The sequence below is a fragment of the Fistularia commersonii genome, chromosome 22 (genome assembly GCF_037954325.1).
Source record: "Fistularia commersonii isolate RoL2024-O1a breed Wild chromosome 22, RoL_Fcom_v1.0, whole genome shotgun sequence".
Classification (NCBI taxonomy): Eukaryota; Metazoa; Chordata; class Actinopteri; order Syngnathiformes; family Fistulariidae; genus Fistularia; species Fistularia commersonii.
In genome coordinates, this window is record NC_141305.1 from 3,341,808 (window position 1) to 3,485,986 (window position 144,179).

Sequence of the window (144,179 nt, forward strand, 5' to 3'; positions counted from 1 at the left end):
GTGTGTGTGTGTGTGTGTGTTTGATGGGGTTGACTTTGGTATTTAGGGCACTTTATGAATGATTCAGCACGTGTGTAATGACTGTCGTCACTCCAAACAAACAACATCTGCCCACCTCTCCTTGTCGCCCGTGGCAACCTGACCATAGAGGCGAGTACCTTTTTGATAATTTTGCTAAACAAACAAACAAAAAAAAAAAAAAACAACAAAAACAACAACAGGCTGCTTATTCTGGTTATGTGTCACGCTGAGCTCAGGTTAAACACTCCTAAGAATCCTTCAACGTGCATTGCAATCAGCAGGTGTAATCTTGTTCCACCACACACACACACACACACACACACACACACACACACACAACGCACACAGCTTTGCCTGGTCATGCATTCAACAGGAAGCGGCGGGCAGAGGTGGCTGACGCACAAAGGTTCCGGCAGGAAAAGGTGTCTGACTCCCGAGCCGCGACGGAGGTCTTTATCCTCGGTTACCAACGGCAACAGAAGGGGCCGCTCAAGTGCGCCGACGCAGGTCTGAGCGGGAGGCCGGGAGCCAGGGCCCTCCGAGGGAACGCCACGTGTTGCCGACAATCTGGAACACGCGGTTTATTCATGCATTTTTCCAGGATGGACAGACTGCCGTTTCCATGGCGACGTTTCATTACAGAGTATAATCTGATCCTAATCTGAGGGAATCCCTTTATGTCGTTTGGAAACGATAAAGTTCTGGGGTTCGGATGGTGGAAAAATACGACTGAATTAAGAAGGTTTGGTTGACAACGGTGGACTGCACGCACACACACACGCACACACACACTTGCCAGTGGGTGCAGCTTCCATAAGATAAACCGAACCGACCGAAAACACCTCACTGGATCCATCCAAAATCCCTTTTTCGCTACTTGGATGATGTTTTCTGGCGTTTTCCAACTGATGTCCCCGCACGTGGACACACACTATGTAAATAACACATCTATTTATTTCTATTTTTATAAAAAAAACCTGTACTTGCCCTGAGTCGGGAGCTCTCATTGCAAAATTTCACTGTGCCTGCACAATGACGAATTAAAAATGGAGCATCTTGTCTCAGATGCTCCGTGCAGAATTAGACAGAAAAAAATTTGCAGGAATGAATAAATAAAGATAATGAAAGAGGAGGTGTCAATCGAATCAAAGCATCCCTGAGATTATTGCTAAAAGATGTTGAGAAATTGCTCATCGTGCACTGCGTTTCAACGGAAACAATGGGAGAGACGATACGCGAGGGACCGGAACAAATGTGATTTCGAATCCCATCACGACCAGAAATTCCACCCCAATGTCTCCAGCGTTGAGACGAGAGCGCCGGCCTGGCGTCACACGCTGCGCGGGGCTCCGTCGCCATGGTTTCACTTCCTGCAAATGTGGCGGCCGCTTAACCCGGGGCAGATTAAGGGGGATTTAAACCGTCCGATCGGATCTTTCCTCGAAATCATCATCGTGACGCAACGTCTCGCCGCGGTGACCTTCAGACCTTCTGCTGGACGTCTACAAAAGGACGACCACGCATCATCCGGACAAGAAGCACCTCACAGCGCTTCCACACAACTATTCTAAACTATATCCTTTTTGTGCGTCAAAGCGTTGCCGCGTAAACGAGACTCGCGTCCACTCACCTGTCACTTTATTAGGTACGGCCTCCTCCTCGCCTCCAGCCCACGTCTCCGATCTTCGTCCTCCAAGATGTCGACCTTTACTTTCTCAAAGTCCCTCAAAAACTCTTCTGAGACGTTCCGACGCTCGCTAGTTTACCGCTCTGTGATTGGCCGATAAGGTATTTTCATTGACGGGCAGTTGAATTGCTATAACTAATAAACTAAATATCACACTAGATTATTTACAACCAAAATAAAGGGTCTGATTTTTTCCACAGACTCGTCGAATAATAACGTGGAGGTAAAAAAAAACAAAACAAAACAATCATTAGCATATTAGCATGCTAACATTGGCCAGGAGTCTGTATTTGGCGGTGGAATCAGATTGTGGGATGATTTTTGGGATTATAATTTCTCTGCTGCCCAGTAACGGTCAACCATATTGCTTAGTGAGCTAGCTAGCTAGCTAACCAAGCATTAGCTAGCTAGCTACTCAAACATTACCTAGCAGCAAGGCTATTATTATCGTTGTTGTTGTTGTACATGGTTCTGTCTTCCTTTAAATGTGATCTGGAGTTTCAAACTGGCTTCTTTCTGTTTCGGTCCGAAATATAAAAAGACTCGTTGAGAAGACGAGAGACAGGTGTGTGCGAGGGGGCGGAGCTTGGAGCTGATTGGACGAGACACGGGGAGCTCACCTGGATGGAACCGGGACTGATGAGGAAAAGAAAAAACAAACAGGAAGTGGATTTTAAAGGGAAACCCTGAGTCCGTGGAGCGCCAGGTGTTGATTTCCCCTCACGGAATCCTCATTTATCCCATTTTTCACTAACTATTTATTATAATTCTTCTTATTTAGAGTTTCTGATGCGCCGTGGAAACAGCGCCCCCCTCCTGTTGAAAGGTGTGAACCTCGGCCTTCTTGAAGCCGGAGCGAGCTGACATTTGTCACCGTGACACCCATTTTTGCTTTTTTTGTTTTGTTTTTTTTTCCCTACTCGATATTTGTGCAGGAAAAAAAAAAAAAAACGCCACCGGTGACTTCTAGAAGGTCCTCCGCTGTTTGAGCAGCGATAACGGAGTGACTGCATGTTCCCGGCGAGGGCCGGAAGGTCGGACAAAGGGCTCGCCGCCGTCGATTAAAAGCCGCTCTCATAACAATCCCAATCCCACGCCGCGTCCCGTCGGTATAAAAACACCAGATTAACGTGTGGGAAACCGCAAGGAAACACGTTTCATTTAATCCCCAAACAGCTGAGTTGGATTTCAGGTTTGGGTAAAATCAGTAAATATATACTTAAACGACACAATGTAACTCCAAGTCAGTCACACTTCTGTAAACTTAGGAAACAACACTGATTGATTTTGACTTGTTTTAATGACATTACATCAAAATTTGATCAGAGTGTGACTCCAAATCCAGACCTCCCTGGGTTCATTTCCATTGATCATTTTTGTGTGATTTTATTATCAGCACGTTCGACTATGTAAAGAAGTTTTTCATAAGAATATTTCATTCATCCAGCTCTGTTTTAGTGTTCCCTTTATTTTTTGGAGCAGTGTATGTAAACATCGATAATCAATAAACAGTAGACCTTTACTTTTCACGCGAGTTACTTTCCTAGACCCCCCGCGAAAAGCGAATTTCTGCGAAGTAGAGACGTGATAATTTGATGGTATTTACAGAAATATTAACGCTCAACAAAACTGCTGCAAAAATGCTGGGTGTTTAGGAGGCATCGTAGAGCATGGGTTTATTGCAATAAAACACTTTTACAAACTTAATGCACAAAGTGGATGTTTTTCACGCTTATGCTAACGGCAGCAAAGTGGACCAGGACATTGTATGCTGGGCGCAACGTACACGGAGATCAGCCGCTTCTCTCCATGAGCCAATCAAAATGAGGAATGGAACGACATGCTCAATCAGCCAATAGCATGCGAGTAGAGATCTTCTTAGCCAATGATATTCCGTATTAGATCTGGTGTGGGGACAATGGTAGGAGCGGGAGTTCGCCATGTATCTTATTTATTTTATAAAATGAATTTTAGATTAATTTTACTATATTTTTTACTGTTTTTTTTTTTTTCTTCTTAGGCTAGAATATGGATATTTTGGCATAATTTAAAAAATAAAAAAAAACGCTAAAGATTGATGAATTACGAGAACCGAATTCCAAAAAAGTCCGCAAAGTAGCGAGGGTCCACGGTGCATATATTTTTGGGTCGGATTCTGATCATCAATGATCCAATATACGTTTCTTTTACGGAAGAAACGTGTATTAATTAAATGTTTAAAAGTGTCAAACCCCGGTGGTTTTCAAAATAAAAGCCTCTGCTCAGTTTCATGTATTTTCTCGCTTCACGGCTGAAAATCAATTGATTGATCAGTCAGCCAAACCCTGGTTTGTACTGTTTCAAAGACTTTGAATAATCGGATTAGAGAAGCAATACATCGATACAAAGTTCAAGAATGCGCACGGATAAAGGAAATGTGATGTCATTGCTCTTGTATGAAAGCGAAAACAGATCAATTTATTCTTCATACCGTTTATCCTGCACTCCCACAGGGGTGCTGGGTCCAATCCCGCCTGTGATTGGTCGACAGATCGATCACCACACGCAGAGACGTGCGACAACTCGCCATCTCATTCACACCTCTGGACAATTCAGGGTCTCCGGCGAAACCTCCTGCAGTCCTGGACCGTGGGAGGAACACCGGAGAACCCAGAGGAACCCTGTGCAGATACGTGGAGTTCACAAAGAGAAAGGTTTCCCTGCTGGAATCCAACCAGGGACCTTCTGCCGGTGTGTGTGGAGGTTAAAGTTCAGGAGGGCGTCCCTGCAGAAGAACCAGATTATCGTAGATTATGACTTGAGCATGGAAGAGGAGGCCACGTGCTGTTTTTTTGACGCTTGCGGTTGCGCAACGTCCCAGCGCTGTGCAAACACCACTCCATTGAGCATGCATGGAGAGTGTGTGCATGCGTATGTGTGTGTGTGTGAGAGGGGGGTTGGGGGTAAATATTGGATTTTCCTGTAAGTGATCTTCCAACATGGCGGACGGAAAGCACACGGGGTCTGACGATCAGGGCGCCCCCGTTTTCTGCCGCTGAGCGAGCATAATCCCGTTCAATCCTTAATCCAAAAGCCGAGGATGAATCATCTGACATCTAGAACCCTACTTCTAGTTTATTGTTTTAAAAAATTTCTGCATTTGTTTAACTCTCGTAATATATCTAATCTCAAGAACGAGACAGTGACGTTTATCTACAGGAGCTGATTGAATTTGCATAGATACAGTTCCAGCGCTACGAGGAGGCATCCTGGAGAAATAAAACAAAATAATACATAAAGTGCAACTTTCCAAACAAACAAGACAAAATTAGTGTGAAATATCATTGAAAATATGCATAAAAAAAGTGATTAATATAACATGTATAGAAGAGGTAGCAAGAATATGTATATATAATCAGGTTGTATTTTCCGATACATAAAAAAGTATTTGGTAAAATTATTATCATGATTGACAATTTATTAACAATAACAATTTAGTGAAATAATGACAACATTTTCCTCTCGCTCTATTTAAATCCCTTCGGGTCCAGATCATGACTGACAAGTGCCAGTAAAAGAGGTCTTGTTCCCCCTGCAGGAACAGTGTGTGTGTGTGTGTGTGTGTGTGAGGGGGGTGTTGAGTTTAGCCGCAGACATTCCTGAAATGTGCTGCTGCCTGCCCACAGCCTGCCCTGTTTGCAACAGCCAAACACACACACACACACACACACACACACACAGGGTGAGTAACACCACAAGGACAAGTTAGCAGTGTCTCCAGATGGGGCCCGCTGGCGCCGATCGCTCAGCCCGCCATGTGTTTTCCTTTTTTCCCTGGGAGTTTGTGCCGGTTGAAGGGTCTCAGCGGACTGATCTTCCACAATCTCCCGACTCCAGGAAGCTGAACGTCTGAGAATCTTTGGCTGCCGTTTTCCACACGAGGAGCGATAAAAAGGAGCGGACAGAACGTCCTCGTCGCCCTCACCTGAGGTTGCAGGGCGTGGCGGTGGCGGTGTAGGGGGTCAAAGGTCACGGAGGTTGAGCTCGACATCATCTGTGTGGAAGATCAGAACCGGACATCAATCCTCTCTCCAGCTCTGCTCCTCCGGCTCATTATCTGAGGCGAAATAGTAAAAAATAAGACATTTCAGACGTAAAATAATTATGGCGGTAATTATAGTGTGGGATACAAAGAGACTTTTTAAAAAAATGTCTGTAAACTGATAATTTACAATTTTAATCCCTGCCCCAAGACAGATCTGTACAATGTTTTTTTTTTTCATATTATTTATTAATTATTAGTATTTTAGTACTGTTAGTATTTTGGTTCTATTTTATTGGTATTTTATATTAGTAATTATTAGAATTTTCTTGACTATAGAGCGCACCTGAATATAAGCCGCACCCACTAAAATTTACAGGAAAAAAATATTTCTACATATATTAGCTGCACCGGACTATAAGCCGCAGATATCAACGTTGGGAAATTAGATATTTACACAGAATGATTTTGTAAATGTTTATTTACACACCTTAATTGTTTCCAAACGGTGCCAGATCAAACAAAACAGAAAAGTCATTGATGGTTTTATCCATCCTCCTCCTGTGCACTGAAATCACTAAAGTCTTCTTCTTCAGTGTGGGAGTTGAAAAACCTCAGAAAATCTCTGTCACTCACACACACACACACACACACACACACAACCACACACATATACCTTTTCAGTCACTCTTTTGGTGTCGCTTGCAATGTCACTTTCATCTCGAGGCGAAGTTTCCCCTGAAGTTCCAGCCTTTCGAAACCTGTTGGTGATTCTTCCACAGGCAGCGATTCATTAGCGCCATTAGCATGCAACGGCTCCATTTGCGTCCTGGATAGACGGATCGATTGCTTTCAACTTAAAAGCTGCATCGTGCGTTTTCCATTCTTCTTCTTTTGCATTGACCTCTTTCGTCTGTTTCGTTTTTGCACTTCCTGCTAGAGCGCAATCGAAGAAACATCCATAGATTAGCCGCATTGTTGTATAAGCCGCAGGGCTCAAAAAATGGGGAAAAAGTAGGGGCTTATAGTCCGCAAAATACGGTATATACAGTCGTTCCTTGTTTAATGACGACGATCCGTCCGTTCGTCGAACGAATTTGTTGTTTAGCGAAGGAATCCCTTTATGTCAACTCAAATCGTCATATGTAAGCGGTAGGCTAGCCTAGCGTAGCCTAAAAGTTAACCGACTGTCGGTGAAAAGTTACAAGTTAGCTTAGCCTAATGTTTACAATAGAGTTGGTGTTATTGTTATGGATCTTTTATTATACCATTATCTTCCGATTCAAATCGCGATACCGTTTCCTTTCTTATAGCCGTGCTGTTCTCATGCTCCCTGCAGAATGTTAGCGACTGCTAGCAAAACGTAAACGATCAGATTTTTCAGTTTAGACACATAACCTAGTCTAGGTCTTTTTATTTTCTCTTGTATCTTCTAACTTTTTAAAGATTATCTTATATTGTCTTGTACAGATAGCCTTCTGTAAAGGAAACGCAACTCAACAATCTTTGTATATTTGGAATATGAAATTTATGCAATGAAAAAAAAAAAGAAGAGGTAAACTATCTAGAAATGAATGAAATTTGTAAAATTAGCAGGTACAAAAAAAGAAATAGAAATTTCACATATTACAAATTAGAGCTGTACTATATGATTAATTGCTTAATAGGAAAAACCTTCAAAAGTGAAATAGATGAATTAAAAAATAATAATTGGTAGAAGATCCATGTCGAGTACTTAGTTACCTTTTTTCTAGCATCTTCAGGGGATAGATTGTTGAGTGAGGAGTCACTTTATATGATATTCATATATAATATTTTACAATACCTTTATTGATCCCCTTAGGGGAAATAGCTTTGACACAGTTATGTCAAAAACAAAAGTTAAATAAATATGAATATAAACATAAATAGAAAGACAGGAGACAAATGAATAAATAGACAGCAGATAAATAGACAACAACATCAGGGTGAAAGTGAAGGTGAAAAATACACAACTACTGTAAAAGTATTATTATTTTAGATCAACATAAATAGTGAAACATTGTTCTTGCGCTGTGTTTATTACTGGTGTATAACCACCCTGACCTGCTATACCCCTCCACCACACACACACACACACACACACACACACACACACACACACATTCAGTCACCATGTGTGATCCTGCTTTTTACGACATCCTGGTGAAAACTGTGTTTTCCAGGATGCAGTCCCTGACGATAAGGGTTTAGGAGGATACGGGAACGGAGTAATTGGCTAAAGCGGTTGATGCGGAGTTAATAAAAGAGGTGTATGAAGCCGAGGGCGGGAGGTCGCGAGCTCCGGAGGCGGGGATGAAGGGGGGCGAAGGCCGACGGCGAGGAAGCCGAAGGGGGTAAAACGCGGCGGATAGGAAGCCATCGGCTGCGTCAGCGACATGGATCCATCCTTCGTTCCAGGAAGAAGAGAAAGCTCCGCTTTGGTCCGGCTTCCGCAAATTGTCCTTCCAAGTGAAAACACACGGTCTTTGAAATCACCATGGCGATGCTGCACGCGCGTGCGAGTGTGTGTTGGTGCGTCCATGTGTTCCCCAGCTGGGAGATTCTGTTTTCCACGTAAAAATTGAATAATTCATCCGGAAACCGGACCGAAAGTAGGGAGCGGCAGGCCGAGCAGTAAAAGTACACACTTTGAATACTAACGGCGGGGGATGGGAGGGGGCGGGGCCTCATTTATCAGCCGGCGTCCTGTAATTCTCCCTCAGGGGGGCCGAGGGGTTGAGGGGGTCGACCCCTCATTCCGGGACCAGCAGAGGCTTGTTCATCTGCGGAGCCGTTTTGGCTAGCAGGTTATTAGCATGCTAATGGTCGTTTGTCTCTTTACGCGGTCATGTGACAACCTCAAGCGCCAGAAGCGGTCGCGATGATGAATGAATGGATGAACGCTGGAGCTGAGATGTATTTCCTGTGTCTTTCCGTCCCTGGAGGTTTGTCGTCAAACTCCGGCTGGAATGTGGCGTGACCTAAGAAGTGACCCAAACGAAGAAAAGCCGCATTCCGGACATAATGTTTCCACCGGGCTGCATTCCGACATGTCGCTCCTACTCCCGGGGTCACATGATCGGGGCGCTCGACTGGCGTTCGTACTCTTCTCGTCTAGAATCAACTGCCGTCGACGGGTCGCCGCAGATACGATAACGATAGCGTTAGCTTTGAGAAGCTTCGGTGATATCGGCGAACCGGCGGGACCGAATCAGGTGCGCAACGGCGGGTGGTTGCGGCGGCAGGAGGATGAAAACGGGGTCAAGGTGACCTGCAGCGACTGGGTCTGCAGGAAACGGTTTAGCTAGCTAAGGGGTCACGGCCAAACCGACAATCGCCTTTTTCAAAACAGCTCGACCAAGTTGAGGCTAATTATCATCTGACGACGTCCACGCGAACAGGAAACCCGAAGGACGGGAAACAAACCAGAATTTCAATTTTAATGGATCAATAAACCTGATTGACGGGTATTTTGTTGGTTTCGATGAGGTTGAGCTTCAGATTTACTTTTAAATATGACATTCAAGGGGTTTCATTTTAAATGATTTAACGAAATGAGCGAAGCCTCCTTGCATATCTTTGGATGGGAAAAAAAAATGGCTGATGTAGTTCTTGTAGGATCTGGTCGCGGAGATCATCCAGACCTGGACCCAGGACCAGGACCCAGAATTGAGCCAGACAACCTGTCTGAGGGGACCAGAATATGGACTGGCTCAGCACCAGGACCGGAGTGGAATCAAGACCAGATCCTGGTATCAACTGGTCAAGATGCTGGATCAGAACTGACCCAGTCGATACCGAGCAGAATGGTCTAGGACCAGGACCTATGGAGACTCAGGAACGATTCAAGACCAACACCAGGACCGTATAAAAACCAAAACCGAAGGGACGGGGCGAGCCAGGACCGAGACGTTTGGAAGACCGGAAAACTAGATTTAAAGGAGAACAAAACCAGAACCAGGACCAGGACCAGGACCAGGATTGGTCTCAGACATACAGAAACCGTCCTCTGTTGTGGAGCAGAACCCCCCCAAAGTCAAAATAATTTCCATGCTGAGATGTTTGGGGTTGTAGCCGTTGAACCCAGTGGTTCCTGCTCCCCGCGTGCAATGTACGATCAGACAGCTCCCCCTAGTGGCCACTTGGCGCAAGTGCAGCCTACTTTCAAAATAAAACCATCTGGAAAAATTGATTGATTTATTTATTTTCCAAACTCATCCGGGTTTTAATCGAATAAATAGACTTCTTGTATTAATTGGCTTTTTGAAATTAATTTAATTCATTATAAAAAAGCAGGGGGGAAATCGCTGAAACGGATGAAACCTCTTCGTGTGAGCGTGCGTTTTATTTTTAAAATCACGGGAAAACATTTTCGAACGGGGCTGCGAAGGCGATGACGGAGAGGAAATGCACAAAGGTCACGGCGGCGGGAGAACGAGTGACCCTTCCGTGGACGGACCCGGGTCACATGACCTTTGGGGGGTCGGGAGGCATAAAGAAAAACGTTGCGGCCGACCGATCGGGCGCCGGTTTCATTTCCCATCGTTTCCACGCCGACCCCGTGAAGCCCCCGTACCGAGAACACGTTGTTCCCCGTCTTACCCGTCTGCTGTCCAACCAGGAGGTCATCGCCATGACAACGGAGCCAGTTGCTCTTTTGGAGTTCACTTTTTTGTAGTTCACCGTCAGATCGCTTCCTTATCTCGTGTTACTTCCTGCCAAATGGTGATTTGTCTGGCCGTCATTGTTTTTTTTTGGGTTGTCCCTGGCTCTCCGGGGAGATCAGGCGCTCGCCTGCGGCCCGCTGTCGTCCGAATGAACCGCGGAAGTTTGGGCTTTCACCAAAATTGTCATGGTCACAGACCAAAAACTGAAAGTCGGAAGGAAATTTTACTCCTGTCTTCACAGTCGTTAACTGTGAGGTGTCATAATGATAATAATAATAATAATAATAATAATAATAATAATAATAACAATAATAACAATAACAATAACAATAACAATAACAATAATAATAATAATAATAGTAATAATAAGAATAAGAATAAGAATAAGAATAAGAATAAGAATAAGAATAAGAATAAGAATAAGAACAATTTATTTATTCCGAAGGCAATTGTTCTGCCAGAGTTTCAAGTAAAACATAATAATAATAAATAATAGTAGTCATAGATCAGTCTGTTCCTAGTTTTGGGGTTAAGAATAAGAATAAGATAAACTTTATTGATCCCCAAAGGGGAAATTCTTTTGTCACGGCAGCGTAACAGTTACAGTGTCAATAAATTTGAATATAAATAGACAATTAAATGATAGAAAATGGCATCCAAAAATAAATAGACAGCAGAGAGAACAACAACAACAGCAGCATCAAGGATAAGAATGAACAGAAAAAGGGGAAATAAAAGACAGTAAGGGTTAAAATAGACACATAGAGTGACAATAGCAATGACGATAATAAATAAAAATAAGCAGGATGCAAATGGGCTGAGACCAACAAGGATGAAATAGATAAAATTATGATAATATCACACGTGTTTGATATTATCCCTTGTCTTTCAGTCTTTTCAGTGACGTAACAAAACCAACAACCAACAGATGAACTCTGAGGAAATCGGAAACAAAAAAAAAAACCCGGCGGACAAACAATCACCGGAGCGGCATCGGTGGCGGAGACGGTATTTTCGGTGGTACGGATGAACGGGATCGGCGGAGGACGACGCCGACTTTCCAACGACCAATCGCAGATTGAAAAGCGGTGGATTGAAATAACCGAGGCTCTGCAAATACGGTGAAAACATTGCATGGGAGGGAAAAGTTACTGCGAGAATCTCATTGTCGTCTTGTTAGCGAGCTTGAGAGATTCACAGTCTTTGTAAAATCTCAGTCTCAGACTGGGTTGTGATTTAAAACGTTAAAATCCAGTCTTTAGATGTGAGATTAATTTTCAACCAGTCTTTCGACGTTTTGTGACGTTCTCTGCCGTCCAGCTGATGTTGGAAATGTCAGGTCGGGCGACAGAGGCCTCGCGTCCGCGGTTCAATCATTTTGTTTTATTCTTCCTTTCGTCGCGCTCACGAGCAGCTGCTCCGAGTCTCGCCGACAGGAAGCAAGACGTCGGGAAAACTGTGAGAACCTCCCGCTAGTTCGAGATCTAATCGTCTCCATGAAAATGAGACGTGCGAACAAGTGCTGGCTGGCGGCAGGATCGTGCACACACACACACACAGGCACACACACACACACGCACACACACAGCTGGACATCTCTCCAAACAAGCGAAAGGAAGAGGAGGCAGAATCATTTTTTCTCAGGCTCGGCTTTTTATGAGAGAAGACTCAGGCTACAAGTGTGTATTAGTGTGTGTGTGTGTGTGTGTGTGTGTGTGTGTGTGTGTGTGTGTGTGTGTGTGTGTGTGTGTGTGTGTGTGTGTGTGAGAGAGAGAGAGAGAGACGCTTCCATCAGCCTAATTATCAGGATGGAAAGACGGAAAGAAACACTGGCAGCAGCGCCACCGTAAATGTCCTTTGCTGCCGCACACTGCTGTCAGTGATGTGTGTGTGTGTGTGTGTGTGTGTGTGTGTGTGTGTGTGTGTGTGTGTGTGTGAGTGTGTAAGCAAGGGAAATGGGTGAAAAGACCTCAGCTTTTGTTGGTGATGAATTTTTAATTCCGCCAGCCTGTTTGGGATCATTAGGATCTGATGGAGTACAGAAACTGGGGACTGTTGCTAACAGGAAGTAGTTCTGGGGTAAACAAGTTTATTTTACTACATTATTGTCTCACCGAGCTCTTAAAGTATTTATATCCACCCCCTGCTCTGTCCCCAACCCTCATTTCCTCCTAAAAACCTGCAGGGCGTGACATGACCGTCTGTTTAGGGGTGGGTTGAACGTAGCAGCCGATAGCCTTTTTTTTGCTAATTGCTAATTTCACTTGTATTTCACAAGCAAGACAAAACACAAGCATTGAGAAACATAGAAAACAAGCGAGGCGCCACTTTGCGCTTCCACGTCGTGTACCACATGTACCGTTTTTTCACAACTATAAGGTGCACATAAAAGATTTTCTTCAAAATGTGCGGCGCGCCCTTTACTGCAGTGTGCCCTGTGTGTGTTGTTGTTGTACAACGGATATAGTAGAGAACACCATGACAACGTTTAACGTTTTCATGTTGTGGGAAGTGTGGGCGTTGATTGTATATAAAAGAACGGGTATGTGTTATGCAGAACATCGTTGTTTTAACAACCATGAAAATGGCAAAGAGACGCGCTTATGAAGGCCATCAGCTACGAACATGGAAATTGAGCAGCCGCGAGAGAATTTAATATTAATGAAACGATGGTTCGCAAGTGGAGGAAGCCGGAAAATGAGCTCCGACAGGTCAAGAAGACGCAGCGGAGTTTCCGCACACATAAGACGAGGTGGAGTCGGAGGAAAGACTCGAGCAGTGGATCATCGAGCAAAGGACGGGTTGGAGAAGCGTCTCGACGGTCACTATTCGACTAAAAGCGCTAACGCTAGCAGACGAAATGAAAATTGAACATTTCCAAGGAAGTCTGTCTCTGTGCTTTTGTTTCATGAAACCGTGCCATTTTTCCATCCGGACCAGGACTACGGTAGCGCGGCAACTTCCAGCGGATTATAAATAAAAGCTAGCCATCTTCCGCTCATACTGGAGCAAACGCAGCCTAGCCACATCACTAACATGGACGAGGTGCCGCGCACTTTCGACATTCTGGTGAGTCACACTGTGGAGAAGAAGGGGTACAGCACGGTAGCGATACGCACAAAAATGTGAATACCAAACTCACTTTTGCTCCTGCTCTATTTTTAAATACGCACACTTGTAGGTCGTGAAAATACGATAAATGAAAGGGTGAATGCTTCTATGCCTCGACTTGTCGAGTGAATGAGAGCGTGAATGGTTGACTGTTTCTACGTGATATGTGAATGACAGGATGAATGGTAGCGTTTCTCCATATGATGCGTGGATGAGAGGGTGAATGTTTCAGTTACCTCGACTTTGAGTAGACGTGAGGGTCAATGGCAGGGTGAGCGAGGGACTTATGCTACATATAGCATAAAGAGAGAGTGAACGGTAGCACGGTAGTGTGCCAGGACCGTGGGTGTTTCGGGTCACAAAAATAAAGAACTAAAGAATCCTCCAGTGAAAAGGACAGCGTTACGGCAGGATAGAAGAGACTTTATTTCGTACTCACTTACTTACGGGTCTGTCAGATTCAACGTTCGAAACCGACCTGCCCTCTCACCAGCGCGTCATCAAAACAAGTCCCCACAAAACAAGAGCAGGCAGAACCAATCACAGGCAATGTTTTCTCCCCAATGCACCTCTTTAGGCAACTGCAGACAACGACAAACCAAATTGAAAGAGTGCCAACATACAACCCATAATGCAACCCGTGAACCCGTGAATGAGAGGGCGAACGTTAGCGTGTCTCCATACGACGTGTGAACGAGAGGGCGAACGGTCGGACGTCTCCATGTGTGACCCTGTGATTTACGTCCGACCGATTGGCCACATGACCTCGACTGCTACAGATAACCAATGAATGAATTAATAAACAAGCGTAGAGGGTAAATGAATTAATCCATTTCACGTTTCCGTTCTTACATTGACGTGTTGTTTACGTCCGCCGCCACTAGGGGACGCAGGAATATGGGGTACAAAAAAGGAAAGACGGGACAAAATGAAATTTAGGACAAAACCCAAAAGACGAGTCTCAAGACGGTTGTGTTGTGTTAGAGATAGAAATGTTTTTCAAAATAAAAGCCTCGTAATGAGCCGTAAAGCTGCTCCCCGCGCTGTCGCGGGATTGGTCGGTGTCCGTGGATTGGTTCTGAATCGGCGGTGACGACGTGGCCTCATTAAACCGCCTTCGGACACTGACATTCAGTTCATCCCAGAGAAGCTTTATGGATTTTTATTTTATACATGTTTTTATGGATCTTCCTTCTGTGAGCGGAAAAAGGAAACCTCATGGCTTATTTTGTGAAAAAAACAAACAAAACAAAACAACAAAACAAGCGTCGAGAAGTGTTTTCCACAGCAGAGCATCCGCGGCCCAGGATGACTTTTCCATAAATTTGCAAAAAGAATCAAACAGGAACCGAATGGGGAGGAAACAGTGGCGGCGCTGCGACAGGAAACACCTCAGGGAGAGGAATCTGAGGAAGTACCGCAAAAAAAAAAAAAAAAAAAAAAAAAAAGCGGAAGAAAACAACAGGAACGCATGTAGTGCTGCGGATTGTACTCTATGGAGTTGCTTGAAGGAGTGAATGGGTTAATGTCCGTATGTGACGTGTGAATGGACGCATGAGTTTGACATGTGGATGAATGAATGAATGGTTGTCTCTACATGACGTGTGACTTGTATGTCTTTACGATGGGTGAATGAGAGGGTGAGTGGTCGAATGAATATGACCTGAATGAATGAGTGAATAGTTGTACGTCTATGTACCATGTATGAATGAGAGGGTGAATATGATGTGAATGAATGAGTGAATGGCTGTATGTCTATATGTGATTAGCGAATGAGAGGGTGAATGGTTGCATGACTATATATGATGGATGAGTGAATTAGGGGGTGAATATGATGTGAATGAATGAGTGAATGGTTGTATGTATATATGATGCGTAAATGACAGTGACTTGTATGTCTGTATGATGAGTAAATAGGAGGGTGTGTGGTGGTGTATGAATATAACGTGAATGAATGAGTGAATGGTTGTATGTCTTTATATGATGAGTGAATGAGAGGGTGAATGTAGTATGACCAGAACAAGTGAATGAATGAGTGAATGGATCTATGTGTATACATGATGAGTGAATGAGAGGGTGAGTGGTCGTATGGATATAATGTGAATGACTGAGTGAATTTTTATGTCTCTATATGAGAGGTTGAATGGTCGTATGAATATGATGTATGTTGAGCGAATGTTTTCTCTTTATGTCTCTGAATGAGTGAATAGTTCGATCTATATGACGTGTGAAAGGAAAAGAAAAGAACATTCCTCAACTCGTCCCACAGGGGGGAAATTTCAAACACTCACGGCAGAAAGTGAACAGTACAAGAAAGTTATCAAAAATAGAAAAAGAATAAACAACAACAACAAGTTAAACAAAATGATATAATCAATATAAACGTGCAAAAGTTGCGACTAGTAGTGAACAACAGCAACACTTGCAGTGGTACAGTGGATGTGTAGAAGAGTATGTGAATGAATGAATGAATGAATGAATGAATGATTTATACTTTTTGCTGTGTGAATGATACGTTATGTTGTTAGAGTGCAGACCGGTTAGAGGAATTTAAATAATAAAAACTTTTGTCAGTTCACAGTATTTCATCTGAATACAACAATTAAACTTTATATTAGGCAATTATAATACATTCGCACAATAATATCAATTCACCGTGATGCACAGTAATGCAGCCTGCGACGCTTCTGCAGCAGTCAGGCGAAGGCAGAAACAGTCATCTATTTTGCTGAACAGATTTCCACAGTACCTCAGCTGGAAAATGTTCACATATTCCACGTGAGAAAGTAGATTTCCTGAAAGTTGCACGGCGATAAGGTATCACGTGGAAATAGAATTACCCCGAAACTTTGGTACTACAGTACAACACAACAAGCAGGACTTTTAGTACTATTAGTACTCAGTATTAGAACTGAAGAGGTGATGGTCATTACTGCAGTACCACTGTGCTCCAACAACAAGAACAATAATAATACGTCAATGCAGTTTGTGAGGGCAAATTGTACAAGTGAGTGTGTGTGTGCGAGCTTTGTGAAATGGACTGCTTTATGTGTGAAATTATGTCAAGACTTACATTTGCTCCTCATCTCATCGCCCCGATTTGCTCTTAAAACACAGTGCTGGTCGCGTCCGCCGCCGCTGCTACGCCGCCGCCCCCTAATCCATAAATAATCTGCCTCATCAGCCTCAGAATAAACAGGATTAACAGGGAAGCGTTCCAGCAGGGATCCGGCGGGGAAACAGACGACATGGGATAAAAACAAATACTGCATTTTTTTGTGGTATATGTACCTAACTGTAACCCTTTTCCACTTCCTGTAATACCACTGTGTGCATACTTCCATCCCATTGGAGAGAGATTTTATTTTAACTATTTCAATGAATTTTTCAGATCATAATAGTAGTACTGAAACAGTTGAAACGCTTTTTCATAAGGCTTTGCTTTAAAGAATTTCAAGCTAACGGCCTACAGTATTCTATAATATTTAGCACTTTTAATTTGTCAGTGTATAGAGAAGTACAGAGAAGGTCAGAGGGAGCTGCATTGCACTTTTGAAGGCCTAGAAAAAGCATATGACAAGGTGCCAAGAGAGGAACTCTGGTATTGTATGAGGAAATCTGGAGAAGTACGTTAGACTGGTGCAGGACATGTATGCTTGCTGCAAGACAGGTGAGGTGAGGTGCAGATGTAACAGAGAAGTTCAAAGTGAATGAGAGGAACTCGGGTGGAGCGGTGAGGCTACAGGGAGTGGAGATCAAGAAGCCGGAGGATTTCAGGTACTTAGGGTCAACAGTCCAGAGCAACGGCGAGTGTGGAAAAGAGGTGAAGAGACGGGTTCAAGCTGGTTGGAATGGGTGGAGAAAAGTGTCAGGGGTACTATGGGATAGAAGAATATCAGCCAGAATAAAAGGAAAGGTGTACAAGACAGTGGTGAGACCAGTGATGATGCATGGACTAGAAACTGTTACAATGACCAAAAGACAGCAGGCAGAACTAGAGGTTGTACAGAGGAGGGATGGTGAATATATTGGTAGACGGATGCTGGAATTTGAGGTCTAGAGGAAGACCAAAGAGAAGACGTAGTGAGACGAGGATAAGAAGGTAGCTGGTGTGAGAGAGGATACAGAGATACAAAATATAGGGTTAGATCAGGGGTGTCCAAACTTTTTGCAAAGAGGGCCAGTTTTGGTCAGGTGAAAACATAGGGGGGCAACCAATCAGCGTGCCATTCCTCAAACCATTGCCAGTGTAAATTACCATAATTAACAGCCTTTATCACCGGTTTCATAACGTGATCATATCTTGGATGTTACCTTAGAGCCTTTCGGTGAATAATACAGTGGAGTTTTATAGCTTTACCTCCACCATCGCTGACTTTTTTACAGACTAGCGTCAGTAGCCCACTTTGCCCACCAACCACGGCAGGTGCGCCGTCCGTAACAATCCCAGTGATTTTATTCCATTGTAGTTTCACATCATCTACGGTGGAACAAACAGAGGCAAACAAATCTATTCCTTTCGTTCGGTCCTGAAGGCTCTGACGGTCAAGCAGCTCTTCGCTCGAGTTCATTTCATTGTCCACTCCTCTCAAAAAAATCAGTAACGGAGCGTCGTCAGATGCGTCCTTGCTTTCGTCGCAGGGTCATGAAAAAAAGTCAAACTCCACTCCTTTTGCCTGTAACTGTCCCTTAATGTTAGACGACATTTCTTCAATCCTCCGTGCTACAGTGCTACGACCCAAGCTAACGCTGGCAACCCTTTTCTCAGGACAAGCTTGTAATTGTTAGCATATTTCGTCTGGTAGTGCCTCTTAAAATTGAATTCTTTGAAAACAGCCACAGTCTTGTGATGAAATACTCCGATTTCCACTTGTCCTGGAAACGGCGTCTCTCGCTGTCAACTTTTCTCTTTTTAGTTCCAGTTGCCGTTTTAGAAATGGGCTAAAATGCTACCACAGGGGTGAAAGTTCACACAGGGGTCATGGGACCAGGTCTACTACCACTTTCTGGTGAAATATAAAAGTGCATTTTTGGATTTGTGGCTTGTTCACTGTTGGAAACTGCTGGCGGGCCACGTACTATTGATTTCATGACAGGAAATTTGGACTCGGGACGGTTTTGGCTCGAGGGCCGGACTTTGGGCATGTCAGGGTTACATGAAGAGGGTTGATTTCTGTAGGGAATATTGTTAAGAATATTTCCTTACATCTAGTAAAGTGGCATTTTCAAGTCCAGCTGTTGAGTTTTTGCTTTTGGCTGCCGTATTTTTGATTCAACATCTAGTATCCCACTTTCTATCTCTTAATTGGGTACGGCATGCTGTTACCATGGGAACAGAAACATGGACGGGGAGGGCAGGGGGAAGTAAATGTTACAGGTACCAGTTGGCACCATGTGAACATCGTATGTCTGCAAACAGAAGGATTGAATCAGACGGTGTAACTTTGCGTCTGTCAATCAGCCCCGCTCAGAAAGAAATAGGGAGACGGGATTGATTAACTAATAAACAAATAAAATATAAATCCATCTTTACATGGTCCGTTAGTCACCTGTCAACTAAACTCCAACATCAGCAAATCTACTGTTTCTACTAACTGTGTTGGTTGGGTTAGCCCAAAATGAAATCCTATTTTCATTTCCAGTCTGCTTACAGGGTGATACGAACTTTGATTCGATAAACCAAAACAAAGTAACTACCGTTAGACTTGTGTTTTTTAAAACTTGGAATAAAACAGGGGTGTCAAACTCCTTTTAAACGTTTCGGTAACCGTATAAATGTAAAATAAATGTAACTGCGCCCTGCGTGCATTTTGGTAGATTCTGCTGAGTCATGTTTCCACCCAAAGTACGAAGCGGTGTATTTTTGTGTATCATGACTCCAGTTTAAGGCGTTTCCCCAGACGAAACACATGCAAATACAGTATACCCTTGTTTTTCGCGGGGGTTACGTTCCAAAAAGAACCTGTGATAGGCAAAATCTGTGAAGTAGAAACCTTTATTTTTTTTTTTTTTACAATTATTATACAATTAAATAATGCAACCTCAGGGCGGCACTGGCCCGTGCCTCTCCAAGCCTGCCTTGGTGGGGCACGGAGCAGTGTCTCCCTGTGCCGGTCCCAAGCCCGGATAGATGCAGAGGGTTGCGTCAGGAAGGGCATCCGGCGTAAAACTTTTGCCAAAACCAAATATGCGAGTCACCCAAAACTATACCATACCGGATCGGTCGCGGACCGGGTTAACAACGACCGCCATTGGTACTGATGACCTACAGGATACTAATGGAAATTGGGCTACTGTGGGCCGAAGAACAAGAACAAGAAGAAGAGGAGGAGTGCTTGTTCGGAAGCAGAGAGAGAGGAGGAAAGGAAAGAGTCTGGGACTGAGAGTAGGGACTTTGAATGTTGGGACTATGACAGGAAAAGGTAGAGAGTTGGTCGACATGATGCAGAGAAAGAAGGTGGATACTGTGTGTCCAGGAGACCAGGTGGAAAGGTAGTAAGGCTAGAAGCTTAGGAGCAGGCTTTAAGTTGTACTATTATGGTACTGACAAGAAGAGAAATGGAGTAGGAGTTATCTTGAAGGAGGAGTTTGTTAGGAATGTCCTAGAGGTGAAAAGAATATCAGATAGACTTATGAGTCTGAAACTGGAAATTGAAGGTGTGATGCTCAATGTTGTTAGCAGCTATGCCCCGCAGGTGGGATGTGAATCTGAAGAGAAGGAGAAGTTCTGGAATGAGTTGGATGAAGTGATGCAGAATATTCCCAGAAATGAGAGAGTGGTCATTGGTGCAGACTTCAGTGGACATGTTGGTGAAGGCAATAGAGGGGATGAAGAAGTGATGGGCAGATTTGCTATCCAGGATAGGAATGCAGAGGGACAGATGGTGGTAGATTTTGCAAAAAGGATGGAAATGGCTGTAGTGAACACCTTTTTCCAGAAAAAACAGGAACATAGGGTAACTTATAAGAGCGGAGGTAGGAGCACGCAGGTAGACTACATCTTGTATAGACGAGGTAACCTGAAAGAGATTAGTGACTGCAAAGTAGTTGTAGGTGAGAGTGTAGCCAGACAGCATAGGATGGTGGTTTGTAGGATGACTCTGGTGACAAGGAAGATGAAGAGGACAAAGTCAGAGCAGAGGACAAAATGGTGGAAGCTGAAAAGGGAGGAGTGTTGCATGGTTTTCAGGGAGGAGTTGAGAAAGGGTCTGGGTGGTCAGAGAGAGCTTCCAGATGATTGGACAACAACAGCTAGTGTTATCAGGGAGACAGGTAGAAGAGTACTTGGTGTGTCATCTGGAAGGAAAGTAGATAAGGAGACTTGGTGGTGGAATGAGGAAGTGCAGGAGTGTATACAGAGAAAGCGGTTAGCGAAGAAAGAGTGGGATACTGAGAGGACTGAAGAGAACAGACAGGAGTTTAGGGAGATGCGGCGAAAGGTAAAGATAGAGGTAGCAAAGGCAAAACAAAGGGCTTATGATGACTTGTATGCTCGGTTGGATAGTAAGGAGGGTGAGAATGATCTATACAGGTTGGCGAAACAGAGAGATAAAGATGGAAAGGATGTACAACAGGTCCGGGTGATAAAGGACAGAGAGGGAAATGTATTGACAGATACTAGAAGAGTGATGGGAAGATGGAAAGAGTACTTTGAAGAGCTGATGAATGTGGAAAATGAAAGAGAGGCAAGGGTAGAAGAGGTGATTATTGTAGACCACAAAGTAGCAAAAATTAGTAAAAGTGAAGTGAGGAAGGCATTGAAGAGGATGAAGAGTGGAAAAGCAGTTGGTCCTGATGATATACCTGTGGAGGTGTGGAAGTGCCTAGGAGAGGCAGCGGTAGATTTCCTGACTAGATTATTCAACAGGATCTTAGAGAGTGAGAAGATGCCTGAAGAATGGAGATAAAGTGTGATGGTGCCTATTTTTAAGAATAAAGGGGATGTGCAGAATTGTGGCAACTATAGAGGGATTAAGTTGATGAGCCAATGAAGTTATGGGAAAGAGTAGTGGAAAACTAGACTGAGAGCAGAAGTCAGCATTTGTGAACAGCAGTATGGCTTCATGCCTAGGAAGAGTACTACAGATGCAGTATTTGCGTTGAGAATGCTAATAGAAAAGTACAGAGAAGGCCAGAGGGAGTTGCATTGCGTTTTTGTAGACCTAGAAAAAGCATATGACAGGGTGCCAAGAGAGGAGCTCTGGTATTGTATGAGGAAGTCTGGAGTGGCAGAGAAGTATGTTAGACTGGTGCAGGACATGTATGCTAGCTGTGAGACACTGGTACGGTGTGCTGTAGGGGTAACCGAGAAGTTCAAAGTGGAGGTGGGACTCCATCAGGGATCAGCTCTGAGCCCCTTCTTGTTCGCAATGGTGATGGATAGGCTGACAGATGAGGTGAGACAGGAATCCCCATGGACCATGATGTTTGCGGATGACATTGTGATCTGTAGTGAGAGCAGAAAACAGGTAGAGGAAAATCTAGAGAGGTGGAGGTATGCTCTGGAAAGGAGAGGAATGAAAGTTAGTCGCAGCAAGACAGAATATATGTGTGTGAACGAGAGGAACTCGGGTGGAGCGGTGAGGCTACAGGGAATGGAGATCAAGAAGCTGGAGGATTTCAGGTACTTAGGGTCAACAGTCCAGAGCAACGGAGAGTGCGGAAAAGAGGTGAAGAGACGGGTCCAAGCAGGTTGGAATGGGTGGAGAAAAGTGTCAGGGGTACTATGTGATAGAAGACTATCGGCCAGAATAAAAGGAAAGGTGTACAAGACAGTGGTGAGACCAGCGATGATGTTTGGACTAGAAACTGTTACAATGACCAAAAGACAGCTGGCAGAACTAGAGGTTGCAGAGATGAAGATGTTGAGGTTCTCTTTGGGAGTGACCAGGATGGATAGGATCAGGAATGAGTCTATCAGAGGAACAGCACATGTTAGATGTTTTGGAGAGAAGGTCAGAGAAGCCAGACTGAGATGGTTCGGTCATGTACAGAGAAGAGATAGTGAATATATTGGTAGACGGATGCTGGAATTGGAGCTGCCAGGCAAGAGGTCTCGAGGAAGACCAAACAGAAGATTTATGGACGTAGTGAGAGAGGATATGAAGGTAGTTGGAGTGAGAGAGGAAGATACAGAGAATAGGGTTAGATGGAGAAAGTTGACTCGCTGTGGCGACCCCTGACGGGAAAAGCCGAAAGAAGAAGAAGAAGATTATACAATTAAATACTCTATTATACATTGAAAAGAAAGAACAAACCATTTTACAGGCTCAATCATTTGTTTCACAAATAAAAGTGCTGTACTTTAGAAATGTTTTTTTCAACAAATAACTTCTGTACTGTACTATCAAATAATAACTTTAATCATCAATGTGAACAGAAGGCTTCAAATTGCGGAGATTAGCACCGCCCACCGCAACCCGAGTAATCTGATTGAACGGGAGAAAATTAAAAATGATTATGAAAAAAATACAAAGTACAGTCGGACAAATAGTGACTCAGGTGTGTTTCACTGCTCTTCAGACGGAGCCGCTGCATCCTGACTTCGTCAACATCATGGGTTTTAGAGAAACTCGAAATTGCAAGAGAATTTGCACGTACGTCATGTAAATTTTGCAAGCTGTTTTACGTACATGTACATATTAAACTGCAACGTTATTGACGCACAGGTAGAGAAGAAGCGGAGTGACTTTTTAGCCAATCAGAATGCAGAACACAACGCACGATGCAAATTCGTGGAGTAGCGAAACCGTGAAAAGTAAACCGCGTTATAGTGAGGGATCACTGTACTCCAAAACAAAATATGAATGAAAAAACGCCCGCCGCCGTTAACATCCGCGGCCTTTCCGGGAGCGCCGTCGTCCGTCACCTGGCCCGCTCCAGGCTTTTACGAGCTCATCCATTCCCCGCCATTCCTCTCAAACCATCAAACCTAATATGAACCCCTGCTGTCTTTTGCTCGCCGCCGCCTCCTGCACGCCGACGCCACGCTCAAAGCTCTTTTCATTATCGATGAGGCCGTTTGTCTGAGAGGCCGGGATCATGACGGACGCCGGTTAACGGCCTTCAAACTGGGTTGTTATTTTCCAGTCGTCTCGCTTGAAAACAAGGCGTCGGCCCGCCGGCGGCAATAACGCAGCACCGGAGGAGGCGCGGCGGAAAAGCGACACGTCGTAAATACGCGGCGGCGGCGGTAGTAAACGGCGCCACCCCGGAGTCTGAGGACAGGAAAAGAGGTGCGAGAGAGCGGAGATATTTCTTGGATGGCATCTCCCAATTACCATGAGAAACAGGCAGACATATCAGTTGAGAGCGTTATGGGATGGACAGCACTCTCCCGGCTGGAAACCCATCCGTTACTCTTCAAAAAAAGTGAAAGGGAACGCCGTCGTGTCGTCGTGACAGTTAGCGTGCTAGCATCTTCGAGGAAGCAGTGCCAAACCGCTAGGACACCTGTTTTATGGGCAACGGATCGGGACTTGCCACTTTCAACGAAAATTTACGGGTAAATTCTCGTCGAGTCCCTGTTTCCTACAGCTTCATGTGACGTATTCAGATGAAGAATGTACAACGGGAGTGATACGGCATGGAGTTTATGCTCATCGATCTGTCTGAACTTTAGTCATCCATTCCTTCTCCATGCTGCTTAGCTTCAACTGTCCACTATTGTTTCACTATCTTATCCTCCTTGGTCTCAACCCATTCACATCCTGCTTATTTTTATTTATTTTTGTGATTGCTATCATCACTCTGTTTATGTTGTCGTTTAGTTTCGGTTGTCTATTTTCCCCCTTGCTGTCTTTTTCCTTCCATTCAGTTGTCTAAACTTATCCTTGATCTTGTTCTCTCTGCTGTCGATTCATTTGTGGATGTCTTCTGCTATTTTTTAATAGTCTTTCTATTTATATTTCTGCTTATACTTATTGACTTTTTAACTGTTACGCCGCTATTATCTGAGAAGAACGGGACATCCGAGCTGCAGCAGCTGTTCGATTCCTCCCCCTAGTGGCCAAGACGTGGAACTGCAATCATGCTTCTGGTCACGTGATGCACAGGAGGCCAAAAATACGACGACTGTGACGGCGACGACTCGAGTTCCAGAGCCGGTAAGCGGAGGGGAGAAAGTTGTGTTTACCCGGCTTCCATAGAAGGCGCTCGCTTTCACCTCCACGCCTGTTATATGCTTATGTCGCTAAATCCGTGCAGCTGCTTGCAGATACATGACGCTCCAGGCAAACCTGCAAAAACCCACAGCTGGGAGATTTTTAAAATAAATAACTAAATAACAAATCCCCCGGTGCAATGTTAAGAGATGTATCAAAGTCGGGAAGAACTTATTGGAGGTATTAAAATTCACAATCATTCTCAAGATGTGAAAGTACCCTCCCTCCCTCCGTCCCGATTCCAAAAACCCAGCTGACCGCGGCTTCAACCCAGCCTGCAGCTGTGAAACCACCCTGGCTCAGCTCCGTGCCGACTCGCAGAAATGCACAAATCTCTTTCCTGCGTGTAAAGGAACGCGCTACTAGCAAGTAAAACTCCGGAGAGGAAAAAAAACTTAATCAACTGACAGAATTTCATAAAGTAAAATTTCACACATCCAGCGTTTCTGCAGAAAGTTGGAATGGAACCAAAGAGACGTTTAGCATTAGCGTCTTAGCCGTGAGATTTGAGGAGTTTGTAAAAAAAAAAGAAAAAAAAAACACACGGGACATGTTCAAACTTAATTAGAAATCCAAATAAAACAATTAGCAAAAAATGAAAAAAATATATTTTTGTGATCCATTCTTAAACATGTAATGTGAGTCAAAACTGCCTTACAGTTAAAATACAAGCTTTACAATTATTATTACAATTATACAAGAATTTATTTTGTTTATCGACGTCTAAATCTTTTTGTAATCAATGTGTTTTACATCAAACATTAATAAGCACGTAGTAACTTGCACATAACAGATTTATGGATGAGTGAAAGAGGATGATGGAGGAAGATAATTCGTTAAACAAGTAGTAAAGTGTAATAACATTATAATAACCATATTATAAATAAATCAAAGCGTAGTTACAAATACCACTATGACAATTAAGTCCAATAACGGACTTGAATTAATGCTAAACCGAGATGCTACTCCGATGTTAGCTGCAAAGCTGCAGCGCCCGCGACGCCGTCCTCCTTCTGTCACCTCCAAAAAAAATAAATGCATTAAAAAAATGAAAAAATAAAGAACTTCATGTGCCTCTGGGTGGAGATTAATCCCGGATCAGAGCGGCGTCTTCTGTTAACCCCGGGTTCCGGGTGCACGGACACGGAAAGGCGACCATCGTCGATTGTTTTTTTTTTTTTGTTTTTTGAGTGTGTGTGTGTGTTTTGTTTTGTTTTGTTTGTCAAAATAAAAAGAAAAGGTTGGCACGGGGTTCAGGCGCCATCAAAGCGTGCCGCCATGACGGGGCCTCTGTCACCGTCAGACCTTTAAATTATTCAGCCGGCTGCCTCTGTCTGTCTTACTCCCCCCTTCGTTTGATGTTTGCCGAAGTGTAAGTAAAACACACGTCAGACCGTCGGGAGACAGAAATCCCAGCGTTCTTTCTTTTCCCGGCACGCCTGATGCTCCGCCGGAGGAAACATGACGTCGGCCTGGAGCTGCGGCCGACATGACGCCAAGATTGAAAGGCACTTTGATTTAATTTAGTCTTTTTTTTTTTTTATTGGCATGGTGCCGCCTGGGATCTGTCAAAATTGATTTGATTTTTATTAATTTATTCCTTTGTTTATTTACCCAAGAGTTTATTTTTTGTTACAATCACTGAAACTGAAGCTGTCAAAAATATTTTTCATTTATTCCATTTATTATTCATTTATTCCTGAGATTTAATCAAGATTTGTTTCATATCATATATATGTACACACACGCACACGCGCACACACACACACACACACACACACATATAGATATAAACATAAAATAATTTCAAACTTGACCATATATACACATATATTTATACATATGTTTATAGTACACACACAAACACACACCACACACTCAATTGCACGGTTAAAGCCAACATTATGAAAATACATATATATCAACAATAAATACACACACACATACACACACACACACACACACACACACATACATACACACACATTATATATGTGTACATACATATATATACACACACATATATACATATACACACATGTATATACACATATGTATATGTGTGTATATATATATATGTACATATATATGTACACACATACATATACCCATATAAAATATTAACATACACATGTATATACACATCCCGATATACACATGTATATATATATATATATATGTGTGTGTGTGTGTGTGTGTGTATATACGTATATATGTATGTGTGTGTATACGTATATATATAGATATAGACTTATATAAACACACATATATGTATATATGTACATATATATGTGCACACATACATACACATATAGAATATATCTATATCTATATATATATATATATATACACATGTATATACAAGTTGGAGAAGAAACCATGTGAAATATACAATTTGGGAAACATTTTCTCACGTGAGCATTAAGGTGGAATTATCCCATCCTCTTGCTCTCACCAGGTGAAACCGCCCAGAACCTCCCATCAGTATGGCATGGTTGTGTAACGTGCTGGTAATAAGCCATTATTACCGGAATATCACGGTTCCTCAGACATCTAATGACGCTTGAAACAATCGCAGGTGATGCCGGGTCTTCTGGTTACGTCGGAAAAAAAAAAAAAAAACGTGTGTTCACCCTCCGCCCTCGGATCGTCCTCGGGTTCTCACAGATGCCGGAAAATATCAAAAGATTTGTCTCCTCAGCCAAAATAGATTCTTTCTGCTCCAATTTGCACAAAGGGCAACATTCATCTGTTCACTTGCTCATTTTTGCTTTTCACATTCACATGCAGACATTCAACCGTTCACCCTCTCATTCACACATTATATATGTTCAACCTTTCACTTTTTCATTTATGGGTCACAACATTCACCCTCTCAATTACAGGTCATAAAGATACTTTCAACCGTTCACCCTCTCATTCACACACAATAGAGATATTCGACCTTTCACTCTTTCATTTATAGATCATGTAAAACACAACCTCTCATTCGCAGACTGCGGCTCCGAGTGGTTTGGGAAAATAAATGACAAATATCTAATTGAAGTGTATTTTATTTGTGTTTGTTCCTTTTTTTAATCTTAGTTCTAAGTTGGAAGATTATTGCGATCTTTAAATATTAAAATAAAATTATATTATTTATTTTTCCCCGCTCAAAATAAACGTCACACTCGCAGAAGCCGGTATACCCGCCAGCCGGTATAGTCCCGAAGTTCAGGAGCTGAAGTCCAATTAACCAAGTAAAATAAATATTTATGAAGATATTTTCCAAATATTTATTTTTTATTGTTTACTGACACAGTGATTTTTTTTTACAAATCTATTTTTAAAATTCAGTTCAGGGCTACGCTACACGCTCTTAAAGCCCAATCAAAATGTATTAATTCCATAAATAAAATTTAATTTTCTCTGTAGCACTTTGCGGATTTCATAAGCGACACACAACACACTTGTTTACACAAAGTGTAAAGGTAATAAAAAGCAATATATACAGTGGTACCTTCATTTTAGACGTCTAAAATTATTTGCGGCTCCCGGTGTTTTCTTTTCCAATGGAAACCGGGTCCAAATAGCTCTTTGGGTGTTAAAGGTTGCCGACCCCTGAAATAGACATACCATCATTCACCCTCTCATTCACATGTAGACCCTCAACTGTTCACCCTCTTGTTTGTGTGACCTGTGGAGAACATATATCCAACCAGTGTGAGGCTAAAGTGCTAACCTCTACACCGGCAGGACAAATATTTAAATTAAAAACACAAAAACAAAAGGCAGGTGAAGAAAAGTTCACTGGCTTTCCTGCAGGACGCTAAAAAAAAGTTTTTAGCTTCAACCTGAACAACCTGAATGCATCGCAAGGTCTTCCTCAGGGAGAAATGACCTCATGAGGAGCAGAAAAGAGGTCTTGGCTTCAACCGCATCGTCCTGCTCCTGCAGAGGACGGTTAATTGCCAAACACAGAGCAGCCGGAGTCATCAAACCGTCCCTTAATAAGAAATATCTTCGGCCTCGGACGCAAAGCCGCGCATCAATCTGCTGAAGTTTGACGCTGAAAAACAAAGAGCGATACCGGTGATGCTTGTGGCGTTCCTGACGTTCACACACACACACACACACACACACACACACACACACACATGCAGGGATGCACGCACGGACGCCGTAAATCACCCAAATCAGCAGCGCGCCGCAGCAGGCCACCGCAAATGACACCCAGGAAAAGCATTATGGGACAAATGTGTTACGTCTGGATAGATTAATGACTTAATTACGCCGGTTTAGCTCCCGACCGTAACCTTCTCCCGAACAGCCTCCGCTTGTTTTCTTCGCCGCCGCTCGCGTAATCGGTTTCGCATCGGCGGGGAACTGAGAGAGGCGTCTCCGTACGGCACGGAACTGCGGGGGTGACTTTGCTTCCGCTCCCTTGGTGGTTTATTCATTTGTAGGCCGTAAAAGGTAAATTTAGGTCGGCGTCGCTGCAGAGCTTTTGACGGGGTCAGGAAGTCAAGGCGGTGCGCGTGGCGGCCGCAGAATTGTCTTCTTTTGAAAGATAAAATCGCGACGGGAGGTCGGATCAATGTTATGATGTAAATCGTTTTTGAATTTGCCTTGAAAATATGATGTAGTTTTATTGCTAATATTGATATTTTTCCTCTTGGCATTGTAAGATAGCATTTTTATTCAGTCCAGTTAAGGTTGACATTGGTCCTGTCGGTGTCGTCACTTATCCGTTAGCATTGATGTTTGTCCTATTAGCATTATAATTTGTCCTGCTGGCATTTAAATTCCACTGTTAGCATTGAAATTTGTCTGCTATCTGTGTCGTTTATTCTGTTCATATTGACATTTTTGGAATTTGTCCGTTAGCATTGACATTTGTCCTGTTAGCTTCACATTTACCATGCTCGCATTTACCCTTTTCATATTGAAATTTTTCTGCTATCCGTGTCATTTGCCTTGTCAGCGTTGACATTTGTCTTGTTCGCATTGACATTTGTCCCGTTAGCATTGTCATTTGTCCTGCTAGCACTGTAATTCTCCTGTTAGCATTGACATTTGTCAGCTAGCATTGGCATTTGCCCTTTCAGTGTTGTCATTTTTCCTGGTAGCATTGACATTTGTCCTGTTAGCTTCACACTTGCCATGCTCGCATTGACATATGTCCTGTTAGCATTGAAATTTGCTTGCTTGCTGCGTCATTTCCTCTGTTCGTGTTGAAATTTGTCTGCTAGCTGCATCATTTGCCCTGTTAGCGTTGGCATTTGTCTTGTTAGCATTGACGTTTGTCCTGTTAGGACAATCATTTGTCCTACCAGCACTGCATTTGTCCTGTTAGCATTGAATTTTTTTCTGCTAACCATGTCATTACCATTGTTTGTGTTGAAATTCGTCAGCTAGCATTGTCATTTCTCCTGTTAGCATTGTCATTTATCTTGTTAGCATTGACATTTCTCCTGTTAGCTTCACATTTGCCGTGCTTGCATTGACATTTGTCCTGTTAGCATTGAAATTTGTCTGCTAGCCGTGTAATGTTCGCGTTGAAATTTGTCAGCTAGCATTGTCATTTCTCCTGTTAGCATTGACATTTGTCCTGTATGCTATAAGAATAATAAGAATAAAAACAACTTTATTTATCTCAAAGGAAATTGTTGTACCAGAGTTTCAAGTAAAACATAACAATAATAAATAATAGTAGGAAGGAGGGAGAATAAGAAATACAAATTAAACCGTTAAGTGTCAAAGTCAAGGCTATATAAATGCTATATAAATGCTAGTGTGCCAACTTGAGAGCGAAAACCGATCAAACACATGCGAATTAGATGATCTGAGGAACAGGTTTTTTTTTTTTTTCCTCCCTCGCTTTTCAAAGTGACTTTGAATGCTTCATTACAAACACACACACACACACACACACACACACACACACACACACACACACACACACACACACACACGGGTGTATTTGTTGTTGCTGTTTTCATTCCGGATGGTCATTTCAGACCTGAAAAGGAGTTTTTGAAAAAAAAAAAAAAAAAAGGAAGAAAGAAAAAAATAAATAACCAGTAGAACTGTTGGAGATGCTCTATAGGTTTCCCGCTGTGGCGTCATTTGGCGGCGGCGCCGTTATCGCTTCACTTCGTGTTTGAACAGAAAATAGCGTTTGTATGCGTTGCCCTGTAATGACCCGCAACCCGGAGTAATAGCCGAGGAGTGTTCTAACATCAGCTTTTTATTTGTATTTTTATTTTCAAACGGCGAAGCACATCATGTTTGTGGAGGCCGTCATACCGACGGCGCAGAAAATGGTCCTGTCCGGAGGCCGACGCACTTTTTCCAGAGAGAAAAAAAAAACAACAATCTGACAAAACTGCAAAAAGGTGTCCTGAATCAAATTGCCTGCTTTCCAACGTGATAATACACACACCTCACACACACACACACACACACACACATAGACCCGCCATTGATAGAACTTTAATGGTCTTCAGATGTGACACCTTAGAGCGAATTACTGCAGTTTTAATTAATAGTATGTTTATGTCAGCCTCTCTAATCACTGCTCTGATGTGAGAATATTAATTATTGGCTCCAGAGGGTGTGTGTGTGTGTGTGTGTGTGTGCGAGGTGCTTAGGTGACCTTGCCACAGACACGTTAAATTTAGTTCGCTCTTAGTCGTAACAGAGGCTGTATTAGTTTTTGTCTTCTCACCGGAAACACACAAATAAACAGAAAAAAGGCCCTGAACGTTACATGGAGGGTTGGCGGCGGCGGCGGCGGCGGCGGTGGCGGCGGCGGCGGCGGCGGCGGCGGCGGCGGCGACAGCTGGGTCGATGATAGGCGGCAGTGTCTTGTGTGACGGGAAGATAAAAAGGTTTGGAGATGGAGTGTCGTATCAGACGGCGTACGCACAATAAGACTTTTGTGTCTGAGAGTCCAAGACGCCGCTCGAAATTTTTATTTTTAAAAGATATTCTTCTTCTTTTGAAGCGGGAGTAAATAATGGCCGCCAATCAAATGTCAAACGTTTAAAAAAACAAACAACAGAAAAAAAAAAACATAACAGCAGCCATTTGAAAAGAAGATTTTTGGATATTTTTTTGAAAAGGGGGGGAGGGTTGGCGGGGGGGCTTTCACAGATTGCACCGCTGAAGCCTTTGGGTGGCTGCCGGTTGCCGGGCAACGGAAAAGATAGGGTGTGCGGCGGGCGAGGAAACCTTTCCGGGAGGTTATCGTGGCTGAAACGCTGCAGTTTTACACCTGCGGGTAATTACAGGCTGGGGATGAAACAAAACAAAGATTTATGGATTGAGGGAATGAGGGATCGTCGGGCTTGAATCTGATCAGATATGGCTCCGTAGAGTCTGTCAGAATTTTATTTATATATATTTTCTTAATTCAACCCAGATCGGGATAACAGACAGAAACGCAGAAAACCCAGAAACTCCTCTAAGCGAAAAAAAAAAAAACAGGTGAAAATAAACAAAGAACGCAACTCCTTGGAAGTCAGCGTTGCATTGAGATAAACATCGGGCGCCATTTTTGTAGTTTTGTTCCAAGAAAATCCGAATAAGCGGCATGTGTTCATCCCGAAACTGTTTTTCTTCTGGCTTCTTCCTTCAACGTAAAACAGAAGCGAGAACAAACTGAGCGGAAAATTGGAGGCACACAGACACGCACGCACACACACACACACACACACACACACACACACACACACAGATTTCTACTTGTTTGTTATTGTTGATCTTTTAAAAGTAAACAAGTGATGCAGGTCATTAAACAGCCACAGTGCACTTGTAGTTCTCTACCTGCTACAACACTCCAGTTCCCCTCAGTGTTTGATGCAGGCTGAGAGACCGACAGGCTGACAAATTTTTTTTTGTTTTTTTTGTCCTACTAATACAAATCATCGCCGCGGGGCGACCGTCCCTCCCACCAAGATGGCCGCCTTTCTCCGCGCCGCCACCTGTATGAATAATTTAGACCGCCGGGCGCCATCGGAGGCCGTCAGAAAATGTCAGTCGGTCGAAGCTAGCCTCTGCCGCCCCTCCCAGAAGATGCTGTCTCTGCTTGCTCGCTGGTACACACACACACACACACCCTTTGGTGCAGATCGAGGTTTGCTCACTCGGTCCACCAAATGCCACAGCTTTGTTTTTCTTTTTTTTACCCCCTAACAGTGCTTGAGCTCTTCTGCCTCCGGGACAGACTGTCTCTCCCCCCCGCCCCTGCGAGCGCACACACACACACACACACACACACACACACACACACACACACACACACACACACACACACACACACACACACACACACACACACACCACCAACCTTTTCACTGTTATTGTTACAGATTAATATATCTCTCTGAGGCTGTGAGGGGAGGAAAGAGCTAAAGACTTATATCACCCCCCTACCGAAGTGATTTATTTTCCCCTCCACGTGCTAACTGTCCTAGCGTGGCCCCGCCGTTTCCGCAGGGATGCGATATCCTCTCTTTATTATTTTCCCTCTCCATGGCTCAAAACCAACAGGAGAGGGCGGCCATTTTTTTTTTTATCTTCATAGCCCTTCATCTGCAGACAGACGGCGTGTCCCCATGTGACACTTGTAGGAAGGGAGGTGTGCATGTGTGTGTGTGTGTGTGTGTGTGTGTGTCGGGGGGGCGCAATATGTCCTGAAGTATGAGATGGATTATGTGACAGAGGATTCATCTGTACACTAATCCCAAAAGGGAAGACGTCGGAGATTAACTGCTGTTTCCCGGGATTGTAAATTAGACGACAACAGCGATGTGGGGTGAGGGGGGTCGTGGGGGTCGCGGGGGTCGCGGGGGTTGCAGGGGTCATGGGGGTCAGTGGGGGGGGGGTTGCGGTCACGACTCACCTCCTCCTGTTGAATCTGGAGGCCGGCTGTTAATGAGGTGGAGGTCTATCTTTGGATCGCTGGAGCCTGCGTCGCTCTCGGCGAGGAGGCGGTGAAGTTTGAGAATGAGACCGATCGGCCTCCAAACACACACACACACAATCACACACGCACACACTCATGCATGCATGCATGCATGCACACACACTCCTGTCTGGTCAGGTCCCAGATCCGCAGGAGCTGTGGAGACCAGAAGAAGTTTAGATCTTCAATGTATCTAAACAAGCAGCGGCCGAGACGTCAGAAGACTACAAACATGGCCGCCTCGACGCTTCCTGAAGGCCCCTGCTGAAAACAGTTTGGACAGTTTCATGGAAACAAAATATAGGAAAAAAAAGAAAAGAAACCCCTTTAAGTGAGCTTTCTCCTCAGAACATCTATCATCTTCTTTTCCTTCAGACGATTTAAAAAAAAAAAAAAAAATCCACATTTCTATTTCATGGAGTATCGAAGAAATGAAAGATTTAAGACAGTTTGTTTTATCTGCCCCACACACACACACACACACACACACACACACGGTGTGGAGATGGCGATGGAGATGATGAAGCTGAAGTTTTCAGCTCAAAGTTGTGAAAGGAGCCACTCCTCTGTCCATCATGGATCTCATTCAGCTCTTCATCTTCACACACACACACACACAAAGACACACACACACACACACACACAGATAAGCACGCCATTCTGATGCGGCTGCGCCATAACCATGATGGATGAGGGAATCAATCAGCCGTATGACGTATTTGCTGCTGATATACTGCAGATCCGTGACCGGATTACGTTGCCGTGGCCGCGAGAAGGGACGGAAATGTTTACAATGTGGCGGAGCGGGGCAAGATGGCTGCCGTATGCCGAATGGGACCGAAAGCAGAAACTGGGGTAAAAACCAGACAAACTGGAAAGAGAAAAAGAGAGAGGGAGGAAAAAGAGAGAGAGAGAGAACAGCGGGGGGGATAAATAAACCCCTCGCATCTTTTGATGTTAATCCTGATTCAAGACATCAAAATGATTCGGTGATGATGTGTTTACAGGACGGGGGAATATGATCCAACAGAATACATTCCAGCGTGTCTCTCACACACACACACACACACACACACACACACACACACACACATACACACAAGTGTGTATATATATATATATATATATATATATATATATATATATATTTATATACAAACTCACAATTTTGTTGAGCCGATTTGAATCGGATCCAACTGAATTGATTATGAATCCCGGGAACCAACAGACGCTGTTCTCCGCTCTCAGATTTCCTGTTCCTGGTGTCAATCACCTCATGTTTGTTGCCGCGGGCGACCGCCGCTGATGTCAAAGGTCACGCAAGAGAACCCCGGTGACCACAAACACTGTGCTTACCTCTGGGAGGAAGACAAAGAGGAAGAACCAACGTCGAGCGCCGAAGCAGGACAGTGAAGTAAGGCTGCATTAAAACGCAGGTGTGTAAGCTGGGGGCGGAGCCAACACTCAGGGGGCGGAGCCAACACTCAGGGGGCGGGACCAATCAAGGAGGGAACAGGAGCAGGTGGGCGGGACTTCAAAATTCAAACAGGAAGTGGCAAAGGAACGGGAGACTCCTAGGCGTCGACCCACTTCAAAATTATGAATGAGAGTTACCCATCTAAAGAATTACTAAGGTTACGCTTCAATATTGAAGATAATATTTGTACATTTTGTGAAGACAACATTGAAACCACAGACCATATATTTTCCTCATGTGAAAAAGTACAAGGCTTTTGGGCTAAAATTCAAAAATGGATTAAAGACAAATTTCCATCATCAATTTCTTTCTGAGGAGATGATATACCATTTGGTTTACTTTTATAAAACAAGATGAACTCTATGTTATTTAAGGCCTGGCCAAGGTTTTCATACACAAAAACAGAATGAGAAAAAAAATTTCCCCTGATTTTACATTCTTCATAAACAATTTTGAATGATATGAAAAAATCCTTATTCTAGTTTAAAAAACACTTATGGAAAAAATCCAAAAACCAAAAAATATACAGTTTTATGACTGAGATTCCTTTTGAACCACCAAGTTCAATACATATTATATTTCCCTTTATTTATTTAGTTTAATTTATTTATTTATTCATTTATTTATTTAATCTATTTTTTTTAATTTATTTTCTTTTTTCTTCTTGAGCTAAACATTTCTCACAAACCTTTAATACTGTTAACACTTAGTTAAGTGATTGCATACGAAACTAATGTCCTTGTGCTTCCTCAACCCCGTTCGTATCATTGACATTCGATTTTGCCATGTTTGTTTGTACCTATGTATGTCTGTTTGTTATATTTGTGTTCAATAAAATTAAAAAAATTTTTTTTAAAAAGACTCCCAGGTGTCAAGGGGCGGGGCTTCACCTCAACAGGTGACCTGTCAATCACAGGTCAGAGAAGGTCCACACCCTGGAGTTCCCCCTGGAAACGCTCCTCCTTCTCCTCCAATGAATTTCACGCTCCACCGCCGCCGCCGGATGACGCAGAGGGGAGCGCCGCTCTCCGTCCACTTCACCCAGACGTGCGAAGAACCGCCCGCGGGTTTCTTCAAACAGCCGATTTGCCTTCGCTCAGCCACTCGCTATTTGCCACGCCGCCCTCAAAAGTTATAAATATGGCTGATTACTCCACGGCCTTCTCCAGGTCGGAGGCGGGCGGAGGTCCGTCCCCTCACGTCCACTCATGGGATCAGCATCATCGCTTGATAAGTGCCAAAACAACAGAGGGCGACAGTATAAAAGGTCCGGCGGCGGCGGACGCGCCCTCGCCGCAGACCTCTCAGCCACTTCCTGTTATCTTCCTGCTGGGACGACATGAGCCTAGAGGACGGCGCCGGCGCCCCGCCGAGGAGGTGGTGGTGGCCAAGCTGGGCTTTCGCCGAGGAGACGGGCCTGCCGCCCCTGGAGACGGATCTCCAGAGGAGCCCAGCCGCCTGCTACGTCCCCGCCCCTCTTTTCTCGCCATACGTCACCACGGCGACGCATCGCCCCGGCCAGACCTGGAGGGTGAACCTGGACGTGGCCCATTTCTCCCCCTCGGAGGTTTCCCTCAGCGTCAAGGACGGATTCCTGGAGATCAGAGGTACGGCTCGCCGAATACAAGGAAAGGCGTCGAGAAGGTTCTCCTCCATGTTGTCCTCCTCTCTGTCCGCAGGAAGCCACGAGGAACGCCAGGACCGCCACGGGTTCATCGCCAGGTGTTTCACCAGGAAGTACAGGTGGGTGAAGCGGACGTCGCGCAGGAGATCCCCGACCCCTTGTGTTCTGACGTTCCTGTTTTTCCAGGCTCCCGGCCGAGGTGAACGCTGCCGAAATGACATCTTCGCTCTCCGCGGACGGCGTCCTGACCGTGGAGGCCCCGCTTCCGGAAAGCTCCGCCCCCTCCGCTGTCACCCTTCCCATAAAGGTAGAGGTCTCGGTCGCGGTGCCAGGAAATAGCAGAACGTAGGAACGGTACTGAACGCTACATTTCTCACGCGCAGGTGGAGGCTGAGGAGGGCGAGAAACCAGAAGATCAAGCTCTTCTGTTTGCTGGGGATCAGGCTGGAGGGTCTCCAACAGAAGCCCGCGAGGAACAAGCACACCTAGAGGAGAAGGAGAAGGAGGAAGAGGAGGAGAAGGAGGAGGAGGAGGAAGAGGAGGAGGAGATTTATGAACAGCCAGCTGGTGATCTCCACCCTTCAGCACCAGTGGAAGGAGTCGTTGAGGTCTTGGAGGAAACCCCTGAGGGCCACGAGGAGCCGGCGGCAGACGGAGGGATCCAGATGGCGTCCGGCCAGGGGGAGGCCGGCGAGGAGGCGGAGGCCGTCCGGGAGTAGCCCGACGTCAGAAGATGCACCCGCCGATTCCGGAAAAAACGCCAATAAAACGCTCTTACGTCCAGTCCTGTGTCGGTGTCCGTCAATCAGAGCCCCGCATCCCGTGTAAACGTTTATTCCCCCCGCCAGACCATAATCTAGTATCACATGTTTACTCAGCTGGACTCCGATTATGCCGTTGCCATGGCAGCATGTATCGCCCGGCGCCAGGCAACACAACAACTACCATATTTGGCAGATCATAAGGCGCACTGCATTATAAGGCGCAATATCAATGAACGGGTCTTTTTTCATATATAAGGCGCGCTGCATTATAAGGCGCATGATAAAATATATACAGTATACAAAGCAAAAAAAAAACAGTTTAGTCAAACTTTATTCATCTCATTCATCTCACTCTGGAAACTCTGCTTAGTCTTCTTAACTTGGCGCAGTTCATAGCATGTCTTAACAGGTGCCATTTTGTTTTTTTTATGTCAATCACAGTACATGCAGCTATTACAAAAAGTGGAGGAAGTTAGCCTACTACGTACTGCTCTCTGATTGGTTTATCGTTGCCTCGATAAATGATATTGTTTATCATTGTTTATCGACAACGTGTAATTCCGGCACTACATAATTAGAGATGGAACGTTGTCCGATGTTGCGACCCGTATTCAACCAAGGACCGATTTTAACGCAACGTCCTCCTGTCAGGAAGGAACGTCCGACGATCAGTCAAATGGAACGGCTTGGTCGCTTACCAAAATCGCACTAAAACATTTTGACAGATGTTTGAGCGCTGTGTACCACATGAAATTGGTCAGTAAGCACAACAATGATTTGTACATTCGGTGCACGGCTGATTTTTTAGAATATGTAAGGATTTTAAGGGCACATTTATTGCATTACAAAAGCATTAAAAATTCAAAATAAAAGAGGCCAACCGGGATGATTAGTTTTTAATGCACATCACAATGTATTTACAATTATTATAAATTATTATTAAAAAAAAAAATTAAAAAGTAATTCCGGATGTGTTATCGTTAAAACACGCTAGTTAACATGCTAGCAGTCTCACACGTTCCCTTCGAACTTTCACCTACTTTGCATTCAAATCTCGAAAGGTCACATGACCGGGAACTGAATCTGAATTTGTCTTTTTACATGTTTTTTTACAGGTTTTTAACGGGATCTTTTTATGGCCGTTTGCGTGACGCTAACAGGTTATATCTTAACACGAGCCTCATCGTCTTCAGCGACTCTAGAGAAGTTGACGTCGAATAAAACGTCAAATGCTTACTTAGTAATTTATGTTAAGTTAAGGGAAATTAAATATCTTGTGTGGGCAGAAATTTATTTCTCCTCTGCTTCTTCTGCTTCCAGATAATTAAATCTAAATTGCATTGTCTTGTTTATTTACCCAACTAGTTCCTTCTCTATATCTTTTTCTGAAATAATTTTACTGAAACAAGGCCACCGTAGTAATTATAAACTAAAGGTTTCTGGTTTTTTTTTCTGTTTGTTTTTCAAAAGATTTTCGGCTAAAAATTAATTTATTCAGTGGATTTTAGGTGACAAAAAAGGTTTCTCACTAAATAACTCAAAGAAAAATATTTATAATTGTAATAATCCGAAGAGTGTAATGAGAAGCTTGCAGGCAAATGTTTAATACACTTCTGTTTCCGTTCGGTTAAAGATACATTTGTTTTTTTTGAATGAATAAAAGCAACTACTCAAATATTAAATTGGGCCGGGTTGTAATCCAACACACACACACGGTTTGTAACGTCGTATAAAAATTAGTTTTGGACTCTCTTACAAAAATATGAATAAAAAAAAAAAAAAAAAGGACAGAAATAAAATGACCCACACATTTAATATTAACTTCATAACAGGAACAATAATACTGTCATAAACCCAAACTTTATGGTGTAATAACACTTGAAACGGCAAAAGCAATGTATCTACAAGTTTCCCAACTGTTTTCTAATAATGAGACATTTCAATTGTAATTACAAAATCAAGGTGTGGCACTTTTGGATAACTTTGTTATAAAAGTGCTATAAGCAATTATGAACCAAACCCCCATGAACCAAAAAAAAACAACAAATAACCGGTTTAAAAAAAAAAAAAAAAATCAAATGAATCCCATTTAATATTAACAGTGAAAAATTCTTTTCCATTCCAGGAGGATTAGAAGATCATCTGCTTCATCTTTTACTTAATAATAATAATAATAATAATAATAATAATAATAATAGCAAGTTGAAAAAAAAGTTAGAAAAATAAAATGTAGAATTTACCGCAACCACAAAGTGGTATGACTCTGTTATGACACGTGTTTTATCGTAATAAAATACAATACGGGTTTCATTTGTGATCGTGTTCAAGGTGTTTATTACAAAATGTGTCAGATCATTACAAATAAAAGAGATTCATTTTCTTTGGCACATCTTCAGTGATGACACAGATACGTTGTTATTAAACGGCTGTCGTCACACGTCCTCTAATTATCACACGCAAAATTTCTCCCCGGACGAGACCGTCTAACGAAAACCTCGCGGGCCAAACTCTCCGTCCGAAAAAATCCCCAAGCTGGCATCCACACACACTTTCATATCAAACTCCACACCGAAAGAGGGGGTTCAGAGCGCCGGCGCCTCCTGGAGGGCCTCCGGCGCGTCTCCAGTCTGTGAGCTCTCGCTGCTGAAGAGGGAATACGGGGGCGTCTGTCGCGACTCGATGATGAGGACGCCCTCCGGCGACAGCGAGGCGAAGACGGTCAGGGGGTCCACGTCCACCGGGATCCTGGCGAAACAAGGAGAAAGCCGGCGTCACTTAGCCGCTAGTTGTGGCTAAATCCCTCCGTCTCACCCGCCGAAAACAAAAATAAACCAAATATTAAATAAGATATATTATATTATATATATAAATTATATATTATTATATATTATATGATAAAAAAATTACAAACAGCACGTGAAGACGAAGAAGAAATACACACTTCCTTGGTCTTCGCGGTCACGCGTTGAGGGTGAAACAGCGCCCCCTTGTGGTCGAGTCGTGTAACTGAACGTGACGATTTCAAAATATAAATATCCCTTTATTAATAAAAGCATGCATTCCATGTTTCCAATTGTGAGACAGGAAACATGAAAAAAATAAATAAAAGTTGATTTTATGAGTTGGGAATGATTTTCTTCCTTCGCCTCAATTGCATTTAAAGCGCTTGATTTGGAAAAAGCCACTTCCTGTTTGCTCCACATGGGATGTTTATCATTCATTCATGCATCGGATACGGGGTAAAACGCCGACGAGGTTCAAGCGGCTGAGAAGGAAGCTCTCGCAGGAGCGGTGTCGCTTCAGCACATCCAGACACCACGGCCTAATATGGGCATCCGAGATTTTTTTTTTATCCTCTCTGTCTGAAGAGGTTTATATAAACAGAGATGTTAGGAAGGGAACGAAACGTCTGCCCGTTCAGACAGCGAACCCACCCAACCCCCCCAGAACATTCCCCTCCATTTCCACCCTGGTGCTACATGAACACAGATTCCTGCAGGGTGGATTTGTCTTTTGAAAACAAAACCGTCGGACTCCCAAATTAGGTCAGGGTGGTCGGACAGACACACACACACACACACACACATGCAGAAAATGAACTTGAAGTCGTGCTCGATGACGGGACCCAGCGATCGGGTGCATCAAAGATGGAGGACAGATGGCGGACGTAGGACTTTAGCGCCTCGTTTTTTTCTTGCAGGAATCTGTCTAGCAGGAGAGCATTGGGAATATAAGCCGCATGAAAGCATTTTTGTGGTGCGTCCGCCGTTAGCTGCGCTAACAGTGACTGCTTTTTATTAGCCTCCCCCCCTCGGATAGCTTACAACGTCGTTATTTCCCATGCTCCCTGAAACGTGCCGCAACTACCGTGCTAGTCCCAGCTAGCGGTAACAGACCGGCGAGGGGACATTTTGTCTCCGGCATTGATTTTGAGAAGCTGCCAAAAAACTGTCCGACGGCGGAGCCAGACAAGATGTAGGAGTCTGACAGGCTGCGGGTGAGAGGCAACCCTTTACGCTATCATGCTAACCAAACCGATTAAATAAAAAAAATAATGATAAAAGAAAAAAAAGTAAAACAAAACAAAGCTACCTTTTTATATAAAATGACTTATTGGGTTACTACAACCTGCACTTTCAGTACCTCATCATCTATAATAGTGCTTTTGCTAAAAATAAAAATATATAAATAAAATCTGGCACCAAAGTGCAAACCAACCTCTACTTTCAAATAAGGGAACAGCACGGAAATTACCACATTATATGTATATAAAGATGTAAAATTTAAACAAAAATGTAAGCAAATCCTCCCAACCCTCCCACACACTTTAACTGATATATTTGTTGTCGAATATATATTGTTGCAAATATATATATCCTCACTTTTATCCTCTGTTGACGTCCCCCACCTCCCACCTGTTACACGTAAAAAAGTCTCAGCCGCTGCTATTTTAGTCTAATAAAAATACATTTGCGACCATCAAAAGCAGTGCTGGTCGCAGAAAACTGAGTACGCGCCACCTTCGGCGTACATCTAAGTACACGGTGGGTCATCCCAACGCAGCAGCGCGTCCTCGCCATGTTATCTCCCCCCTCTCTCATATAACAGTGCACTTGTGTATTGAGGACAGTTATTTATAGGTGCGCCCCCCCACACCCCCCACCCAACCCCCTCCCCGAATATATCCAGCCTGTCATCGGCTTCTCGGCCGTGCTGAGCGGAGGAGGTCGGATTTGAGGGCCTTCCAATTAAAAAAGGATTGGGATGTGCGTTGCGGTGCAGGACCGGCCGCTCACTAATTAGCCAACAGGAAATTAGCAGGGTTGGAGTGACGCGCCAGCGAGACGGCGATTAAGACCGCCGTCTGAAGTCCTCTCGCATCCCAATTAAGCAGAGGGTGGGAAGTGGGAAGGAGTGGGCGGGAGTCGCAGAAAGTTCTGTGTCCGTTTGGCTCGGATGAGTTACGCCGCAAGGAGTCTTTTCAGAACGCCGCGTAGCCGCTCCTGTCCGAAGCTAGCTCTTGATAGATTCATGGCTATCTTGTCAGCAGCAGCGGTCTCCAAAACACTTGCGGACACAGTATTTCCCCAAACACTCGGTCCATCTACAGCCCGTGTAGCTGTGTGCTTTCCAGAATCACCATCGGGCGTCGCTGACGACTACCAATTTCAAGGAAGGTGAACCGTCCTCGGATTATATTTGGACTCTTGTGCAAGAAGAGCTACAGCGAAGGTCATCCAAAAGTCATCCATGGTTGGGAGCAGACAATATCTTTTAAATATGTAAAATAATCTCATGGATGACAAATACGGCGGACAAGTAGCAAAATGCATAAATCGATGTAAAAATCGTATTCTTCGGTAAACCGTCCAGTCCATTGCCCCGACAAAGAGGTACCACAGAGCTCTATCCTCAGTCCTCTGGCGTTTACATGAGCAACATCTTCCTTAAACCACTACCACAATGCAGATGCCGCCCGACGTGAGGAAGCTCAAAATTCACCTCAACATCCGAAGACGAGCTTGATTGTTCAGCCGTCAAAGCGCGAAACGGCACTCAGATCGCTCTCGCCGATCCCCGACAGAAAGGGGATTTCGGTTAGGTCGGTATTCAAAACGGTAAACTTGATTCTCTCCTGGAAATTATAGGATGTTTTTACGCCTCCAGGGAGAACTTTCTGTGAATAAGTACACCGGCGCTCTGGTACGGATGGCTTTTAAATGGAAATCGGGGTTTGGCTGTAAGCAGGTACCCAGTCCGGTCCCTTAACGTGAGAAAGAGTCGCGCCGCAGGGCTCTATCCTCGTATCCTCGGTCCGATACCGCCAGAGGCGCCCTCGGAGACGAAGCTTGAAGTTCCCTGCATCCAAAGATAAGCTTGATTGTTCTGCTATTAAAGCGTGAAATGGCACTCAAATTGCTCTCCCTGATCCTGATGAAACGGGGATTTTGGAGTCGTTTAGGGCTCGTCTTCAAAATGGGTTGAAAATGTGTCTTTGATCGTCTCCGGGAATCACAGCATATCTTCTCACAATAGTGTTCTTCTACATCTGCAGGGTCATCTAGGGTCTGGTTGGACTTTCCGATTATCACATCTCTTGTCTCATTTTTTTAAAAAACCTGATGGCGAGACATTCTGCACAGCATCCAGCTGCCCTCTTTGGGTTTTTAAGTTTCCCGTCCTTGTTATTTGGGTCTTAGCCCCCTCAGGTTGCCCGGCAACAAAGACGCAATTTCACTTCAAATCGCCGAAGGGAACGCAACGACTCGATTTTTGACGACCAACTTTCCACTTGACTACTAGCATTATGCGAAATCAAGCGTTATCTGCCGAAGTCGTGGAGCTGGTGTCACAAGTCAGACGATAATCTGAGTCATTTGAGCGATAATCTATTTCAAAGAGACTCACTGTATCTTCTTCGTGAAGTTCTTTGTGACGATGCCTCCTTCCTCCTGCTTCTCTTCGTGTTTCCCTGTTCAGGGGGGGAAGAAAAGGAAGATTAAAACAAGCCGGCGACTTCAGGAAGTTGACACAATTCGCACCGGCTTATTGTTGAGGAGGCGAGGAGTGGCCGGGTCACTTCCCCGGTGAACTCCAGAAACATCTCGCATTACTTTGAAAACCAACCCGGGTGCAAAACCTCTTGGTTAAAGAGCAGTGATAAAGTATTGGAATTTCTGGACTGTAAGCTGCTATGTTTTCCCCACGCTTTGAACACTTAAACAATGATGCGGCTAATTTATGGATTTTTTTGGGCTACTTTTTTGGGACCGATGAAATGACCACGAAATAATGAGGCTGTTCAATTCGAACACTGAAGAAGACAACTTTAATGGTTCTAGTGCGCAGGAAGAAGACTAAGATAGCGATCAGCTGGAGCGGCTAGATGGACGGATATGTTTATTATTAATCTTTTTCATCAGCTGAATGACAGGCATTGTTCGGAAAAAAGCATACCCGGTATGTATTTGTGGATGTTACCGCTATGTATGTAATCAAAAGTAAATGATAAAAAATTCTAATGTTGCAACATGGACACCTGCAGTTTATAGACAAGTGCGGCCTTTATATGTACACGTATATTTATTTTGCTATTCTTAGCCGGTGCTGCTGAGTTGCGCTCAATAGTCGGGAAATGACGGTACAAGAACGCAACTGCAAATATTTACAAGGTACACCCTTGTTTTCCCCCGAGCGCTCGTGAAGGACGCCGAGGTTCGCAGTCAAACCCGGGAATGGAAACTCCATTTCACTTGGCCGGGTGTTTCTTTCCATTGCTCAACCCCTCTTTGGTCTGGGCGGGACACCACGATCCGGCCCGAGACAGAACATCCTTTGGTTCCCTCCAGCTGCCCCCGTCCCCCGACGAGTCGTAGTACAAACCCCACCCTCCCCCTCCCGGCCTCTGTTTATGCCCGTTATATCTCCCAGGCTTGCAAGCAGCTGCTCTCCAGGCTGTTAAATGTCAGCGCCGCAGCCGGCAGCGTGGCCCGGGGGCCCCGCCCCTTCCTTTCCGCCAAACCCGGCGCCGCCGTCCGGCCACCTTCTCCGGAGGGGCCCGACTTACCGTCGGCAGCTGAAGTCATGATTATATCACGGTTTAAAAAGCCTCTCCTGGACGCGTCCCGAGCGCCTCGGATTCCGCTGCGACCGAGACGTCACATTCCAATAGATCGGCGTCAGATGCTTCCAGAGAGCGAGACGGCATGTGAACGCAACTACGTTTTAAAAGGCCCTTCTGATATCACGGTGGGAGCAGCTGGGAGAGGCCTCGCGGTTTGGTTTTAATCTGAGACGTGACGGAGGTTCAGACGGGAGCGGAGATTACAGGGTATCTCGACTCCTGAAAAGACGCTCCGTGTTTCCTGACGTTTACACCACCAGGGGTAGGATAGAGGCTAGCCAAAGGGCTAATGGGCCATCTTGAAAAGCACCCGGGGGGAGAAGGTGAGGTAGAAATGCTAACCGCTACTTAGCCGTGCTGCCCTACTGAACGGGGAGAACTATCCTGGGGAAACACAACAACAACAACAACGGACAACGCTGAGCTCTATTTCCCCGGACTTCTGGTCCGGGTGGGAAAGTAGTCTTCAGCAGCGCGAATAAACCTCCAGAAAGAGGAGAACTAGTGGCCGAGATGCGGAACTACAAGTTCGTCGGCCGTTCCACGAGACGTTTAGCTTAAATTGTTAGTACGATCCAAGTTTTGGGATTCTTAACAACGCCACTGACGACCGGTTTTGTCTGAAACCAGAAAGAGTTAAGCCGACAGCGTTGCTACGGTAACACATTCTCCAAATGTATAACCCCAACCCCCCCCGCCTGGAGCCAGAGAAGATACAACCCTTCAGATCTGAGTCATCCGGTCCTTAACGGAGTACCTCAGGCACGACGGCTCAGGGTCGAGTCATCGGTCATTGGACCTCCTGTCACGCTTTTAGATCGCGGGGGGGGTCGAGTCACCGGGCAGGCGGGCCGGCGTGGCGCTGACTGAGTGACCCAACTGGCATACCAGAGATCTGTTTGGGGGTTGGGGGGGCCTCAATCGGCCCCGGGTATCCCTCTGTCTTTTGAACACGAGGTTAAGATTTTTTACAGATTCTAACCCCCTGACCCCACTCCCGGGACAGAGGCCGGAGGAGGCCTTCTGGGTCGGCGCGGTTCCTATTTCCAGAACATTCTCCCCGCCGGTTGATGGCAGCTTGTCTTATTGTAAACAGAGACTGTTGTCACGGGCCTTGCCTTAAATCTAAATCGGGCGGCCGGGTAGGGGATGGGGGCTGGTTCTCCAGGAATCCGAAACAGGTGTCTAAGCTTGAGGAGCTGCCTGCCAGGCTGCGCGTCCGGCTCGGCCCTGCGTGAAGACTCGTTAAGATGGCGGCGCAGAAGTGATCGGAACCCCCTTGAGATGCTCCGACCGTCGGGCGGAGTTCTTCCAGTTCTCAAGGAACTCCACGTCTAAGAAGCCGTGACGGTATATTCGTGCGTGTTAGTTGAAGAACCTGAAAGAACCGGTCGGAAAACGGACGCCGACACGAACCTGAAGAGAGCCCCAATGAGTTTCTCAAACCGATCAGTCGGACCTTGAGATGTTTCTCTTCGCTTTTTGCTGATTTTGACAAACTCTCTGGTTGCAACTGGCATAAGAGTCGCTACTATTCCAGACAAGGGGGATTTGAACCCTTTCTGATTGATATGTCCCACAACCTTGGGATTATTTTTATTCTGGTCTAAGGTTGAAGACCTGAACCCCCCCCCAGGACTCACCTGACACCTCCACAAATCCGTCCCTGGTCTTGACATTTAACTCCTCGGGCTTGAAGCTGTGCACGTTGACGCACACCTTCCAGGGCTCACCCCCGGTGGTGACTGGCGACCCCCGGGAGGAGGGCTCTCCGCCGTAGCGGCTGGTGTAGATGGCGGGGCCCCCGGGGGCCTGGCCCCGCGGGAAGCCGGCGCGCAGCCCTCCGCCGAAGGGCGCCGAGCCGAGGCGCGACCCGAGCCGGCCGGGGCGCGCCCAGCCCGGCCAGTCCATCGACAGCTCCTCCGGGAAAGGCGACATCCCAAAGTCGTCGTCCATGAACCGGGACGCCAACTGGTCCCGGAACGGGGACTGATCCCTGAACGGGGACTCGCCGAACGGGTCCCTGGGGAACCTCTGCCGGTTCCCCATCGTGTAGAAGTCACCCTCTGCCATGGGGTGGCGGGGTTCGACTCTTCAAAAAAAAAAAAAAAAAAACTGAACTTCCTGTGCAGTAAAAACCTTTAAAAAGTTCTACAAGTAAGGGGGAAAAAAACTACATCAATAAAAGTATTAAAAAGAATTCACAGTTGAGAACTTCTACTTTGGCTCCTGCGCGTCACCCTTGTACGCACACCGGGTCACCTGAAAGTCCGACGGGCGGCTCCTGGGGGCCACACCGGTCCTCCGCGCTCCTTCACGGGAACTGAACTAATCTCCGCTGGCCGCGGGGTTTTATACCGGCCCCCCCATTCCCGGAAGAGTCGGGAAAACTCCCGGAGGATCCGGAGAGAACGCCCCCTTCCTTCTTTCTTAAAGTTCCGGCAAACGCGCGTCTTAATCCAGCCGGGTCTACTTTTCTGGATGCGTCGTCGCGGATTAAATTTGGCCCAAAAAAAAGGACAAAAACAAACGCGACGGTGAGTTGCTCCGACTCGCTCCGGGAGCTATTTTCTGCAGCGGAGGAGCTGCAGCAGCTGACCGGACACCGAGCCTCCTCTTCCCCCCCCCCCCGGTGACTCACCGGCTTTTTAATAGCAGATAACGTCGAGAGTCGGGACAAACATGCTGATGTCAGTGTACGGATTAAGTCGGGATTGTAATTTGTGTTAATGATATATAGTTGTGTTCAAAAATATAGCAGTGTTGTTAAAAATGTGGGTAAAACTCAAAATCCTTCTATTATTTTAATTTCCATTCACTGGGAACACTGCATGTTATATTTTTTACATGAAAGCATCAAGAAAAAAGGAGCAATATTGGAATTAATTTACAGAAAATGAAGAAAAAGTGGTTGCGGGCTGTTCAAAAATAATAATAGTGTTGGAATTTTTCATAACAAACTCAAATATTTACTCAATTAACAAAAAAGACATTAAGATTTAGCATTCGTGTGATTCAAAAAACTAATTTTATTTGCATAACCACTGTTTTTGAGAACTGCTTCACATCTGTGTTGCATGGAGTCAACCAACTTCTGACACCTGGAAACAGGGAATTCCATCCCAGGATGATCTGAAAACTTTTCACAATTCCTCTGCATTTCTTGGTTTTGCCTCATAAACAGCATTTTTGATGTCACACGACAACTTCTCTATTGGATTAAGGTCCCGGGATCGGGCTGGACACTCCATAACCTTGATTTTCTTGGTCTGGAACCAAGATGCTGCTCGCTTACCGGTGTGTTTGGGCTCATTGTCTTGTTGAAACAACCATTTTAAGGGCATTTCCTCTTCAGCGTAAGGAAGCATGACCTCTTCAAGTATGTTGATATAAGCAAATAGATCCATGATCCCTGGGATGTGATAAATAGGCCCGACACCACGGTATGAGAACCATGTCATGCTGCTCGCACCACCGTGCTTCATGGTTTATGAAAAATTCTTATGAAAAATTCAGACACTGTTATTTTCTTCAACAGCCCACAACCACTTTTTCTTAATTTTCTGCAAATTAATTCAAATATTGCTACTTTTTTCTTAATGCTGTCATGTAAAATATAATGTGCAGTGTTCCCAGTGAATGGAAATAAAAATATTAGAAGGATTTTGAGCTTTACCCACATTTTTAACAACACTGCTATTATTTTGCACACAGATATATGTGTACATTTATTTTTTTATGTGTTGACCTTTGCTTCTGAAATATGGCGAGAGGAAACACCCCTCCCATGTGACCGAGGCTTCCTCTGTGAGAATGAAATGAATGGCGGTTTAGTTGATGTCCGACTGTCCGTGCGTGAATGCATTAAAAAAAATAGACGAATAAAAAGTACTTTTACGGATAAAGAGACGCGTCGTGTGCGATAACAGCGCATAAACACGAATCCGTCCACTCCATGTCCCCGATAGAAAACAAACATGACCTCATGGACTGAGCAAATACTGCAGTTGTACCCCAAGACGGGCTTTTCTATTTCTGGTGTTTGTGACACGGAAGCCTCGGGTTCCCCGGCCTGGACAAGGATTGCTTAAAAATATATACGTGATGTCACCGATCGTGTTTTAAGCCCCGCTTCTTTGGACACGCTGTCTTGTCTTATTTCACCCGTACCCTCGGAGTCGGCCTGTACAGAACTCCGGTCAGAAAACAGCCATTTTTGAAGACGTTTGCTTGTTATCTTTCATTCAGTTGCGCTAATTCCCATTTTGGGAGAAGTGTCATCACCGTGATGTCATCCTGATGTTTTTGTTTTCTGCACACGGATGAACCTTCTGCCGGTCAACGCCCTGTGATGGGAAAAGTAGATCCGCCCGTGTTTACTTTGAACATTTCGCAATTTCACATCATGATTTTGGCTCTATTAAGTTTGGAAGCTGCCGCTAGAAGCTAACCGTTCCAGAGCGGTCGGGGTGTTTCTTTGGCCTCTCCATGGTCTAGTATTCAGAAAAGAGTAGGGTATCTTTTAGTTGTGCACCGTGGACCAATCACAGGGCAGCATATAGAGACGTTCTGTACAACATTTCACCCTTGGCAATTTAGGGTCTCCAATGACCCTCCGGCATGTTTTTGGACTGTGGGAGGAAACACGAGAACCCAGAGGAAACCCACCTTGAGCAGGATGACGGCAGCGACGGTTTAATTTTACAGATGGTCATTACAATGGGGAGTTCACACTTGACACGAGAGAGGATTGAAAAAAATAAATAAAAACACGAGCATCCAAATAGAAAATAGGGAGATTCACACCGATACACCGGAGCACTATTGCTATATGTTCTCGGTATTGGACATGTTTTAAAATAACAAAAGGACATGATCATCGGGGTCATAAAGCACAGAAGACATCTAGAATCCATTGATTTGACAGCTTGGCCACGGGTGTCGTCGACACCAGCGTCACATTCTGCAATTTACATAACCTTACCATCTGAGTCCTTTTTACAAATGCATATTTACACCAGGGTAATTACACATGAAAAATCTTTTCTTTTTTTTTTTGTACAACAAGCTATGTAATACCACGCAAGCAGTCGGACGTCATCTTCAGGGGAAGATGCTTCGAGTGCATAGAGACCGATCTCTCGGGCCCAGAGCTGCTACACAGACAGGAAGGTGGATTTTAAAAATGAGCAAGAAGTACGATCTTACTTCTAGAGAGTTGAGGCTCACGTATGCTCACGTTTTGAAGGTAAACGTCGTCAAACCGCATGGCTGCATACTTCCGCCGTGGTTGTTGAGCACTTCATCTACCAGAGGGCCGTGCCGGTTCAGTTTCAGACAATAACAAACATGGGGACGCGAAGGTGCGTTCTACGAAAGAGGCCTTTCTTATACCTACGCCCTGTTGTGGTATCCAGTGGTAACATATCCAGTGGTACTGCGTCATTTGTTGTTTGGCTACGTACCTAAAATGCTTCCCGAAAATGTGCGGGATCGGACAGGAAGTTGAGCGCAGAGGACGAACAGAGGTTTTAACGGTGAGCATAAATGAGCCCTTGCACAAGAGGACTGACACTGATTTATGATCCGTCTGTCTGAATAGAACCTCATCTGTTGTTCTCACTCATTACAAGGATTTTAAACTGCAAGCCGAACGTCCAAAGGCAAGAGATTTAGCTGCCCTGAAAAGTCACCAATTGGCCAATGCTATTTTTTTCAGCTTAGCATATAGCTTCGGTCATGTATTTCACTACCTCCTTGCAGTGACCCTGAGGTCGACCACCTTGGGATGACATTGCTTGGGACACCTCCTTCCTTGCAGGACGTCTTCAGTTAACAAGTTGAGGCACCCAAAAATCAATATATGCTTTCAACCGCAGGCAGGAAAAGTCAGTAATGCTGAAAATCGGTTCTGAATCCACATTCTGCTGCATTTTAGTTTGTTTTGCATCCTCTTGATGGCTTTGACTCGACTTAGCGTATATATCGACCAATGAGATTTTTTTTTGGGGGGGGGGGGGTTATGATCATAAATACGGCGGTGAAATATTTTTCTTGGGTTTTAAAGTTTAATGAAAACCCTGAACTTCTTTTCATGTTCGTCCGAGACACCAAGTCAAAACTTGTTTGACTGAACACAACTTTAAATCCCCCATTCTGGATGAAAAAGTGCAAAAGTTTAGACGTAAAAGCTGAAATGGCTATGACCTGTGCAGGAAAAAGAAAGGAACGACTAAATTTGCTAGCTGTAGCGCTAACCCATTAACCCTCTCTGCCTTTTGAGATAATTTAGGTCCCTTTTTCATTCCAGCTGCCTCCAATATGGACTCAGCGCTCAAGAGCAGCAGGGTGAGGTGATCTAATGGGCTAAAAGGGACCCCAGTCTAATATTGAATTAAGTGGCCCCTTTTGCGTGTTTCCACATACCGAATGGAGCTAATATCGTGGTGAAACGAAACAGTTCCAGCACGACTTGACCCGCTCTGGGTGGTTTTCCATCACTTCGTAGCTCCTCCTCAATGTGGGCGGCGTCCTCATAGCATGGTAGACGATGGCGACGGTGGACTCGCTACTTCTAATCACCCCAAAAAAAAGAAGAGCCAAAGACAGCTAACCGTTGTGAGACAAAGCACCAGCTATGCTAATATGTAGCGCTGTTTTTTTTTTTTAAATAAGTTACGACATTCTCTTGCCAATCTGTGGCAGGTAGTCTTTTCATGTCAAGTACTAGCATTAGCATGGCTACCTTGGAACCTCACCAGAGTGGCTACCAAAATACTATCAGGGTACCAGGGTACTATCGCTGATGAAAATGCAAAAAGAACCCAGTGGAGTCGTGCTGGAACGGTTCGGTGGAAACATGCCATTAGTGTCCGTTAGCTGTAGCGCTGTAGCTTCACATTCAGTGGGAATTAGCTTTTTTTCTCTACAGTATCTCTCTGCAAGAAAACAAATAATCGTATTCCTTCAAACATGTAACGTTTGGTAAACAGCACCTCGAGCAGAGCATCTTCTGCTTATCATAGATGTTCGAGGAAAACGAATGAATTGTTCACAACGAGCGCAGAACAGATCGCGGAAGAGTCGCGGTCATGGATGGACGGACAGCATTGCATAGAGAAAGACTGACGGCCTCTGTAAAGGGACAACAGGCCGATAAATATTAAACATGTTATAAATATGTATGCACGGCACAATTCAAATCCTGACCCTCCGTGCTAATGCCATGCGAGAATAAAACCTCTGAGTGTGTACGTGCAACCGGTGTCCAGGAGCGCATTCATATTCAATGCTAGTCACAACTTAGGACTTATTTTCAGTTTGTCGCTGTCGAGCCAGGAGCGACATCCAGTACGACATCCAGTACCACAACAACTACACAAAATTCCCGACCAGATACTTCGGATCCGGCAAACATGTCCCCGGCGTTCGACGGCGGGGAGTCGCCCCCGGAAATCCGGCCCCGGAGGCGGAGGGACCCCCAAGCGCCGATCTCGATCACGCCGGTTCTGCTCCGTGGACTGACATTTCAATTGTTTTCCCACTTGATCAGAGGATAAATTAATTTGACATTTGAGCTGACAGGCAGTTTGTGCGCTGTCAAAGCGCCCTCACCGCTTCATTTTTCACAGGAAAAGACTTTCTTTCTTTCCTTTTTTTTTTCCCCCCGGCCCCAGCTTACGGGATGGTGATATCAGGGCAATAAACCTTCCCCTTATTCCTGATGACAGCTCCTCTGAAGCCATTTGTAAACACAGCTAAATGTCACCGCGCAACGATTCTTCAGTGGTCGGCGCCAAAACCGGAGTGCCCGGGCAGCGGATACCTGGGAGTACGAGAACCTCAGGGCTTCACCCAATCATCATGGAGTCATCTTTTTATAATAGATACTGAATGTCAATCAAGTCTAGGACAGCATGAACTTCTCGCTCTGATACTAAGGAGCAGAAGTTGCAGAAGTTGGTCCCAAATCCACGGTTCGAGTAAGTGCTTGCAACGTTAAAGGTTCATAAACCCAAGAAGGGGCAATGAAACAGGGTGGCAAACTCCTATGAACCATTTTCAGGGAACGGCCCTCTTGGATTCATCTCAAGTGACATTGCGGTACTAACCAAAACGTCCAACCGGTGCATCATCGGTTCGAAAACGAAAAGCCACCAGAGAGTGCTCCTCAAACTATCGGTATGAGATCTTAAATGGGTGTCCCTCCCTGCGCAGCTTCCTGTCTCCTTGCAGCTACCAGAGCCGAGGTTGATGATGTACGTGAAAATAGCAGAACCAAAAAAGAGACATTCGGTCTCCTGTGGCCTCCTTAAAGAAAGACGTGGCCGAATCCTGAAGGGATAGTCCCACTCCAGATAGTCCCACTCCAGATTCGGGGTCGAACATGTCGACTCCGCCGGGGGGCCGCTGCTGGAGCGGCGTTTCGGTCCCTTCGTGTTCCCTGAGGAGCCTAATGCCTGGGTTTGTTGCGTCTGCTCAGGGAACTGTGACTCCGGCTGCGACCACGGGTCCCGAAAATGGAGTTCCAGGACGAACTCCGGCTGTAGCTCCGGTAGGAGGAGTAGCTGTGGCTGCGGCTCCGGCTGAGGCTGTGGAAGGGACTGCGGCTGCGACTGCGTGTGAACAGGCTGCTCCAGGGCGACACGCTGATGGACCGGCTGCTGGAAGAGGGGCTCGGGCGGAAGTAAGGGATGGGTCTTTTCCTGGCACTGCGGAGGAGAAGGTAGGTGAGAAGGTTTTATGATTGGTAGGGAGTGCAGTGGTTTTGATACCGGGCCGTGAACTGCTCAGAGATGTGACACGTCGCAATAACGTCTTATCAAACGTTCCCAAATACTTGCTAGGTGCATCAGGGACAATGTCCTTTTAAACTTCTTAGGGCTCATTTATGCAAAGGTTATGTGCATAACCAGGTGCAAAACAGGTACATCTGCTTCAAATGTCAAGCATCACTGCCCACATACTTCCCATGAGTGCTTTATGTTGCCATGGTTGCTGAGCGATGCGCGAGCTAGGGGGCAATGAAGAGTTCAGAGTTCACTTCCAAATGCCAATTCAGACAGAAACAAAATTGGCAGAGGTGGAGGAGCTGGTGATAATGTAAAATAAAATGAAGGAGTGTGGTAGAAGGCAGCGGTCTGTGCGGCCGTGTGGGCTGAGAATTCTTGTCCCTGGGTGTACCGACGCGACGTAGTCTTCTTCAACACTGTTCTTTTTACCAGTCGCACTTGAGCATACAACTCAGCACCCTTCAGCACTTCCGGTGGTACTACTCCAGTTGCCGTGTTTGGCAAAATTTCGACAGAATTACACAGGAAAAGAACTAAAGGAAAGGCAGAGGAGCATGTCCCTGTGCCAAATTGACATTAAGCATCAAAGAGGCCTTAGCAGATCTACTATGTTTGTGACTGAGTGCTTGAAGGCCTCTCAAATTTGAGTTTGGAATATTTAAATACCTGTGAACACGCAAGATGGAACAAACCAACTGGCTTTATCTCCTTTGTGAAGGTACGAGTCGATTATTTGTCATCACCGAGACGAAAACCCGTCATCTTTCTGTCTCAAGGCTTCAAAGAAGAAAAGGAATGGTTCTGGAAATAGCCAAGCAGGGGCGGCTGTACCTTGTGATCCGGCGGGCTTCCAGATGGCTTGGCGAGTCTCTCCTTCTTTTCTTCATGGGAGAGTAGGATTTGCGTCTCTGTCTCTTCCTGCTAACCTCATGCTTTGCGTCTCTCTCTCTGGAGCTGGATGTTCTCCTTCTGGCTCGTAGTCTGAGAGGCAAGGACAGGGAGCGGGAGGAAATTACACGCTGCGTCCCGTATTTATTTAATCTCCCAAGAGTTGTCCTCCGGCGGGGGGACGACAAAAGGGCTGAGTAATCACCTGTCGTCGCTGTATCTGGAGTAGCTTCCTCTGGAGCTCAGGCTCGTCACGCTGCCTCGTCGTCTCTGATCGGCCGAGGAGCTCGGTGAGCGTGAGTAGGAGCTGCAAAGAGTAAATGACCATCATCCCCCTCCCAGCTGGAGAAACCAAGCAACGCGCCTGAAGGTTTAGGGTGTGATTACGACGCTATCTTTGGCTAACTGTGACGGGGGACGATGACGCGCAACAAGAACTCTGTAAGTCTCAACCACAGCTGGTAAAGGCTGTTTTCACCCTCCTTCAGAGGGGAAGGATGTGAAGCCAAGTAGCAGGACATGTACTCCGACAGAGGGATGGTACTCAGTCAGCTTTCAAGGAATTGTTTCGCATTTCCTTCAAAAACCTTATTGGATTTTTGTTAGATGCCAAGATTGATAACGGTATGCTTGCTGCAAACATCAGGGCACTTGCTCCATAGTTACTGCAGAACGTGATGCTGCAACATACCGCTGGATTCTGAATTTCTCAGGTGATTGTACACACAAGGGTCCTCACAATTGGACGGATAAAAATGGTGTGAACAGAAATGACATTCTTCATCTGGATTCAGAATGCAGGGAGGGTTATTTTACAGAATGCGGGGGGAGAAGAGTTAGTGGACTTCCAAACTCCTAAATAAAACGCTGATTTTAAATAACACAACCGGGACAGAATCAGGTCTACAATCTTGACTCTAGTGTTTGGCGGTAGCTCTACCATCCAGCCTGGTTTTATTTGCCCTCTTCAGAAGGTAGGATACAAAATTTCGTGAGGTGCCCCCCTTGGATCTGTACTGGGTCCTCTGACTATTTTCCTCCTGGGTGAAGACTTTGCTTCTTTTCCTCTGAATGGCCTCAATATCAACGACTCCCATTTCCCCTTCATGCTTTCGAGTGAGGCGCCATCTCCACTGAAGCATTAAACTGGCAAATATCCAACCTCACCATCACCGTCATCGAGTTATTCGTAGAGATAACCAGCCGCTTCAAGAGGCCAGGTGTACATTTGGACAACACGCATCTCGGAGCACCTCATGAACATCCAGTCCGGCTTTGTCTAGCCTCGAGGTCCTGTCCATGTACCCATTGCATGCAGGATGGCGAACGGAGCCAGGTGGACCAAGGGTCGCCCCACTTCTCATCCGGGTTCGTGTTCAGGTCCGGATGGACGACAAAGACCTCTCCCAAACCCGACCTCACGCCTGTCCATTCGCAAAACACGTTTCCCTTTCACCAAACTAACCTGCACGACGACGACGACGACGGCGACGGACTTCTCGAGCAGTGCCCGGAGTATCTGGAGCTCCTGGATGACCTGATCCTGCTCCTCCTCCTCCGCCTCCGCCTCTTCCTCTTCCTGCTGCTGGACGACCGGGTGCTCGGGCGCCTCGGAGAAGACCCCCTCCTCCGAGCGGAACAGCTGGAAGTCTGTGAGGATCTGGCGACCTCCACGTGACATCCCAAGGTTATCTGCTCTCTGCAAAGAAAAAAGTGATAAAAAAAGAGTGATAAAAAAGAGTGATAATAAAAGTACAAGCAAGGCGGAAAAGAAACCGGGATTTGACTTTGAACGGACGCCCGGATTGGAGATTAATACGGAGGTGCTGAGGGTTGCGTCAGGAAGGGCGTAAAACTTTTGCCAAAACCAAACATGTTAGTCAACCATAACCGTATCATACCGGATCGGTAGAAGACCGGGTTAACAACGGCCGCCACTGGTACTGATGACCCACAGGGTACCAGTGGAAATTTGGCGACTGTGGGTCGAAGAACGAGAACAAGATATGAAGGTAGTTGGTGTGAGAGAGGAGGATACAGAGAATAGGGTGGGATGGAGAAAGTTGATTCGCTGCTGCGACCCCTGAAGGGAAAACCCGAAAGAAGAAGAAAAAGAAGAAGAAGACGGAGGTTTTTGCTGCAAAGGAAGATCTGGTTGTGTCTGCATGGGGTTCCAACATGAAGTTGATTCACCCGAGATGCTAAATCTTCCCGGCAGGGTGAATAGTTGTTTGTCTGGCTGGTCAAAAGTGACCCACTACCATGTTTAGCTGTAGAAAAAACACCTTAACCTATTTTTTTTCCAACTTGAAATTTTATGACTTTTCCTAAAGAGACCCCATAATTAGAAAAAGTGATACTTCTTTTTTGTTTATGTATCCATGTGGGCTGTACACCACGAGGGTACAAAGATTGTCTTATGGATCATTTTTGACCCGAAGGACAAGGGGGGTAAACACAGTGTTAAGAGTTGATTCCAGTGACGCCGCCTCACCTCTTCTGACTGCCACTGAAAACGCCGGTGGACAGGCCGTCCTCTCCGCAGGCCTTGCACAGGGAGGCGTAGCTGGTGACCGAGTTCCCCGAGTCCGAGGCGGTGTCCCCGTCGGCGGCGGCCATCGGCTTCTCCGTCTCCGGCGCGCCCCCGACGCCGCTCGCCCGAGAGACGCCCGTCTTGCTGGACGGCGGCGAGGAGGTGTCATTCCCGGAGTCGTAGTCGCGCGGGGCGGAGGCAAGGCCCCGAGCGCCGAGGCCAGGGAGGACCTCGCCGCCAGGCTCCGAGGTCAGGACCTGCAAACAGACAGAGGAAGGAGGGCTCAGGGCCCCGGGGCGTCTCTGCACGCAACTCCAATTACAAAAACCACACTTTCCGTCTTGGGGAAAAAAAGAAACAAACAAGTAAATCGATAAACAGAGAAGGAGCGTCTTTGCTTTTGTTTTTAATTCCTCGGGACAGAAAAGCGCGAGAGAGGTGAAGACAACATGCAAATTTGCAGCATGCGGTTTGAACTCTGAGAGGGAAAAGCCGTTTCGGACGAGTCTACGGGGAGGGAAATCGGAAGAAACGAGACGGCGGCCGCCGGGGTAAAAAAACACCACCGAGACGGATCGGCTTCGCGAGTGGAAACGGAAAGCACGGACGGAGAGAAGAGAGAATCCCGTGGGAATAACGGAGGGAGACCCTCCGGACGGGACGGACGGCTGAGCTCGCTCTCCTGCAAAGAAGCCAGGAATTAGCCTGCGCCGGCCTACATGTACAGCCCTGAGTCTGCGGATGGCATCCACTTACCAATCAAGATTTCCTCCTTAAGTAGGGAAGGTGTAAGAAAAAGGGAAGAGCGGGCAACATGAGTGCATCATTAGAGTCGTAAATTGCAAGGAAAAAGACAATCACCCTTCTCTCCAAACCCAGAGACGCCTTTTTCTTTCCGGCATCTCTTTTTTTTTTATCCAAAAAACAAAGAAAAAGTCTTTTCTCTGAGCTTTTCAAGTCAGAGCGAAGACGAACCCCCCCCCCCCCGGTACATCCTATTTATTTCCTTAAAAAATAATTCTGCCTTTTCTCTCGCGACGGCAAACAATGTGCGTTAAACATATTTTCAAATGCACGTCCAAGCCCTTTCTGTACTTATTTATGTATTTACTTTAATTGTTTCATTTATCAATAAATGAATGTACTTATTGACTCCATTTGTATATTCATTTATCAATCTATTTATTTCTCCTATTTATTCTACTTTGTTGATTTATTTATTCAATTTACCAAAGCAATGTCTGTTTCCTCAATTAATTTTTATCTTACTCTATTTATTTATTCATTCATTTCTTTGCAAATACAGAACATATTTAGATTATTCATTTAGAGAAAATGTAGTTCATCAGCCGCTGCTAACATTCTGCCCCCCCCTCCCAACAGGTTGCCCTGGAAACGCTTCTGGAGATTGAATTCTGGACCCCGATTTAACGTATGGATTCATTTCAACTCAAACTTGGAGGTGTGTGATTATGAGCACACACGCACAGCCACACACACACACACACACACACACACACACACACAGTGACATTAGCATAATTTAATGATTAACGGTGGGGGGTTTAATGTATTTTATGCTCCAGTAAGCCTGAGACAACTAGTGGGTTGAGATCGAAGTTCCAGTTTACGCCCACTCTCGTGTGTGTGTGTTTTTATTTATTTCGTTTTTTTCTGCCGCTGTCATTTCAGAATTTCTGATGATAAAATCCAGCCACAAGTATTAGGAGTTTCAAAAAGTACCTTCTGTGTGTTCACAACAGGCAGCAGATATTGGAAAATCAATAGTCAATGCTGACTGGCAGGAAAACAAATTTTATATAACACGATCATTTTTCTTACTTTCTATGCTTATTACAAAGTAACTACTAATTAACCTTAATTATTCTTCTTTTTCCTGACGCAACGGTTGTTCCCCCAGGCCCATTAAGCTGATGATAAATCAATATGTGATTAGCATTGGCGAGACGGGTGGAGCGCCGGTGCAGGAGGCGGCTCGACGCCGGCACGTTGGGACGACGGCTCGCGACATTTTCACTCTTTTCTGTTTGAAACGAGAAAAAAAAAAAAAAACGTGGAAAATAGCGCTTGGTGTGCAACAGTGGCCACTAGTGGCGAAACGGCGGTACTACACCCAAGCACTTACTGCTGGTATATGTTTAATTTGTGTGTCATGTCACTTCAATTTGATAAATAAATATAAAAAATTTACATAAGCGTTTGGTTTTTTTTTTTTTAAATCTCTAACTTAATACCGCTTTTCTGTGTTTTATCAGCGACCCCCAGTGGAGAGAAGACCGCCCTCGACGTCTGAGGAGGGGGATTTAATTTCATAATCACAAAAAAAAGAACAATAAAACCGATTTCGAGCTAGGGTGCGTTGATAATTTTGGTGAGATCGACCTGATTTCCCTGTATGCTTTTCGTACCCAATTACAACGCTATCATTTGGTAATCGATTGATCCAGTTTTGTTGTTAATCTGGATTTAATGGTCAGTTTTGGCGTTGGTTGCTGCTGACTGCCTGACCCGTCGGGCCGTCGGGGATCAGACTAAGGCGGGCGGCGGTCCCTGGGCGTACTTACGGTTGAGAGGACGGAGCGATATTTTGGTGCCGTTTTACACACTGATTTGGTTGCGGGTCTCCACTTCGTCCCCGCGTGTCCAGGGGCGCCGCCGACATCGTCGACGGCGTCCGCCAAGCCCGCTGGCTTCTGTCTGCACAATCAGATAACAAAATACTGTTGTTAATGTTTTAGAACAATGTAACACGACCTTAAGTCCATTAATATTGTGCTGATTGAATTATAATTTCTAAAATTATTTCTATTATGTTATTTAATGTATTTATTTATTTTGTCATTTATTTTAGGGCCATACTTGAAATCAAGCAAGCATTATTCTGGGATTCTCTGTCATTACTGCATGATATTATCGTATACTTATGACATGATTTTTTAATTTCTATTTTACACCTTTGTTTTTTACAATAAGTTAAGAAAACACTATGGTCAGTTCATGTGGTTGGCGTTACAAAAAAACAATTTAGGTATGAGGATTTATTTGAAATAGGAAAAGATGACGAGACCAAACTTTGACAATTTAAAAGAAAGTTTAAAAGAGAAGAAAAGAAATAATAAAACAAAATTTCTAAAAATACAGGAAAATAACTTACATATGGTAAAATTATTATAATAATTTATTCTCTTTACATCCGATTGAAGATTTCTAGCCACCATGCTATCATTATGATCATTATTGTTTTTTTAATGATCTTAGTCAAAGCCCTCAGAGGTGAACACAGCGTTATATAATATATAATATATAATATATAATATATAATATATAATATATAATATATAATATATAATATATAATATATAATATATAATATATAATATATAATATATATTATCATTATTATTCAATTATTATTATTCCAGCCAAATATTACAAGTAGGTTAAAAAAGGGGAAGGAAATTAGCTTTAAAATAGCCTGAAAAATGTTCGGCAATTTGCAAAAAATTGAATAAATTGATAAACATATATATAGATATATATATGAATATATCTATATATAGGGCGCCAGTCTTCATCACACGACCAGTCTGACTCCATTCTTGTGTTCCTTCTCCCGCTATGATTGAGGCCATCGATCTGCCGGGGCCACTTCCTGCTGCGCCGCGATAAGGGCCCGCTCTCATCGCGGGACGGGGGAGGTCGTCGTCCCCCGCACGTCCCGACCTTATCAGTCATCGCTTCGGCGTGACCGGGAAGTCGACAGACACCCCGACGGACAGATAAGATAAACCGGAGTGGACGGAGGGACGGGCGACCTCCTACCTGTCCTCTGAGGACGACCGGCAGCAAGAGGTCTCGGAGTCTGACCTCCGGTAGCGTCGCTTCCGACGCGAGCGCGTCCGGGAACTAGATGACGGGGGGAGAGGAAGCAAAACACTGGTGTGAAAAGGATTAGCCGATTGCAGCAGATTGAGGATTAGCACCCCCTCCCCAACCACAAATTAAAAAAGAAAAACTATTACGGATTATAGTGGAGCCGGAATCAGATGAGAAATTTTTTTTTAGTTCTGAAACTTTAAGATGGAAGTGATTCCATCAGGAAGTGATTAGATCAGAAAAAAAAAGTACTATATTTTACTACAGTAGCATAACGTACGTATGTGTTATATCTGTTTAAAGCAGCCTGTTCCACCTAAAGTCAACGGCTCTGTTAATTTGATTTAAATTCATTATTTATTCATAAATGTATCTATTTGCCTGTACCACTTTATCACAGTTATTGTTTTTCTTTTTCTTTTTTCTTTTAATTAAAAGTTTCAAATTTAAATATTTTAAATAAAATTTTTATATAAGTAAACATTTGGACGTTTTCATTGAGCGACTAGTAGGGTGCCTTGAATAAAATGTATCACTATTATTACTATACACAACCGTACACTGAACACTCCTGCTACGACTGCGAGTCGCTATTCACCGACCGACCATTCTGGATTCTGAGGTTCGTGCCGTGTTATGTCGAGAGCCGAGTTCCCCCTTTGAACCACTGGCATTGTGCGCTCGAGCTTCAAACGCCTCATGATATATTCATTATATAAATGCAGAGCGAACTCACTTACAATTTGCACAATTCTGTACCGTCATTTATTCATATATATATATATATATATATATATATATACATATATTATTCCTTTCTGTGTGGAGTTTGCATATTCTCCTGTCTGTGTGGGTTTCTCCGGAAAAAAATTAATTTAATTGGGAAGAAATTGGGTGAGTGAGTGAATGTTGTCTGTCTTCGTATGCGGCCCTGCCACTGACTGGCGACCAGTCCAGGGTGTCATCCTTGCTCTCAGGGTGAAACCCGCCTCTCGCAGGAGGTCCAGCGATCGTCTTTTGAACCGAACATTCCTGGTTGGATTCGGGCTCCTCCTTGTGTGTCGAAGTGTTGTCGAGCGAGATACTGAACCCCGAGCTGCTCCCCTGGTGCCGATGGACGGCAGCCGACTGCTCGTGGTCCATCCATGATGGGCTCAGTGCAGAGAACGAAATTCCCCATTAGGGATTCATAAAGGATAAAATTATATTTACATATATGTATTACTTTTTTCAATTCGTTTTTGTGATGGATTCACTATTATTTACTTCTTTATGTATTTCTGTTTATTTTTAGTTATTTATTTATATTCGGTTATTTTTTTCTTAAGTTCTGTTTATTTTATATTATTTATTTTTCTATTTATATTCCTTTATTTATTTATTTTCTATTTCTATTTGGTTATTTTTTTCAGTTATTTCTGTTTATTTATATTTAATTATTCCTATTTCTATTTGTTTACCTATCTACTTCCGTTCATTTTTATTCATTATTTTTTCATTTATATTTGGTTGTTTTTTTATGTATTTCTGTTTCTTTTCATTTATTTGTTTTTTATTTATATTTGGTTATTTTTACATTTATGTATTTCTCTATTTATTATTGTATTCTTCGAGGTTTACAATTTGATGCTGCTACCCCATGCTTCACTCCCATTTGCCCCTCGCAGACATAAAGTTTTTTCCAATTCTGATTCAGATTTATTTTTTTTTAAAAAGTGTAGTATTGTGTTGTGTTGGCAGAGCGCTGTAGGATTTGGCTGCGGCCTGTTTCTGACGCAACAACCACACTGACCTTTTCTTGTGCTTGCGCTCCTCCTTCCTCTTGTGTTTTAGACTCGAAGAGCTGCCGGGATGAAAGAGAACGGAATTGTTAGCGAGTGTGTGTGTGTGTGTGTGTGTGTGTGTGTGAGGCGGAGGGGGGGACGAAACACACAGACACACACACACACACCGCTTACTGGCTGATGCTTCAAGGGCCGCTGGCTTTTAAGGTGGAAATTCGGCTTCTCGCGGAAAGCAGGCGAAGAAAACATGTCATGTTTAGCCCGAACACAAACTACACACACATACACACCAATATAATGTTCACACACACAAGCACACACCCGTATACTGAACGCTACTGCCACGACATACACACACACGCAATGCCCGAAAAAACACTTGCGGTCCTGGCCAAAATTATATGTGGGCAAAAAAGGGAAGGAAATGAGCTTTAAAATTTCCTGAAAAATTTCATTAAATTTGCAAGTAATTGAAAAAAAAAACCTAACTATAAATATATATATAAATTATATATAAATATAATTTTTTCCCCTTTAAAATTAAAAACCAGTCCCAAAAAATTGCAGTTTTGAGAAAATATCCGGAGGGATAATTGAATTATAAAACTTATTCAAATGCTCTGTGTGTGAGCGTGGGTGTGTGTGTGTGTGTGTGTGTGTGTGTGTGTGTGTGTGTGTGTCAGAAGCCGACCCCCTCCATCTCTGATGTGGTGCACATACCTGTGCTTGGACTTTTTGCTGTTATATCTGGGAGGGGACAGAAAGAGGGCACAGTGTTAGGGGGAAAACACACACACACACACACACACACACACACACACACACTGAACTACCTGTGCCGCTTGCTTTTCTTCGAGCTCTTCTTCTTCTTCTTTTTCTTCTTCCTCAGCGGCGACAGGCTCTGTGTTGGAGACCTGCAGCCGCAGGGGAGAAGGAGATGGTGACCACGGGGAGCGAGGGGCGGGGCAGGGGGCGGAGTCAGGGGCGGGGCAGGGGGCGGAGTCAGGGGCGGAGTCAGGGGCGGAGCCTGGGCAGCCCATCTCCGCATGCTCACCTTCGCCGCTTCCTCTTCCTCTCCGACTTCCTCTTCTTCTTCTTCCCTTTAGGCCGCTGGGGAAAGTCCTCGCCGGGGGACGGACTGCCGGGACAGGAGATACCGGATCAACGGGGCTTCGGGAGGTTCAACTATCTATCTATCTATCTATCTATCTATCTATCTATCTATCTATCTATCTATCTATCTATCTATCTATCTATCTATCTATCTATCTATTTTTCTATCTCGATGCATCTATCTTTCTTTCTATCTATCCATCTATCAAAATATCTCTCAAACTATCGATCATCCAACCATCCATCCATCTATTTTTCTATCTATGAGTCTATCTTTCTTTCCATCCATCCATCCATCCATCCATCCATCCATCCATCCATCCATCCATCCATCCATCTATCTATCTATCTATCTATCTATCTATCTATCTATCTATCTATCTATCTATCTATTTTGTGTTTTGAGTGTTTCATTGCTCGCCGGTCATGAAACCTGAGACGCAGTCATTTTGTCTGAATATTCAGATGTAAGCTTAGGACCAGGAACAAAAAGTAAATAATCCAGTTATGATAATCTGGAATTATGAGAGAAACCAGACTATTCCTGTCACTGAAGGGAGGAATGAACAGATGGGATCAATTCCACATGTGCTAATCTGAGATTAGCATTAGAATCTATAAGTGGTTCCTTCATCTCCATCCCAATCTCTAATCTCACATCTGAGAATCTTCTCCTCTTCTTCTTCTGCCAGGTGTTACAATCTTGTGGTCAAGAATGGCTGGAATCTATGGGTAGAAATAATCCCATGTGGCTCACTAAACCCTCCAGATTACCCGTTCCTGCATGAGTTAATCCCGGTGGCGGGAAACACACCTGTGTGTGTGCGTGTTGTCATATCACAAAGTTGTGAAACTGGTTATTAAACATCAATGCGTGTGTTTATGCTATCAGGGATTAACAGACACAGTCCTACTTAATCCCACAGGTTTTAATTGATAATCATTCATAAATGTTGATAAACAGGAAAATGGAGGCAGTTGTTTCCATGGCCGGGAACTCGGATGGATATTTAACGGATATCTAATTTTTCTGCTTTTTTAATTTTTTACCCTTTTATTTTGTTTAATCCTGCATGAGAGAAACATAGAAGCAAACTTTTTTTATTGCATTTTTAATCCTTTTTTTTAATTCCATTTGGCCTATGAAAGCAATAAATCTTATCATTATATCCAATTATTTTCCTGGAAATGAAACGCGAAAGGCGGCTCCGATTCTCTAATCTGTGCATTTCGAGGACGCAGCCATCCGACTATTTTCGATTCCTGAAAAAACCCAGACCTGGGGCTTGAATTTTCCTTTTTTCTAAAATTAAATTACATTATTTTAATTAAGTTCGATAATTTATTTTGTAATTTTATAATCCATCCACCTCGACGGCTGGACGACCCCGGGGGAGTAAAATACTTTCATGCGTGGATTTAATTTGGAAAATATCATGTCTATGCTAATTCATTCATTCATCCATCCGGGGTCGAGGGGGCGGAGCCTATTCTAGCTGCCAATGGACAAGAGGCGGGGTTTACCAAGGACCAATCAGAGGGCAGCATATTGAGACGCGACCGTTCACACTCATTCATTCATGTTAGATTCACCTTGTAATTCTCCTTCCCGAGGCTTTTGATTCTTCTAGTTCTGCAAAATCACCGGGGAAACGGGGAAATAAAATTAAAAAAAAAAATCTGCGATCTGAGACGCTTTGAGGCGCCATTACAGGAAAATGAATTTTGGTGTTCCTCGAAGACAAATCATCTCCACCACGACACTTTTTAATTAAAGAAGAAGAAGAAAAGTTTTTAGAGTAATTAAATAATTCAAACCCACAAGTCTGGGGTTTGGAACAGCTTTCATCTCAGGAGATCACACACACACACACACACACACACACACTGAACTGATTCCCACACACACACACACACACACTGTTTTCGCATCACTGCAAAAATCAAGAGCTGGGATTTGATTGGCCGCAGCTTCATCCGAAGATATGATCGGACATCTGAAAATTCAGCGTCCGCTGCGCCTCAATACGAGGAAGGCCGGATAAGTCCGGCGCCTCCTGCAGGGCTGGAGGTCCGGTGTGGCCGTTACGTTACCGGAGGCCAGGAAAGACGGTCCAGGCTGTGATGAACGACTCTGCCCGCCGCCGCCGGCGGTTTGGGAGCAGGAAACGCATTAGTAGTGATTAGAAGGACGGCGCCCGAGAATCTCAAACCCCCCGGTAATGAGAACACTTTGTCACTCATTAACATCTCGGTGGAGGTATTTGGGTTCTGGATTTTGTGAGAATGGGCTTGAGATCCGACCGGGGTTTAAAAAAAAAAAAATCAAATATAATTTTTATTTGGTCAAATAAGGATCCGGTTTAATGAAGCCCCACTCTATTGTTATTTTTCATTCATAATAATAAATAAAGAATTCATCTCAAAGGTGGCAAATAATAATAAAAAATAAAAACAACTTTAAACAAGCACTCTAATTCACTTCCTCTCATCCCATGACTTATAATATATATAAAATACATATAAAATGAAATAAAACAAACAAATGACCTTTGAAATGGACAACTTAATCCACTTCCTTTCATCCATTATTTTTAATATATATAAAATACATATAAAATAAAATAAACAAAGAACATTTGAAACAGCCACATTAATTAACTTCCTTTCATCCCATTACTAATAATATATGTAAAATAGATATCAAATAAAATAAACAAAGAACATTTGACACAGCCATATTAATTCACTTCTTTTCATCCCATTCCATATTATATATATATATATTTTAATGTAATAACAATACTGTATATGTAAATATATATGTATATAATATAATCATAATACAAATATAAAAAAATAAACAGTATACAAATATTATATATATATCATATGTATATACATAAATACATTTATGATAAGCAGTGGGATGAGTGGAAGTGAATTTGTGCCGACCTCAAATGTATTTACTATCATATTCACATACACACACACACACACACATATATATACATATATATATATATATATACATCTTTTTATCAAATGAAGAATTTCATTTGCCCCATTGATTATCAATGATTTCTCAGACTAAATTAGTATATATGAGAGAGATAAACAAAAGACAAAAAAAATAGATAAATAAATAAAAAAATAAACAAAGCAAACGCGCAAAGTCATGATGCCGTCGGGACACCGGCCTGATATATTTACCCATAAAATAATTTTAAATATGAGTTAATTACATGTTAATGACCTCGAGAGGAGCCAGACGAGGCGGCCTCCTGGTCGCCTCCCTGGCGAGGTGATTATTCATGATGAAGGTTACAATTACGAGGAAAAAGCACCTGGAGTCTCCTGTGGCGCCGAGGGCGCGATTCACGAGAGTTATGCAAAAACACGCCGTCGCCTTCCCGGCACATGCGGCGGCCTCGGGTGTCGGATCGGGGATCTGACGGCGACGCCAGGACGGACGTACTTTTATAGATTAGCAGGGAGGAAGCAGAGGGGGGCTGTTAGCGCTCCCCCCCCCCCTGGTTGTACCTTCATTTGCACGGCATTGACAAACGCTTACCATAAAGGCGGCGGGGTAGGAAGGTGCGTGATTAAGCCCCATGGGAGCCACTCAGACTCCCCAACATTTTTCCAAGGGGGGATATCCAGATTAACAGACTTAGCCACATGCTAACTGTTAGCTCTTAGCATCCGGAAACCCGTGCTCGAGGGCGTTGCTTCCCCCGGTGGCTGATTTGTGAACTGCATGTCAATAAGACTTGGGGGGGGGGGGGCATAGCTTCAAAAAAATGAATACATAAAAAGATCTCAAGGATATAAAGTGGAATTTTTCCACAATATCTTTTTAGTCCCCGGCGGACTGATAAGACTGTTTACCCCCCTCTGCTTCACCCCCCCGCCGCAATCCAGAGATTAGCTGTGTTTTCCTTTTACCCGCGTTCTGTCTGAAAGGAGGTTATCATCGGCGACGCCGTAATCTGTCCATGATCTCCTGCCTGGGTTCTCTCCAGGTTCTCCGCCTTCAGCAGGTTCATTGAAGGCCCTAAATGGGTCCCTCTATGTGGCCTCTTGATTGATAGGTGACCCGGAAGGGTTAAGCCCCACCTCTGGCCAGCTGGAAAGAGCTCCAGCCCCTCCAGGATGAGGAGTTTGGACACAGAATGCATGAATTTATGATGTTTTCCACCTTACGTGTCTGCTGCATCATCGCCGTGACTGATAAACTCGTTTTTTTTTTGTTATAACAAGCATGAAACAACTATTCAGAACAAGGCGACTCCATCAGACCACGTCACAAAAGTACGACGACGGGGGTCAAAGTTCGTAGCTTGGACGTTATTAGAAACTCTAAAACCCGACCTCAGTTCGCCGCTCTTGAAGGCGACCTCGACTTACCGAAAACGTTTTCCTGAATTTGCCGAAGATGCTTTTACTGTAACTGTAATTGCCTCGGATCCTGCAGATCTGGCGCCGACGCCGACTCACCTCCTGACCCGGTGGCAAGCGCGCCGCTTGCGTCCTCTTCCTCCAATGCAGCAGCCGTTGCCGTCGGCGGCGCCGACCCGGCTCTCCGCCTCCGTCGCCTTCCCGTCGTCGGCCTGGAGCGGCGTCCGCGCCGCCGTCTCTGAGCTACAAAAGAGAGCGGACGAAGGACAGTTCAGCCTCTCGGCTCCTCGGGAGGACCTCAGCATGCTCGGTTAGCCTCGGCTGCGGGTTTCATTCCCCTCCATTTCTCTCTCCGCCGGCAGCTCGGAGGGGAAATTAGAAGTCGGCCATTCAAATGGCGAGGTGGGGGGGTTGGGGGGGGGGGGTCAATTGAAATGTGGTTATTTACACGCTTCAGTCGCCCTGACATTTTGCGAAATTGAGTTTTCTATCTGGCGGCGCGCAGACACAGCCGCCGGAGAAGCGGGGTTTCATTCCCTTCGAAAAAAATTAAAAAATACTAAAACCTCGACGATCTCCGTGACATGTATCGTCTCAGATCGGGCGTTAGCACCAACTGTTCTCATCCCAAAGTGTGTGTGTTCGTCACGACGACACACTCCCCGAAGGTGAAACCTTGAGGTCTACTATTGATTGACAGTTGTAAGAGGCCCCTCCCACTCCTGATGTCAAAGGGCGTCGCCGTTCCGACCTGTCAATCATTGTCTTTCGGTCACGATCCGCCGACCTATCCGCTGTCCCGACACCTGTCGATCAAACCTGTCACCTTTCAATCACCTGGAACATTTACTGGATCGTGACCCGCCTTTTAGCGCTCGCCGCCTCGTCACGCCGCCGCCTTGACAGGTGCCATTGTAATGGGCTCTTTCACTCGGGGCTGTAAATGAGGACGGCAATTAAATGTTCAAAAATAATCCGCTGTTTAAAAGAACGCCAGGTTCCTAGCGCGGCTTTCAATCTGGAAAAATTATAAATAAACTCCATCGAACGCAGGTCAGACAACTGAAGGAGTGATTGGATGCCAGAGCGCCGTTTTAGCCGCACTGATTATCCCCCTGTTTTAGTCACGGGAGATTTGAGCTGTAATTACATGTTCTCCTTGTCTTTGAGTGGATCCGGTTTGATTGCGATGGGGAGATAGTCAGAGGCAGGGATTTGGGCCCGTCGGCGCCACCCCTTCCTTGTATGCAACGACGGAACAGAGCGGGCGGCTCGGGAAGGACGCGAACCCTCAGCGGGAGGCCGGTGGCATCACGTGGTCGGAAAGTTGCTTGAGCACGTCCAAAGTGAAAACCGGGGTCAGCGGGCCAAATTAGTCAGAAATAAATAATAAGAAATAAAGGATGTAAGCTCCGATGGGGACCATTGCGCCTGAGAAGACAGGAAGTGGAAGAAACGCATCTGGAATCTGTTTGTAACATCACTTCCATCCAGGACGCCGTCAAAATGGCGCCCGACCTTAGCCTTAAAAGGTCTGACACTGTTGTGGTTTGCGTGGTCACGCTTCACACTGCTGCCATGGAAACGTATCCCATCACGCGGTGTTTCCCCCCCAAAACCAGCGACTGCTGAGAAAATATGTTGACAGATGTCTGGAGTCTGATTGACCAATCAGAGCCAGGCGGGTCGCTAGCTAACCAGCTATCCAGCCGGCTAACTAGCTTAGCTAAATAACTGGACCGTGTCAACCAATTTCAGGGAGCCAGGAGGGTAGCTAACAAGCTATCAAGCTCACTAACCACAGACCAGCTAATATCAGAAAATGGTGTTGATGATAATATCAAATGGTGTGTGTGTGTGAGTGCATGTGTGTGTGTGTGTGTGTGTGTGTGTGACTGTCATACAGCGTGACAGGAAGTTAGCATCTGCTGAGACATTTGTTGTCTCGTCATTTGTTGACGTGTCAGCTCCAACAAGCCTATCAACCGATCAGAACCCCACGGGCCGCTAACTACGGAGCTAATGTGCTAGCAAGCTAGCGCACTAGCTGATATCAGAAAATGGTGTGGGGTGTCAAAGAAACGCCGATGGGAAGACTAAACAATGTTGTGTGTGCGCATCATACAGCAAAACAGGAAGTAATGAAATTTATCAAACCGACTCTAAAGTCCGATATACTTTTTGGGCGACCTACGCTAAACCGATGAGCTAATAACGTCATCATAACCACGGTTTGGAAATGACAACAAGATGGCGGCTCCACTAAAACTAGGCTGTTCTGGAGAGCACAGAAGCACAAAACGAGATAAAAATAGTTCCCCTGAAAGTATTTAAAAAAACAAAACAAAGGTCAGCTTTAATTAAATGCACAGTTTGTTTATGCCATGACATTTCCTGGAAGTTTACAACAAATATCACAGCATGTTCCTTAAAGCGCCGCGGTCCGAGAGCCAGTCTTTCCGGCCCGATCGGCAACCGGAGATACATAAAAGGGCTTTCGACTGGCAAAGAGATTTGAATGGATGCAAACGGCGGGCGGATTAAGCCTGAGCGCTGCTGGGTGACGGAGACGGTAATCCTCCAAAATCCCGACGGGATCTGTTTACCAGAGAACAAGGAAAGGAAGTCGGAGTATGGGGATGAGCTCGCCGCCGCCGCCGCCGGAGGGAAGCGCCGCCACTGCGGGGCTGGCACTCACCAAAGCCATTGTTCGTACGCGGGAACACTTGACTTTTTGACCCCCCTTCTTTCTTCAGTGCCGGGACGGAGAAGAAAAAAAGGCTGCGATGAATTCCCGCCCACTTTTCCCACGGCTTGCCGCCGCACCAACGGGCAGCTGAGGAAAGGTTTTGGATCCAGTGAGAGAAGATGGGCCTTCTGGGAGAGACTCAGGCTGGAGGACAACCTCCACTGGTGTGGTGGGTCGGGACATCTGGGAGGGACGCCTCGTGGAGACCTCAACGGGGGAGGTGTTCCTGGGACGTCCCACCAGGAGGAGGACCAGGAGAACAACCAGGATATGCTCGAGGGACGATGACGCCTCAGGTGTACTCTGGAGGAGATGGAAGAAGGAGCTGTTCCAGAGATAGATGGATGGATGGATGGATTAGTTGAATAATGGATAAATGGATGGATGGATGGATGAATGGATGGCTCGATCAATAGATAGATGGATGGATGGATGGATGGATGGATGGATGAATGGATGGATGGATGGTTGAATAATGATTAAATGGGTGGGTGGGTTTTTGGATGGATAGATGGTTTGATAAATGGATGGATGGATGGACGGTTGAATAATACCTTAATGGGTGGATGGATAGATGGATGACTCAATAAATGGATGGATGGGTGTTTAGATGGAAGAATGGTTCGATAAATGTATGGATGGATGGATGGATGGTTCGATACAATGATCGATGGAAGGATGGAAGGATGGATGGATGGGTGTTTGGAGGGGTGGATGGATAGATGAATAATGGCTAAATGGGTGGATGGGTTTTTGGATGGATGGATCGATGGTTGAATAATGGATTCATAGATGGATGGATGGATGGATGGTTCAATACAATGATTGATGGAAGGATGGAGCGATGGGTGGATGAGTTTTTGGATGGATGGATGGATGGATGGATGGATGGATGGATGGATGGATGGATGGATGGATGGAAGAATGGATGGATAGATGGATGGACGGATAGATGGATGGATAAACAGCTGGATGGATGGATGTTCGATGGATGGCTCAATACATTGATGGATGGGTGGATGATGGATTGAAGATGGAAGGATGATTGAGAAACTGATAAATGGATGGATAAATGGATTGATGGATAACTGGATGCATTTGGGAGGCTCATTCACAGAAGATGAGGAGTTGGTTGGTGTGGAAACCAAGCTAACCGCTAACGCTGGCCGCCATCTGCATTTCCCTCCACGCTGCTCTGTGATTGGCTGCTTCGTCAGGATGTCCCGAGTCAAAAACGTGATAATAATCCTCGGGGTTCCCTTCTTACGATCTACGGAACCGTTCAATAGAAAAGCACAGCACTTCGACAGGATACATTTTAGGCAATCCGCGGTTATACCGGTTGCCATGCCGACCTCACGGTCGCCTCCTCGGCCGAGTGGGGCCGAGTCCAATTAGAGCAAATAAATAACAAGCGGATCAGATCGATAGGACCTCGCCCCCCCGCAGCGGAGCGGGAAAACATCTCCGGCCGATCGATGGTCAACACGACGCTCGAGCGGAGCCTAACGAGGGCGAGGGTTTCAATCCGGGGACTTTTTTAAAACACGTTTCTTTGTTGGATCCCAATCCAGGAACCCCCCCTTCCTGTCAAACGTGGCGCCAACGGACGACTGTTTGACAGATCCTGACGTTTCCAGCACAAAATGGCTTCTCCAAGCATAGGTACATAGGTACAAAACGTAGGTACAAGAAAATTACTGAGATTCAGTGCTATTTCCAGGTACTCCTACCCCATTTGAGCGTTCCACATCGTATGAAGCCTTGAACCTCGTCTTCATTTCAAGCACAAATGCTGTACTTTCCTGTACAGCTGGTATTTATTCAGCTACAAAAAATAACACTGTCCACAGTGGACCAAGTACATTCACCGACCATTAACTTCAATCTTTTAATTTCTACTACTGTAAATTCCTGACGATAGGGCGCACCTTTATATAGGCCGCACTAACTCATTTTTAACAGGAAAAAGAAATTGTACAAAAAAAAGCCACACGTGTCTGTGTTGAAACATGAAATATTAACACAGCAAGATATTACGGGAAAGATTTTTTTTTTGAAAATCTTTAATTAAATAAATGACGGTGATATCTACAACTACCAGTACATAACGCAAATGCTTTTTTTTCAGGATAGCCACCTAGCTCGCTGGCTGGAAACATGTTACATCGTGTATTTGCAAGTGTATTTGCAGTCCCTATGTCCTCTATTGTAAGTCGCTTTGGATAAAAGCGTCTGCCAAATGCAATGTAATGTAATGTAATGTTACAATTACGATAATTTCAGCTGCGAATTTAACACGGAAACCAAAATATCATATATACCGAACATACAAATAGACAGGAAGTCTTGAATAGCGTTTTGTGGTGATGTCGCCATCTCCCGCAAAATTTATAAAGAAAGTCTTGTCCCATCATCCCGACATACGGCATCAAAACAAACAATAAACAGCATTAAAACAACGTCAAAACGGGAACTCATCGTCTTATCGCGGTGATATACAAAGAAGACGCTTTGTTTACGTTTACCAGTTGAACTTCAGTTTTCACTTATGTTGTTTTTCTTTGTTGTTCCAACAAATATCACGCTGTCTTTTTTCCACCAGCTTTGGACACGGCGGCTTAAACAACAGCGCGGCTAATTTATGGATTTTTGGGGGCTAACGAGCTTCACGCCGCTAAAACATTTAGCCTCGTCACATCGGGCTAATGAAATTACCGTGAAATTCTGAGGCTGTTTTGGAAAAAAGCATTTTCCAGCACGTCTTTATGGATGTACCCTGTATGTGTTTAATTAAAAGTTTAAAAAATGTTTCTGTGTAAAGATCTCATGTTACAATTTGGATCTTTGTGGCTAATAGAAAAGTGCTGCCACAAAAAATAAAGGGAACACAAAGTAACTCCAAGTCAATCCGACTTCTGTGAACTTAGGAAGCAACACTCATGCATTTTGACTTGTTTTAAGGACATTATGTCGACGTTGGATCAGCCTGGAGTGTGTTTTTCTACTTTCATTTGGAGAGTAACTCCAAATCCAGACCTCCATGGGTTCATGCATTTGATTTCCATTGATCATTTTGGTGTGATTTTGATGTCAGCACATTCAACTTTGTAAAGAACAAAATATTTAATAAGAATATTTCATTCATTCAGATCTAGAATGTGTTATTTTAGGGATCCCTTTTTTTAGCAGTGTATCTAAAGCATAAAGTATTTTCATGACTATAAGGCGCACATAAAAGTCTTAAATTTTCTTCAAAACGTGCGGCACCCCATATAGTGCAGTGCGCCCTGTGTGTGTTGTTGTTGTTGTAAGGCGGACGTAGTAGAGAACACCATGAGGGGGAAGTGTGGGTGTTGATTGTATATAAAAGAACAGGTATGTGTGTTATGTAGAACATGGTTGTTTTAACAACCCTGAAAACATTGCCGACAAACACATCCAGCCCAGACACATCACTAGCGTGGACGAGGTGCCGCTCACTTTCGACATCCCGGTGAGTCACACTGTGCAGAAGAAGGGGACCGGCACGGTAGCGATACGCACAACAGGGTACGAAAAGTCTTCTTGGAGACCACAGTTTCACTAAGAGTGGAAGGCAGCGCCGGGCGAGTTACGCCATAATTTACGAATGGATTGTAGACGCTCGGGCTAACGTGTCTGCCGGCACTGTTGTTCCAGCTTTCGCGAAAGCCGGCATCGTTTCCGAGGAGCCGCGCGGCAACGGAAAGTGACTCTGACAGTGAAGAAAGTTCGATGGAGATTTAGAAATCAGAAACAGAGGATGAGGACTTTGACTGGTTTGATTGATGATGATTACCGTTAAAAAAATGTGAACACCAAACTCAGTTTTGCTCCCGCTCTATTTTTAAATACGCAAACTTGTATGCTTGTGTGTGTTGTTGTTGTAAGGCGGACGTAGTAGAGGACGCCATTAGAACGTTAAAGGGGGAAGTGTGGGCGCGGATTGTATATAAAATCCGCGCCCTATAATCAGGTGCGCCTTATGTGTGTGTTAAATACAGTGATGGCACTCATAACTGAGACTGCGTCTTTTTGTACGAAAATACGGTATATCCATTTAGTTATTTTTAGCCGGCGCGACTTATATTCAGGCGCGCTCAATAGTCCAGAAATGATTCCACGCCACCCCTTCGGGATTTGTCGGGCCAGGGAAACGACCACATTGGGCGAATCGGCGTCAGCCGATTCAATTATCGTGTACCATCGCTAAAAAAAACACAACGTGAGCGACGTAGCGGCTTGATTAAGTTCCTTATCGCCACGAGCAGAAAGAGTAATTACAGCTCAAGCCGGCGAGCCTTGGGTGACTGCGCATCAATCAAATCAAACTCGCAGTCGCGTGCGTCCGATGGCGGGCCGGTGAGTTTGTCGGTCCGGATCTTCGCCTCCGACCGGAGAGGTATTTACCTGACAGATGTGGCCAGAAAGCAAAAGTCGCAAAAAGTTGTCAGAAGAGCCTAAATCGAAATGGCGCCCCGGGAGGAAGCGGCGGCGGCGGATACATTTGCCTAAAGCGAGCAGCAATCTTGACTGCTTCAAACAGGCGGGGAAATTGTGTCAGTATGTGTTTGTGTGAAGTCTGGTCACGTCCACAGTTCACTTAGCGGCGTAGAGAAACACTTGAAATACTGTTACAGCCAGGTATCTTCAAAAGAAAAGACCTTGCCGGTGGAGGAAGGGATGAAAAGTGCAAGGCGGTTTTCAAACCGAACCCGCCGCCGCCATTGGGAGATTATCAGGATTATTGATCTGTAATAAACAATCGTCCCGTAAGCCACATGGCGAGAGCTAGGAGGACACGACAAGCTACTCTTGATTACATTGGGAAAGGCGGCAGAGGCTACTGATGAACACACACACACACACACACACACACACACACACACACACACACACGCAGGGTTTTCATCCTTGGGCTCGGTTCCATTCTCAGCTCTTTTATTACATAGTTATTACAAGGTAATAACAAAAATCGTAAAATTCTGCAGCGCACAGGGTTTTCAGCTGTATATTTTATACAGATGCACACACAAACACACACACACAGACACACACATACACATATATATATATATATATATATTTTTTTTTTAAAGTTTGATCGTGACGCACAATCCCCACTTCTCACCGCTTGGAGAAAGGCTCCACTCATGAGAAGGACTTTCCGAGGTGAAGGCGACGCCGCGCCGTGTGAGAGCGAAAAATGAATGAACATTTTGCGAGTGACCTCCAGGTTGTGCGTCCCCAAGCGACACACTCTCATCCAGCCGCGGCGCCGCATCTGGGGGGGCGACGGGTCAAAACCACCATCTTGTATTTGAATACAATAAACCCTTCGTCCTCCTTCACTCCCTTTATATTATAAATTACAATTGCTGTGTTTATCCACCCATCCTGGTGACTCACTCTAACGTTCATGAATTTATCATCTTATAGAGACAACCATTCACCTTCTCATTCACAGCGAGAACATTTTAAAAGGTCTGATTGTCTTAAAATAAATAAATCAAACGCGTGCCGGTTCCGCCGTGAAGTGACGGCATGATGTGTATCCATACTGATGCTATTTTCAACAAGTGGAATTGAGAAATAAAAATGATATCTAAATATCCAGCAAGAGAAAAGTTGATGCAGATGGAAGGCGAAAACATGTTTGTGATTCGAGGAGAAAAAAACGGTATGTGTTTGGTGTTACGAGGCAGCGTCGGTCGTCAAAGAGGACATTTTGACGCCAAACACGGAGCTAAGTATGCCAAAGTTAGCCTTCCAGAAAAAAAACAACAAATTGTCCATGAATTACAAGCCAAAAGGTGACATATGCAAATTTGAACATCACAATTTGGATTTGAATGAGCAATAAATTCAGTTATTTTACTTTAAGGAGTAGTTACATGTATTTGACATGAGGTTACATTCACTCATCATATAAAGACATGCAACTTTTCACTCATTCACGTGATCTGGACGTTCAAGCGTCAGTCCGACGGAGAACACGGAAGCTTCACGCCAACATGTGAAAATCACATCCCTTCCTTCTGATCCGAGCGTTTAACTTTTGATGCGGCGGCTGCCGTTGTTCGGTAAAACACTGACAGGAAGTCAAAAACGTACCAACCGCCCGCGGCGTCTCGCCCGCTCACTTCCTGTCTGCTCTCATCGACGTCAAACATCCGATTTAAATCAAAACCCTCTTTTTTTTTTCCCAGTTTCCCCTCCTTTGCTCGCTCAGATATGCAAATGTGACAGGCGGCGTCGAGCGAGGGACGGAGCGTTCGTTGGAGCGCGGTAGCGGCGGCCCGGAGGCTTTTGTATCGACTCCAGCGCGAATGAAAACCTTCTCCTTCGTCGGAGGCGGAGCCTAACGGAGTCGAACGGGAGTCACGTGACCCAACAGGATCTCGGAGGTTCATGTTAGCATTCTAACAGACGCCGCCTTCCTGTGGATCAGATGGCGAGGACCTTGCCGGGGGGGGGAGACGCCGCCGCCGTCATCGTCGCCGCTTCAAATCTCATTCTGGATGTAATTATATTCAAAAAGAAAAAAAAAAGTGCCACCGTTGTTTCACCCAGATTGTTAACATTTGGCGCTCCTCCTGTTTCACGCACCGTAAAACCCGACGTGCGCATCGACTAAGTCGGTTTCTCAGTGATTAGGCGGGAGGGAGAGGGACGCAGTCAGGTTTAATTAGCGGCTTGCCGAGGCGCTACTTCCTCTTCCCACGTCAAGGAGACGACCTGAGAGGCACGCCACAGATGCTAACGCTATTCGCCGCGCACCCTGCGCTTAATTAGCGTGACGACGACGGCGAGGATGGATAACGGCGAGGTGGCGGCCGAAGACGGCGGCTCAGGCTGATTGGCGGCGGGGGGGGAGGGGGTTTCGGTCGGGTTTGACCGCCGCCAGCTGATTGGACAGGCCGGCCGGCGGGTTGCGAGCGTTAGTTTCGGGCTAGCGGTGAAACGCCGCATCGCAGCCCTGCCAATTAACGGAGGGCCAAAATAAATAAAGAACTAAAGCTGCCATCTGGCTCACACTTAATCAGCCAATTACGAAAGTATTATTTATGATCCACCGAAAAAAGGAAGTGGTAAATAACTTCCTTTCGTGACACTGAAGCCAATTTAGAGAGCCCGACGGTTCGGCAGCCGCGGCTGGGAGCGTCGTAAAGGCTCCATCCCGGTCGCCTCCTCCCGACTTGGACTCCCAATTATCCGCCATCGTGTCGCTCGGCGGGATCGGCTTTTCCGCGAAGCTGCAGGTAAACACACCTGTTGGGTTGTCACTCAACAAGGCCAATTAACGGACGGGTTCGAAACGCGTTCCTGCTAATTGAACGTCGCGTCCTGCCTGAGCTGCGCTCTAAATCACTTCACTGGGCGGAGTAGCCATGTGATGTATGCTCACTTTTGGCTGCCAACCCATGGTGCAGTCTAGGACACACTCCACTTTCTGGAGGTCCAAGAACATTTTCAGGAACTGGGACGTATCTTGGCTCATTCGGACGGCAGGGGAAGCGATGACCGCGGACCTCAGCTCCAAGAACCATCTTACGTCCAACTCAGGCTGGGTCTGCTTACGATTCCATGGTGCTTGTGCTTGTTGTGGACTGCAGAGCGGCCTTTTTTTACTGTTTTCTTGCAAAAAAAAAGAACGGAAGCAGCCAAAAATGGAGCGACGAAGAGCTTCAAGCTCTTCGGGTAAGCTACGCAAACAGCCGCTTGCCATAGCTTCTTGAAAAGCTAGCCATTTGAGAACCGGTCGATTTACCCCGTCTGCCGTACTTCGGACTTCTAGAAGGTTCAGATCCAGGAAGTGTGGACAGGGGCGATCCAGAAGAAGGCAAGGTTCCCTCCAGGAGTCCACGGGAGGACAGAACAGTGACGGTATCGTCCAATGACGCACTTCTTCATTCTCCTGCCGTGCGCAAGTTTCCTGACCTGGAACAGGTGAGCTACCGAGGTGATTATTTTTTTTTCTTTCCCCTCCTGCTCGCGTCGCCGCTCCGCCTGTCAGCTCCATCCACGGAGCAGATGGAGGCTCAGCGTTTCCTGCGGAAACCGTGGAACCCGCCGGCGTTCTCCCCTCGCCGTGGATACGCCAAAGATCGGGCCTCCTTCGCTTCGAAGCTCCCAGTGTGTTCGGGTCTCGTCCGAGGAGTCGGGTTCTGGATCTGAATCTGGATCTTGATTTTGGTCCCTAAACCTGACCGGCGGGAGCCAATCCCAGGCACTGCTGGGGCGAGAGGCGGGGCTTAACGGGTCACCTGTCAATCACAGGGATCACGAACAAAGACGTCCAACTATTCTCCCTTTTATTCGCACCTACGGACAATTTAAGAGTCTTCAAAAAAAACTTTTTTTGGACTCCCGAATGTCAAACATGTTACTACATGGATCATGTGTATGTTATAACATGGATCACGCATGTTTACACATTATTATGTGTATGTTTTCCCATTCATCATATGAATGCTATAAACTACAGGCATCACGTGTTTACTCGTGCATCATGTGTATGTTATTACATGATCATATACATAATTACATGTATCATATCAATGTAATCTATTACTGATGTATAAAATGTATTACATGTATCATGTGTTGTTACATTTATCATGTGAATGTAATCTATTACACACATTATATACATGTTATTACACATATCATGTGCATGTTATTACACAATCATATATGTAATTATGTGTATCAGGTGAATGTGATATTGTACATGTATCATGTATGTTAATACATGTATCATGCGTAGGTTATCACCTGTATCATGCATGATGTTAGATGATCATATATGTAATTACATGTATCATGTGAATGAAATTGTTATACATATTCTGTACATGTTACATAATATGTGTAATATGTGCATGTAATTACATTGAATATGATATTATATATATACATATATATTCGTTATATTATATTATTATATACTATATTATATATACACGTATCATATGGATGTCATATATGATGTGCATTTTATTATGTGCATGATGTGTATTTTATTACGCGCATTGCATGTATGAAATAACTTGGATCATGTGAATGGAACTGTAACACCTATTAGTTACATGCCATTACTTGTATCATATGTTATAACATGTATCATGAGAATGTAATATAGCATATGTATCATGTGTGTTATTACATGTATCCTATGCATGTTATTACGTGATCATGTGTGTTATCATGAGAACGTAATTACATTCAATATGATATATTACACATATATATGTCATGATGATGTGTATGTTATTACATGTATAATGTGTGTCTTATCATGTAATAACTTGGATCATGTGAGTGTAATATATTCCATAAATCATATATATGTTATGCTATGATATTAAATGATCATATATGCGATTACATGTATCCTGTGAATATATGTGTTAATACATATATCATGTGGATGTTATTACATGTATCACAACAGTATTTCTTCTTTTTTTTTTCATAAATCACAGTTGCCGCATATATTTTGAATCCTTTTGTCACATTTGGATTCTGCGACTCCGTCCAAGAAGCCACCCCGCCCACGCCTGGGGGAGGAGGAGGAGGAGGAGGGGGGGGGCACCGATTTTTCGGTCCTGAATGGGACTTACATTCGTTCTGCCGGAATAATCCTCCTTCAGAAGGAGCTGAGCTTTCAGAACGCCGTGGCTGGAGAGCAATCAGGACGCCCACCACCACCACCACCACCCCCATCCCGCCCCTCCACCGCCACCCGCCCACCCCCCGATGCTAATTAGCCGCGGAGCTTCGGGCGGAGAGGCAGACGCCATGTGAGTCAGAGAGGGAGGCGCTGCTGCTGAATAAGAATAGCAGCCTACTTTAAAAAAAAAAAAAAACAACAAAAAACAGTATAAATCAAATCTGACATGACGGCGGGGGGGGTGGTGTCTGATAATCCCCACCCTGCCATGAGGGGGCGCCGTCGAGCCAGTGTGAGATGATGTAAAGAAAAAAAAAGGAAGATCGATGATGACCGTAACAAGTAGCGTTTTGTGTTTTCACTCATTCGCTCTCCGAACTGCCAATCACTGCCGTCGACGGGGGCGAGAGGCGGGGCTTAATCCCGCAGCTCACCTGTCAATCACAGGGTCCGCAGATAGATACGCCCGACCGTCACAACCACGGACGGGTAAGAGGCACCTTCTGACTTTGAGAGGGGGATGGAGAACATGGAGAGAAACCATGCAAGAGTATGGAGAAGATCAAGGTAGCAGAACATGGAGATGATCAGTGTAGGAGAACATGGAGAGAACCAAGGCAGGAGAACATGGAGAGAACCCATGGAAGACCATGGAGAGGATCAAGGTAGGAGAACATGGAGAGGACCCAGTCAATAACATGGAGAAGATCAAGGTGGGAGAACATGGAGAGAACCCATGGAAGAACATGGAGAGGATCAAGGTAGGAGAACATGGAGATGATCAGTGTAGGAGAACATGGCGAGAGCCCGTGCAAGAATATAGAGAGGATCAAGGTAGCAGAACATACAGAGAACCAAGGTAGAAGAACATGGAGAACCCATGCAGGAGAACAAGGAGAGAAGTCTGGTAGGAGAGCATGGAGATGATCATTGTACAACAACATGGAGAAACCCGTGCAATAACATGGAGAGGATCAAGGTAGGAGAACATGGAGATAACAAAGGTAGTAGAACATGGAGATGATCAGTGTAGGAGAACATGGAGAGAACCCAGGCAGGAGAACAAAGATATAACTCTTCGTAGGAGAACATGGAGAAGATCAAGGTAGGAGAACATGGAGATAACCCAGGTAGGAGAACATGGAGATGATCAGTGTAGGAGAACATGGAGATGATCAGAGTAGGAGAACAAGGAGAGAACCCTGGTGGGAGAACATTGAGAGAGCTCATGGAAGAATATGGAGGTAGGACAACATGGCGAAGACCATGGTGGGAGAAGATGGAAAGAACCCAGGTGGGGGAAGATAGCGATGATGAATGTAGGAGAAGATGTAGATCCATGCACGGAGAACCCAGTCTCTTGGGAATTGACCCCGCAACCTTCTTTGCTAATTTCCATATGTTGCCGCCCCGCTTTATAAATAAAAAGTTGAAAAAAAAACCCCACCATTTTGGCAGCTTCACACCAGACCTCCCCTGGAGGTGACCCCCCAACACACACACACACACACACACACACACACACACACACATAATCACCCGTTCCCCGCTGATCAATGAGAGAGCGACCTTCCCCTCCTTCAGAGGCGGTAATAAATCGCTCCGTCCGGCCTCACCTGCCGCCCGTCTCATTTAGAGGCCGCTGGAGGAGTCCATTAGCTCTTTATGGAAAGGAGGTCCATTCAATTTGCCCGTGGCCCAATGAGGTGCACGTCGTGCACGTGCGTTGGGGGGCGGGGGGGCTCAAGGGCGAGTGAATTATTTCATTATCGTTAATGTGTGGAGAGACAAGAGCCGTCTGAGGGGATTTATTTAACTCCAACCTTCGCTTCGGGAGAGGAGAACGCGGCGGCGAACGTCCACAAATAACGCATTTTTGTTTGCGCTTTAATCCTGACGCTGGAAACGGTGAACTCCTCCGGTATTTTCCAAATATTAGAGCAGATGTCAAAACTGTCTGTAGTTTGGAGGCTAAAAAAAACAAACATGATAAATGTGTTGTTAGCGCAACTCTCTGTCCTTTGTCTGCTGATTCTACTTCCCGTGTCCCGCCCCCTCTTTTTCATTGGCTGTTGGCAACATGTGTTAGCAGTCGCATCGGTAGCTAGCATACACTACCTGACGGGTTTGATTGACAGCGGGCTGAGATTCAAGTCCTGTCTTTCTCTTCACACACTTACAGGTTTATGTAAGTATGTCAACTAGCCACGACTACTATCCCCAACTAGGAATGCAAATGCCCCCACTAACCACACCCACTGTCCTCAACTAGCCACGCCAATGCGGCAAGTAGCCACATCAATGCTCCAAGTAGCCATGCCTACTGTCCCGAACTAGCCAGGCTAATGCCACAACTAGCCACACCCACTGTCCTAAACTAGCCACACCAATGCCCCAAGTAGCCACATCAATGCTCCAAGTAGCCATGACTACTGTCCCCAACTATCCACTGCCACTGTCCACAACTAGCCATGGCCACTGTCCCCAGATAGCCACACCCACTGTCACCAACTACCCACGCCCACTGTCCCCAACTACCCACGCCCACTGTCCCCAACTAGCCACGCCAATGCCCCAACTAGCCACAACCACTGCTCCAACTGGCCACGCCCAGGGGCCGCGCCAAAAGGTTAAGAAACACCTGCCATCTTTTGATTTTCATCGACCAATCTCATCGACCAACTAGCCACACCAATGCCTGAACCAGCCACACCCACCATCCCCAACTGTCCCCGGCAATGACCCAAACTATCCACGCCAATACCCGAACCACTCTTGCCCAATGTCCACAACTAGCCACGCCCAGTATCCCCAACTAGCCACGCCAATGCCCCAACTAGCCACAACCACTGCTCCAACTGGCCACGCCCAGGGACCGCGCCAGAAGGTAAAGAAACACCTGCCATCTTTTGATTTTCATCGACCAATTTCCCTTGGTCGGGCGAGGCGGCAAAGAGCGCGCGCACACACGCACACATATACACGCGCACACACACACACACACACACCACGCGGCCGGGAAATGACGAGCTTAATCACAGAGTCGACTTAAATTGGGCTTAGAATGAATTAAGGGATAATCCGCCTGGGAGTCAAAGGTGGCGCAGAGAGGATCCACCGCGCCGCCGCCGTGACGTGCGTCGCCCAGCATCAAAACCGTCCCCGTTTCCGCTTTTTGCAGTCTGATGATAAGCGGCGAGTTCCCGGGGGTCGGGGGCCAGTTAGCAATCGGAGAGCTAATTTCGGTAGGAAAAAAAAAAAAAAAAAACAGCCCTTGAGCGCATCACGGCTGAAAAAATCCTCACTCGGAGTCTGGCCTCTTTGAGAGGAAAAAAAAAAAGGGGGCCTCGCTTCATAACCTCAGTAAACAGATGTAATAAAATAAACTGCATATTTCATATTGTTTCCCAGCGCGCGAGGACGCGGCAGGCAGGAAATAAGATGTATTCAGAAATAAATCCCCCCCGGCCGTCTGGAGAGAAGCCCGTCTGCCTTCTCAGACGTTGTCGGCGTTCTTCTTGACAGCAGAGCTTTTTTTTTTTTTTCCTCATCACCTTGCAGGAGAAGGAGGTCGTGGTCTGGACGTTCCATATCGTGTGTGTGTGTGTGTGTGTGTGTGTGTGTGTGTGTGCGCGCTGATGTGAAACTCCTCTCCATTCCTTTTTGTCATGAAAAACGCTGCAAGCGGATTTTCAGCGGAGGGAAAATAATGACGGTGGAGATGAAGGGGAGGAGAGGTGGAGTGGAAAAGGGTGTGAGAGCGATCCTCTAAGCTGTGATCCTGGATTGATATGATCCCTGATTGTTGTGAACCTGGATTTTTTTATGATACTGGATTTTGTAATGATCCTGGATTTTGTGATCCTGGATTTTGTGATCTGGGATTTTGTGAACCGGGATCAATATGATCCTGGAATGTCATGATACTGGACTTTTTATGATCCTGGATTGATATGATCCTAGATTATTTTGATCCTGGATCCTGGAGAGTTGTGATACTGGATTTTGTGATCCTGAATTATGCTGATCCCTGACTGTTGTGAACCTGGATTTTTTTATGATCCTGGATTGTAATGATCCTGGATTTTGTGATCCAGGATTTTGTGATCCTGAATTATTACGATCCTGATCAATATGATCCTGGTGAGTTGTGATACTGACTTTTGTGATCCTGAATTATGATGATCTCTGTTTGTTGTGAACCTGGATTTTTTAATGATCCTGAATTATTACGATCCCTGACTGTTGTGAACCTGGATTTTTTTATGATCCTGGATTGTAATGATCCTGGATTTTGTGATCCAGGATTTTGTGATCCTGAATTATTACGATCCTGATCAATATGATCCTGGTGAGTTGTGATACTGAATTTTGTGATCCTGAATTATGATGATCTCTGATTGTTGTGAACCTGGATTTTTTTATGATCCTGAATTATTACGATCCCTAACTGTTGTGAACCTGGATTTTTTATGATCCTGGATTGTAATGATCCTGGATTTTGTGATCCTGAATTATTACGATCCTGATCAATATGATTCTGGTGAGTTGTGATACTGGACTTTGTGGTCCTGAATTATTATTATCCTGGATTGATATGATCCCTGACTGTTGTGAACCTGGAATTTTTTATGATCCTGGATTGTAGTAATCCTGGATTTTGTGATCCTGGATTATTATGATCCTGGACTGATATGATCCTGGAATGTTGTGATACTTGACTTTTTAATGCTCTTGAATGTAATAATCCTGGATTTTGTGATCCGGAATTATTATGATCCTGGATTGATATGATCCCTGATTGTTGTGATCCTGGATTTTTTTCCTCTGATTCTGGATTGTAATGATCCCTGATTTCTCAATCCTGGATTGTGATGATCCTGAATCAATATGATCCAAGAGTTTTTCTGATCCCTGATTGTTATGATCTTGGATTTTGTGATCCTGAATTTTGGAATCCTGAATTATTGTGATCCTGGAGTGTTGCGATATTGGATTTTTTTCAATCCCTGATTGTTATGATCTTGGATTTTGTGATCCTGGATTTTTCAATCCTGGATCTTTCTCATCCTGGACTGAAATGTTACTGGATTATTTGGTATATCATGAAAGAATATATAGCATTATATTATATTGAGTAATATTATGTTATATTTTATCTTGTACATGGACGGGAGAGACCCTTAAAGTCTGGTTTAGTGTGAGATTTATCCAAACATCTCGCATGTCATCTGTTAATCTGTTAGAAACAAGTCACGTCTTTTTTTTCTTTTTCTTGCAGAAGCTCAAAACAACCATCAACGGTTCCTGCCGCCTACAGGTGAAACCACCGCATCTTTCCGAGGCAACGGCGGCGAGAACGGCGTCAGGCCGGCTCTGACGGGACTGGCCTGTCAATCACGGCGCCGTCTCCAAGACGACCATCCCCCTCCCGCCACCCGCTAGCACGTTAGCGACTAATCTCCACGACAGGGCGGCTAACGATCGTACCGGAGGGGGTCGGCCGGTCAATTCAGGTGATGGATGCAAAGTCAACGCGAATCCGACATGATTGCCCCCCCCCCCCCGCACACACACACACACACACACATATGTGGATGTAGTCTACCAGCAGAGGAGGACTTCCTGCTTCCTGTCACCTGACTCCGGACGCCGATTGGACCGCGTTTACAGAGCAATCCCCGGATTATCCGTGGAAGGTTCCCACAGCGAGCTGCTTCGGGGGAGGAATCAAAAAGTCCAACTTCTATCGGGGTCTTAATAATTCAGCGGCCTTTCAGCAGAACTAGAAACTCATTTAGACGAGGACAAAAGGCGGCGGAGCGCCGGGCCGCTCCGATCAAAGACGAAGCGTTTAATCCGCCGCGTCGCTCCTCGTCAGATCCGTGGTTTTTCCCGCCACTCGCTCCTTAAACGGCGTTTCCCTCTCTCGGCGGCGACGCCGAGCGCCGAGACAAAGCCGCTCTCCCTCCGTTTCCTGCAAGGGCGCCGCCGAATTCATTTTAGATTGAATACCCCCCCGCCGCCACCCCAACACACACAAACGGAAAAAAAAAAAGTTTAATTACGGCGGCTATCGGAGACGCTTTCATGTTTTTTTTTCCACAGAGAGCGAGAGAGACGGTGATAACCGGCTCTTTTATCGACCCAGGACCGAAAATAAAACTTCTTCCCACTCATATCCAGAATTAAGAAAAAAAAAAAAAAACACCAAGCGGCGGATTAATCACATTTCCAATGATGAGGGGTGAGAATATTCCCCGATCGCCCCGATCACTTCTGGATAATTAGTGCACACACACACTGAACCGGCCAATCAGCTTCATCCGCCTGATCCTGGGATCGAACAATAACGCTGTAATAACTGTAATAATCCTGTTACAACACAAAGCCCAACTGGGTTATGACACCTTTATTATTTGCTTATGTATCTTATTTAATTTTAGATTTTTTTTTCATTTATTATTCATCCACCGTCGCGTTCTTTATCATTAAAACTTTTATCCGTTTTGCAGCCGGAGCGACATCTCGTCGCACGTCTTTCTTTTTTTATTTCAGAAAGACGTAAATAGATAAGTATGAAATTTATTGATCTATTATTCTCATAAACGGCTAAATATTTAATGGTTTTCCGCGCGAATGAGCTTCTGCTTTGTGTCTCCCACGTGTTTGTTCTAGACGACGGATCAGAGCAATTAAAATAGATCTAACGCCGTTTTAACGTTTCTGTAATTAGCTTATAGCATGTATGAAGGCTTCCCGAACAACACGTGAAAGTATAAATGTTAATTGCAGCGTCCTATTAAAATAAAATTAAAATGTGCAGATCTACAAATATCTCCCTGCTGCCTGAGTTTTATTTTTTCCTTTCACTCACAGAGAACTGGTTTGTTGTTATAATTACTGGTTTGTAAAACGTTCACTTGAAAAGTGACGATTTGTGTTCTTAGCGGCGAAGCGGCACGGATGCTAAGGGTTAGCAATATTGAGTTGAATTAGAACGTTGTGTTTACGTTTTTAGTCAAGCGTCGTTATCATTTTCCTGATCATTCATAGTGACATCATCCTGTAATAATGATGTAATGACCTTTATAAACGGCTGAAAGTGGGTTGAATATTATTCATCGCTGTCACGCCCGTCTCCCCCCTCCGCAGTATGATGGCCGAGCGGCTCGCCGGCCCGGAATGGACTTAATTAATGGGAAGAAATGAGGCGTCGGCGAGGAGCGGGGGGGTGAACGGCGCGCCGGCGGGGTCTGGGCCGCTGACGCGGCGTGAAAGGAAGGAAAAAAAAGACGAAAAAGCGACAACCTTCTCTGATGACTTCTTGCAGGTCGGCGAAGACGGAACAGATGGTTGTCAAAATGAGAGATGGCAGCGGGGGGGGCAAGTCAAAAGCGTGAACTTTTTAATTAAATGGGAAATAAGTGAAGATCATTTAAGATCAGGTGCTTATATTTTGAAGGCTAAATAAGAAAATTGTAAGCTAATGTTCCAAAAAGGAAGGTTGATGCAGAAAGTCAAATTTCTTGAACCGCCCTTCACGCGCTTTGCTAGCGTAAACCGCAAAGCTAGCGAGAAGACGGCGCAAGGAAAGCAAGACGTTACCCAAGGCGCGACGGCGGCGCAGCTGACTCGCCCGCCACAAACCGGGGAAAGATGGGAAACCGACGGTCGCCATGGTCATTTACGACAACGTCGGCCACAGCCGGGGGTGGAAATGACACGTAAACATGAGCCAGCGGACGCTCGACCCGCTTTGCCCACCCGCCGCGCCATCACCTTGAGTTTGACCTTCACCTCCGGCTGCACGCCGAGTGGAGTCGGGGGACAAAATGCGCTCAGAGCCGAGAGGGAGGCGGTTCGCGCCCATCCTGCCATCAGGATTTCATCCCTGCCGGCACGAAGTCCCGGCGAAGGCAGTTGATGGCGCTAGCTCGCCGTGACGGATTACACCGGCGCGGTGAAACAGGGCTGCTGGAGTCTGACGCTGGCCGTTACATAAAAGAGACGCCGCCGGGTTTGTTTGCGCTGGCGTGCAGCCATGAGGCTCGCCGTCTCACCCGTCCGCCTGGATGTTTCGATTCAGAGACGACGGACAGCGAAGCCGCTCATCGGACTCCGTGCGAGGAGGAGCAGATGGAACCGCACCGACTGCCAGACTTTCAGGAACCCTTGCGCCGTGCTGTTACTTCAGCTGACAGCTAATGGCTAAGAGCTAGCAAGCTAGTTCTGCAAAGACGCAACACCCAGGAAACATCACCACAATTACTCGGGTGTAATAAAAAGAAAAAAAGGGGTATATTACGTGATAGGGATGAGTTGGATTGAATGTTAGCTGCTAATGCTAGCTGCTAATGCTAACATCAACATCACCCTGTCATTCACAGCTGAGGAGTGAATGAGAGGGTGAATCTTTGCACATCTCTACATTATTTGTGAATGAATGAGTGAATGCATGTCTCTCTTTGACATGTGAATGAGTGACTGAATGGTTGAGTATCCGTACAACATATGAACGAACGAACGGTTGCAGGACTCTATATGATGAATGAAATAGTAAATCGAATTAATCTCTATGATTTGTAAATGAGAGGGTGAATGGTTGCGCGTCTCCGAGTGATGTGTGAATGAGCGAGTGAACGGTTGTTTTCTCTTTGAAGTGTGAATGAGAGGATGAATGTTTGCATGATTCTATATGACATATGAAGGAAGGAGTGAATGGTGGTATGTCTCTATATAATGTTTGAATGAGAGGGTGAATGGATTTGTGTTTCGTTGTGACGCATGAATGAGAGGGTGAAACTTTGCATGTCTTGATTTGTGAATGACTGAGTGAATGGTTGTTAGTCCCTATGTGGAGTGAATGAGAGGGTGAAAGGCCGATTGCATCTATACGCCGTGTGAATGAGAGGCTGAATCTTTGCTTGATTCTATATGACATATGAATGAGTGAATAGTATGTCTTTATATGTTTGAATGAGAGGGTGAATGTTTGCACGTCTCGAAATGACGTGTGAATGGCTGCACGTGTGTGTGATTTGTGAATGAATGAGTGAATGGCTGCATGTCTATATAATGTTTGAATGAGAGGGTGAATGTTTGTATGATTCTATGTGACATATAAATGAGTGAGTTAATGGTAGTACGTCTCTATATAATGTTTGAATGAGAGGGTGAATTTTTGCATGTCTTTATAGGATTTGTGAATGAGTGAGTGAATGGCTGCATGTCTCTGAGGTGTGAATGAGAGGGTGAATGTTTGCAGGTCTCGAAATGACGTGTGAATGGCTGCACGTGTATGACTTGTGAATGAATGAGTGAATGGCTGCATGTCTATATAATGTTTGAATGAGAGGGTGAATTTTTGCATGTCTTTATATGATTTGTGAATGAGTGAGTGAATGGCTGCATGTCTCCAAGTGAGGCGTGAACGAGAGGTTGAATGTTTGCATGATTCTATATGACAAATGAACGAGCGAATAAATGGTAGTCTGCCTTTTTGTGTTTGAATGAGAGGGTGAACGGTTGCATTTCTCTATATGACGTGTGAATGAGCGAGTGAACGGTCGATCATCTCTAAAGATGGTCCCGCTGACCTCCCACATCAGCTTAAGAAATTAAAAAAATGGAAGAATTGAACCGCATTTTTCTGATAAACTGCTACCAAAGCAGCGCGACCCGTCACGCCCTGAGCCGTTCACGCTATCACCCCCCAAACCCCCACCAACGTCCCTTTATGCTAATGTTAGCCATTTCACATGAACGCCGCGGCGTCTTCCTGGAACGAGGCCGGGCGGAGGAGGGGTGAAGACGGAGGGGGCCGAGAGGCGGCAGCCAGCGAGCCTTGAAATGATTTAATTTAAGCCACTTTGATAAGTTTTCCCGTTTCAATAATGGGACAGCGGCGAGCACCCGAGGGGGTCCGCGGCAGAAAAGGGTCGGCGAATAAAACATTAATAAAATATAGAAATGGGACAAAACTGAGAATATGTGTGTGTGTGTGTGTGTACTTCCAAATAAGCTTTTATGTTTTTTTTTTTTCTTCTTTCTAGACGTTTCCAATCTGCTGACGGTCGAGGGGGCGGTCGAACATCTTTAATGAGAACCCAACGGGTTTGGGAGATTGTGCCTCCTCGTGGCAGATCGCCGTCCAGCGTGGCAATAACTGTGTGTGTGTGTGTGTGTGCGAATCTTATTAGGATTTTGAAAAAAAAAAACTTGGGTGTTCTGTGATTTAGAGGCTTTATTACACAGGTATATATGTTTATTACAGATCTGACGTGCCTTGCAGGAAATGAAAGTGGTGGGGATTAAAATTAGAAGCCGGCCGGGATACAGGGTTTGCTTTCCTCAGTTTTCTTTCTTCTAAAACTAGTTGGTTTCTGATTTTTTTGCTTTTCTTGAAGGTTTTCACTCCCATTTAATGTTTTTGGAGTTTTACGTCTGGGCCTTCTGGGGTGGAACGGTGGGGGATGATGAAGATCCTGGAAATTCAAACATCCTACGGTCACATGTGAACCATGCTGAGGTGTTTTTTTATATTTTCTATGCACAAAATTGCACCCGTTAATGTTTACAACAGGGTAAGAATAGAGTTGGTCATCAGTTTGTTGTTTTTTTTTAACATCTTCAGATTATATGGTCAAAACAACTCAGATTAAATGCATCTAGAGCTGAAGACATCAATGTAAACAGTGGAGCGAAATCCAGTTTTTAATTATTTCTTTATAAATAAACTGTTTCTATTAGTTTACAAAAGTACCTATTGAAATGATAAAACCATTTAAAAAAAAGTTTTTGTTGTATTGTACAGGTAAATATGAATAACTGGACTCCATTTCTACATTTTTTTTTATTCTAGTCCCTTTAACTTTTTTTATTCTAATAACTTTCTGATCTGATTGTAACAGAGCAAATGGGATGTTGAAAAATATCAAGCAGCAATTTTTAGTAATGAATTTACAACAGCATTATACAAGAAATTAAATGGAAAAAGTAAATGTCATCTGAAATGTTTTATTTTTATTTTATTTATTCGGCACAATGCGGGCGTGTTGCGCTATCAACCTAATACATCTATTTGTCATAAATGTGCTCAGAATAAATAATCATATCAAGTAATAGGTAATGCTTCAAAGCTAAATCTTTTGACAGTCACGTATTTTCTTTAATGTAACGTGAGCAGAACCGGGTCGTGCACGCTGATCGCTCACCGTCTGGGCTTTTTATTATAATCCCGTTATGTCTGGAATTACAGTAATTCCTCCGTCATAAACAACAACTCTAACAAAATCCCTGCTTCTGCCATCAGCGCGAAAGATGAATGATTTTATATTTAACATTTAAAATCTTTGCACGGCTCTGGAGGCGTTTGTCGTTCAGCATTTTTACCATTTTATTTTGGCGGGTGCCTCGCCTCGGCTCACTTCCTGTCCCTCCTTCTGCACGGCTTTTTTCAGGTGTGCGTTAAATGTGTGTTGTTTAATTTAATTATAATTAATTTATTTATATTTATTTATTTATTTCATTTATTTATAATTAATTTATAATTTATTTATTTGATTTTTTTTTTGGGGGGGGGGGTTTGTTTTACGTTTTTGTCAGGATTAAAAAAATAAAACTGATAAAAAATATGTATATGTGTGTATAGTTGTGCTTGTATCTTGTTTTTCTAGCTAGCAGTTATTTTTATTCACTTATTTATTGTATTTTGACACCGTGGCCTGTTAGTAATTCAAACATTTGGGCCGATGTGATTGGACGACAGCAGGTGCACTTGTGACACGAGGTTATTTTCTTTTCCGGGCCACGTGTGGGGGGTCAGGAAGGTTACTCGGGTGTCCTTGCTTGACCTTCAGGGCCGGGAACCGGCGGCGAATACCTTTACGTTGTCGGACTTTGCAGAAAAAGCGCCTCCGCACTTCCTTCCCCAGGTGGACCGCAAAGCTTGGACAGACGCCCCCCTCACACACACTCCAGGTTCGGCTTCACTGCGGCTTTTCAAATCACGTTCCGGGGGAACGGGTTAACCCTCGGCTCTCCTCTTTCATCTTTGAAAATGCTGCTTCTGCTGCTCAGCTCAGGAGGACTTATCCCCCCCCCTCTCCCCCCACAAATGGCTCAGTAAGTCATCATATATACTGTACGTCCACGCCGCCGCTAAAGGGACGTCTGCAGCCGCAGAGATTTCTTCATTCGCTTATATGATGATGTTTCGAAAGACGATGAAAGACCGCGGAAGAGGCTTTTTGGAAAAATTTGCATCGTCTCGGGTGTCGAGCTGAAGCACGGTTGTAGCAGAATCAGGTACGCGGGGTTCCAGGAAGAGCCTTGGATTCAAGCTACCCGCTGGCGCCGGATGTAAGGAATGACTGGGAAGCCAGAATCGGGTAGAAGTTGGCAGAACCCCAGCCGGGTTGAGGCTTGAGTCCGCTTTAGCTTGGACAGCGATGAGATTGAATCATATTCACGACTTTGGTTAAAACACCGGGATGTTGTTTTACAGATGCTTCGAACTCGGAAGTGAATAACTTCCCCCTTGGAATGTTGAACGTGGTGAACTGACCGACGACCCCGATGCTTTTTCTTATATAATTTGCCGGGGTTACCGACTAATATAACCCAGATTGACCAAACTGGCCGAGAATAAATAAAAAAACCTCAAAAATCCTAATTATTTTGTGCTGTAGTTCCATAATGAGCTATCTGCTAACGTAGCAACTGTTGCTCCTCGATGAAATAATAAATAATCCTAATTATTTTGTACTAAAAGTTTGCCATCCTGCTCTTAACCTCATGTCTTGCAGGATGCGTGGCCAACAACTATGGCTACGTAAAGCATGCATGGGAAATACGAGGGCCGTGATCAATGACAACATTGAAAGCGGACATACATGTTTAGGTGCGTAGCGTTAGCATATCTGTTTGCGTATACAATGTTAGCATAGATAAGCCTGAGAAAGCTAAGTTCCTTTATCTCACGACCACAGAAACTTCGTAAAAACAGTCAGAAGTGAATTCCGACTGTTCCGTGATGAGCTATCTGCTAACGTAGCAACTGCTGCCCCTTGATGAAATAATAAATAATCCAAATTATTTTGCGCTAAATGTTTTCCCCCCTGCTTTAACCTCATGTCTTGCCTGATGTGTAGTCAGAACAGCAAACGGAGCAGCACCACCAGAGGTTGAAGGGGCAGTGTTGTACGGTACGTTCACGTGCTACTAGCGAGAGATGCTCTTTCTGTTGTCTGAAACTTGGAAGTGAACAATACGCTGGACACACTCTAGTGGACACACTGCTCAACAACTATGGCAACGTAAAGTTTGCATGGGAAGTACGAAGGCAGTGATCTTTGACGACATTTAAAACAGACACACATGTTTAGGTAGGTAACGTTAGCATACCTGTTTACAGATACAATGTTAGCATAGATGAGCCTGTGTACACTAAGCTCCTTCATCTCACAGCCACAGAAACTGTAGCTTTGTAAGAACTGTCAGAAATGATTTTGCGCTAAATGCTAAATGCTCTTAACCTTGATGCGTAGCCAGTGTTGTACAGTATGCTCAAATGCTACGAGCGAAAGGAACGGAGAAGAAGTCGTTCTCCGTCCACATGTGTTTAACAGACGGCTGCCGTCAACTGCGCTACCTCTTTCTGTGGTCTGAAACTTGGAAGTCAACTCTGCACTGTCCTCTAGTGGACACACTCATGAACTAAGGATACGTAAGGGGCGCATGGGAAGTGCAAGAGCCGTGATCAATGACAACATATAAAACGGACATACATGTTAAGGTACGTAACGTTAGCAAACCTGTTTGCGTACAGAATGTTAGCATAGATGAGCTTGAGAATGAAAAGCTCCTCCAGTTCGTGGAGGACACGCGTTTTAAGGGCCGTCATGCTTGTTTCTTTCACAACGTGACGAACCTCGACCAGTAGCAGGATACATTTTGGGAGGTTAAAAGATTCCCGTTTCCTGAAACATGGCGCGCAAACAGCGCCGACGGCCTTTAGCCTCCAGGAGGTCATGAAAGTCGGTAAGGTGTTGTTCTGCTGCCGTGCGCCTTCATTGGGTTCAGATTAACCCGCGCTGGGATGGATATCCATGCTGCCAATTAAGCGACATGCTAAACGCCGGAGAAACATACACACACACACACACACACACACACGGGCTGCAGGCAACATCTGGTTGCAGCGGCTCGGCTAGCCTACGCTTTCCGCAGAGTTACCGCTCGCTGTGAAGATGCTTCAGCGGAGGGAGCAGGGAGATGCTGATTCGATGTGAGGAAGAGGAGGACACGGTGTGTGTCTGTGTGTGCATCTGTGTGTGTGTGTGTGTGTGTGTGTGTGTGTGTGTGTGTGGTGTGTGTGGGGGTGAATCATGGCAGACAAAACCCCCTCATCCATCACTAAATCATGGCTGTCATTGTCGGGGGGTGGATGGGGGTCTTGGCTGGAGGTTGCGCTGTGTGTGAGAGTTCATTATTAGACTCCCTCTGCTTTGTTTTCGTGTGTGTGTGTGTGTGTGTGTGCGTGTGTGTGCGTGTGTGTGTGTGTGTTAAAAGCCGAGAATTCCGCGGGACCACAGGGGGAGCTGCATGAAAAGATGGAGAAAAGAAAAGAAAAAGAAAGGAAAAAAAAAAAAGTAAGATCCCGAGCAGCGAGAAAAATCATCCCGATTTCAAAAAGAAAGCTTTATTTTAACAAAAGAATAAATATCTCCTCCTGGCGTTCTGCAGCGCCGCGCCGGAGTCTGGAAGGATTCCATCACTATCTGAAGGAAACAGCTCCTCGTTGGAATCCCACCGCTTCCAAGAACAATACTCAAAAATATATATATATACATGTGTGTGAACATATATAAACACATATACAGCGGCCCCTTACTCTACGAATTTAATGTGTTTCAATTGTGTCCATATGTTGATTTTTTTTTGCGTATCTTAAATTCATTTTCCCCATGTAAAATCACAGAAAATTATTTTACTATATGTATATCCTTATTTCGTGAGTTTTTCACAAAATAAAGAGATAGAAAAAATATAATATAAATATAGAAAAACCAATAAACGCTGTTATCTCCTTTCTGGGTTCATCACTTGCTTTCTTTGGGACTTTGGTGATTATTGTAAAAAAATACACAAAATAAGGACAAATAAATAAAACGGTGCCACACAGGAGATCGGACGAAGTGGCCGAAGGACGCCGGGAGCCGCGAGGCGTTCAGAAGACGCCATTTCGGAAGATGCGGCGGCGTCATGAGGCGTATTTGAGATGCGGGAGCTCGCTAGACGCGTACGGCGCCAGTATCTAATTCCGATTTTCTCGCTCTCGTATTCGTATCATGAAATTATTTTCGTATTTCAAGGATAAAATTTGCTGGAATCGTGCTTTGCGTTTTAAAAAAAATTCATATACAAAGTGATTTGTATCTTGTTTATGTTTGTTTTTATCTGTGATCAGGAATAAGAGTGAGGTTTCAAATCGGTATGAAAAGATAATAAGAAATAGAATAAACGGGTGATAAATGGGATTTGCCATGTGGGTATCGATTGTGGCATTATTTTTATTTTAACATTTATTCACTGGGAAGGGATCGGAATCCGGATATTTATTAATCATGTCGACTGATTGAATTCCGATCACAATTCATCAATCGCTTCCGTCCATGCGTTCAATAAGAAGCCAATAAATACATTGATAACCATCCATTCACGGTGCGTCCGCCTCCTTTCAACACTCCCGCCGGGGGTGTCAATGTACAAGCCCCCTCGGACCCTTCCCCTCTTCCTCATTAAACCAGCATCTGCTCCAGTTAGCGCCAAACACACACACACACACACACACACACACACACACACACACACACACATCCTCCCTTGCCATTCACTCTCATGCCTGCCATCTGCCACAGCTTTGGACGAGACCCCGCTGACACGACAGCAACACACATACACACACACACACACACACACACACACACACACACGTGGACTCATAGGATCAATTCAACCTCCTTTCTGGAAATCCTCTCCTGCACGGATGCACGTGAAGGCATCGGAGTCACAGGTTGCATTTTTAATGCCTCTTCCTTCCCTCCGCAACCCAACAGCTTGCAGGGTCATGATAGTTTGGATAGAAGCTTCCCACCCCCCCCTACTCAGAGCGATGAGAGAAATGGCCTCCTCCTCCTCCTTTTCCTCGGCGAGGGGAGGGCGGGAAGCGAACAGCGGACTCTAATTACCCCTCCGTGGCTCTCGGGCCCCTCCAGCGCTTTGGATCGCAGGAGGAAAGGAGCGAGGACATCTCCAACAGGAGGAGGGAGAGAAAAAAAGAGACTCACGCTGATTGAACATGAAACATCTCCCCGTGGCTCTCCTTCTGTCTCCTCCATTCACTCCCTCTACGCCTCTTGTGCACGCACACACACACACACACACACACTGCCATTGTTCATCACCTCTCCGTTATCCAAATTGAATAATGATGTTCCCCCAGCGTGGGGGTTTGGGGAGGAGAGTCAAGGGGGGGTCACGTTATGTCCACATTCCCTGGGTGTTGTTTGGTTTTGTTTTTTAAGGCTCATTATTATGGATCATGATCACCCCTAAAAGTCCCTCTGCGTTCTGCACACACACACACACATACACACACACACACACTACTGTCTCCTTACGTTTACAGACACGGGTAGAGGAGGGTGGAGGGGCAAATTAGAGACGTCACATCTTCCTCTCTCTTTATCTCTTGGGGGGACGTCCGTTCTCTCCGGCCCCTGCCATGCGACCGTCATCGTCACTGTCACCCGGACAAGTGTGTGTGTGTGTGTGCGTGAACACACACACACTCGTGCAAAACCACTTAAGGAGAGGTTCGTCCCCGGAGACGCTAAAGCTGAAGAGACAGCTAACCCCAAACCTCCACCCGCTCCACTCGAGTTCCCCGCCATCTCCAAAGGGATGCTCACTTCCTGTCATCCAGCCACATGTCTCTCTCCCGTGGGATCATTTGCGGCGAAAGCTGCCCCGAAGGTAGGCGTCGGGGGGGTCGGGGCCCGTCCGGATCGCGTCGGACCCCCTCCGACCCCGTCCCCGCCCCCGCCGAGACTTCACGGAGGCCGCTAGAGACACATTATCCGGTTCGGTGTGTCTTTCCCGTCGCCGATGTTGGATCAAATGGCCCGTGCTAATCCTCATTAGCATAGCTAATTTCACATTAAGCGGGAGTTGATAGAGACTGACGGAAAAAAAAAATTCAAAAAGGTCGCGCGAGCAGGAAGTGAAGTCGGCCCGTGAAGATGTTAAAAAAATAAATAAATAAATAAAATAATAATAAAATACATATAAATATATATGTATATATATAAGGCTTGCTGAGGCTGCGCTCTTGTGGCTAACCGCAGAGCGGAGATGGTTAAGAGTTATGGCGTTAGCACGAGCGAACCATTTTGGGCAGCGGAGTTTGACACCCAAAGAGGAATTATTGTTACACAAGTTAGCATCAGCGAGAAGAAAACGTTTCAAGCATATTGGGAGAGTGCTAAATGTGAGCAAAGTAAATAATCAACAAAAACAATCAAAACAAAGCCAGATTAATTAACTTAAAACACTCAATCTGAGAATTGCATTATTGCATTTTCTATAATATTTTTTGCCCATCACAGGTTAGCATGCCGCTAACCACAGGCGCCTGATAACACACACTGCTACCACCAGGCGCTCCAGTTTAGGGGAAGCTAAGCTAAGATAAGATCAAACTTTATTGATCCCCATCAGGTGTAATTCCATTTTGGTCGTCCCTCTGGGGGGGGGGGGGGGGCGCTCTTGAATCAAAACAAACATAGTGGTGATGGCGATTTACATAACGCACCTGTTAGTAGCCGCGTTACCGCCGGTAATTTCTTTAAGGTCATTGCATTCATCGAAGCAAGGCGACAATTATCTACGAGAGAATGCGGACTGCGTGCTCAGCAGCGCCCCCTGTGGCCACCGCTGGTACTGCACCGCCCTCTCACCATAGGAATGTAATACACTGCGTTCTCATCACTTCCTGGATTTAAGAAACAACAAACGACACATGCAAAAACAAAGGAGCCCCACCTCCCTCCAATCCAAGCGGTAATTACTAATCCGGGACATTCCAGGATTAAGTTGGCGTCATGGGAATTCAAACACACACCAAAATACGCACAACTGTTGACCGCGTGGCGGTTGTGTTTACGCGCTGGGAAAAGAAGAGGTGCGGACTCACTCGTTCATCCTCCGGCGTGCGGTGATGCTGGCCACGATCACGCTCCCGGGTCGCGGGGTGGCCACGGCCTGGAAAGTGCCCTTCCAGAACTTCTCGAAGAGCTGTTTCCGCTGGAGGGCGGCGTCCCGGGGGCCGCCCGGCTGCATGGCTGCGCCCCGGCGGGAGGAAGAGCCGAGGCGCGCCTCCTCACGGGAGCTGTCCAAGTACTGAAGCGCGTCGGGCGGAACGGACGCTCCACCTTCTTCTCCACCTCCTGCGGCGGGTCAACGTGTCGGCCCGCTCCTCCTTCTCCTCGGCGACGCACAAAAGCTTCCCCCCTCCAACTGGAGGCCGGTTATTGTTCTCCCAGATGAGAGGTGGGTGTCTGGAGGGAAGGGAGGGGGTTCTTCTCTCTCCGCCGCGTCACATCTGCTGCTTCTTTTTGTTTCCCCCTCTCTCAGACGGGACTCCGGGGCGGTTGGGGTGAAAGGGGCAGGGGCGGGGGGGGGTCACAGTTCTGGAGCGCTTCCCTCCACCTTCACCTCCAGAGGCTGGCAGCTTCTCCTCACTCGCTCCGTGGACGGAGCGCGCTTTCCTGCTGGAAGTGACAGAGTGGGTTTTTCTCTTTTTTTGGCGTGGAGCCGCCGGCGAGTTCCTCCGCTGAAAAACACAACCTCCCTCCTCCCAGCCTGAGGAACCCCGTTCGGCGATGTGGAGGCAGGTGTCTCGGCTGGCGAGTGTGTGTGTGTGTGTGTGTGTGTGTGTGCGTGGGAGAGGAGGAGTGAGGAGCGCGGCGGCGCGCAGCCTCTTTTTGTGTCCTTCCGTCACTGACGTCAGAGGAGGGGGCGGCGCCGAGGAAAAAGGGGGGAAACACCCTCTTTCATCCCCCCTCTCTCTCTTATCAATGAGTGATGCCTCCTGTCAATCAATCAATCAATCAATCAATCAATCGATTTATCAGTTTCAGAATTTCACAAAAATTGCTGAAATTGATGTGCATTTTTTTTTTTTGCTTATTACCCAAAACATTTTTAATTGCCATTATTTCCAGATATGGATTATCAACAGACTTTTGATAAAGCCACTGACCAATCAGAAGCATGGGATATTCTGTGTTTTTTGTTTTCCCGGGAGAAGGAAGTGTTGGGGGGGGGCTGGGGGGTGACAAAAACAATAAATACACACATTGTGTGTGTAGTCAGGCAGCGCGTTTTCTTCTCTTTTACACACACACACACACACACACACACATACAGACACACACCCTCTCCATCAGTGTCTTGGAGAATAGGAGACCCACATCAGCATAACAAAGAGTTCGAGGACCAGCCTGAGCATGTGGGTGACACAACCCACCCCCCACCACCACTACTAACACACACACACACACACACTCTTACACACAGCTTCTCACTCTGCCACCGGGCGCCTCCTCCTCTCCACTCCGCTCTGCACCGACATGACATACAACACAGAGCAACAGCCAACTGCATATCATCTGCTGTTTGCATCTGCTGCTGCTGAGCGTGGAACGCTGCCGGGGGGAGTTGATGCTACGCGGGATAAACTTTTGGGAGGGTGGTGTGCAGCCTGTGACACCGAACAACAAGAAAATGTAGTTTCACTTTCATTTCTTTTGAAAACACACACACGTTGACAAGATGACGGCTACTACGACTGTCCTTGCTGTAATATGCTGTTTAATGTGTGTGTGTGTGTGTGTGTGTGTGTGTGTGTCAGCTGAACCCACTTGTGAAAAGGTTTAGCCAAATTTTTTTTACTGCATAACAACCCCTACTTATACATGAAATTACCAAATGTAATCATATACATGTTCTTGTAAATACACATGTACATACGTTACATATATATTTAGAATTTTAAAATATTTTTCTATATTTATATATATATATTATTTTTTACATACCTTTAACTTTATTTGTATTTATTTATTTTGATCTTTACTGTTCTTTTGGTTTTATTTTTACAATTCGCTATTTTTATACTTTATTTTTGTTCTATTTTGATTCTTCCTCACTGGGGGATCAATAAAATATCCCAATTCTGATGACCAGATTTTCATTTCAATTCTACCAGGTGACCCGCCAAGAACCGCCCTTCGTTGGTTCCAGCGCCGGCCCTTTAAATTCCCCCGTGCCTCGGCGTCACCTACTCCTAAAGACCGATTAACGGCGAAGATCACGTTGGATGGCGCTCTCCTGACGCGCCTGGACAAGGCGAGGTGTTTGAGAGTCACTGGCGTGAGGGAGAATTAATCCCTCTCCCTCGCTGATAGGTATGCACAAAGACGAGGCGTCGCTCGGGGCAACAGCGCAGGCGTCCGCTGATAACAGGAAACGGGACGACGACGGCGGGCAAGCGACGATAAGTGGCCGCCGCGTCAGCGGGGGTAACGGGAGCGAGGCCGGAGGGCGGCGACCGGCGGAAACGGTTTGATTCGTGGCCACGAGGAGCGGCGGAGGTGATGTCGGCAAATTTTTCTGCAGCTCATCAAACATCCGCTGAGTTGTCAGAGGAAGTTCGCCATTGAAGGTGTGAACGGTTGCCGGCACCGATTCGCAGGTTTGGGCCAATCAGAATCCACCGGACGGGGATTTTCTCTGTCCGTATGCCAGGACGGAGCATCTTCAGCTCTACCGTAGCGGCGGATTTAAGCGGGACGCATCAGCAAAAATCGAGACGTCCAACCATTCACAGGCTTGCTGTGGGAGAACCCAGGAGAACCCAGGCAGGAGAACATGAGGAGAACAAGATTTGACAAGAATGAACCATGAAGGACTGAGAACCCGGATGGAAGCCGGAGGAACAGCGGTTTGGAAACTACAATCTGCTTACTAGTTTGGAGAGTTCTAACAACTGGTTTTGGACTGCGGGGCGGAGGTTGGAGAACACATGGAAACCTGGAGGTTTGGAAGCTGGAACCTTCTTACAGAAGGACAAGAAGGCTGAGAACCTGGAGAGAAACCAGGCAGGAACATGGAAACTCCAGATAGAAAGAGCCAAAGATGTCCAACAGGTGACCTTCTAGCTGTAAACCCTTCCACCTGGTACTTCCATCGAGATCCAAATCTCAAACTGGTGAGTACAGGAAGTCCTCTGCCGACTGTCTTACGCGGTTACATCACCATCTTCCATAAACGCATTCAGAGAGTCTTGTTCCATCATTCCGACGTAAGAAAATGTTTGGCGCGAGGAGACGGAGCTACGCGAGAAAGACGACCTTGTTTCCATTTGTCTTTTGTACTTCGGTTGCTCATTTTGCCCTCCATGACGGCTACCAGGCATACACTCTTTTCACGCTGGTGCGTGAAAGAAAAGCCATCACCATGGAAGTGTAATTGGATAGAATAAAACGCTCAGAAAAGGGCGAAATACCGACAAATATCAGCTTGTGTCTCGACTGAAGTCCAACGACTACAGATCGTACCCTCGACCTGGTATGCCTCTCCAGGCTGGTAGGTGAATTGTCTGTCTACAAGGCTTACTTTTCTGGTTTTACTGGAGCTACTGCAACTCCCTCCTTGCCGGCGCCCCAGCGGAGACCATCAGGCCTCTGGGGCTTATTCAAAAAGCGGCAGCCCGCCTGGTGTTCAACCGTCCCAAACCCACACAACTCCCCTTCTTATGTCCCTTCACTGGCTCCAGGTAGCCGCCCACATCAAGTTAAAGTCCCTGGTGCTCGTCTAGCGGACAGTGAACAACCCCGTCTTATCTCCAGGTTATGGTCAAGCCACATGTCCCTAACCGTCCCCTCCCATCTGCCACCTCTTGGCGACTCCTCACCTCATCACTCAGAGCCCCCGGATGCCGATCGAACCGGTCTCGGCTCTTCTCGGTCTTGGCTCTACAGTGGTGGAACGAACTCCTGAAAAAAGGTCAGAGCAGCAAGGTCGCTGCCTATCTTTCGCCGTGAGCTGAAAACATACCGTAATTTCCGGACTATTGAGCGCACTTCAATATAAGCCGCACTGGCAAGCTGATCGCTAGCTCTGGCTTCCTCCTGCGCACTACAACCGTCAAAGTCGTCTTCTTCAGTGTCGGAGTTTAATGGACTCAGACTTTCCCGGTCATTTCATCGGTCCGATGTGACGAGGATAAACGTTTTAGCGGCATGAAGCTCGTTAGCGTCCCCCATCCAAAAAAGTCCATATATTAGCCGCATCGTTGTCTACGTGAAAAAAGTCACTTTCCTCCTTTTGCAGATGCGCGCTGAGGTGGAATCAAACTATCAAAGAACACCGACAAAGTATCTCGGGAGTGGTGGTGTTGGTGTTAGCTAAGAGTTTAGCCAACGCCTCTGCCGCTTCCGCTCACTCCAGCGGGTCTGATCTCGGCCCCGTGTCACAAAAACCAAAAGACTCTTGAGCTAAAACTCCATCTGGGTGTGAGGCGTCGCGGTGAACGCTCAACTTCTGCGCCGAACGTCAAGGAAGAAGGGGTTTCGTTGTCATTTTGGGCCTCTGCGACGAAACAAGAGGTGCGGATGCTAACCAACGCGCCAAACACTAGCGATGTTGCCGTCGGGAACTTCAGCAAACACGTAAAATGGCAGGATTTGTGGGTTTTTACGGTGAAACCGACCTGTTTTTGTCGGGTGGGCCGCCGCTACATCGGTAACCCGCCCCCTTAGCTTCTCCTCACAGTTCACAAAGACTCAGAGTGGATGACGAAGAGGAGAAACAACAGCGAAAAAGCTGTATTTTGTTTCTTATCATAAATTCGAAGTCCGGAGACAAAACCAGAATGCAGCTCTTGGATGGTTGTCAAGTGGCTCCCTGGCGATTATCTAACTCCGCAGGCGGAGGGACAACCAGGCGGGAGGCCTCTTCAGGTGGCACTTTTCAAAAAAAGGTTGAAAACAAAATCCCGAGCCGCGGCCGCCGGCGAAGACGCGAGCCCTTCGGCCGGTCCGATCAGCTTCCAGGAATCCGCTCATTAGCATGTAAACCCCAGATTCTCGGGGCCTGGGCTCGGGCTGCTCGCGCCCGATAAGACATTTCATTTTCAGTCGGAGTCATTTCACAACGACTTGTGCGAAAATTGGATTTTGATCAACCCCCCCACGCAAACACACACTCTTGACACACACATAGACAAAGGCACGCCTTGAATTTGAAGACGGTTGTCAGTTTAAACTCTTCTGCTTCCCACCAGAAAAGACAAATGACGCAGCCGACGTTTTCAAGAAATGGCCTCCAGTTTTCGGAAAACAAAAAAGAAAAAGGATAATTCGCGGCGCGTGAAGAGCGATAAGGTCGGCGTTTGTCGCCGGAGACGAGCAGAGGATGAAGATGTCTTAGTATGCTGAAGAACGGTGACAAAGATTAGGAGCCTCTTGAACATCAGCTTTTAAAAGCTTATTCTGATTGGCTGGAAAGATTTTTTTTTTTTTTTTTCAGTTATCCAGTTTTTGGACGTCATATCATGTGACGGCCGGAACGCAAAAAAAAAAGAGTAACAGCCATTTTTCTGATTCATTCGGGGCAAGTTTGTGCAAATGTTTATAGCAAGCGTTGCACGTTAATGCTAATTTCTGCTTTTTTTTTACCCCTCTTTTGCTCAGTCTTATATAACATGCTATTTCTTAGATGGGTTAAGTAACCGATGGATTAATATCCTGTTTTAAATGTAAGAACTGTGGCATAAATAGTATCTTTATCATGAGATAAGATAAACTTTATTGATCCTCACAGGGGAAATTCTTTTGTCACAGCAGCCTAACAGTTATAGTGTCAATAAATATGATTATTAATTATAAATATAAATAGAGACAATTAGAAAATAGCAAAAGATATCCAAAAATAAATAAATAAAAACAACAGAGAAAACAGCAACAACATCATAACAAGAATAAGAATGGCCAACAGGATGGAAAAATAGACAACAAAATTGAAACGACAACATAAACAGTGACGATAGCAATAATAAAAATAAAAAAAATCAACAGAAATAAGCAGGATGCGAATGGATGCAAAGGATCATCATCAAGTTGAATTTTAAATTTAAAACCATATTCTTCCAGCTCTGGTTTAGCGGTGGGATCGCTTCCCATCCCAGGCGGAAATGAGATAGATATAAATCTGTCAATATCCGGGACAAATCGATGCACGTCATTGATTTCCAAGCGGGGAAAAAAAAACCCTTGAAGGACTTGAGAGTCCTCTTTGGATGCTTCAGGAGAGCGAGGAGCGCGAGGATGAAAATTCTAAAACGAAAAGGGCTACAATGGCCGGTTTGAGGAAATGAATCGTCTTGAAAAGTCCGTCCGAATCCTGGTTCACCTTTAATTTATACGAACATTCGGAGGTTAGAGGACGGGCAGTTTTTGGACGCCGTACATCTGCAGGGTGAAACTTTTCTGCTGCGCTGTGAGAACCCTTGCTTCATTATTCACCTCTCTGTGCTGCAGGCAAGGCAGTGGATTGTTTTGTTTTTGTCTTAGAAGAAGAAAAAAAAACAATAACAACAAGAGAACACTATTGTGTACTTTCTTTGTTATTACACACTTCTAGTCATTCTGCTTTACTGGATGAAAAGGGTTAAATTTATGCCCGGGGCATAGGTGGTCTTGAATTTGCATATTTGATGGAGAAACCGGCAGTTGCGTGTGTGTGTGTGTGTTTCATCAGCCAGCACACACTCACACACACTTATTCACGCATTGCCTCTAACAGCCAGGCATTTACATAAGTGGGGGAAACCAAACAAACCTGCCGAAAAACACTCAGAGGGAGTTTTAATTAATGGGAATTAGCTGCAAATTAATAATTCCAGTGCTGAAGTTCATTTAATTGCCTTGGTTACAAAACTTGTCAGTTGGGGGGGAAGAGAAAACATCCCGCAGCCAAACACTGGCTTTTTTCTGCATGGAATAAAAAAAAATGACAAAATTAAAAATGAAAAAAAGATTTAAACGTTCCAGGTGGAATTTAAAAAAAGGACAAAGATAAAAAAATGAAAAAAAAAAAAAAAAAAAAAAAATCCAGGTAGAATTAAAAAAAATGACAAAAAGAAAAAAAAAATGAAAAAAACTAAAGATTCCAGCCTGAATTAAAAAAAAAATGACAAAAATAAAATAAAATAAAATAAAATAAAATAAAATAAAATAAAATAAAATAAAATAAAATAAAATGTAAAAACCCAGGTTCTCGTCATTTTGGGGTGCTATTGTGGTAGTGGTGCAGGTTGCAGACAGGGGTGAGGGCACACGCCGCATTTCACAAAATACATGTAACAAAGCCCATTTTGACAAATGACAAAAAGAAAAAATGAAAAAAAAGTAAAAATTCCAGCCGGAATTCAAAAAAATGACCAAAAAAAAAAAAAAAAAAAAGTAAAAATCCAGGTTCTCGTCATTTTGGGGTGCTATTGTGGTAGTGGTGCAGGTTGCAGACAGGGGTGAGGGCGCACACGGCATTTCACAAAATACATGTAACAAAGCCCAATTTAAAAAAAAACAAAAACAAACACCTGCCGTTGCCAGCTGAAGACAAAGAAGGCTTTTTCTAACCAAAAACAACATACCATATTTTAAATAAATTTCCAATTAAATGCATTTGAACCCCCCCAGCGTGATGTCCACTGCACTATGTGTTGGTGGTAAAATATAAATAAATTAAAAAATGAAGAAAAACAAACATTTCAGGAAGGTTTAAATCAGGGGTGTCAAACATAACCGTCCCGCAGGATAATTTGAAAGTGAAAAATGCATAAAAGACATGAATTTAATTTTTTTAATTAAATGCCATTCAAGAATTATCAGCTGTTTTGGTCAAAAAAGAAGACAATCCGCATCACTGAGACGGACCAAACAGCACAGACGGTATCAATGCACCACCTGCTGCGTATTACGATGTTGTTTCTACTCTGTTCTCTACCTCCCCGCTACTCCCTCATTAGCCAAAATGTTATCAAAACAGAGGAAAGTAGATAAAGAGTGTAGAATTTTCAAAGAAAAATTGACTATTTATTTACAGAGACGCAGGGGAAACCTTTGTGCCTGGTGTGTTTGCAACAGGTTTCGGTATTTAAGGGATGTAATATTCGGCCACACTACGAAACTCATCATAGCGAAAAATATGACATCTTGCAAGGAAAAACTGAGAAAAGATAAGATCGACAAATCGTCAGTGAAGCAGCGGTAAAACAAGCTACATAATTGCCAGCCAAAATATGCAATTTAATGTTAGTCAGTTGCTTCACGACAAAATAGTACTGTGGAATTCTACTGTTCGTGCAACGGCATACATTTTCAATATGTATTGTATGTTTCATGTATGACGTTTACACATTTACAGGACAGGTGAATACTTTCCTCCTTACACATTTAATAGCACCCTTTTTAGTTTGTAAAGCAGGGATTCAATTTAGATTTTATATGTGTAAATCAGGGGTATCAAACTCAAGGGGACCAGTAAAATCATTACCTAGAAGTAACACTAAGTCCAATTATTTCCTTTGTTTTAGTGTAAAGGAGGTAAACAGGTAAATGATAAAAATCTTTACGTCATGAACTGTTCCTCTAAAAAATACATGAAGAATTAATATTAAAAATGAATATTAAAAAAAGAATTGATGAAATTACACCCTAAAAATATTGTGGAGTTAAAAGAGAAAATCTTTTCTTTGTGGGAAAATTTGCCACTAGAATTTATAAGAAAATTGATTGGTATAATGTTTACAAGGCTATTCTGGTTATTAAATCAATCTTTTTAATTTTGCTGTTTTTTTTTGGCTATCGTTTCTGGGGTTTTTATAGAAATAAGAAAAGAAAAGAACATTTTAACAATGTCATGAGACCTTTTTGTTGGCAAAAATTCATTTTGTTTTTCAAATTTTGAAGCAAAAAATACATTGCAAAGTTACTTTTTAATTTGTCAATACCGATTACTTCTTAAAGTTTTGTGCCTTCTATAATCATTCGGATCAGTTGCGATGCATACGTTTGAATGATTAAAGTAAATTGCACGTTTGTCTAAGGGAATATGAGGTGTTTCATCAAATGTTTTGTAAAAGGATTGTTTATTAAATTTCAAGATTTTCCTAATGTTTTTGTACTTCTTTACACCGAAACAAAGGAAAGACATGATATTTTGGTTATTTATAGCGGATAATGCTATAATGCTATTTTAATGGTCCGGCCCACTTGACATCTACCGATGTGAAATGTGAGTTTGACACCTCTGCTTTAAACGTTCACGCCTTCGGATCGGGTTGCCAGATGTACGAAAACTAAGGCATTTTTACCGAAAACAAAGGCCAAAGTTTTCTGTACATGTCCAGTTTAGTACTTCTGAAACCCCCATGTTACGTCCTGAGCATGTGTTGACGACAAAATAGAAACTAAAAATGGTAAAAAGGAACGCCTGCGGACCAGGTTTCCAGAAAAAGCAGGCATTTTATAAACAAAAAAGGCTGTATTTCAATTAGAAATGTCCAATTGAATGCATTTTGAAATTCCCGCATGACATTTGAAACATCATGCGTTGACAGAGAAATGAAAATAAAATAAAAAATAAATGAAGTGACACGAGCTTTTGAGGCAGGTTTGAATGTTCATGCCTGTGGACGTAGAAAAAAAAGAAGGTATTTTTAGCAGAAACAAAAGTCTAATTTAATGTCTGAAACTTCTGTGTAATATTTGCAGCATCCAGTGTTGATGACAAAATAGAAATAAAATAAAAAGAAACATTTGAAGCAGGTTTTGGATGTTCACGCCTGCGGACAGGGTTGCCAGATGAAGGAAAAACAAGATATTTTCAACAAAACCTAAAGGTTTTATTTGATGTAAATGTCCAATTTAAGGTGTCTGAAACCTCCATGTGATGTTCGAACTATCCGGCGTTGACGACAAAAAAGAAATAAAAAAGGACAAAAAGGGACGTCTGCAGACCAGGTTGCCAGACGGTGGAAAAATAAGTTTTTTTTAACAAAAATAAAAGGCTATTTAATTAAAATGTCCAAGTTACTGTGCCCCAAAACCCGATGGAAAAATTATATCATTACACAACAGGGTGATTAAAAAGAAGAGGAATCACTACAACTTATATTATGCTCTTTTAATAACTATTAAGCGACCATCATACCAATATCTACTCACCATATCGCAGAATCAGCGGGAGGCCGGAGTTTTGTTTCTTGTTGATGGTCGCCGGGTCCTTCTGTCCGATTCACTCCGTCAGCTTGTTTTTTGTTGCTGCAGAAAAAATCACCTTACAGACGTACGATGTTTGACGGTCTCTTCCTGGCGAAGTTGTTTTTAGTTTCATGGCTCCATTAGCGATAAACCCGAAGTAGGATTCTTTGTGCACTTCTGAACGCAGCTCTCAGAACCTTCTGATTCACGCTTGCACACACAAAAAAAGGGTGGAAGTGGCAATTTTTTTCAAAAACTTGTGTCTAACCCTGTCCTGATGCCTCTTTCAGGAAGTTAAGTCTGAATAACAAGCTTGAGAGAAAACACTGAAGAGCGTGTGTCGCTCCACCATCAAGGTCAGCGTTTACATCTGAATCGAGACGCTACGTCCTCTATAGCCGCCCGTTATTGAGCCGCCTCGTGATTTTTTTAATCTTTTTTTTTTTTTTTTGTCCTTGCGTGGCTCGGAGGGATATTTGTCCCTACGTGTTCGGGTCGAGTTGTCCTTTCTGTTGCTAAGCACTTCTACAGGTTTGCACTTTCACGCTCGGCGCGCTCGTAAGAAAACAAAGCTCCTTCGGACGCGGCTGCTTTCCTTGGGGTTTTAAAAACAAATGGCCGCGGTTGGAATCCGTCCGATCTTTTGAGACAACGATAAAAACTAATGTGGGAAAAAAATGTGTTCGGCCCAGATAAAAATTGTCGGTCCCAGGTGAGCTCGAAAAACTGACCCGTCCAGGACTCTTGTTAAAAAGAAAAAGACAAAAATAAAAAATAATGAAAAAAAAAAATCCAGATTCTCGGCGGAAAACCAACCCATCCAGGACGCTTGTAAAAAAATAACAGAAATAAAAAATAATTATAAAAAAAAAAAAAAAACCTGGTCTCGTCGGAAAACCAACCAACACTTGCTGTTTTATTTTCGTGCTAGCCGACGCTCTGCTCACATTTATTGACAGACGAGGCCCGAGACAGCGAGAAATGGGGCCCAGCACAGCCATATTGGGTTGGTGTGTGTGTGTGTGTGTGTGTATGTGTTGGCTGAACACACACCAAAATCCAAAGTTCTAATACCGGCTGGCTAAAGAAAATGTTCCTCTTCTGCAGAGCGTGAGCCAATCCCGGCTCACGCTCTGCAAGGGGCGGGGCTTAACCTGTGGCCGGTTGCCTGTCAATCATGAGGCCGGAACCGGCCTGCAAGGAGGTATGATCGGGCGCGCAGGATAATTTGAAAGTGAAAAAAATGCAATAAAGACAAGGATTTAATTTTTTTAACTAAATGCAATTCAAGAATTTTCCGCTAGGGGTCGCACTATTTTGGTCCAAGTAGAAGACAATCCGCGTCACTGAGACGGACCAATCAGCAGAGGTTAGCAATGCGCCATCTGATGCTTGTTGTTTCTACCCTGTTCTCCTCCCAGCTACTCCCTCATTAGCCAAAATGTTATTAAAACAGAGAAAAGTAGATCAAGAGTGTAGAATTTTCAAAGAAAAATGGACTACATCCTATTTATTTACAGAGACGCACGGTAAACCTTTCTGCTTGGTGTGTTTCCAACAACTGTCAGTATTTAAGGAATATAATATTCGGCGCCACTACGAGACTCATCACAGAGAAAAATATGACAGCTTGAAAAGACAACTGAGAAGAGATAAGCTCGACGAATTGCTGCCGGGTCTGAGGAAACGGCGGTCCACTTTCACTTATAGCCGAGAAATCAGTGAAGCAGCGCTTAAAGCAAGCTGACTAATTGCTAGCGAAATAGCATTAGCATCAAAGCCGTATTCCGACGGTGACTTTCTTAAACGATGCACGATGAAGGTGGCTGAACTTGTATGTCCCGAGAAGAGACAAGCTTTTGCCGATATTAGCCTGACAGGGAATACTATAGCAGAGAGGATTTCGGACCTTAGACAGCCAATTGAAACAAAGAGTAAAGTCATTTATTGCATTTTCCGTTGCAATTGACGAGAGCACTGACGTGGCACAACTAGCATTATTTATCCGTGGAGTTGATGACACATTGACTGTTACTGAAGAGTTTCTTGAGTTGGCGCCAATGATGGACACCACAACAGCCGAGGACATTTTCGGCTCTGTCGTCGCTGCGATCGGCCCGGCTACAGACTGATGGCCGGCGTCGCGACAAAGTTCAGAGAGAAAGTACAAGGCCTTAATGGAGGAGATCGTTTCTGGACATTTCCCTGTATTTTGCATCGGGAGGCGTTATGTTGCAAGTCCTTGAAAATGGACCATGACTGAACCATCGCCAGTTTGACAAACTTCCCAGTGACAGCGACATTACCCAAAGCGAGCCATACCACACTGAAGTGAGATGGTTAAGCAGAGGCGCTGCGCTTTCTTTGACTTACGAGAGGAAATCGGGCAGTTTATGACGAAAAAAGGAAAAGCCGAGTTGGAATTACAATCTCAGGAATGGCCACAGGACCTTGCGGTTTTGGTGGATATTACTGAACGCTTGAACAATCCGAACAGAATGTTGCAAGGACGCAAAAAAAGTTGTCGCGCAGTTTTCTGACGACATACATGCTTCTGATCTGCCGGTCGAAATCCAGCTAGAAATAATTGATTTGCAATGTGATGCAGATTTGAAGGGCGAATTTGTCTCCGTCGTTCTGGACAAATTTCATCAGTATCTACTACCACGGTTCCCCAAATTAACAGCCCTGGTTGCTAAAATTTTGTGCATGTTTGGTACAACCTGCCTTTGTTAACAAATTTTCTCAGTAATGAATATCAATAAAACAAAAATGCGTTCAAGGTTCACAAACAAGCACTTAAATGACATTCTGAAAGTGACAGCTAGTCAGGACTTGGCACCTGATTACTGATGCACTTGTACAGGCCAAAAGATGCCAAGTATCAAGGACAAAAACAAGTCCAGACTAGACTAACGCCTTTAAAATGCCGATAATGCATTACTATATTTTTCAATACCAATTACTTGTTTAAGTTTTGTGCAATCAGTGGGATCAGTTGCAATGCATACGTGTGAATGACAAAAGTAATTTGCACATTTGTCGAAGGAAATCTAAGGTGTTTCATGAAATGTTTTGTAAAAGGAATGTTCATTAAATCGAAACATTTTCCTAATGTGCTTCTTTACACCAAAACAAAAGAAAGACATGATATTTTAGTTATTTAGAGCAGAGTATGGTATAATTTTAATGGCCCACAATGAGTTTGACACCCCTGGTTTAGAACCTAGAACCTTCTAAATCTAAGGCACGTGTGTCAAACTCAAGGACATCTTAAAACAACTTATTATCTTAAAATAAATATCATAAATTCCAGCACAGAAGCCACTACTTTTTTCACATGCGTTGAGAACTGCGGCTTTTACAACGATGCGGCTCATTTAAGTATTTTCATAAGGTCATTACGGTAGCTTTCTTCCACACAGAGGACAAATGAAAGTGTTTCGGGAAACCCGCTCGCATTCACGATAATTCTTCACATCAGCCCTTTTCCGTTTTTTCGCACACGCAAAAAGACGCAAGTCGAAAGCGATCAGTCTGGCTGTCGAAGAAAGGGAATCGAGCCGCTGCACGCTTGGCATCTGTTCTGAAAAAAAAAAGTTGTAGATGTTACCGTCATTTATTTAATTAAAGGTTTTCAAAACAAAAAAAAATCTCTCCTGTAATATCTTGCTGCGTTAATATCGCATGTCCCAACGGGGACACCTGCGCCTTATAAATAAGCGCGGCTTATTCATGTACAAGCTCTTATTTCTTGTAAAAGTTAGTAGTTTCGGCCTGTATAAAGTTGCGTTCTTTAATCTGGAATTTACAGTCAACAACAAGTCAAACACGTGCATTGACCAACTACATATGTAACACTTTGGATTTGAATGAGTAATAAATTCAGCATTATTTAACATTAAGGAGTGGTTACAGTTATTGAACATTAGATTTACATTTAGTTACATTTATACCTGATGTGGCTCTCGGTGGAAAAGGGCGTTAGAACTTGGAGAACCTTCTTTTGGAGCCTTTCAAAGCACGTCAGCCTTGTTACACCGACTGAGGCAGGGAGAGATAGATGCATTCAAGGTGAAGAGGCGGAAGAGGAGGAAAATAGAAATACCTTCAGGCTGCGCCGCCGCCGCCGCCGCCGCCGCCGGGCAGAGTTTGCCCCGTTTCTTCATAAACGGCGGAAGGAATATGGCCCCGGGGCCGAAGCAGCGCGTCGCAGGAGCGTTCTGCAACGAGAAAAAGAAAAACAATCACCTTCTCATTCATGCATCTGGACAGTTTAGGGCAGAGGATCGCGTAGATTGTGTGGTATTAAACAAAAATTAAAACGTCAATCTATTGTTACCCAGGTGAAGACAGCCATAAGTTAATAAATACTTGAATAAATAAGAATTAATATTGAATAGAATTTCATCGTGATGTAAAATGTCTCAATTAGATAAACAGGATTGAAAATATTATTTCATATTTCATATTAAGTGTTATTGCAATTGAAGATATTCATTTCCAGTGGTTACAAGAAGGAAAACTAGTTAAAACATAATAACTTAATGCTTTAACATTAAAAAGTAGGAATTGAATAAGAACCTATGATGGATAAACAGAGCTCAATATGCTGAATAAATAGAAGAATAATAATCCTGATGTAAAATGTCTCAATTAGATAAACAGGATTGAAAATATTATTTCATATTAAGTGTTATTGCAATTGAAGATATTCATTTCCAGTGGTTACAAGAAGGAAAACTAGTTAAAACATAATAACTTAATGCTTTAACATTAAAAAGTAGGAATTGAATAAGAACCTATGATGGATAAACAGAGCTCAATATGCTGAATAAATAGAAGAATAATAATCCTGATGTAAAATGTCTCAATTAGATAAACAGGATTAAAAATATTATTTCATATTAAGTGTTATTGCAATTGAAAATATTCATTTCCAGTGGTTACAAGAAGGATAACTAGTTAAAACATAATAACTTAATGCTTTAACATTAAAAAGTAGGAATTGAATAAGAACCTATGATGGATAAACAGAGCTCAATATGTTGAATAAATACAAGAATAAGAAATTCGGTATTGTTTCTTAACTTAAAGGGAAAAAAGGGTTGAAACTGAAACTCATCTTTTGCACGTCGACGTAAACGGTCAACTTAATGTTACGTGTGTGTAAACGTCTTTACGGAACCTATTTGTAATCACTACTATTTCTAACTAATTCAATTCTTTTTGATAAACAAGCCGTCATTGAAACCAACTATCGATCGGCGGTAAGAAAGCGCGGCAGTCGGGGTTCAAGCCAGGATTTTTCCGAGCGCAAACACGCCCCAATTTAGGAGGCGTTTGTCTTCCTCTGTGCTTTCTGACGCTTCTGTCAAACAAAACCCGGGGAAAGTAAATCCCAGGCGTCAAAAACACTGACAGACCTTTCGGATTCTCAGGTGACGAAAGAAGCTTTTTAACTTCCCAAACAAACGATACAAGCTCGCTCTCGCTCTCTTTCTCTCTCATCCCTCCTTCTCTCTCTCTCTCCGTTTCGCTTCCATCTCCTACTTCGCTACTACAAACTCCTACATCTCCTGCTCCTCTCTTTCTCCTCTTTCTCTCTCCCTCCTTTTCTCCTCCTCCTCTCTCTTCTAAATGAAGTTGTTCTCATCTCATGTCTCTCTCCCTTTTTCTTCCATCTCCTACTTCTCTCTCTTTCTTTTCCACCTCATACTCTCTCTCTCTCCCTCTTTCTCTTCTACCTTTTCTCCTTCTCACTCTCCATCTTTCCCTCTCTCTCTTTCGCACTCTCTCTCCGTCTCTCCTCCTCTTTCTCTCCCTCTCTCTGTCTTTTCAACCCCCTCCTTCTTTCTCCTCCTCACTATCCCTCTCTCCCTCTCTCTCTCTTTCCCTTCCATCCCCTACTTCTTTCTATCTCCTTCCTCTCTCCTCCTCACTCTCTCTCTTTCTTTTCCACCTCCTACTCTCTCTCCTCTCTCCTTCTTTCTCTTCTACCCTTTCTCCTTCTCACTCTCTCTCTTTCGCGCTCTCTCTCCCTTTCTCCTCTCTCTCTCTCTCTTTCTCTTCCATCTCCTCCTCTCTCCCTCCTTCTCTCCTCCTCACTATCCCTCTTTCCCTCTCTCTCTTTCATTCTCTCCCTCTTTCTCTTTCCCTTCCATCCCCTACTTCTTTCTATCTCCTTCCTCTCTCCCTCTCTTTCTCCCACATTCTCCCTCCTTCTCTTCCTCCCTTCCTCCTTGTCTCTCCTCCTCACTATCCCTCTCTCCCTCGCTCTCTCTCTGTCCCTTCCATCTCCTCCTCTCTCCCTCTTTTTCTTTTCCACCTCCTACTCTCTCTCTCTTCTCTCCCTCTTTCTCTTCTACCTTTTCTCCTTCTCACTCTCCATCTTTCCCTCTCTCTCTTTCGCACTCTCTCTCCCTCTCTTTCTTTCTCTCCCTCTCTCTGTCTTTTCAACCCCCTACTTCGGTCTCTCCTCTCTCCCTCCTTCTCTTCCTCCCTTCCTCCTTCTCTCTCCTCCTCACTATCCCTCTTTCCCTCCCTCTCTTTCTCTTCCATCTCCTCTCTCCCTCTCTCCTCCTCACTCTCTCCCTCTTTCTCTTCCTCCCTTCCTCCTCTCTCTCTTTCGCTCTCTCTATCCCTCTCTTTCTCCCACATTCTCTCTCCTCTCTCCCTCCTTCTCTCCTTGTCTCTCCTCCTCACTATCCCTCTCTCTCTCTCTCTCTTCCATCTCCTACATCTCTCTCTCTCTCTCTTCACCCTCTCCCTCTCTCTCCTCTCTCTTTCACTTCCATCTCCTACTTCTCTCCCTCTTTCCCTCCCTCTCTCTCTCTCCCTTCCAGTGAAACTGTGTGTGAGGTGTGTGTTGGTGTTTGAGATGCTGAGGTTCCTGTAAGGAGGTCAGACTGACAGTCAGTCAGGAAGTCACAGGAAAAACTTTGGTGGCAGATAAAAAAAAAAAAAAACAACCGACGGTGACGCTGATCCCAACATCCCCGCGACGCTGAAAGATCATTTTCATTTTTTCCGGCAGGACCCGGAAACGTCAGCCCGCCGTTTGATCTCTTCCCATGTGACACGCCGCCAAGCCTAACAATGACTGCCTCAGACACACACACACACACACACACACACGCTCACACAGCTCGAAGCAGCTGAAAGGTGTGTTGAGTTTGGCGCGTCAGCGTCATGGACGCGTCCGTCCAGGTGGTCGGGGAGGGAGCAGCGCCTCTGGCGGGAGGGAGAAAAATCCACAAAGCTCAACGGTCATCTATCACCGCATATCTGACGGCAAAAACCAAAAACAACAATTACTTTTTTTTTTTTTTTACAAAACGAAATGTCACTTTCCCCAAAGTCACACGTTGCTTTCCCCAAAAGCAAGAAAACACAGGGAGCCACACGACTCTGGTGAATTTTAAAATTAATTAACACGGCGTATAATGTCATATTTTTTGTCTTTCTGCTATGTATAAACAAAATGTGTTGCAATTTTTTTAAATAATGAAAAACTGCAAAGAAAATAAAATCACATTTCCACAATTTCCTCAATGTCTATTTCAGTTTATTTATGACAAAAAAAAAACTTAAATTTTCCACAGAAAATGACGCTCTCTCTCACTGGCGCATGCAACAAAAATATTTAAACATGTTTTATTCAGATGTTACAAGATCGCCGTAATCTTCAAATCTAAAATTGCATTTAAAAAAGGATCACACTAAAATAAGAGCAATCAAAGAGCCGCGGGTTACCGACCAATTCTCTAGGTTATATACGTACTGTATGCATATATACACATTTTTTTAACAAGATTAGCGGCGTTTACTCCGTCGCTAAATGAATGTGTAGCATTAGTTTAGCAAAGAGGGCACGTTACATTTAACAACACATCGTAGCATTAAATGTGCTTAATTAAGTTAAGCCACAGGGCATCAAATGAAAAAAAATATGGTCTGGAACCGATTAATAGCGATTCATTTCATTTTAATGGGGAAATTTAATTTGATATATGAGCAAATTGAGCTACAAGCTCGGTCACAAAACAAATTAAAGCTGTAAGTCAAGGTATTACTGTATTTGGCTCTTTTAGCTGCAACTGATGTATAAAGATTGTGACATCGGTCAACCGTGTTCTTTCTTTTCTTTTCCGAGTCGACGGCTGATGGTTTACGATGGATCGTGGCCAAACGTTAAAACTATAAATATGGCATCGGACGTCAGCCCGCAAAAGGCTTTACCTGGAACCCTTAAAAAAGCCTCACAAATATATACTGCTTGAAAAAATAAAGAGAACACTTAAACAACACAATGTAATTCCATGTCAATCACATTTATGTGAACTTAAGAAGCAACAGTGATTCATTTGGACTTGTTTTATGGACAAAGCATCAACATTAGTATGTTTTTCCACTTTGGAGTGTGACTCCAAATCCAGCCCTCCATGGATTCATATATTTGATTTCCATTGATCATTTTTGTGTGATTTTGTTGTCAGCACATTCAACTATGTAAAGAACAAAGTATTTAATGCGATATTTCATTCATTCAGATCTAGGATGTGTTATTTTAGTGTTCCTTTTATTTTTCTGAGCAGCGTACTTTCCGATAGTTTGGCTGTTGGACCACATTCCCTACTTTCCAATCTGGAAAACGACCACTTAGCTTACTTGTTAGCTTTTAGCGTTAGCACCCCTATTTGTTTACAGCAGCTGTGGCTGTTACCGCGCCTGCCTTTAGCGCAGATAGCGAGCTAATTTCCAACTGGAGAAACATCTTCTGTGTCAAAGTGATCGGCGGACAACGGGTCCCGGATCGAATTTAATTTAGTTTACTCCCACATAAAAGCACAGGGGGAAAAAAAGCATAGTACAAAAAAATACTTTTTTATTGAACGCAAGTGTAGCAAATCGAAGTAATATGATGTTGGAGGTGACCAGCTTATAGACAGAAACACAACCTGAAGACTTGAGAGATGAAGAACTAGAAACAAGTACATAAAAAGAAAATTCACGACGGGAATATTTGACCGAGGCTACCGCCGGGGAAACGTTGCTGCCGTTGCAGCCCTCGGCCGTCTCAGTTTGGCGAATAAATTATTAAACAGCGGTTCACTCGCCTGGATATCTTGACATTATTTCCTAGTTTAGGTCTGCGGTGGAATACTTCAGGATAGTTCACATGATGCAGAGACACAGTGAAAGGAAACATCGCTATTTTACGTCCTTGATAACAAAACGCCGCAGGGTCCTGAGCCTTATATTATTATGTTTAGAAGAATTCAGCAGACACTCTGCTGCCGGATCGAAGCGCGAACGCACAATGGAAACACACAAAGTGCAATCGTCTCCTTCCTCCCACACAGACACACAGCAGACACTGGTAATCCTGTCAGGCCTTTTGAGAAGTCGGGGCTCGGTGTTGTATATAACACCAAACACAGTCACACACACACACACACACACACACTCACACACATAAGTGGGATTGCATGATTCGCCTATGTAACATAAAGTGAATTTTATCTGGTTGGGTTATTGGATGATATTGAGTCAAGCTCGCTTTTCTAGAAGTTTTGTTTGGGTTTTGTCTTTGTTTTCGTCTTTTTCCGAAATATTTCATACATATATGACTATATAGTCCCTCCGTGAAAAATCCGCAAAGCAGCGACCATATTTTTTAGTTTTATTACTATATATCATAAATCTTTATGACCCTCCCCTCACTCTTATTAATCTTTCCTGTATTTTTTTTTTTGAACGTACGTCAATGTGAAATGAACGAGGCGAGATGCTAAATGCATGCTAGGTACGGTGGCTGAGCCAATCAGAGCCCAGGACACAGACTATCGCGCTCTGGTTGGTTGCCACCCTTGAAAATGCTTGTTTTACCCTAAAAACAATTGAAATAATCAATAATAAAAAAAAAATCTAAAATAATATAAAAAAATTAGATATTAAAAAAAAAAAATCTTAATTAATATTAAATTAAAAATCCAGATTTTTAATCCGTGATACAATTTTATATCCCGGATTTTTCGCAATGTCACAGGATTTTACAATTTTATAGAAAAATAAAGGGGAAAAAACCTGAAGTCAACTGTACTTAAGCTTTGACAGTGTGTGTGTGTGTGTGTCTGTGTGTGTGTGTGTTGTGGCGAGCGCTATCCTAAGATGCTATCTGACAGCTAAAAGGTAAATCTCCCCGACGAGCACAGCCCCCCTGCCTCGGCGAGAGCAGGGAATCAGAAACCGAGGGAAGGGAGGACACAAACTGATGGCCGCCGCTTTGTTCTGCCCAAACTTTCCCACCGCCTCCCAGCGACATCCAACAAACACACACACATACACACACACATACACACATATCCCTCCTCCACCACAATAACACAATCCACTCTAATACTTTGACAGAATCTGAGACTTCTAGATGTGTGTGTGTGTGTGTGTGTGTGCTCCTGTGTGCGGATGGACTATTATGCAAGTGCTCCATTTTTATTTTTATTTTATTTTTTTCCTGTTCTTTGTGCTCAGAGGATCTGAGAGCCCATCACGGGCCAGTTCTGTGATCTAGGGGGTCAGAAAAGAAAAAGGCACACAAAAAAGAAGAGGAAGATGATGACTGAATCCAGGCTAATTGATGGGACTGTTCTCTCTGACGCAGCAGAGTATGTGTGTGTGTGTGTGTGTGAGTGTGTGTGTGCGCTATATCACGGTAATGTGCCTCTTACGCCAGAGGAGCCCGACGGGGAGAGGACACTTAGAGAAGATGGCCCCGTAAGAAAAATTATTTGAAGGCAAAATCGCTTTTCCGCACGGCCTCCCATTGAAATGCATCACCGGCATCAACGAGGTGTTTTGTTCCTCTCTGCTTAAATGGCCTTTTACCCCGCGAGACATCGCTAATCGCCGGGCGGCTTGACGGAGAACGCTAACAGGGTTGTCATCACCGTCTGACGGCGGAGATCATCGCAGTTCAACAGGCGAGCCGCTCCGTCACTGAGCTCACCACGGACAAAAATAAACCACGGGATTATTTAAAATAAGACACGCCAACTTTACCATCTCATTATAGCAGGAGGAGGAAGAGGCCAGTCTGCTCTCTTGATGATTAGCTTAGCGTAATGAATGGTAGCCGATGGGTTTGGTAGCCTATCAGAAAGTCACTGAAATATTCGTCCATCCTTTCAACCGGCCCGTTAGCAGTGTTAGCTTAGCATATTGCACCACCTTGTCAACAATCTCGAATTTTTCCACGCGCCGCCGTTAGCTTAGTGACCACGAAAAGGAGACGTGGCGAAATCGTGTTTTGACGACACGGCGGTTCCTTTCGTCGACGTCCGGACAATCAAACCCGGACACCAGTCTGGGGTTGTTTTTGTCTTCCGTTGTTTTTGTCCGTGGAAAGCAGCTACCCGCGTCAGGACGGTCACGCGCCGTCACTTTGTCAAGTGCGAAGCTAATTGGGTGATTTGTGTCGCTCGCAGCTGCGTGTCGTCTGGTGGGTTAGAGCCGCTTCGTTAAGGCGGGCGAGTCAAATCGTCCCGTCCGGTCCGGTCCGCTAAAGCTGCGTCGCTACCACTGCCGGGCCGTGGAGCTCGACAGTCTTGTCACATAATATTGGAAAACGGGCTGTAAATGCAGTCGGGATGACATGAAGTTTAAATAAATAAACAGTATTATCAAGATTGAACCGCCCCGAAGGACCAGATTACTGCGGCGAAGTCGATCAAATGCAACAATATTGATTTTTTATCCCCCTTCGCTCAAACTGATAAATGAAAAAACAGCGAACCCCGCGAAGGTTTCAGGTGCAAAAACATCGGAAGGTTCACGGAAAGATAAATCCCATTCGCGTTTCAGCTCCGCACGTCCTGTGACTTCAACCGTCATGTCTGATCGCCAACCGTGATCTTATTGTTATTCCATTGCCAATGTCTTTTGGATTTAAGGCACACCAGACCCTAATTTATTTATCAGTACGTGACATCACCCAATGTTCACACACACACACACACACACACACATACATACCGCAAGCACCACCACCACCAGTGTTGTTATCTGCGATTTTATCACCCTCCTTGGTACCAGAAGTGAGATGCTAAAAAAAAAAGCTAATGGGAGGCTTCATGAGTATTTAACCGTCCATAAATCCATCTTCTTCCGCTTATCCCGCCTATCATCGGGCGAGAGGTGAGTTATCGCCAGCCAATCGAAGGCCACATGTGTAGACGACCATTCACGCGCTCTTTCCAATTAACCGGCATGTTTTTGGACCGCGGGAGGAAACCGGAGAACCCGGAGAACACCGCAAAGAAAGGTCCGAATAGAACCAGGGTCGTTCGTTCTTTCGTGCTGTGAGGCCGAAGCGCCACCGTGCCGCCATTTTGTCTGTAAATACATCACAGAATTCAAAAGGTCCAACTCATTCATTCATTATTTACTCCCTTTCCTGACTGTCATTGGGCGAAAGGTAAGGTTAACAGCGAACCGGGTACCAGTGGATCACAGGGTAACACACAGATATCCAACCATTCACCCTCTCATTCTGGACATAAAAGGGTCTCCAATGAACATCCAGCGTGGTTTTGGACGGTCGGAGGAACTCGGAGGAACCGCACGGAGACTCTTATCGGACTCCAAGACCTTCTCGCCGTGAGCTAAAATTACGCTTTAACCTTTTCTTTACTTTGAAAGCCTTCATGCTCTGATTTGATCATTTTTCTCCTGTAGTGTTGTTTCTTCTTTGGCAGATAAGAAGCTACATGCGACTTGTTTTCCATTTTCTGCTTCGTCGAGCTGCGTCGACAAGGCTGAAACAGTTCGGTCGCCGACTCGACGACGGGGGTAAATTCCTCGCGATGATCCCTCGCGAAGATCCTCTGACCCTTTCCTTCTGAGGACCTCTGTGCACATTCGGCCGAAAAGCAAACATTCTGCGGAAGGACATCCGGAAGACGTCGTGCCGGGTCGTGTCTGCAAAGAACCCTCGCCGCCTCGTTCTCACTTCCGGCTCACGCCTACGCGAGAAAGCCCGATTTGGGATGGGCCCGCCGCTCTCCGAAATTCCCACGGAATTAAAGGCGGCGGTGTTCTGCAGCGGGGATTAGGAGGAGCTCTGAACTATCCCGCCTAACTTATCTCCGCTTGCAGGTTGTGCCGTCACTTGAGCGCCACTGTTTCTGCCGTGATTGTTTCGGGGGGAGGTTTAAGTGGGGACCCACTGCGCCGCACTGACACTGCGTTGGTTGCCATGGGATTAATGATATGCTTGTGTCTGCTTGGGAAGAAGGAGAAAAAAAAAAAAAAAGCTGTAATGTCATTGTTGCATGCTGTTCATTCTAATTAGCTTTAGATTGCCTCTCTGTTCTCCGAGGGCGTGAAGGAAAGGGAGTGTTTACGCGGGGCCTTTCCAATTTACATTTTATTTTTCTTTACACGCCTCGCTAACGGGTCGCTTTGTCGGCGAACGCTTGTCACGCCCATCGAATTCAAAGCTTGAATGAAAAGCTGGCCGAGGAACAGAGTTTAATAATCGCCGGTCAGGCCCAAATTTTCTTTGTGTTATTTTATTTTTATTCTACTTTATTAATCCCTTGCGGGAAATTCCTCTCTGTATTTAATCCATCATGAACAGCCACCTAGCGGCGCCGGGGGAGCGGTTAGGGGGTACGAACCAGGAATGTTCGATTCCAGGGACGATCGCTCTACACCCAACGCCGCGCCGCCACCATAATACGACTGTAAAAAACAATAACATGGAATCCGCATAGAGACGAAGCCTTCTGACCGTCCTTTGCCTTCAATTCCTGCGTCGTCGATGTGTCAGATAGCTAGCGCACGTCAATAAATTGGGAGCAGTACCGCCACAAGTCATAGGGGGCGGTGTTGCACAACTGCGACCAGTGAAGGGGAAAAGAGAAGACGACATGACGTCCAGATAACCAGGGAGGATTCTTAATAGGCACATTGACCATGTTTGTTATTGTCTAAAAATTTGGAAGTGGACGCCCGACTCCGCACTGCCCTCTAGTGGACGCATTGTTCAACAGCCATGGCGACATAAGGCTCGCATGGGGAGGTACATGGGGGGACGTTTGGCGTCTTAAACCAGGGGTGTCAAACACACGGCCTGTGGAATAAATCTACAATTTGGAAAAAATAGATAGAAATCACAAACTGCTTTTTTAAAATAAAAAATGCAGTTCCTATATTGTCTGCTAGGGGCGCGCTCTTTTAGTCAGTCTTAGCAACATGGCACAACGCTATATGTTGTCAGAAATTATAGCAGATTGCAGCAACGCAGCTTTCGGGTCTGTGAATAGCATTTTTATTTATTGGTAGAACAGAACCTGCTTTTCCGTTGGATCTGACTCCCTCATCAGCAAGATGTTGTTGCCAAAAAAGAGAAAAGTGGACATGGATTAGAGGGTTTTCCAAGAAAAATGGACGCCTTATTATTTGTTCGTTCAGGTTAATAAGAAACCCGTATGCTCGGTGTGGATGTGGCTAGTTGCGATGAGACGATGAGACAAAATACACGAGAACTGCGAAGAAAGAACTGAAGCATAGCGTTGAATTTGCACTTATTTTTCTTCATGAGTCTCAAGTTGTTCGTCATGTATTTTTTAACCCAATGGGTCAAATTGACAATTAACATAATATGAGGGTTAAAGGAACAGGTCATTACATTTAATGATTTTTATCATTTACCTGCTCTCCTTTACACTAAAACAAAGGAAAAAATTGGACTTAAGCGTTCCTTCTGGGTAATTACACAAAGTAAATTCACGTCTGAGCAGAAAAGGGCCTTAAAACATCTTGCGTGTCTAACTTTTACACTCAACTGTTTATAAAAAATAAATAAAAAACACTTCAGGAAGAGCTTGAAGATTTACAAAATCCTTCAAATAGTTCTGGTTCAGCACTAGAATGAAGTGTGATAATTTTATTCATGTCTGTGAAAGTTCTAAAACGGAAAAAAAATTAATAAATATGCCAAAGAGTAGAGGTCAGCCTCGCAGAAAATACTCCACGCCTCCACGGCCTTGTAATTCTTGGGTTTCGTGGCGCCGGCGAGGACTTAACAGGTCAGTCCCAATTTCTCACACTGCACCGGCATGTGTGAATCTATTATTTATATTTATCAATAATCAATAGTTAACTCGGGGTCTTGGCTCCTTTATTATAACTCCTTTCCTTTGTGGCAGATGAAACAATAAAGATTTACCAGGAACAAAACAAGAGCCGACACATGGGATCGAAACGGGCCGAAAATTGATATACACTCAATTCACACAGCGTCATCTTTTTTTTGTTATTGTTTTTTTGGGAGCGAAACTACCGGTTGGAAACCGCTACCGAAGCCAAACGCTATTAATTCATGTAATTAAAAGGACCGTCCGATAAGGAAGTCCTGGCACGGTGCCGGTCAGGAGGGGGGCGTTACTGGAAGGAGGCCAGAAGTACTGATTGGTCTTGAAACAACCGGTATTATTTTTAGAAGAAACAAAAACGAATGCAAATAAAACACAAATTTAACCAAAAAATGTTTTCTCGCGCCTCCTCGGGTCATTTCCACGCGAGTCTTTAGATTTTGGAGCTCCAGTCATATTATTTATATCTACTTTTTTCTAATGAGATCCGTCTCTTTCTGACTTGGCTTCACTTACGCAGATACCGAACCCTCGGATAATGCGATGCATGGAAAATGTACCGCATTTTGTGCCTGCAAAAGGGCCACTGTCACTTCACAAAGGTCTGAATGCAGATCCGGAGGAGCGGGGAGTCTAATTTCCCCCCACATGGATACATAAAATATTCACTCCAGCAGCACATACTGCATGACAAAGGCAATTATACTCCTCCCTGGACACGACTTGTCAAAGAAGCCAACGCAAGCATCGGAAGAGGAAGTCCGTCGCCGTTTTCTTATTTTCATATTCTGCTTTGTGAACGTGTTTTTTTTTTTTTTTTTGGTTTGTTTTTTTTTGTGAGAAAAAAAAAAAGGGTCTAGTCAGCGCGTGCCATCGGAGGCAACCTTTTTTATTTCACATTCAGCACATTGGCGCTGTGCAAACAACACTTCCAGCTCTGTAAATAGAATGCAAACATGGACGCAATAACTTTACAGGCCAATCAGCAGTGGAGGTGTGTGTATGTGTGTGTGTGTCATCCCTATCACCGGAGGCACACCATGGAATAAAAATTGCGACTGAGATATGATCTCGCTATAATGGTTGGAGACAAGGTGCTTGAAATGTTCCCTCTATTAGTTTGTGCAGTGACTCGGGAGATCATGTGACCGCCACCAACCCACAACAGCCAATGAATGCAGAGCAAGAGAATGACGGACGACGCCACGCACAAACAACGGAAGACGACAGGGAACATATGGAGGTAGGAGCTGCCGCAGTGTTTATGTTCTGCATGGCGGGAACAAGAACTCAGCATGTGAGGAACCCCGTTGATGTTCCTCTACAAGCCCTGGAAACCCTTCTGCGGCGTCGCAAGCCAGAAGAGCTCGGACCTCCTCGTTGTGCCGTTTCTCGTTGCTTCTATCCATTTTGTCACAAGAAAACAGCTGTGTGTGTTTTTAGGCGTGCAGTCTACAAGAAGTATACGGAAAAATGAGTTCCACCGATCACCTATGAGCTCCTATGGAGCCGTAAAAAAAGAGAATAAGACAGATCCGGGGAACTGAGGTCCGTGGTTCTTCGTTCCTCTGCTGTCTGAACACACAAAGAAACAGCCTAGTTTCTTAACTGGAGAAAATTCCTGCAGCCTGAAGGCAGCTCATGATGTATCGTGACTCGAGACAGGCCTTACATGGTTGAAGCGTGCGATTAAAAAAGGACGGCGCAGCCATTTAAATGTATACATATACTTTTAAACATAACACTGTGGCTTAAACAAGGATGCGGCTGATTTATGCATTTTTTGGGGGGGCTAACAAACTTCACGCCGCCAAAACATCATCAGATCGGACCAATGAAATTACCGTCAAATTCTGAGGCCGTTGCTTATTATTAACTTATTTAACTAATAAGTTAACTTAATTAACTTGTTATTAATCAGCTGTGTTACGGGCACTGTTCAGAAAAATGCATTTCCAGCATATATTTGCGGATGTTACCGGTTTGTGTTTGATTAAAAGTTAAAAAAAATGTTTCTGTGTAAATATCTCATGTTACAACGTGGTCACCTGCGGCTTGTGGACAAGTGCGGCCTTTATATGTACACATATACACTGCTCAAAAAAATAAAGGGAACACTAAAATAACATCCTAGATCTGAATGAATGAAATATTCTTATTAAATACTTTGTTCTTTACATCGTTGATTGCTCTGACAACAAATTTACACAAAAATAATCAAGGGAAATCAAATGTAAGAACCCACGGAGGTCTGAATGCACAACCCGCCTAGTTTCTAAACATGTAAAAAGGTCCTACAGCATGAGGGCGTTTCATGTTCTGTCGGGACTCAAGACTTACATGGTTGAAAAATGACGGCGCGGCCATTTAAACATATCGCCTGACCCTGTCGTGAAATTCGCCCCGCAAAAAAACTTCTCGACCATCTCGAATATTTCCTCTCCGATTGTCCTCCTTACAACTTCTACGAAACGGGGGGATTTGCAGGCTATTTGAAATCCTCTTGTTCAGCTGCATTATGAACTGTCACTGTTTCCCTGGCTCGGCGCCGGCAGAATTGGCAGCGGGGCTTTATTGTTGTCAGTATAAATCCAGCATAATGGAAAATAAGCGTTGCTCGGTTTGCTCTCCGCCGCTTCCCTCTGCCTGCATATTTGGGGAAACCGGGACGGCAGGTGACGAGTGACATCCGCCGCCACGTCCAACAAACTGCGCACTTAGCGGCTCAGTTTCCTCCTAAAAGCCCTTTTATTTATCTTCAACAAAAACAACCTCCAGGTAAGTTCTGTTAAAAGTAGGGGCGTGAATCAAAAAACAAAACAAAAAAAAGTCAAATTAATCAGACTTTATGCATGATTAATCGAAATTAATCACACTCATTTTTTGATGAATGATTGAATATACATGATACGCAGTTAGCAATTCTCAGCTGGGTGCTACTTGGCCCGCATTAGCAATGCCGTTATCTTCGGCAGCGTAGTTAGCATTAGCAGCCCTCGTGCTAGCCCCGAACTGTTCGGTGTTGACGTGTGAACGGAGGGCGGAGATTCTCCTGTGACATGCAAACAACTTCCTGCATATATTTCAATTTATCTTCAACCGCCGTCGCCGCCGTGCGTCTGAGTCATCCGTCGCCCCGGAAACCGGAGCGCGGCACAAATTAAAAGTGCGATTAGAATTAGCATGTTACTTTTCTGGAATTAATTGATCTAAATGAACAGTGAGTATCATGTAGGAACACAAGTTAGCAAGGCCAACGACAAGACCGGGGGAAGATCAAATCAAGTGTTAGAAAATTATAAAATAGAATCAATTCCCGGCAGAGGAACAATTAACAACTTGGCTCTGAGCAACAGGACAAAATCCCCTCACTTGCGAAGTTCAAACCAATTTTATCAAATTGCTTCAAACCGCAATTCCCCTCGTCTTCCCTCGCTTTTCTTGATTCCCGCATCTTTCCGTCCTGCCATTTAACATTCGCACTGAGTCCTCACGGAAACTCCTCGGAAATGACTTAATTCAGGCTCCGGCTGCTGAATAATTCGGAATCTCCAAATACAATTAACACTGGGGCCAGTCCTATTATTTCTCGACAGTCATAAACTATTTCTCTGAAATGAGAAGATGGGACGATACGAGGAGCCATATGATATCCACAGTATATTAGGTTCAGTATTTATTGCAAGCACCTGTAATTGTAAATTGAGGGACGGGGGGGAAGGGGAAGCGTCGGCGGGTTTCCCATTGCTGTGTACGGCGGGAGATTAACCTTCCTCCCCCACAAAGGTCACGCATTTGTCACTGAGGAGGAAATTATTACCGAGTTATATTACACAGCCCAATTTAATGCTTCTCTGCGGCGGTGGCGACGAGGAAACGTCGGATGGCTATATCTGTGTGTGTGTGTGTGGAGCGAGAAAAGGAGGTAAGATCCACGAGGGCGGCAAAGTTTCCGGAAACTATGTTTTATAAGAACAAACATTGTTCGTCTTCGGCGCCATCCCGACTCATAAAAGCGCCGCCTGCAGCTGCAATAGAGACCATTTTCCGTCCGCGGTTCATTGAATCGCGATGATCCCGCCGTTTCCCGCGGAGGAACTCCGAAGAAAATAACTGCCTTCGGAAAAAAGAAAAAAAAAAAGAAAAGAGTCTGTGCTTTGGCTCCGGACCAAACGCGTGAATCTTCGGTGTACTTTCACATCGTTTTTTTTTTATTTTTTGCTCCGGGCCTTAAGACATTTGAGTTTGGTCCAAACCAAGAAATCAAGGAGGGACCAAAGCTGTGATTCCAAAAACAAAAAGCATGTTACCGTTGGCAGCAAAAGTCGGTCATCGACCTCGGTACGGTTTCTTTGCTTTGAAATGACGGTTCAGATAAGATTCCTGTAGAAATTGGTTTGCCTAGCATTGCTTCGGTTGAGTTTCCGTGGACTCATTCCTGACTTAAGAGGGCACCTTAGGGCAGATCCACGACCAATCAGATAGGGGCTTTCCAAGCATCGGGCAAAACTTGAGCATTGACTATCTTTGGAAATTTGAAGAATTCATTGTCTGAAGATGAAAAAATCCAAGTGGGGACTGGTGGAAGAAAGTGCCCGGGGTGACAAAAGAGCATCGGCAAGAAGAAAAAAGGTGGAGGTGCGAGAAGCTGTGGAAACACCAGGAGGCAAAGCTGGACGCAGCAGAGGTAAAGATGTTGAGGTTCCTCTTTGGGAGTGAGGAGGATGGAGAGGATCAGCAGTGAGTCCATCAGAGGGACAGCACTTGCTGGATGTGCTGAAGATAAAATCAGACAGTTTGGACATGGATAGAGGCGGGACGGTGAAGATCTGGGTAGGAGGAGAATGATAAGGTTGGAATTGCCTGGCAGAAGGCCTGATGGAGGACAGGAGGTTGGTTGGTGCGACTGAAGAGGATCCAGGGTTAGATAGAGGCAGGTGATTGGCTGGAGAACGGTTACATGCGGTGAGGTTCATGGCTGGTGAGGCAGGAGAACTGCGTGCCTCACCGAATGGCTCTTGGCAGCCTTTTTATGATCGCTAAAGGCAAGAATCTAGTAACATTAGTCAGTACATTAGTTGACAAAAAACATGGTACTTTAGAAATGTAGTCCATATAGCAAAAGCATTCAAACATCTGAAAAGCAACAGAGACTGCTATACGGTCTTAGCGCAGAGCATGCCAGCAGTCAGCTGTCATTGCGCAATCTACGTTGAGGCTCCACAGTCCGCGGCCTCACTGCATGTCTCTACCTAGTATTTGAACAGTAAACATAAAAATCCAAGAATCTAAAACTGGTGCAAATCACTGATAAATATAAATATAATTTCATTCTTTTTTTCATTTTACATTTTTTCGTTCCAAGGTTGACAAGTGAGGCACGGCCTCTCCTGCCTCCCCTGACTGCACGTCATTGCTACAGAACATGGCGGTTGGGCCGGTCCAAAAGCAGTCAGCAGGTTCAGTGAAGACTCAAATGGTGCGTAGATATAAATGAGAGGGTGAATGGCAGGTTGCTTCCAATTCAGGGATCGACAGATGACCGACCAGAGGATTTCAACACCAGTGATGAAGTAAAAACACAATCATTTATCATGAACGTGGATCTGCCGAATAAGGAACTGGGGGATACTTTAGAAACCAAGCTCTCCGTGTCTCATCATCTGGTGATGTTTACCGGGACAACTTTCTGAGAAGAACGGGAAATGCACCTCCAGTTCCATTTTGAACCCCTGGCAATGGCGGCACCCTCCCTCTTTATCGAAACCTCAACACCTTGTCGAGCCCAGGGCGAAGCCGAAAACATTCTACCGCAGGTTATTATAAAAGTCTAAAATTATATTGCGAAAAAAAAAAATCATGATCAATGAAAGAGTCCATTCAGTTTCTGTTATGTGCCACTTATCCTAACAATTGGCTGTTTCCGCCTTCCCCTCCATTTATTTTTTAAAATGAAAACGAAAAGCGTCTCTTGCCTGTTTGTTTTTCCCCAGGCAGAGGAATCTGTAAAGATAAAAAAAAAAAAAAAAAAAAAAAAAAAAAAAAGCCCACAAAGAATGAAAAAAAAAAAAAAAAAAAAAAAAGCAGAAATTCATTATGTGTATTTCGCTGCTCCGGCTGGAGAGACTTCTCAGGGAAAAGCTTTCATCTATTTGTAATGAATAAAGAGTGGAGCCAGTTCCAGGGGCGAGCCGTAAACACAGCATTATTTAAACGTCTGACTAATTTGGACCTGAGGTCGTTGACTGTCCGATAATTCAAATGATTTCGCTTTTGGTCTTTTTTACTTTTAACACCAAACACAAATCATTAAGATTCCGGGTGAAACGAGCGAGCGATTTTCCAAAGGGAAGCTGGAAAATACAAGCCAATTATTACAACGTGTCATGATCTGACCGCCCGCCTGTACTAACTGACGGATTCATTCATTCATTTTCGAAGCCGCTTATCCTGCGCTCAGGGTTGCAGGGGCCTGGAGCCGGGCAAACGTCAAACATAAAATATTCACCCTCTCATTCATGTAGTATTCAGACATAAAACTATTCACCCTCTCATTTACATCAAATAGACATAGAACCATGCTTCCTCTTCTTCATGTCATATATAGAAAAAGAAGCATTCACCCTCTCATTCACATCAAAAAGGAAAACATTCACCCTCTCATTCAGGTCAAATAGAGAGAACCTTCAACTCATGAATATAAAAACAACTTACCCTCTAACATACAGACATACAACCATTCACACTCTCATTCACGAAGGATAGTCAAACAACTATTCACTCATTCACGTCAAATGGACAGAACAATTCTTCCTCTCTTTCATGTCACATATAGAAAAAGAAGCATATAAAGTCCACACCATATAAAGATATACAACCATTCATCCTGTCATTCACATGTAATAGTCATACAACTATTCGCCCTCTCATTCATTGTTAGTCATACAACTATTCACCCTTTCATTCATTAAGTTGGTCATACAACTGTTCACCCTCTCATTCATTAAGTTAGTCATACAACTGTTCACCCTCTCATTCATTAAGTTAGTCATACAACTGTTCACCCTCTCATTCTTTAAGTTAGTCATACAACTGTTCACCCTCTCATTCTTTAAGTTAGTCATACAACTGTTCACCCTCGCGTTCACACCAAATAGACATCGAAACATTCTTCCTCTCATTCATGTCACACGAAGGAAAAGAAGCATTCACCCTTTCGTCGACACGTCATATAGATGCAACCATTCACCCTCTCATTCCGATGCCATCTAGAGACATACAACCTTTCATTGACACATCATATAGACCAGTTGTTCTTAACCTGGGTTCGATCGAACCCCAGGGGTTCGGTGGGTCAGTCTCAGGGGTTCGGCGGAGGTCAAGACACACATTGGTGATGACATCACTGGCTGCAGGTGATCACGCTACATAGCTCGGCCTATCCGTGCTGCAGGGATTTTGGCGCGCTCAGTTATAGTAACTTGTGACTGTCGTGATGGTATGTCATGTGATTTCTTTCTTAATATTTTAATCCCTTCATACTAATTATGTCGGGCAAAAAAAGAAAGCGGTCGGAAGAATACGTACAATACGGATTCACGTGTATGACGGAACGTGATTGGAATCGATGTCCTAACTGCATGATTTGCAAAGACAAGATGAGCAATTCTAGTCCAGCACCGGCAAAACTAAGGGAAGGCTTCCTTCAGCTGCATGGAGATGGGAACTACAAGAACATAGCGCTTGCTGAATTCAAGGTGAAGGGAGCCAGATTCGATGAAAAGGCTACTCTGCCTGTTCTTTGTACCCATCAACGAAACTATCCTCGATCCAATAAAGAAGGTTTGGTGAATGCGCATGTAAAACAGGTGGCGTTCAGTACCTCCAACAAGGTTAAGAACCACTGATATGGACATTAAACTTTCCCCCTGTCATGCAGGGTCTCCAATGAACCTCCAAGTTTTGGACACAGAAAGCGCCCCTGTGGGAATCCAACCCGGGACCTTCTTGCAGTGAGGGGGAAGCGCTAACCTCTGCGCTGCCCTACTTAACAATGATACCTCTACATTTTGCCTCCTGTGAGGTCCAACCACCAATAGAAAGATAGATGAATAAATGTAAAAGGTTCGCTGATGTCAAGTGAAATGACTTCTGAGAGGCGCTCGTTCCGCGGTACAACCGGAATTTCACGGTACCTCTCCCATCGCGGCGTTCCGTCTGAATCCCGACGTCGGACTTGTTTGCAGCCGGATGACGGGGATGCGGGGAAATGAGCTACGCGTACGGATTATAACGAGTAAACAAGATCCTTTCACACTCCATTAGTTCTACTGGAAGGCGAAGTCGACAGCAGGGGTCAAGATTAAATCAATTCGGGGGGGCGAAACCTATTGATCCTGCCATCCCCCTACACACACACACACACACACACACACACACACACACACACACATTCACACACATATAGATCTGTTGTCATACGTGGGATTTGCGGCACTCCTTCTCTTTGCTCCCTGCAGCCGAAATCATCGAGTACGTGGAAGGTGGCGCATCCTTCACGGCAACGGCGGTAAAATCTGGTCGAACTGTAATTGAACGTCTCCCGGCTCGAACCCGACCGTGCCGGATGTCAACCGATGTGGGCGTTTGCAAGATAACACCTTGTTAGCGGCTACAATCTATGAATAATCTTCTTCTTCTTCTTCATTTTTTGCTTGTTTATAAACAAACACTTGGACTCATTACAAACACGGCGAAGTAAAATCTTAAGCTGTGATTTCTAAAGGAAGTACGCCGCTATTTGAGCAACTTTGAACTCAATTATCACGTCGTCGGAGCGGATTAAAACCTAATCTGTTTTTAATGCCTGCAAATGATATGGAAATAATCTTGCAAATAACTGACGAATAAAACAGATTTTAAATGTGGAAAGCGACATCATGCTAATTCTGACTGAAGCGTGCTACAGACACTGGGCGAGAGGCGGGGCTTATCCCTGACAGGTCACCTGTCAATCACAGACCAGCATACACACACACACACACACACACACACACACACACACACACACACACACACGTGTACATTTGTATATACCGTCATTTTCGGACTATAAGCCGCTACTTTTATCACACGCTTTGAACACTGCGGCTTAATCAACGTTGCAGCTAATTTATGGATTTTTTGGGACAAAAGAGCTTCATGCCGCCAAAACATATAGCCTCATCACATTGGACCAGTGAAATTACCATGAAATTCTGAGCCTGTTCCATTCAGACACTGAAAAAGACAACTTTAATGGTTTTGGTGTGAAGGAGGAAGATGAAGATAGCAATCAGCTGGAGTAGTACAAAGCGGATGGACTTTTCCTTGTGTTATTTATTATTAATCTTCTTCATCAGCCGTGCTACAGGCACTGTTCAGAAATGTGCATTTTCCAGAACGTATTTGTGGAATTTACTGCAATGTATTTAATTAAAAGTTCTTTAAAAATGTTTCTATGTAACATCCTTCTGTGTCACTATCTCATCGTGGGCACCAACAGCTTATATACAAGCGCGGCCTATATATATATATACATATATATATACATACAATATATATATATATATATATATATATATATACACACAATTTAGCGCACCTGAAGAGAAGCTGCAACAGCTATAAATAGCTAAATAAATAAATTATATATATAAATATATATATATATATATTTTTTTTTAAATTTAAATAAATAAATAAAATGTATTTAATAATTATTTAATAATTATTTAATTTATTATTTAAATTTATTTTTTAATTTATTTAGCTATTTATAGCTGGTGCAGCTTCTCTTCAGGTGTGCTAAATTGTTTTCTAAACCGATAGCGCTTTTTGGATTGTGTGTGTGTGTGGGAGGGGAAAGAGGAAATATTGTGTACAGGACACACAAACAGCCACTGTCCACACAATTTAGTTGAATAATTAGCACGCACAGGACAACCTGCACGCCGCCCAACCGTGTCCAGTTGCAAAAACACAACCGGCGGCATCACGAGCGGCAGGAAACAAGTGTGAGCTTGGCGTCGCAGGTTGTTAACTACCTCATTCACCGGAGATCTCGTCTTGACAGTCGTCAGTCAGGTGAAACGACGCGGGTTTCTCTGCAGCTGCTAACTCGGCGTCCTCATTATCCATGTTTTCCTCGTAGCTAGCATGAGGCCTGCGCTTCTTTGCCAACTATTGCGAGCTTCACAGGGCTTTGGGGCATCTGCAATCCTTAAAAATGCTGGAAAAGAAATCAAAAATTCCCTTTCAATGTGGGAACCCAAATGTTAACACAGTGACAAGCGCGCTAGCTAGCTGAAGATTCACCTCTTCGATGTCAGGTGAGGCCGGCCGCCCTTCCGCGTCGCCTCTGTTACAGCTTGATCCCGACGGGCATGAAAAACCTGGGAAAAAAAAATCAGAGGATATCACCTGGTCCCTGCACACAGGTCACTTCTAATCAAGTCAAAGAACTCGTCTCGGCGAGATGTCTTCCGTCTCATTTGCCGCTTCTCGGTAGACGTGACGCGTCTGCGCTTTGAAAAAAAAAACATTTTGACAATCTCGATCGCTGATCCAAAAGGCTGCCGTCAACAAGTGGATCGCGGAGCGTGACATCTTCTCCCCTCCTCCTCGTGAGGAGGAAGAGTCGGGAGAAGAAGAGGACGAGAGAACCCTCGTGTGACGAGCAGGTGACGGCGCCGAACGGGGGAAACAGATGTTTGAAAAATGACATCCCGCCGTGACGGGGAGGTAATTCTGAGTATCTAACAGCAAAGACGGATCTTATTAGGACAAAACAAAATATCGGAAACAGCCCAGAGGCAATGTGACGGTGTCGCCATCAATACTAATGAAGAATCTATCAGGTCGACGGTGTTTTAATTAACTCTGTGATGTCAATAAAACCTTAGATAGATGTTAACTTGAGCTACTTCCTGTGTGTGTGTGTGTGTGTGTGATTATCCTTTGGCTCTGAGTAATGAGAACATTTATTGGCAGCTATTGGGTCGCAGAGGTATTTTTGAACCAGTACATACGCAGGAAAAAACAAACAAACACACAATTTCAGTTATTTAAAAGTCAAGGTCTACTTTGCCGTCATGTGCGATTTCATAATCTTCAGATTAAGAAGTTAAGGCTCATCAATAGTCATGTTTTTTTACATAAAACCGTCCGTTCGAAACATCAGCTCCCACATACCGTCATTTCCGGACTACAAGCCGCTACTTTTCTCACAGGGTTTGAACACTGCGGCTTAAACAATGATGCGGCTAATCTAGGTATTTTTGGGGGGGCTAACAAGCTACATGCCGCCAAAACATTTCGCCTCGTCACGCGGGACCAATTAAATTACCGTGAAATTCTGAGGACGTTCAATTCCGACACTGAAGAAGACGACTTGAATGGTTTTAGTGCGCAGGAGGAAGACGAAGATAGCGATCAGCTGGAGTAGGACAAAGCCGGGATAGAAAATGGATGGACTTTTCTTTTATTATCAAAGATGGATACCTATATATATGTACACATAGATTTGTTTATTTTTAGCCTGTGCGGCTTATATTCAGATGCACTAAAATAGCCCAAAACTTACGGTACTTCACATTGTCTGGGTTGTTACAAAGTACATCCACTAGATCGGTTGTGAAACTCCCGAGAACGTCTTAAAAGATCTGATTGTCTTAAAATAAATAAGTCAAACGCGTGCATTGACCATAAACTACATTTCCCACGATTCATGCCGATCGTGTTACCCGCCAAGTGACGGCATCAAGATCGCAGTGTATCCACATCAATGCCATTTTCAACAAGTGGAATTGAGAAATACAACTGATCCCCGAATGTCCAGGAAGAGTAGATGCAGATGGGAAGCTGTTTCGAGAAAGATGGGAAGGCAAATACATGGTTGGGCTTCAAGGAGAAAAAAAACAGTATGTCTTTTTGTGTTATGAGGCAGCGTCGGTTGTCAAAGAGTCCAATCTAAGTCAGCATTTTGACACCGAACACGGAGCTACAGTAAATATGCCAAAGTTAGCCTTCCAGAAGAACAACAAATTGTCTAAGAATTAAAAACATACGTAACATTTTGGATTTGAGTGAGTAATTAATTCAGAGTTATTTAACATCAAGGAGCAGTAACATTTATTTTACAATACATTTGGTTAGAAAAGTTACATATAAATAACAATTTAAAAATGCAAATATTTAGTAATGACATTTCACCCTCAAATGTGCCGGGAAAAGTCTAAAATCTAAATCTCTAGTGAAACGGCAGTAAAGTGAGATTGGTGACTTCCTTTCGTTGTGAAATTCACTCGACTGTACCTTTTTATCCAAACCTGTGAGATTTATTTGTCCCGAGTCGTTCATCCTTCACCGGAAGAGCAACGGCGGACTTAATTTAAAAATCATTTGGCTTTTACTCAATTATTGTTTTTTTTGGTGGGGTTTGTTTGTATTATTTTGTACATCTGTCATCTTGGGCATTAGTCTCTGAGGCAAAGTGCGCATCAGTGTTTTGGGATGGTGGCAGCCCATGTAGCCAGATATATAAAGTCATGAAACTCATCCGTCTGAGTCATAGGCAAACACACACACACACACACACACGTGCTCACAACTGCATTCGATTCAATGGCAGAACTAATCCTGTTACGGAGTCTGGAAATGTGTCGAGTGACGCGCCACAACCTTGATATTCGCAGAGGGAGAGTCGTCCCGTTTACAAAAGTCAGTGACTCTCTCTCTTTTTTTCCCTTCTTTGTCCTTTTTTTTTATCTACAAGTGGCATGTGGTCCTCGGCGCTGGACATCCTTATCAATAGCTTCCCAGAACTCAACATACCGTGACCCCCCTCCCACCCCTCCAGGACCACTGGGCGATTGCACACACACACACACACACACACACACACACTGTCTGCAGTCTTACGCTGGGGGGAGTGAAGGGAGGTTTTTTTTCCATCCACCTCCGTTCTCAGGAAAGACGACAAGAATCGCCGGGGAAGGTCGCGGTGGGGTTCGGGGGGCGTCACGATAAAATGGCGGCTATCGTCACGTTGTCACCAGAAGCCACCAGCGGAAGGGATGTGGCTCGTGCCACCCATGCATCTAATAATAATAATACATGGGATTTTTATAGCGCTTTTCATGACACTCAAAGACGCTTCACAAGTAAAAAAACAGAAGGAACAGAACATACACAGAATTATTGGGAAGAAGTCCATAATTGCAGAGTGTGGCGATGAGCGCCAGTCCAGGAACAAGCTGGAGGAGCTTCGCCGGTGTGCAGCTGAGTGACGTGCTGCTGTGAGGAGGCAAGTGTTGGAGCTGGATGTCGGAGATGGATTTTTGGTGGAGGGAGAGATGGTGGAGCAGGAGGAGCAAGAAGATTTCGGCCAATGGAAATGCCGTCTTGGTAGGCGCCAAACTACCAAACTAGCTAGCTGGCCGGCTAGCTAGCCAGCTAGCCAGCCTGCTCAGGTCGCCGTAGGGATCTGGAGTTTTGAGAGGCGAGCTAGCCAGCCAGCCTGCTCAGGTCAGCAAGCTAGTTTGGTAGCTTGCTGGAGATTGTCCAGGTGAGCCTTTGTCTTTGTCTTTGGTTTGGCTCCCGCCCGCCATCTTGCCCCCCCAAAAAAAAATTGATGGATGCATTTGATGGAATTAAATGCATCCGTGCATCTGAAGACTGAAAAGATTTGGAAAAAAGACGTGGAAAAATATCACCTGACACCTGCTCACATCTAAAGACGATTTTTAAGTTTTAAGACAGCCTGAAGATCTGAGACCCCAAAGCCTAAAGACTTTCGAAAGGACTCGTGGAAAACTACAGCTGGATTCTTTGAGCCATTTTTTTCCCGCCATGCAATGTTTTTGAAGGGAATTTGCAGAGACGCTGCTATTTCACTCCATCGCTTTTCCTTCTCTGCTTGCTGGTGAGACATTGGAGAGTCAACTTGGTACAAGCCGGGCTGTTCTGCCCAAAGCTCCACCATCCCGATGCTCCGCACCGATCCGGACGTCCTTCTCCATTTCCTCCACTAATACCGCTCCGGTGATTGTTTGTCCAACAGGTTTCCTGTTTCCATTTTTTGTTGGAGCTCATCTATTGGTTGTTGATTGTATTACGTCACCGTTAAGACTGAAAGACTCGCGATAATATCGCACGCGTTTGATATTGACCTGAGCCTGAGACTGTGAGATCACCGCCGCACGAAACGAACGAGATGACAGGAAATCGGAAGATTTCTTTCTTCTGACTTTCAGTTTTAAGTCCTCGACTGCAAAAAAAAAAAAAGCGTTAAGCAGGGATGAGTACGAGCGGGAAATCATTAACGCGCCATTTATACACACACTCCTACGTCCTGACAAATTAGCCACTACTTGGGCTTGATAATAGGTGTGTATTTCACCACGAGTGGGTCCCAATGGCTGTTTTTTTCCAGGCCGTTTGCAGAGTTACACCACAGCACCCTGTGAGATCACTCTGGGAACAAAAATAACGATACAAACCAGAAAATTGTACTTGTGAATTACCTATAAAGTGATAAAACTCAACTTCTGCTTGACAAGAGCCGCCTGGGGTTTCCGGGCTGGGATGTTTCCCTTAGCTGACGGACGCAGGTTGTAAAATAAAGACATCAGCGTAGGTTTCCGTGAAGCGCCTCGCACCTATCCTCTCTCAGAAATGTGATTTCCAACTTCTTCACCATTCATCATCCTCGTGCTCCATCTTTTCTTAAAGTGAACTGCAGACAATAGTTCCTTTCTTGCTGCAGGAATTTATGGCAGTTACTAGAACTTTTTGCAGATGATGTGGTTCTGTTGGTTTCATCGGGCCATGATCTCCAGCTCTCACTGGGTTCACAGCCGAGTGTGAAGCGGCCGGGATGAGGATCGGCACCTCCAAATCCAAGACCACGTTGCCCGCGAAGCTCTTAATTTACCGGTCCATCTCGGTTCCCACTGTCACCTTTTCTCACGAGCTGTAGGTGGTGACCGAAAGGACGAGATCGCGGATACGAGCTGCCGCAATGAGATTTCTCTGCCGGGTGGCCGGACTCTCCCTTAGAGATAGGGTGACGAGTTCGGTCATAGAGAGGAGTCAGATGGGGTGGCTCGGGCATCCGGTCAGGATGCCTCCTGGACGCCTCCTGGGGAGGGATTCCGGGCATGTCCGCCTGGGAGGAGACCACGGGAAAGACCCAGGACACACTGGAGAAACTATGTGTCCAGGTTGGCCTGGGGAGACCTTGAGGTCCCCCCAGAGGAGCTGGAGGGGCGAGGGAGGTCAGGGCCCCACTGCCCTCGTGACCCAACTCTGGATAGGATGGATACTCGAACCTTTTTCAGGAACGATGCCATTTCTTGGTGCACTGGGGGAGCAGAGGGACCAGGGACCTTGGACCTCAGCTCCTGCAGCCATCTGAGCAACTACTCCAAGGCAGGGCCTTCTTACAGTTCCTCAGGAACTCATGTGATCTAGGTTTTCCGTGATCTGTAGAAGTCATAGCCACGCCCATTACCAGACACTTCTTGCAGACCACAGAGTGCCATTTTTAAAAAGCTATCTCGGTCACCGGTCGGCTGTTTTCTTGCAACAAAATGGATGGAAGCAACGACAAATGGATCAGCGAGGAGCTCTTCTGGCCTGCTGATCGCTAACTCCACACAGTGAAGCAGCGCAGGGAGAAAATAAAAACACTTCAAACCGTCAGTTATTATTCCACGACCACTGTGGCAGCATCCAACCTCCCTGTTGTCTTCAACCGCGGAGCTAAAGGTGCACCTTGTAGCGCTCCTTTATCGCTTGTGGGAATGCAAAACTAAAAGGTTCCTCCAGGGGAGGCGAGTTCCTGGACTGTAATTGGAGCACATGTTCCACTGGGACGTTTATGAGTATCATTATAGGATATTTCTTTTATGACTCTCGCCGGCAGCTGTGGACGCTATGATATTTTTCGTCTTTGTTTTCGTGTTAGCTTGCCGGCGTGCGGAGATTTGTTTCTTGTCCCCGTCGCTTTCTGCGAGCGGCCCTTCCTCTTGGGACTCTCTCGGAGCAGATGTTAATCTCGGTGTGACTGCCTGATTGAATAAAGATTAGATAGAGAGAGAAAAATAATTCAAATAAATAAATGTGGCATAAATATTCCAGTTGCTCTCTTTCGTCAAACTCAGACTGTGCTAGCAAAACACACTTCCTCCAACTTAGACCTCTGGTTCAATTTCCATCCAGACCTTATGAAGTTTTAGGGTTTTTCTGCTCCTCTACAATAGTTTCTCTTTTTCCCCTTTTTGTCATTATTTCACCTTTAAAAGGACACAGATCACCTGCGATGGTCTTAAAACCGTTCTGCGGGTTCTCGGGTGGCTCAGCTTCGAGCAGTTGAGGATTAAAAGGTGTTTTTTTTCGCTCCCCTCGTAACATTTAAGGAAATACTGACGGCGGTTTTATGCTAACTATCACTAGAATAAGCCGTGACATTTCAGGATAAACTATGCAGTGGGATGCAGTCGTGCCGCCGGAATTGGGCAAAGCTGATTCGCTGCAGGTGACACACACACACACACACACACACACAGACACACACAGACACATTAAGTCATCCGCCTCTGGGCTTAGATGACAAAAATAGCCCAAAGTAACGACAATGGCCATCTTTTGAGATCCTCCTGCCTCTGAGGGCCGTTTCGTTTCTTCACAAATTAATGAAATTATCTGGAGAGAAGAGACAAGAGAGCTACATTTTAAAATATTTTTAATTAAGATTCTACATGTCGTGACCCGCTGCGCTAATGATGTTTGATATGAGGCTGCCGGGCAAAGTGACTCCTCCCCATGATGTGGACTTTAGATTCAAAGTACGAGGAGTTTGGGCAGGTGTCAGTAAAAGGTTGACCGACGGAAATGTTCCCGTACGGGAACGGACTAATTACCTGATCTAAGTGGGCCGGGGGGGCCTTGGCAGTGTGTGAAGGTCGCCATGGAGACGCTGACTGCCAAGAAAGGGGGTGGGGGGCATTTCAAACCGTGGAGGACCTACCAAGAGGAGAAAACAAAGGCAGCCGTTTTCACAACTGCGATTTCTAAAAACACGCAGAAATAAACGGAGCCCAGAGATGTAAATTTCGACGAATAAACGGTGTTTCGCACAAGCAAACTTCCTGGACGTCAAATTTCTTTGACGAGCCATTATTTACTGACCTCCGGTTGCATTTTGGGCCTGTTCTTTCTGTCCAAACACTCTGCGGCCGATATCGTTACAATATGTCAACAGCTGCTGCGCCCGTTGCATTTGCATCATACGGCCGGTTATTCTCGCATCGCCCGAACCGTACCGGAGCCAACGTGAAATTTCGGCAGCGATGAATCGGTAGTGAAACGAGGAGCCAGCCGGGAGATGTTTCTCCAAAGAAATTAAATCAATAGCGTTCTAGCGGTTAAAGACCCAACATCCGCGTCGACAGCAAACTGGACTCTCGCCTCGCACGGTTCCTACTCACTCTAAATGATATTTCTGACAGCTCCACACTTCTTGAGACGGCGGTGATTCAGTATATCTGTCGGCCCCGAACCCCCCCTTTTTTTTTTTTTACCTCTTAGAAAACACAGTCGCTGGCTCTGAAAACGAACAGGTGCTTTTGAAGAGCGGCGCACAGAGGCTCTGCTAGAGATATCAGTGAGGTGCACTCACGGATGGTGAGGAATACCTGTTTCCAATGGATACCAAATTGAAATCAAGTCAAGCACGCGACGGGGGATGTTGGGACTCGTACGCCGAAGCTCCTTGTCCTTATCTACCTATCCCGGCGTGACGCGGGGAGGGAGGAGACCAGTGCGGCAACAAAAAATAAATAAAAATGTTCAAAGAGTATAGAGAAGGTCGGTCTATGTGAAACTATAGACTATCTTGTGTCAGATCTGGCCATGAAGACATACATTCATTATCGCTCCGGTAATCGCTGAAACGAGGTTAAGTGTCCTCTCGTACGTCTTAAAAAGAGAAGAAAAATATGTTTCGTTAAGTGCTGGGAGGCGGTTCGGGTGTAAAAACAGGACAGGCGGCGAGACGTACTTCTACAGGCTGACGAGGAAAAGAAAGGATACAGAGCTGGAGGTGGCAGAGGTGAAGATGTTGAGGTTCTCTTTTGGGGTGGAGAGGATCAGGAAAGAGTCCGTCAGAGGAACAGCACATGTTAGGCATTCTGGAGACAAAGTCAGACTGAGATGGTTTGGACATGGACAGAGAAGGGATGCATAGGCTGGACCTACCAGGCTGGAGGTCTAGAGAAGGAGGACTAGAGGTTCATGGAGGCGGGTGATTTGCTGTGGCGACCCTGGAAGGGAAGAGTAATTTTTCACCAAAATACAATTTTTTGAATTTGAAATTTGTATTTAGCTGTCTGTGTTCAATCAATGGGAAGCTTGTTGTCCACACACCACCACGTCTCTTCGAATTTGCGGCCTTGCTCAGTGCCGTGTCGCGGCCCTCTTTCAGTCATTCTCTAAACCGGTGTCTTGGGAAATGGATCCTGAGTTGATGAAAAAAAAAAAATTGTAAAAGGCCTTTCCGTTTTATTGCGCGTAACATGGTACGACTCGCGGAGCAAGAGTTAGCCTTTATCCCCGATCAAAACGCCCGGCGGGTTGGATGGTGGCCTCCCAGGTGGCGCGAAAATTAATTTGCCTTGAAAAAAGTTGCCAATAGGTCAAAGAAAAAACGAGAAGGGGTTTCAAAGCGGGAGGCGCCGGGTGTTCGGTCAGATGAAGACATTTGGTGGGGGAAACAACTTCACGGCCAGGATGCGCTGTGGGACAAAAGAGCAAAATTGTCTCTCTTTCCTTTGTGTTGCCTTTGTGCCGATTTTCCACGAATTTATCATGGAGGTCGGAGGTACCGGGCTCCGGGGTATTCTCTTCCCTTTTGCACCACATGATGGCAATCTAGAAGTGCGATTTTGCATGCTTAAGCTCATCTAATCTCATCCCAAATAAACCTTGAGGCATTTCTGGCAAGGCACTTGTTGAAGTTTAGAAACTGGTAAATGGCAATTTCATCACCTTGCAGTTTCTAAGCAATTTACACAGGGTTATAGTCACCCGTCCTCACACCAATGGCGGCAGAGCTGCCATGCAAGGCGTTAAGCATACCATTAGGAGCAACTTGGGGTTCAGTGTCCTGGCAAAGGACACTTCTGCTAGCAGACAGAGGCAGATGGGAATCTGACCGCCAACCTTCTAATTGGAGGTACGCCTGCTCAAGCAACTGAATGGCCTCGCAACCAGAGGAAAAAAGGGAGACGGCACAATATTTCCCTTTGGACGTAAGCACTTACTTCACCTGTTGGCTCTTTAAGATTCCGAAAAGCATACATGTTTCTTTCCCAAAAGTCAAGTTGTGCACTAATCTGAGCGGGGTGGCCTGCTCTGGGGTCACCAAAGATGGATGTGTGTGTTCCACCACCTGAGAGAAGCTTATTGCTGCTCAAGGGCGGGCCGCTATGTGAAGCACAGGAGTCAGCCATCTTGGCGTTGAAGATGGACTGCAATCTAACCGGCAAACACTGCCGTCACCTTGTCGCTTAGCGTGTTATTTTTTCCCAGTCGAGATATCGG

The 144,179-nt window shown here is 44.7% G+C and overlaps 3 protein-coding genes and 1 long non-coding RNA gene across 5 annotated transcripts; 1 reads left to right on the forward strand and 3 right to left on the reverse strand.

Moving 5' to 3' along the window:
* The first annotated feature begins 36,378 nt into the window (after window positions 1-36,378).
* On the forward strand, window positions 36,379-37,518 carry LOC147221314 (heat shock protein beta-1). Its single transcript, XM_086169708.1, has 4 exons — window positions 36,379-36,724; window positions 36,797-36,860; window positions 36,928-37,048; window positions 37,125-37,518. Exons 1-4 carry the CDS (start codon window positions 36,457-36,459, stop codon window positions 37,458-37,460), a joined length of 789 nt encoding a protein of 262 aa, XP_086025834.1. The 5' UTR covers window positions 36,379-36,456; the 3' UTR covers window positions 37,461-37,518.
* A 2,297-nt stretch (window positions 37,519-39,815) lies between these two features.
* On the reverse strand, window positions 39,816-47,607 carry hspb8 (heat shock protein family B (small) member 8). 2 transcript variants are annotated; one of them, XM_086169901.1, is made up of 4 exons: window positions 47,392-47,607; window positions 46,773-47,221; window positions 43,914-43,977; window positions 39,816-40,250 (listed from the first exon to the last, which is right to left on the reverse strand). In XM_086169901.1, exons 2-4 carry the CDS (start codon window positions 47,200-47,202, stop codon window positions 40,088-40,090), a joined length of 657 nt encoding a protein of 218 aa, XP_086026027.1. In that variant the 5' UTR covers window positions 47,203-47,221; window positions 47,392-47,607; the 3' UTR covers window positions 39,816-40,087. The 2 variants fall into 2 exon arrangements, with proteins under 2 accessions (XP_086026027.1, XP_086026026.1); XM_086169900.1 differs by lacking the exon at window positions 47,392-47,607 and having other exon boundaries at window positions 46,773-47,349.
* Window positions 47,608-49,804: 2,197 nt separating this feature from the next.
* srrm4 (serine/arginine repetitive matrix 4) lies at window positions 49,805-99,981 on the reverse strand. The gene is made up of 13 exons (XM_086169902.1): window positions 99,243-99,981; window positions 68,637-68,780; window positions 64,078-64,161; window positions 63,857-63,937; window positions 63,744-63,770; window positions 63,032-63,082; window positions 61,186-61,269; window positions 59,928-60,060; window positions 57,304-57,599; window positions 56,275-56,508; window positions 55,015-55,116; window positions 54,753-54,902; window positions 49,805-53,840 (listed from the first exon to the last, which is right to left on the reverse strand). Exons 1-13 carry the CDS (start codon window positions 99,386-99,388, stop codon window positions 53,582-53,584), a joined length of 1,791 nt encoding a protein of 596 aa, XP_086026028.1. The 5' UTR covers window positions 99,389-99,981; the 3' UTR covers window positions 49,805-53,581.
* Window positions 99,982-142,697: 42,716 nt separating this feature from the next.
* LOC147221317 (uncharacterized) lies at window positions 142,698-143,017 on the reverse strand. Its single transcript, XR_015107882.1, has 3 exons — window positions 143,004-143,017; window positions 142,836-142,900; window positions 142,698-142,768 (listed from the first exon to the last, which is right to left on the reverse strand). It is a non-coding gene; the product is annotated as an uncharacterized LOC147221317 (long non-coding RNA).
* Window positions 143,018-144,179: the final 1,162 nt, after the last annotated feature.

What these genes read in the sequence shown, in the direction of transcription:
- LOC147221314 (XM_086169708.1), top strand. Translation starts at nt 36,457, where the DNA reads ATGAGCCTAGAGGACGGCGCCGGCGCCCCGCCGAGGAGGTGGTGGTGG. An exon ending in CGGATTCCTGGAGATCAGAG is followed by an intron (nt 36,725 to 36,796) that starts GTACGGCTCGCC and finishes CTCTGTCCGCAG; the next exon opens with GAAGCCACGAGGAACGCCAG. An exon ending in CTGTCACCCTTCCCATAAAG is followed by an intron (nt 37,049 to 37,124) that starts GTAGAGGTCTCG and finishes TCTCACGCGCAG; the next exon opens with GTGGAGGCTGAGGAGGGCGA.
- hspb8 (XM_086169901.1), bottom strand. Translation starts at nt 47,202, where the DNA reads ATGGCAGAGGGTGACTTCTACACGATGGGGAACCGGCAGAGGTTCCCC. An exon ending in CGGATTTGTGGAGGTGTCAG is followed by an intron (nt 43,978 to 46,772) that starts GTGAGTCCTGGG and finishes CCCCCTGAACAG; the next exon opens with GGAAACACGAAGAGAAGCAG. An exon ending in AACTTCACGAAGAAGATACA is followed by an intron (nt 40,251 to 43,913) that starts GTGAGTCTCTTT and finishes TTGTTTCGCCAG; the next exon opens with GATCCCGGTGGACGTGGACC.
- srrm4 (XM_086169902.1), bottom strand. Translation starts at nt 99,388, where the DNA reads ATGCAGCCGGGCGGCCCCCGGGACGCCGCCCTCCAGCGGAAACAGCTC. An exon ending in TTCAGTGGCAGTCAGAAGAG is followed by an intron (nt 56,509 to 57,303) that starts GTGAGGCGGCGT and finishes TTTTCTTTGCAG; the next exon opens with AGAGCAGATAACCTTGGGAT. An exon ending in TCGTCGTCGTCGTCGTGCAG is followed by an intron (nt 55,117 to 56,274) that starts GTTAGTTTGGTG and finishes TACTCTTTGCAG; the next exon opens with CTCCTACTCACGCTCACCGA.